Here is a 121,896-nt window from a genome sequence, read left to right as displayed (position 1 = left end):
GCTGTCTCAATGGTGATGAGTCAGCCTGCCAATGCAGGGACATGAGTTCTATCCTTGGTCTGGGAAGACCCTGCATGCCATGGGGCAACTAAGCCCATGCACCACAACTATTGAGCCTGTGCTCTAGGGCCTGGGAACTGCAACTACTGAGCCACATGCCACAACTACTGAAGCCCTTGCATCCACAGCTGTGCCCCACACAAGAGAAGCCACCTTAATGAGAATCCTGCACACTCCAGCAAAGAGAGGCCCCTGCTTGCTGCAACTAGAGAAAAGTCTGCACAGTAACGAAGACTCAGCACAGGAAAAAAGTAAAATGATTAAAAAAGTGTTCATCTTTATTTTGGCAAGATTATACACATATAAGATTGCTAGTTATTGGCCCATAGGTCACTAAATCTCTGTAATTTTTTTTCTTTCTGTTAAATGTGCATAGTTTTTATTCCACATTTTCAAGTTCACTGATCTCCTTGCAATTTCTAATCTGCAGTTGAACCCATCTGGTTTATTTTTCATTTCAGATGATTTTTATTTATCTCTAGGACTTTACTTGTATAATTTTTACACTTTCAATTTCTCTCCTTATTAATTCATGTGTTCCTTTATAACCTTGTCCATAGCTATGATATTCAGAATACCTATTTTAACATCCTGGTCTCTTATTTCATAATTAATATCAAAACTGAACCTGCTTCTCTTTACTTCTGCTTAAGGGCCACATTTTCCTGCTTCTTCCATTATCTGAAGGTTTTGGATATTGGACATTGTGAATTATACATTACTGAGTGCCATATTTTATTGTATTGCTTAAGTATGGCAATACTTAAATTCCTTTCGGACTTGTTTAGTCTTTTTTGAGGCTTGCATTGAAGTGTATTTAAGTCAGGTCTAGACCAGCCTTTAATAAAGGTTGGAGATCCTGAAACTTAATTGTCCCAGGACCCATTCTCTCAGATTTCATAATATTGTGCTCACTATGATTGATGTCTACAAATATTTGTTTCACACATTTTCTCATGTTTTCTAGTTATTTACAGTGAGATGGCAATTCCCACATCAATCTTTTGTAAATGTAAACAGAAGATCCTGACTTTAATTTTAAATAATCTTAAATAAATTCCTCTCCCCCACCCCCAATGATTGCATCTCACATTAGTAACAGCTTAGAATTTGATTTTTTTCTCTTCCACATTAGCATATTCAATTTTCATGCATTAAACCAACACAGATAAGTAGAAGTAACTAAGATATGGAGAACATAACCATGATGGAATAATGATATAACCAAAGCTCTACCACAGCCAACAATATAGAATCTCCAGATCACCTAGCTGAATTACTCTATAATTTCAGAGGAAATTAGTCAGATGCAAGTAATATTCTATAGGACTTATTGATAACATAAGAACCACTGAGATAAAGCAATATAAAACAAATAAAAACATATGGAGATTATTTTAGTTCTGTCTTACAAATACCTATAAAGGCTTACTATAATAATCATTTACAGTCTAGTTAGGATAGTGTATCACATTTCCATCTTCTTGTTAAAGAAGATTTGTGTACAGAGTTGAGAGGTTTATGCCTGTAATATATGACTTGGCCTTGAGGGTCATCCTTCTAGAGCAGCAATCAATTGTGTTAATAATTCTGGCAGATTGAGGTGAATGTACAAAGGCTGTTATATTGTAGGTTTAGCATAAGTCTGTTATCAGGCAAAAATAAAAAGTGCTCACTATTTTTTTTCATCTAAAATAAAAAAAAGGTAATGTGATCGTATTGGAGATTAATGATGGCTGTTCCAGGAAGGTGCTTAGAGCCTCCTGACATTTCTTGTCATTGGTGTTAAGAAAATGGAATAGAGTGGACTCATATCCTACAAGTTGTTCCATTGGCGCTCCATCAGCACTCAACACCGCCTCGTGAGCACTTGCCTAATTATAAGGTGGCCTCGTGATAAGCTGTCTTTGCTTCTGAACATACTCTACAGTGAATGAATTGTTCTGGATTTACATACTCACTGTTTTAAAACATTTTATATTTCTGTTTAGCACTACAATTCTGATTATTGCTATGATTTGTGTGGAGTTTCAGTAGATAATAATGCAGGCCAATTCAAGCTAATGCACATGCAATCGATGTCTTACAAGCTTTTAATCATACTTTCTTCCTGTACAGATCAATCGCGAATGAAGGTATCCAGTTACTTTCTTTGGAGTGTGTTTGGGAATAGCATTAAGTGAAGAGATCTTGATATGGCCACCTGTTTATAACTGTGTATTATTCATGAGACCTTTCCTGTGTATATCAAATGCTGCAGCAGCAGAGATCCCCAGCAGACCTTGGCTGGTTTTGCTTGCATTGCACTGCAGTAGAATCTTTGTGCTCACTGGAAGGATGCAGTATTTTCTCCTGCAGAAAGCTATGTGAGGACAGGGAAATATGTTTAATAATTTAAGGTTCAGGAGAACAACAGACATCTTAGAGATGATTCTTAGTCACTCTCTGTGATGTAAAGAGCAAATAAATCAACACATCTTCTTTAATCAAACTGATGCTACTACTTCAGTCTTACATGTCCTAAATATGTCAGTGCTTCTCCTTGATCTGAAAGCTTCACTCAGTCAAGAAAACAAATACTTTCCTTCACCAAAACTGTGAAGCATGACTGATAAACCATCAGAAAGAAATAATTGTTGTTGTTCAGTCACTCAGTTGTGTCCAACTGTTTGCAACCCCATGGCCAGCAGCATGCCAGGTTTCCCTGTCCTCCATTATCTCCTGGAGCCTGTCCAAGCTCATGTCCATTGAGTCAGTGATGCAGAAATAATTATGCAACAAAAAAACATAGCTCTTTCATGTACTGAAACAGTATGATGCACCCAATGATCAAAAAGGCATTTCTACTTCACATTGCATTATTTTATAGGTTTAGGATAGTTTCCTTCCAGTTCAGTTTTTGGGTTTTTTGAAGAGTGTTAGTCACTCAGTTATGTCCAACTCTTTGCGACTCCATGAGCTGTAGCCCACTAGGCTCCTCTCTCCATGGGATTCTCCAGGCAAGAATACTGGAGTGAGTAGCCATTCCCTTCTCCAAGAATCGCTGAATCATCCCAGGGGATCTTCCCAGCCCAGGGATTGAACCTGGGTCTCCTTACCAGCAGACTCTTTACCATCTGAACCACCAGTGAAGTTCATACTAAGTAAAAAGTAAAAGTCAATATATGGTTGGAAACTACTTTCTGTAACACCCATATGGCTAATGAAGAGCAAATTAAAATAGGATTTTATATTAGAGTGATATGCTCTCTACTGCATAATAATTTTTCTGGTTTGAACTCTAAAGAATATGGTGTGAATTTTTTAAAAAAAGATTTGAACCTTTGCAAATTTTAAAAAGAGATTTGGGTCATACTTCAGGGGTTCTTATTTTTCTTCATATTTAGGAAAAGAAGATACAATGTGATCTGACAGTTGCCTGCTTTAATCATGAAATATGATTATAGTTTTATCATTGAATATGATTACCTAAACCAGGCTCTTCTATCTTATTGCTTATCATTCACTGATTTTTGACCTTCCTTGTTTCGTAACAGATGGCCTGCCTCTTCATCCAGGTCCAGTCAGTGGAAAGAAAGTTAAAAAGGACAGAATTTGGTTACATGGCCAGCCTGAACTGAAAAAAAAAAAAAAAAGATTATACAGTATTTATTCCAGAAGGCCATGTATCTAGCTAAGAATCAGGAATGTTATTACCATATAAGAATGGGAGAATATGTTTGAGGAGCTAATAGTCACTTGTAATATACTCAGAGTCTACTTAATGAAGAGATCTAGTTATAAAGTAAACTTTTATCTAAAGCTTTCACTTAGTAAAAGGAATTTGTTGAACAGTATTTACTCTCGTGCCTTGAATTTTCTGCAGTTTTGCTCTTCAGCATAACAGAGTATAGTGTCCATTTGGAAAGGAGTCTGCTATCTCTGTTTCCACTGGAAGGACTGTAAGCTTTGAGAAAGTTAGACTCAGTATGCTTGATGATGGATTTTCAAGTGCTCAGGCTGGGTTTTGGCAGCAAAGTTGTGATTTTCTGAACAGAAGAACTTCAAGTAATTGGGAGTTGAAGCAAGAGAGGAAGAATTGGGCTGAAACATGTGAAAATATTTTTTTTTTCCTAATTGCGTGCATACTGCTAGTGTGTGGTCAAAGGCCAGATCAAGTCCTATGGTGATCATCAATTCAGTAGCTGTGGTACATTTACTTCCATTAATACTCTGAGCTGTCACATATACCAACTTTTAGATATCATTTTATTAATGGTCTGTTCTCCCACCTAAATGACAAGTTCTTGGTCAGAGAGTCTGTATTTTAACTTGGTTTTTGTACCTAAATACACTACTTGGGTCACTCAACTAGAGTCAGACATCTTGGAGTGCAAAGTCAAGTAGGCCTTAGGAAACATCAATATGAAGAGCAGTGTTCTTGCCTGGAGAATCCCAGGGACAAGGGAGCCTGGTGGGCTGCCGTCTATGGGGTCACACAGAGTCAGACACGACTGAAGTGACTTAGCAGCAGCAGTGGAGGTGATAGAATTCCAGCTGAGCTATTTCAAATCCTAAAAGATGATGCTGTTAAAGTGCTGCACTTAATACGCCAGCATATTTGGAAAACTTAGCAGTGGCCACAGGACTAGAAAGGGTCACTTTTCATTCCCATCCCAAAGAAAAGCAATGCCAAAAAATGTTCAACCTACCACATGATTGCACTCATCTCACACGCTAGCAAAGTAATGCTCAAAATTCTCCAAGCTAGGCTTCAACAGTACATGAACAGAGAACTTCCAGATGTTCAAGCTGTATTTAGAAAATGCAGAGAAACTAGAGATCAATTGTCCAACATCCACTGGATTATAGTAAAAGCAAGAGAATTCTAGAAGAACATCTACTTCTGCTTCATTGACTGCACTAAAACCTTTGACTCTGTTGTGGATCACAACAAACTGTGGAAAATTCTGAAAGAGATGGGAATACCAGACTACCTTATCTGCCTCCTGAGAAATCTGTATGCAGGTCAAGAAGCAACAGTTAGAACCAGAAATGGACCAACGAACTGGTTCCAAATTGGGAAAGGAGTACATCAAGGCTGTATATTGTCACCCCGCTTATTTAACTTATATGCAGAGTACATCATGCAAGGTGCCAGGCTGGATGAAACACAAGCTGGAATCAAGACTGCCAAGAGAAATATCAATAACCCCAGATATGCAGATGACATCATCCTTATGGCAGAAAATGAAGAGGAACTAAAAAGCCTCTTGATGAAAGTGAAGGAGGAAAGTGAAAAAGCTGACTTAAAACTCAACATTCAAACAACTAAGATCATGGCATACGGTACCATCACTTCATGGGAAATAGTTGGGGAAACAATGGAAACAGTGACAGACTTTATTTTCTTGGACTCCAAAATCACTGCAGATGGTGACTGCAGCCATGAAATTAAGATGCTTGCTCCTTGGAAGAAAATTATGACCAACTTAGACAGCATATTAAAAAGAAGAGACATTACTTTACTGGCAAAGGGCTGACTAATCAAAGCTATGGTTTTTCCACTAGTCATGTATGGAGGTGAGATTTGGACCATAAAGAAAGCTGAGTACCAAAGAATTAATGCTTTTGAACTATGGTGTTGGAGAAGATTCTTAAGAGTCCCTTGGACTGCAGTGAGATCAAACTAGTCAATCCTAAAGGAAATCAGTCCTGAATATTTATTGGAAGGACTGATGTTGAAGCTGAAGCTCCAATACTTAGGCCATTTGATGTGAAGAACTGATTCATTGAAAAAGACCCTGATGCTGGGAAAGATTGAAGGCAGGAAGAGAAGGGAATGGCAGAGAATGAGATGGTTGGATGGCATCACTGACTCGATAGACATGAGTTTGAGCAAGCTCCAGGAGTTGATGATGGATAGGGAAGCCTGGCATGCTTCAGTCCATGGGATTGCAAAGAGTCAGACATGACTTAGCAACTGAACTGAACTGAATGCTACTTGGAAGGGTTTCCCAGGTAGAGCTAATGATAAAACACCCATGTGCCAATGTAGGAGACATAAAAGACATGGGTAAGATCCCTGGGTTGGGAAGATCCCCTGGAGAAGGGCATGGCAACCCACTCCAGTACTCTTGCCTGGAGAATCCCAAGGACAGAGGAACCTGGCACAGGGTTGCACAGAGTATGACACGACTTAGCATGTATGAATGCACATTATTGGAAACGTGAACAGACTGGTTTGATGGTATATATGAGACAGTCTATGCTATCAGAATTTTAGCACAAAAAGAAAATGAGATGCTATTTTCCATATTTTCAGGTAAAGTCTAAGTGAATAAGATTTAATTTACAGCTCATCTTAAACAGTTCTTATTGTACAAAGTGCCAAACTAATTTACCAAAGAAAAAGAACCAAAGCTTACATAGTTAACAAGTAGTATTTACTGTTTCTTTAATATCTAAAAAGTACAATATTGTAAGATTTGCTAAAAATAATTCTTTACATAGTTTTTGGAAGGTTGGTGGCAAACATGATTTATAATTAAAAGACATAACTTTCAAACCAAAATCAGTTCATAGTCTTTATGGATTTTACAGAAGCAAGTTAAGATTCAGTTTAAGTACCTGAAGCAGTTTCCACAATAAAGCTTTTCCAAGAAATAGAAAACTGAAAAGCTTAAACAAAGCACCATCTGTTACCATGTCACCAAATTAACACTGACTCCTCACTGGTCCCCATCACATGATGGAGAATGGGAGGAGAGAGGAAAGGAACACTTATAGTAAGAAACAGAACCCTGAAATTACATTTGCTTAGGGAATCCCCCAAAGGCATCTTGGTCAGGTTAATACATTTCTGAGGAGCAGAAATAGATTATAATAGTTAAGGCTCAATCAAGATCATGCACTCATAGTAAAATATAATTACCGATATTTAAGTAATATTGAATGCCATACAACATATTTAAAACTTGTCATTAAGCCAACAGTGTACATATTTTCTTTTTGAATCCTTTAGCACTTTGTAGGCACAAAGAAATCAGTCTTAAGACAATGGAGTAAACAACAGAATCCCAAACTATAGAGATGCCTGTGACTAAATTTTATTACATGAAAACAACTATTTGTGCCTATCTTTAAAATTAATTTTACTAGTGAAAATTAATGCTTAGTATTTTAAAGTTTTTCAAACAGAAAGTATTTTACAGAGTATTATGTATGTGATGAAATAAAAGTAAGACAAAAAATTTGGAAAAATAAATGAGAAAGGAAAACTTAACTTGCATACACTAATGTTATAAAACACTACCACTAACAAACTCACATTTTGATCTCCTAGTTCAGAGTCCACACGGTTTTAGTGATTCATTTCTTTCTTAAAGTTATATATAAAGAAAATGAAGTGCCGTGAAAAGTAGTTAAAGTGATTACTATTTTCTAAGGAGAAATGAGAAAAATTTGAAAATGTAAGCCATAAATTTAGTTCCCTTTATGTTCTAGGAACCTGTTCTCTTAAAAGAGCTGGTCCTTAACTGAAACTGGCCAAAGAGATGAGAAACTGGGAACCCAAGAGCAATGAAATAACTAACTCCCAGACCAAATGTAAAATAAAAACAAAACAATCAAAAACAAAATCTGGGCTCTAATCAATATTTTTCCAAAATGGTTTGGATCAGCAGCCCAAGAGTCTCTCTGATTGATCTCAAAGGCACTTCTAAGAACTGCATTTTCCTTTCCCCTGACTGGTATCTGTCTAGGCTAGTTTATGATTCAGTGGCCTGTAGCACTGTATTATTTTTTAAAACACCACTTTAAGAAAGTACTTGTTTATTTGTAATTAAGTCCTATTAGTGGTGACTTTAATCTCATCAAGTTAAAGTAGACATAAAACATATAAAGAAGTTCCTTTTCCTACTAATTTCTGCCATTATTTCCTTCTTGTTCAAGAAGAAGTACATACCATATAAGCCATATAGAGAAACCAAGTATTGGAATATTAAACAACAATTTTAACCTAATTAACTCTGCAGTAATATTAAGGGGTTGTCTTGGTTAGATTGAATATTTAGGGGTAAATGTAAGTTGGACATGGGATCTTGTGAGCACAAGCTAATCTTTCATGGGTTATAAACCAGTTGATTATTAAGTGAAATCTTTACTTTCTTAAACTTTTAACATTTGGGGGACATGTAAAAAAGGTGAAAAGGAAGTAGGAGGGATTATATCTGGCTTTGAAGTATTGACACTCCCTCAGCTTTATCAATATAGGAATCTTCTTTGATAGCTTGAACTTCCCTGTCACCATCTATCATATGAGTATCTGAAGTATTTTTGTCATTCTGCCTCAAACGGTAGCTTTTGTAAGCACGCTGAATGATGGTTGCTGAGACTACCTCTTGTTTTCGTTTCAGAGTAGTTGTAATTGGCTCATATGTGATCTTAAAAGTGTTAGCTAATGTCAATCCTGATTCCATCTCTGAAAGAACTTTCTCCATGCTCAGATCTTTACCCAAAACTCTCTTTGTTAAAGCAAGTAAGACGTCAAGGCAATGAATTCTGTCTCCAACAGCCATGGGAAGGTCCATGGCAACAAGCTGGCCCTTGTTGGGTTTTGCCATGAAAAGAGGAGGATCAAGAGCAGCTGCAAAGTCTGAAAGCTTGCTAGAGTCTATGTACTGGGTTCTCTCAGGATCGAACCTCTTCCATACCTGAAAGAATTTCCTAAAATCTTCCTCACTCAATGTCTTGGCTTTTTTTTTAGAAGCAATATTTAAAAACTCCATGACAACAACAATGTACATGTTTACAATGATCAGCCTAGTTAAGAGGATGTAACTGACAAAATAAATAATCCCAAGAAAGGGATTGCCACAATCTCCTCTAACCTGAGTCCCAGGGTTAATTTTATTAGGATCACAGTCAGACCATTTACTATTGAAAACTGCATTGAGCATCCCATCCCAACCAGCAAATATTGTAACTCGGAAAAGACAGAGCATACTGCTGCTAAAGGTTTCAAAGTTGGACATATCGTCAATTCCAGCTTCCTTTTTAACATAGGCAAAATTGTACATTCCGAAGATGGCGTAGATAAACATAATCAGGAAGATGAGAAGACTGATGTTCAACAAGGCGGGGAGGGACAGCATCAAAGGAAGCAGCAGATTATGGAACAACTTTAGTCCTTTCTCAGGATGCAGAATGTGGATGATCCGTGAGAGAAGTATCAGTTGCACAAGGGAAGGAGATACAAGGTAATATCCTACCATCAGAGGCAGAAATAGTCCTTGGTGTAGGAAAAAATAAAGTAGGCAATACAATTATTTAGAGGAATATAAATTATTTTACATTTGTTTTTTTCTACATGTTCAGATAATTAATCCTTCCCCTATAACATTTGGCACACATTGAAAGTTTGGCTAAGCCAAATACTAATAGTGGCAATATTCAGCATCTAACAAATTTGGATGAGGATTTGGATGAGAATTATTTCTACCATAATTTCCAGGGTATTAGGGATCAGACACTTCTGGAGTCACAGATGGCATATATCCATAATGTAGGACAGTAGTCATATTTTTTTTTTCTGATTGCAGTTAGACCCAGCAATTTAGTTCAAATCAACTTTTACTGGATACCTAATAAAGGTACCATGAAAATATGCAAAGATAAATGACATGACTTCTATCCTCAAAGACCATATGATATACACAGTAGAGGTAGACATTTAAACTAATTATCATGCAAAGCAGAAAGACCAAGTTGATAAATATAATTGAAAAAATACTTTGCATTCAGATTCATAGATTATAATTTGGTTTATTAACTTGATAAATACCATATGGACCCTTAGGAACTTTAAATGTGAATAAACAAGTTTCGGTCTAGAATTTTTCTTTCCTGCTGTGGTGAAAAGAGAACTATGAGAGTGAGACATATAACTATAAAACAAGGTGAAATTATAATTACCATAAAAAAAAAACACAAGGAAAGTTCTCTGGAAGTACGGAGACAGTGTGGTTCATTTTGAGTTGAAAAGATGGAGAAGGGGAAAATCCTATGGAGCTTCTAAATGAGATGGTATATTTGCTGAATCTGGAAGGATTGTGTCTCACATTTCTGTTGATATGGTTATATCTTACATATATCCCCCTCTCCATTGTGCTTTAGTGAACCTTCTGCTGCTGCTGCTGCTAAGTCACATCAGTCGTGTCCAACTCTGTGCTACCCCATAGACGGCAGCCGAACAGGCTCCTCTGTCCCTGGGATTCTCCAGGCAAGAATACTGGAGTGGGTTGCCATTGACTTCTCTGAGTGAACCTTCTACTCTGACTCAAATGTTCATTTCTCTTCAATCTTCCAAACTCTTACATTATGCAGGAGGTTTCCCTCTTTAATTGTAAACACATCTTTACTCCTTGTTCACTAAGATTTTAGATAAGAAAGGAAGTGAAGAAAATTGTCTATCTTGAGGACACTACTTTCCCTCAAGCACAGACAGCTCATTCTTTCCCACTCAACATTTCTCAGTGTAGAAAGATGGAACGAGCAAGCATCTTTCCTTCTTTCCAGTGTGATTTCGAGATACTTCTCTTTCACATTAATTTTATAAAGAAAAAAATTTTGACAGTTTGTGGATCATGCCATTCAACTATACCATCTCCTACCATTCCTTAGCTCTATGATCTGTTCATTCCCCCTCATTCATATTCATTACAGACTTTAGTACACGGCTCAGTGTTGTCCATTCCACCAGCACCCATCTTTCAGTCTTTGGCTTTGTTAACTTTAAGACTCTCCATCATTTTACTTTAGTTATACCTATCTATCAGTATGTTCTGAACCCAGGATAGCTGACCTTCTGAGATCTCAAATTTAAACATTTTGTCTCAGACTGCAATTTCCTCTCCTTCTATATGTCTGATTCAATTACTCACTCTCATTTCAAACCACAGGGCTCCTTACTTTCATTTTCCTCTGTTTTCCTCCTTTCAGCTCTCTCCTGACTTCATGTACTTTTCTAGGAAGCTTCTTGCAACTGTCTATCAGTGTTGCCTGCACTGCCTCTATTACCTGCTGAACGAGTTAATTTTCTGGAGGTACAACTGGGCAGAAAGTTTATCCACATTTTCACTACTGACTGCACAGAATAGTACTTGACAGTAACACTGAGGTATTGTCCGTACTCTTATGGAGATAACATTCTAGTATGTGTTTACGGGAGGCAGACAGTAAGCCTTTTCTGCCTAGAACATTTTTATCCTAGATTCTTGGCTACCTCCTTAACCAGTGGGTCTCCATTAGTTTTCTGCCTCTTCTGTGAAGCTTTCTCTGACCTCTACTTACTGATTATGTGCATCTCACTTTGTTGTGCTGCCGTGGCACCCTGTGCTTCTTCCCTTACCAATACCTTAATAGCACATTAAAATGTCCTATCTGTATCCTTTGATAGATTATAAACTATGTATATACAGGAATTATGCCTACCTCATTTGCTACTGAATTCTTTGCATATAGCATAATACCTATTCACAAAGAGGATAATCAAATATATCTGTTAAATAAAGGACTGAGATCTCCAGAGTAAGAGAAAACTTGTGACCATTTCATAAAAGCCTAAAACTCTAGTGTTGTGAAAGTAGTAAATGATTTTAGAGATTAGAGGAAAGAAAACAATGAGTTCGAAAGGTTCTATCACACTAAAACATAAAGGTCCTGCTAGTGTCATCTTAAATAATGTATGTGATATACTGAAGGGATAATTAAGCATTTATCGGGTGGTCTGTGTAATAAAGTCTATATATTAACTCAGAAAGTATTTTTCAGTATGTTATATATCTTTCAGGCATGTGTACATATGTAAATGTAAAAATGTAAGGCGTTCCCTGGTGACTTAGACGGTAAAGAATCTGTCCGCAATGTGGGAGACCTGAGTTTGATCCCTGGGTCAGGAAGATTCCTTGGAGAAAGGAACGGCTACCCACTCCAGTATTCCTTGGGGGAAGTTGGGGCTCTCCTGGTGTCCCAGATGGACTAACACTTTCACTTTTTTCAAGGCATTCCTGCTGGAAATAAAGAGTCCTCCAACTCTTGTGTTTATTAAGAGACTATACCTCAGAAGATGATTACTATAAGAGGTTGACTGAATTAATATTATTACAAGTGAAAATCTGAGTAAACAAAATCTTACCTGTAATAGAGAAAACAACCACCATGAAGTCAAAAATGTTCCATCCACTGGTGAAATAGTTACAATGGAAAACGATGAGCTTTAGTACACATTCTCCAATATATAGCATAACATAAACTGAGTTAATCCAAAACAGAGCAGTGTCGATTTTTGGGCTCTGTTCATCACTTTGTATCATAATGGTTATTGCTTGGAAACATATAAGAGTCATAATGATGATATTAAAAACTCGACTTGTTACCAAGTCAAAGATGAATCGTTGGAACTTGTTCTGTGTATAAAGGAAAAAGGTGTAATATTCTTATTAATAAGATATTTATACACATTGTCTTTAGATTTACAACTTCCCTCCCAGCATAAATAGTAGAATTCATGAAGACGAAGATGTTACCAAACTATAATTACAGCATATAGTCAAAGCAAATAAACAAAAAGACCATGAAAAGCTGTGTCAACGAACACTTTTAAAAAATTATGTCAAAGCATTTATTGTTAAGAATTTTAAAAACACATCTTCATTTGTAATACAGAACATATAAAGGAAACTTTTTCAGAAAGCTAAAAAAATCTAGATGTTTCCTTACTTCTGGGAGAGGTACTGGTTGTTGAGAGTCTTCATACATCAGCTTCTTCAGTGCACGATACTGTTTCTTCTGTTTCACTGTTATAAAGATATTTGAGCCTCCCTGGTAAAGCAATGAAAGAAAAAGATACTAAAATCATATTTAATCCACACTTCACCTTATATTAATATGCATTTTCTAAAGCTTGGCAATTATTGATTTAATCCTCTAAAGAATGCTTAACTGCAATGAACTATATAATGTTTAAACATGTCTGACTTTCTGCACAAAAATCCATACAAAATACAGAGTATACACTGGAAAAGATGGATATTCAATTATATTTTGATGCATTTTGCTGTGGTAGTCAACCCTATTTTAACTTTTTAGTTACTGGGACCTACCTCTTGTTAGAGACAAAAGAGAAACAGCAGAGGATATCTGGAAAGGTTACTAAGAATAGTTAACCTCAAAAGCTGAACTTGATTTGTACCTTTCAGTAATCAAGAAAAAATAGAACTGGTCATATACTTGTTTTTATATGTTCACAAGTTACTTAATTTTCAAAATACTATCAGAAGATATCTTTTCATTATTATTCCAAAAGCACCTAGTACTTACAACCCTTGATAATACCTTCTAGGAATTATTCATTTTGTGTTTCTAGTGTTAATTTCAGTATCTTATATAGAAAAAGCAAAGTGAATAAGAGGTGAACATTTAATCTAGGAGTTAGGAATTGTTACTGCCCATGTCAGGACTGCTGCTGCTGCTGCTTCTAAGTCGCTTCAGTCATGTCCGACTCTGTGCGACCCCATAGACGGCAGCCCTCCAGGCTCCCCTGTCCCTGGGATTCTCCAGGCAAGAACACTGGAGTGGGTTGCCATTTCCTTCTCCAATGCATTAAAGTGAAAAGTGAAAGTGAAGTCGGTCAATCATGTCCGACTCCTAGCGACCCCATGGACTGCAGCCCACCAGGCCCCTCCGTCCATGCGATTTGCCAGGCAAGAGTACTGGAGTGGGTTGCCATTGCCTTCTCCGATGTCAGGACTGGGTCACTTAAGTTGACGCGGTTCACCAATTTGAAGCCCCTGGGCAAATCCTAGAATGTTATTCCATTGGGCTGAAATCCTTAAGAAGCTGAAGTATACAGTCCAATGACCACTGATCCTTCTGCATGCATGCATGCTAACTAGCTTCAGTCCCTCTAAGCCCATCTAAGTACTCTAATCCCATCTAATTAGTGCAGACTCAGAATGGTTTGTTCACCAGATTCTACACCAGATTGATGACTTTGCTAAATACAAAAGTTCAAGATTAAACTATTCTTTCTTTGATTCACTAGAAGGCATTTCTACACTTAATAGAAAGTAGATCCCTGAGGTTAAAATAAGTGGATTTATATGACATTTGAGGCATTTGTATTAACAGAAGCCCTGAAGGGAGTCTTCATGTGGAGATGATACTGAATATGGGTTTTTGAATTCTGCCTCTGAATTTTCTTATTTGTTTCAAGGAACTCCTATTTAGGTCACCTAATTAGGATTTATGACCCTCTACTTCTAGCAGAAAAAGCCATTTCAACTGACAAAGATGTCTCTGCTGGGTACAATTTTGAACCACTTTGAGTACATCAAAGAATAAAAAAGTGTGGTTTATTTTTCTTGAACATCTTCACATATTTGTGCAGATGCAAAACAATGCTATTTTTCAGCATGTCATGATTTACAAACACATACACGGAAACAGTTGTAATGTTTAATGTTTAAACTTGTCTGTGCTTATTTGAATATAGAAAATAATGTAAAGATAAACATTTTAGCAATATTCAATCTGCAGGAACATAAATAATTTTTAAAGATAAGTACCAGATAAAAATGCTATTAAGCTGAATCTAAAACCAATTATTTGAAGCAGGACATTTTTCCCCCCATGGGCACTGATTGAGAAAGAATATTTATACTTATCTTTATTTTATGCTTGTGGAAATTGGCAACAATATCACCAATCAACATACTCAGAGGAAGAAATAATCCAATGATAATAAAGTCAATAAAGTAACAATACATATAGATGTTGTTTTCAAAATTAGGTTGCATATCTACCTAAAAATTAAAAAAAAAATAGGCAAAATAAGGCAGAGCACAGAGGATTTTTAGGTCAGTGAAAATATTCTATGTGATACCCTTATAACTAAGGGTATATGTTATTACACATTTGTCCAAACCCATAGAATGCACAACACTGAGTGAATTTTGGGGATCATGGTGTGTTAGTGTAGGTCTATCTTTGGTAAAAAATATAGCATTGTGGTGAGTGATATCAATAGTGAGGAGGCTATGCATTTGTGAGGGTAAGGGTATATGGGAAATCTCTGTAACTCCCTCTCAATGTTGTAGATCTAAAACTGCTCTGAAAAAAAAAATACGTGAAAAAGTGAGAAAATAGCAAAATATTGACACTGACTTTTTAAAACGTAAGATTTAGAAAACATTTTAGGACAAGAAAATCCAACAGTGAGGCAGTATTTCCTCTTTGTTCTTTGGTGAAGAGTTATCACTGCTTTTATTTGAATTTTAAAGTTTACTGCATTGGTTTAATCATTGTTATGATAATCTTCAAATGTGCCTACTGGGCCTCAACCATTGTATATAATTCTGGAAGGAGTTCATTGTTCATGAAATAGTCAATCTGAATGAACTTTCTGTCTAGCACAAGCATTTGCTATTATCATGTTAATTACTCAATTATTGCTTGTGTCCTGTCCTTGAATTGCAAAAATGACTTTAGCCAACCTTAAGGATGGTTCTAGGATTGTACTGTACTTACATCAGTAGAATCAACTGCTGAATTCATAATAGTGAGCCATCCATTAAATGTTGCCTGTAAAAATGGCATGTATTTAATTCTTATGGAAATCTTATGCTTCGAGGCAAATAAAAATTAAAAGTCAATGTTATTAATACAATAAAACATTTGATTAGTAAGGTTAATCACACTTCAAAATACTGTGTAACTGAGATCTTTACCACTTTCATTATTACATTTATATTGTCTATTAAAAACTATTTAAAGCTATGAAGTTTATTTGTAGTAACTTAAAATATTTTAAAACAGTATAAATAAAAAAAGAGAGCTGGTTAGATAGATGGATAAATGGTAAATAACTACATGCTGCCTAAGTGTCATGCTGCTGCTGCTGCTAAGTCACTTCAGTCGTATCCACCTTTGTGCGACCCCATAGACCGAAGCCCACCAGGCTCCCCTGTCCCTGGGATTCTCCAGGCAAGAACACTGGAGTGGGTTGCCATTTCCTTCTCCAATGCGTGAAAGTGAAAAGTGAAAGTGAAGTTGCTCAGTCGTGTCCGACTCTTCGCGACCCCATGGACTGTAGCCTACCAGGCTCTTCTGTCCATGGGATTTTCCAGGCAAGAGTACTGGAGTGGGGTGCCATTGCCTTCTCCGCCTAAGGTAATTGCTACATGTGCGCTTTACTATGAGGGAGGTAAGACAGGAAGGATGCTAGATGTTGGGGGACTGAAGAGTCATTCTTCAAATCACTGAGTTAGAAACACAACAGCAGTAACCTGAGCCGGATCTGAAATTGTGTACATATTGTCTGATCAGTGGTGGAGGTAATAGGTTTGGTCAATATTTGTCATTTCTTCTGTTCACCTACTTCTATCTTTATCTCCACTTCCTTTTTCCAACAGAGCAAGGACTATATTTCACTTTTGTCTTTCTAAATGAGCTTAGTATACTATGTCCCATAACCTGTATCTACTAACAATTGCTAAGATAATTTAAAACTAACCTTATTAAGCATCCACATTTTGTCCTTTATGTTCACCTACAATTTGAATACACATAATTCAAAAATTCAAACAGGTACTTACTACTTGAAGCAGTGAAAGAAAACTGATTCCAACATTATCAAAATTTAGTTTTGCATTCTCCCATGGCATGGATTCATTAAATACAAGGCTTTCACACTGACTTCTGTTCATGACTTCAGATAGAGGAAACCTTTCTCCACTTGTTGGGTCAATGCACTCATAGAATTTGCCAGCAAATAAGTGTACTCCTATGATGCCAAAAGCCAGCCAGATCATAAGGCAGACCAGAAACACATTCAATGTGGGTAAAGTTGTTTTAATCAAAGCTCTCACTACCACCTGGCATATAAAAGACAAACATATAAACTTTCAGTAAGAAATGTGAAAGTATTTTAATCAAATTGGGAATATTTATTAATGTAATGTCATATTGAAATAACAACAACAAAAAGGCCATCTTTGAAGATGTAATAGGTCACTTGCTGGTATTTGAATAACCTAAATAAAAATTTATATTTAAAATATATATTAAAAATTCATATATTCTCAAAAATTTTGCACTAAAATTATTAAAATACAATGGAGCTGATTAGTATAAATACTCAAATAATTATTTCACTGATTTAACATGTTTATCCATCTCCTATATTGTACCAGAAATAAGCAAAACAAGTGAACCCGTATAAATGTATGAGATTATTTAGAAAGCACATGAGAGTGAAAAGAACCTAGGCCTAAGTCTTGGGGATTCTAACTTCAGGGATGATTAACCTACACAGTGGAGGGAAATTAAGAGGAAGACCAGAAGACTCTAGATCAGTGAAGCCAACGCAAGTGACTATTTAAAGAAACACTGAGCGGGCACTGTGCTTCTCAAAAATCACTGACCTCTCTGAACCAGTGTCTCTGGAGAACCACTTCAGAGTAGGAAGTCTAGGAAATGAATCTACTGCCTAAACTTAAATAAGCAGCAATCTCCATTTTCTCAGGTTCCTTTATTCTTTATTCAGAATTTTATTCCTATCATTCCACTAAAGCTCTTATGAAAATGTAAACCAGCAGCTATACTCAATGCAGTATTCTCCGTCTTTGCCTTCTCTGTATCTTTATCATTTACACTTGACTCCCTTTCCACAGCCTCTCTTCCCTCTCTCTTTTCCCCCCACCCTGAGGCACCATTCTCTTTCCTATCATTCTAATCTTTCCTTCTATCAGCCATTACTGAAAATGTAGCCATTTGTCTGTAGTTTCTTGTTTATATTCCTTAGATTTCTGTCCTTGAATTAATATTTTTACATTTAATTGTACTTCTAATTACATTTAGTTTCATTTCTAAAACTAAGTCACAGATCCTTTGCTGACACTAGATATTTTGAAAGATCCGCTGATGCCTCTGATGAAAACAAGTCTATGTCTATTAGAAAGTATACACAAATGTTAAGAATAAAAGAAAGAGATATGGTTGAAACAAATATTTAAATAATAAGAAGACCTGAAGCTTATTAAATACATAAAACTTTAATTTTGTAATCATGTACCTTCTGATATATCTTCAGAATTAATTCAACTACAGAACTTCCAGAGGATGAGATGAAGATTAAGATCTGGATCTGACTTTGACCTAAACATAATTATCTGATCTCAAATTATCCATGGCTACTATTTCATTGCCATTCTAATTAATGTATGGCATCAAGTAGTACAGGACTTGATTTCTGACAGAGGCGCTTTCCCTAGCAAATCATTTCCTAAAATTGCTTGTGTTTCTATAAATTGAGGGAAGACAATTTGCTGACTTTGAAACTCTCTTTTCCTCTCTGTGTATCTAAATTGATTAGGAAAAAAATCCACAGTATGTCAGAATGTTTTTAAAATTAAAAATGTTATTTTAGTTACATTTATTATCTAATTTGTGTGTGTTAGTATATATACGTATATGTATTTCACTTTCAGTTCAGTTCAGTCACTCAGTCGTGTCCCACTCTTTGCGACCCCATGGACTGCAGCATGCCAGGCGTCCCTGTCCATGACCAACTCCTGGAGTTCACTCAAACTCATGTCCATTGAGTTGGTGATGCCATCCAGCCGTCTCATCCTCTGTTGTCCCCTCATCCTCTTGCCTTCAATCTTTCTCAGCATCAGGGTCTTTTCAAACAAGTCAGCTCTTCGTGTCTGGTGGCCAAAGTATTGGAGTTCCAGCTTCAGCATCAGTTCTTCCAATGAATATTCAGGACTGATTTCCTTTAGGATTGAGTGGTTTGATCTCCTTGCAGTCCAAGGGACTCTCGAGAGTCTTCTCCAACACCACAGTTCAAAAGCATCAATTCTTCGGTGCTCAGCTTTCTTTATAGTCCAACTCTCACATCCATACATGACTACCGGAAAAACCATAGCCTTGAGTAGACGGACTGTTTTTGGCAAAGTAAAGTCTCTGCTTTTGAATATGCTATCTAGGTGGTCATAACTTTCCTTCCAAGAAGTAAGCATCTTTTAATTTCATGGCTATAATCACCATCTGCAGTGATTCTGGAGCCCTAAAAAATAAAGTCTGTTACTGTTTCCACTGTTTCCCCATTTATTTGCCATGAAGTGTTAGGACTGGATGCCATGATCTTAGTTTTCTGAATGTTGAGTTTTAAGCCAACCTTTTCACTCTCCTCTTTCACTTTCATCAAGAGGCTCTTTAGTTCTTCTTCACTTTCTGCCTAAGGGTGGTGTCATTTGCATATCTGAGGTTATCGATATTTCTCCTGGCAATCTTGATTCCAGCTTGTGCTTCATCTAGGCCAGCATTTCTCATGATGTACTCTGCATATAAGTTAAATAAGCAGGGTGACAATATACAGCATTTACATACTCCTTTTCTTATTTGGAACCAGTCTGTTGTTCCATGTCCAGTTCTAACTGTTGCTTCCTGACCGCATACAGGTTTCTCTAGAGGCAGGTCAGGTGGTCTAAACTAAAATAAAAAATGTTATTTTAGTTACATTTATTATCTAATTTGTGTGTGTTAGTATATATGTGTATATGTATTTCACTTTATTTAGGCATAATTGAGAAAAATTGTGTATGTTTAAGGTGTACAAGATGATGTCCAAATGTATGTATAAAATGTGAAATGATTCCCACAATCACACTAATTAACACATCTATCACCTCACATAGTTACCTTTCAGGATAAATGGTGAAAAACATTTAAGTTATACTCCCTTAGAACACTTCAAGTATATAATGTAGTATTACTAACTGTAGTCATGATACTATATACTAAATTCCCCAGACCTTATTCATTGTATATGTGAAAGTTTTGGATCCTTTGATTAACATCTCCCCATTTCCTTCACCCACAGCCCATGTTTTAATAGGCTATGTGTAGTTTATAGCCCTAGAATATTGTATGAAATCTTTCTATCACTAAACTGAATGTGCATTGGAAATTTGGCTTTTGTATTAATAAAGACACAAATGAGAAGACAACAAAGATTATGAGTTTATGGACATTTATTAATCCCAAATAAAAACCTGTAGTTTAGATTAGAAACTTTTCTCTTACCTTCATTTTTTCAAATTGAGATAGAACTCTGAGTGCCCGAAGGAATTTAATGGAAACAAGCGGTTTTAGTTCTTCCCGAGATTTGCCTATTAAACTAAGACAGAACACCTGGATATATATAAATAAAAAATTGAATAGAATTTAATTTTAAATTTAATCAAAACAATCTGTAAATGAACATTTCTTACAGAAAATTACAGTTAAAGCCTATTAAAATTTTTAAAAGTATTCTAAAGCTATTTAAAAAAGTGTTTTAAAAAATTCAAAAGTATTTTTTGGTATGAATAATAAATGTTATTGAGATTAAAAAATTGTGTATTTGAGATTCTTTATGGTGAAAGATTAATATTTACATCATTTTTATTTTAAAATTAGACTAAGAATCAGTTTCATGATTATTTGCAATATAGTAATAGTACACAGTATATTCTTTAAAACAGAATTTAGAATATGTTTTCATATGAATCCAAATATATATATATAATTAAGACAATATGCAAAATAGGGTTTCAGAGAAGAGGCATCAAGGAGGAAATGAATATTGTTAAGTTCAAATACTAATTACAAAAAAATAAGGATTCTAAGGTGATTTTTTTTAAAGTAAACATACATGCATAAATATGATTCAATATTAATAAAAATGAATGCTGATTGGGCAAGGTGGTATAGTTATGATTAATTTTGTTGTACCTTCATTTTTCTATATTTTCAAGGTAATATAAATGAAAAAAATTATTCTATTTTACCCTGTACTGAAGAGGCTCAAAGTGGGCTTCAAAGTAAGGATATCATTTATATACACATGGAAGAATGCAGATAAAAAAGAACGATAACCAAGAAACAGGAAGGTGGGTTGCAGGTATAGTGTGGTATCATTGAAATAGAAGGTTTTTTCAAGAATTAATTTAGAAGACAAAGGTCAGATATTGTAAGTCATTATTTATTGACTGAGAAGCTCCAATCATTGTTGACAGAATGGGGAGACATTTGTTCATCCAACAAAAATTAATGAGCACCTACTATGTGACATGAATGGTTCTAGGCATATAGGGTAAGGAGAGAACAAAATCGAGAAAATACTTTGGCTTAGTGGGGCTTATTTTTCTTGTTATGTGGAGAACAGAGTACACGTGTGCAGTGGTGGAACTACTGTGCGATTCACATGTTCTGGTACCTTGGATCAGTGTGCTACTGGTGAAGTTTATGATGGACAAGTGTTCAGATGCTCAGTTGTATCCAACTCTTTGCAATTCCATGGACTGTAGCCCGCCAGGCTCCTCTGTCCATGGGATTCTCCTGGCAAGAATACTGGAGTGCGTAGCCATTGCCTCCTCCAGGGGATAGTCTCAACCCAGGAATCGAACTCGTGTCTCTTAAGTTTCCTACATTCAGCAGGTGGATTCTTTACCACTAGGGCCATATGGGAAGCTTGAAGTTTATGTTAAGCAGTCTAATTTTAAATGTATGATTTAAAGGTAGAGCCAATAGAATTTGAATATTTTATAATGATGATATTTTCAAAATATTGTTCAATAAGCCTGTTCTCTTAGCAGCAGGTTTATAGGTAATGATTAGAAAAAACCAGGAGTTAAGTGCTGAACTGTTAAAATTTTAATATGAAAAGATGGATGTTAAACATTACATATAAAGAAATATGGGATATTGGTGACTGAGAATGTATAGAGAAAGGTAAAAGAAAGATACACATAAATCAAAAAGAAAGTCAGAGTAAGAGTAAAGAAGGAAGAGTAAACAAATAGCCTTTAAAATTTTTCTTTAAAATACATACGATAACAACCATGAAGTCTAGTTTGTACCAGCCATTAGTGAAATAGGCTTTAAAACCATATGCCATCCACTTTAGAAGCATTTCCAGAATAAAGATGTAGGTGAAGATCATGTCAGCATATTCTAATAAGATTTTAATAGTCTTTCTCTGATCAATATATATATCTTCAAAAGCCTGTGGATAAAATATTTAAAGATCAGTGTACATGTAATTTCTAAAATCTCTTCTGGCAAAGTGGGGAATGAGATCCCATCTCCAGATGGTGACCACTGTCATAGACTGCAGTCTCAAGGGCTTCTACACTTGATGTGAGTTTATTCACATAATCCATATCCATTTTCTGATCCATGCCTGTAGCAGACATCATTAATTGATTCCAGAACCTCTACTTATAGAGTCTGAACTTGACCTCATAATTGTTCTAAACAGTGAACTGAAAAGTCTCTCTCAAATCAGTTATTCAAACTTAGATGGAATCTTTAGTCATATCTGACCTGGTTCTTATCTCTTATAGCCATCTCATGCTATTGTGAATAAAGGAGTGAAAGTGAAGTCGCTCAGTTGTGTCTGACTCTTTGCGACCCCATGGACTGTAGCCTACCAGGTTCCTTTGTCCATGGGATTTTCTAGGCAAGAATACTGGAGTGGGTTGCCATTTCCTTCTCCAGGAGATCTTCCCAACCCAGGGACTGAACCCGGGTCTCCCGTATTGTAGTCAGATGCTTTACCGTCTGAGCCACTAGGGAAGTCTTGAATAAAGGAGTAGAGATAAGCAAACAAAGAAAACCCCTAAACCTGTGTTTTCAGAAATCCATACAGCTATTACAAGAAAAGTCACAAAGCGTGTCAGATAAACCAGTGGAAATAAATGAATATGAAATAAGACTATAATGTCTTCCCAACATTCTCAGTTTTAATAGATCAACCTCAGTTTTACTGTGGAGGAAGCAAAGTCTGATAATGTCATTCAAATTAATTTCATAGTAATATTTTAGCATTGAAAAAAAGGCAGTAAAGTATCAATAACCTCAGGCAGACTTGTTGCAAAGTGCAATGGAGGTCAAAGATTAAACATGAATGAAAATAATCATATGTAAACAAAGGTGTGATTCTTGAAAACCTATTGCTAAATAAAAGTATATATAAAATAATAGAATTAACTGGCTCAATTGAACCAATTATGGACTAAAGTATCCTTTAAAACAGATTATAAATATCATCCAAAGTTATTCTAAAGTACTATTTATTAAATGGATTTACCTACTGAAAAGGTACATAATGCAAACTAATATAAAAAGATATGCAGAAGCTTCTATTTCAATTAAAACATTGAAAGAATAGGCAATCTCAGGACTTTGCAGGTGGCTCAGTGGTAAAGAATCTGCCTACCAATACAGGGGACACAAGTTGATCCCTGGTCCAGGAAGATCCCACATGCCACAGGAAAGCTAAGCCCATGTGCCACAACTACTGAGCCTGAGCTCTAGAGCCCAGGCTCCACAGCAAGAGAAGCTACCACAGTGCGGAGCCTGGGCACCTCAGCAAAGAGTAGACTTCACTCACAGCAACTGGAAAAGCCTTTGTGCAGCAGCAAAGAGCCAGTGCAGCCATAAATTAAATAAATAAATAAATCTTTTTAAAAGTAGGCAATGCCAATATATGGCAGTTGAAGCCCACATGCTGGCTACCCATGCGGAATGGGGAAGTAACCGTGAGAGGTCAGAGTGTGGTTCTGGAGCCCTGGTAGTGTTCTCCTTCACGAGGCAAGTGATGGTTACGTGGGTATATTCACTTGGTGAAAATCCTTTATGCTCTACACTTACGATCTATCTGCTTTCCGGTATGTGTGCTAAATGTCAATACAAAGTTTACTTTAAAAACATATGCAGTACAAAGTCTGGTTCCCAAGAATCTCACCATCTTCTCTGTTTCGTGTATCTCACAATTAACTATTTCTTGTGTATCAGTCTCTGATCTTCTTTAATCAGACGCAAGCAAATATCAATATACATTCTATTTTTCTTCCTTTCCTACATAGAATGCAGCATGCTGTATACTTTATTCTTTTTTTTCACTTGTTGCCATATCTTGGGGAATTGCAATATCAACATGCAGACAGGTCTTGCATTTTCTAGCTAACTGCATAGTATCCCACTGGATGACTATACCATAGTGTATTTAAACAGTCACCTAATATGTATTCTTTTTGCATTTCAATTTTTTGGTATTACAAAAAGTTCTTCAGTGAACAGCCTTGTAAATGCACTTAACACATGTGAAGATTCTAAGACAATTTTCCAGAATTAAGATAGTTGTGTCAATGAGTAAATATATTTGTAGTTCAAAGGTTCTTAAAAATATATACAATATTTCTCTTTTCTTATGGAACAAGTACCAAAGTACTAGCACAATAGGTGCACATTATTAAACTTTATTAAAATAATATGGTATTTATTAACATTCTTATTCCTGCTATCATTCACATATTTTGAAATTATTTATTTAATACTGAATGAGGCATATACGGACCTTCTAAGAAACTGCAATGTATATATTCCAAAACTAAAATCATAGAATATAAAATTTGGTACTATAATAAGTATTCTGGGGAAAAATAATTTGGCTTGGTGACATTATGAATTAATAGACATATGATGCATTTTTCCTATAAAAATATCACATTTTTTCCTGCTCACTTACCATTTTAATCTGCTCACATCACATTTTAATCTGCTCACTTACCAGAGCACCTGTGCTAAGCAGAGTGACAAGGCCAATAAAACACTTAAAGCAATTGTTTTCTACTATTTTGCAGCAAGTTTTCCTTATGTTCTTCCAGATTTTTCCTTTTTTGGGGCCTCTACCGATTTGAGCAGATGAAGATCTTCGTTCATAAACTGTCAAGAATGAAACTATTAAGAACAAAAACCTAGAAATCGTTGAAAAGTTAAACATTTCAAATGTTTTAACAATCATTTATTTACAGTATCTAATATAGATGTTCTCTGACTTATAAACATTAGATTTATACCCCTACTGTAGTGACCACTGCAATTGCTAAGGAAAAAAAAGAAAAACTTGTGAGTTCCATAATAGTAAGGAAGAAAGGAAAAAAACCTTGATGCTGGGAAAGACTGAGGGCAGGAGAAGGGGGTGACAGAGGATGGCATTACCAACTCAATGGACATGAATTTGAACAAACTCTAGAAGATAGTGAAGGACAGGGAAACCTGTTATGCTGAAGTCCATGGGGTCACAAAGTGACCCACAGGCACAAATCAGCAACTGAACAAGTAAGTAAGTGTATGTTAATCGTGTCCAATTCTTTGTAATCCCATGGACAGTAGCCCATACCAGGCTCCTCTGACCTGGAATTTCCCAGGCAAGAATATTGGAGTGGTTTGCCATTTCCTGTTCCAGGAGATCTTCCCAACCAAGAGTTGAAACCCATATGTCTTGAGTCTCCTGCATTAGCAGGGGGATTCTTTACCACCGCACCACCTGGGGACCATAGCCGGAAAAAAGAAACTGTGAAAGGTGCAGATGACTTAGAACACCCTCTTACCCTATTAGACAGAACTGAGAATAGAAGCTACCCCTACTCCTACAAAACAAACACACCCACACACACCATCTTCTGATTATTAGATTTTTTTGGCATAATGCCTGAAAATTCATTCTTTGAAGATTCACATGGCATAACAAGCATTTTCATTTAAATATACAAATATTCATGACATAAGAGGTATAATATCAATTAAGTAAATTAAATTTATCCCAATTCTTCAGTGGCATGGGATAGAAATTTTGAATAAGACTATTTAAGGAGCTAAGCTTGGATTATGGAGTATTTTATGGGTAGGGTACAGGTGTAATTCTATCTTCTGGTCAAGAGAGTTAGCATAAGGAAAACCTGAGGCTTGAAAAGGGTGTGATTAACTGATAAGAGAATGAAGCATGGAGTGGGTGGAGTTTAAAGTCAATACATTTTAACATTTTCCCTAGAACCAATTTATACATTCTTGGTCAGAAAAATATAGGAAATGTTTTCTCCCTGGTCTTGTATCATACAAGTCCTAGAACTCAGGCTACTGAGAGCAGAGTCTTATTTCTGAGTATAGGAATTTGAACATTAGGAATTGCCATTTTGATGATTTCAGTGATTTTAAATATTTAGAACCTATGGTTATGTGTCAGTCTTGATAGACTAATACACTAATACACCTAATACAGACTAATGCACAGTGGCTCAGTCATCTCCGACTCTTTGCAGCCCCATGGACTGTAGCCCAACAGGTTCCTCTGCCCATGGAATTTTCCAGGCAAGGATACTAGAGCAGTTTGCCATTTCCTACTCCAGGGGATCTTCCCCACTCAGGGACTGAACCCATATCTCTTGTGTCTCCTGCACTGGCAGGTGGATTAGTTACCACTAGCGCCACCTGGGAAGCCCCTTTAGGAAACTAAATTATAAATTATAGAGGTGCATGTTACATGTTTAATAACTTAGTCAACTGACTGAAGCCCTATATATTTCTTAATATTCATGGAGCTTAATATTCAATAAATGACTTATACATTTGTTTTCCTATGAGTATTTTAAACATTGACCCCATTCTATGAGGTATAAGCATGCGCGCGCACACACACACACACACACACACACTAATTTAATCTTTCTATTAATCCCATGAAGTAAGTCTTATTCTTATCCTCATTTTATGTATTAGGAAATGAATCAGAGGAGGGTAAGTAAAAGCTAGCAAGTGGTGGGCTGGGATCTGAACTCAGTATGTCTGATTTCAGAACTAAAACTTTTAACTACTTCATGAGACCCCCTAGGAAGCAGCCCCTTTTCTCTGTTCCAAACATTGACTTTTTCTTTGACATTTATTATAAGTTTCTATTAGGATATATATGAGCATGAGTGCATGTGCACACGCACAAACACATCTGCATGTGTATATTCCTTAGTCAAATTAATAAACTCTTTAAAATTAAAAGTGTATTTAATAGTATTATTTAGGTTAAGAGAAATTTAGCTTAATGTTAATATAATGATTAAAATAACTTATTTTTTCTTACCATTTCTAAGATGCTTTGGCTTTTCACATTCATAGACCATTTCTTCTTCAGAGAGAACAATATCAACTGTACTACATTCAGATGAGCTCGACTGCTTTACTTTCTGAAAAGTAAGTCCCACCAAGAAAGTTGCCATTAAAGTTTCATTTACTCACTATAGCTAAAGTTTATGTCATTTTCAGGAAAAAGAAAAATTATGTACAGAAAAACTACTGTCAAAGTAAAAGACTTTATGCCAATTTCATGATTGATATTAAAATGCATACAGAGACTTCCCTGGTGGTTAAGACTCTGAGCTTCAAGGCAGGGTGCAGGGGTTCGATCCCTGGTCAGGGAATTAAGATCTCACGTGCCATGTGGCATGGACAAAAAGTAAAAACGAAATTAAAAATAAATTTTAAATGTATACATATCTCTGGGAGTCGAAATGTTTAAAGATATTTTAAAAATTAATTTAAGATAAAATAATTTTCACATTAAAATGAATATATAGTGAATAACACTGTTCTAAAAGATGTATAGGTTATCCCAAATTTCTGAAAAATCTAGCTAGAATATATAAAAAACTACAAATATTTTGTTCTACCTCTGTCTTTTGCACAATAAATGTCAAAGAAATAAAATTAGCAAGTTTTGTTTGCTTTAAGCCATATATTGTCAATTTTAAGACATTATACTGCTCTATTAAAAACATAAAATAGTCAGCAGGATATCACTTTTAAACAAACAAACCTTTTAAAAGGTTATTTGATTTCCCTTTGTATTCTCTTTATTATTGATAAAATAAGGTATAGCAATGCATTGATTTGGGAGTAGATAATAAATTAATATTATGTAATATTCAAGCATACAATAATTGAAAATCATACACTATATATTTAAATGATTCATTAGAGTATTTAAAACCCTCACACATAAATTATTTGATATGATTTTCTCAAAATCCTGTATTTATTATTTTAAATTTATAAATAAATCAAAATTCAAAATTATAAACCATTTTAGTAAAAGATTACTTAGTGACCAATATATATGGCTACATTATGAAAAAAAGTGTTTCAAAATCTGATTTAAGTTTGATGTTATTTTTATGAAATTTATATAATTATATATTTGTACTAAAAGATAAAAGTTCAAATACCAAAGAAACAAGAACATGAATCTCTGAATGATCATACCACTTGTAATTTTTATATTTTATTCTTTGCTTTTTTAGATCAACATCCTAAATACTCTTGGGCTACATAATCTGGAAAGTGATTAATTAAATATATAATGAAATATATAAATGATAAAATCTTCTTTGAGTAGTTAATCAATCAAAAGAACCAAATAATTATGCATCTTAAGTAATAACTTCTAAAACTTCAACATTTACAGTTATATTAAGTTCCATCTTTCCTATATATTTCATATCTCAGACTTTCTAATGAGACTGACAAGAAGTTTTTCAGATTGACAAGAAGTTTATCGCAACATATAATGTGTTGCGATAAATAGCAATTTTACCCAGAAATGTATGGTAGCACATGCCTTATAATGTTGTTATAGTTTAAATAAAATCAGTGTGCAAAAGAAGAATGTTTTTCATTTCCTAATAATGCTATTAATTGAAGGAAAATGGACCTGACAAGATTAGGTATGATAAGGAGTGAAAATGTTTCTCTGAAACAAAGATGCCTTTACCAGAAACTAGAAGGGCTCTAGATAATTGAAACTTAATTCCTGTTAGAAGGGCAATTTGATAAGCTATTACAGAGAGCAGCTGATAAGGTGGAAGAGGTCTGGGAGATAAGATGGTGCCAGAGACTTTGAGGATCTGGAAAAAGACATTATCTTCCCTGCCCCATGCCAATGAATGAAATAAAACAATTCTTTAGTGAAGTTCAATGGAAGTGGCTTACACTGCACGTGATCCCTGTAGATTAAATGGCACCTCCTACTAAGACACTGTGCTACTTGCAAATGAAGACAGTAAGACTGGATTCACTAAGGTATACATTTTTAAAGCTAAGTGAAAGGCAGTATCTGCCCTTCTTTAAAGGTGATCCTTTTTTTTTTTCCTTTGGGTTTCCTGGTGGCTCATTGTAGGCAGTAAAGAATCTGCCTACAATGCAGAAGATGTGGGTTCAATCCCTGAGTCAGGAAGATCCTCTGGAGAAGGAAATGGCAACCCACTCCAGGATTCTTGCCTGGAAAATCCCACAGACAGAGGAGACTGGTGTGTTACAATCCATGAGGCCACAAAGGAGTTTGACACGACTTAGTGTCTAAACAACAACAACAAATTGTTTACATTTACAACTGATGTTTCTTTTACCCTTTGGTCTTTAAGTCCAACTCAACTGCTGCTGCTGCTAAGTCACTTCAGTTGTGTCCGACTCTATGCGACCCCATAGACGGAAGCCCACCAAGCTGCCGTGTCCCTGGGATTCTCCAGGCAAGAACACTGGAGTGGGTTGCCATTCCTTCTCCAATGCGTGAAAGTGAAAAGTGAAAGTGAAGTCACTCAGTTGTGTCCGACTCTTAGCAACCCCATGGACTGCAGCCCACCAGGCTCCTCCATCCATGGGATTTTCCAGGCAAGAGTACTGGAGTGGGGTGCTATTGCCTTCTCCCATGTTATAATATATGTTGCAGAAATAAACTGACAAGAATCTTAAAATATTAGCAAGTAGGAAAATATCTGTATCTTAGCACTCTTCTAGTCCCATCTTATATTTTAAAGATGATAAAGCCTAGGACAGTTTAGTGACTTCTCCAGTAGTATGCATTAATTATAAAAATCTAGGTTTCTTCAATATGCTTTTTATCACCCCATTAACTGAAGATATTACAATTATGTTATCTAATGTTTGCTAAGTGCTTCCATATTTTAGACATTATTCTATGCACTATTGAATTATTTTTCTTAATTATTCTATCTCTTCTGAGAAATAGATACAATTTTATCCTCATTCACAGATGAAGAAACTTAGGAAGTTTAAGAAACTGGATCAGGAACAGAAATCAGGAGAAGAAGTGCTACAGCTAGGACTGAATGGATAATAATCTAACTTTGGAACTTCAGCATTGCTTCACTTCCTTGTCAATAGTGTCATCAATCAACAGTACAAAACCATGATGTTAAAACAACTTACCTCTTTGCTGCTTCCATCACCTGACTTGCTCTGAATCTCCTTATTGTCTGGATTTTCTATATCAGATTCTTCTGAAGCAATGGGTACAGTTTCTGAGACACTGGGACTGGGGATTAGTGACTGACTCTCATTTTCGGTCATTGTGTTTTTCTCTGTGCCGCTGCTTTTTTCCTTATCCTTGAGGAAATCTTGGGTGTTGCTCAATTCAGAGAGAGTATGGTCAGAAATATTCTCTTTAACATAGACGTCACTTATATTGTCCATTGTTTCCTCTAGAACATTTTGTTTTTTGCATACTATTTTAGAAAGCAGATAATTTATTCCTTTTTTAATTCTTGCCATTGCACGCTGGAGATTTTTTGCTTCTTCAGAGAATTCTTCAGTTGTTGCAGGCTTGTATGAACTAAATGAGATGATCAACGCCAGAAACAGGTAAAGTATCTGAATGAGGAAGTAAATGAAGCTAAATGCATCTCATTTTTTGTTTTCTTTCAAACAACAACAACAACAAATATTTTTAAAAAGCTGGCCTGCAATCTGAAAACAGCATACACACTATGATGCTCTTTAGGCTATTCAGTTCTTCCTCATCTGCAGAGGATCAGTTGCTGTGTTAGGAATTTGGATAGCCAGAAGGTTACAATGTTCTATGAAATATCATTTGTTTCTCCTTTACAGATGAAAACCACAAAGCTTACAGATGCCAAGTATCAAAGATCACAGAGTCTGAACTTAAGTCTGTCTTACTCCAGTTTGTTTTCTTTTCTACTAAGCCAGGCAGAGTCTCCCAAGGTGAGAAAATCAATTGCTACTCCAGGTGGCTGAATTCACGTCAACCTAACTCAGAAAGATATGAATGACATCTTCATGGGTACTGCAAATTCATGAGGACTCTCCTGGGGAGAGAGCTATCCCTAGTTTTGAAGTCCACATCTAATTTCCTTGTGATGTGCAAGCATAGGGTTTAGGTAGGTTAGTTGATTCTCTGTGGTAATAAATTTGGTCAAATAAGAAAGAGATGAGTAATGGAAGGATCACTCCTAATATATGCAAATTATTTTGAATTTGAAGATAGTGTGTATTTTAACCTTTACTATCACTGAGAAATAAGATCAAGCCACGTCCAATTTCCAGAGAATTAGATTTTAATTTTGTTTCTTTTTGTAGAGTATAAATTATAATTTTAGATTATAAGATTGAGATAATTAGAGATACACTGATTATTCTTTTAAAGTAATAATTTAGGCATTTTGTCCATTCTGGAAGTTTTCTCTCTTCTCTTCAAATATTTGAGCTTTTGGAAATTTAAATTACTTTATGCTTTACATATTATTTTTAAAGGGAAAATACAGTAGGAATTCTTACACTGACAATTTATGTGTACATAAAATAATTAAGTATATGGAGATCTGCAACATTCATTTGTTAAAGTATCTTACAGAATTTTGGATCTATCTAAAGAGATGAATTTTCAAACACTCTGATAATTGCTGAGTTTCTCATGCCCATATACACCTAGAATATTATGAAGTACCCACCAAATTGTGTTCATTCTAATGGATTACCTTTAAATCTCAATAACGAAATCTTTTTATCTCTTAGGAATATAGAAAGCTCAAATAAGACTCACTTGGGGAAAAATAAAAATACTTTTGCAGATAATAAAGTCATAAAATAATCTTAACTGCAACCATAGTTTGGTGTATAAAATAAAATGGAGGGTTTAACATTTGGCTCAGCATTGGAAATTTCTTACATGCAAGATCTCTGGAACACTAACATATATTTTCTATAACCTACAATGACAGAATCTCAATGGCTGAAAAACTGAAAACTGAAAACCAATGATTGAATGTCAGTATGGCATCACCAATGCAACGGACATGAACCAAGGCAAACTTCAGGAGATGGTGAGGGACAGGGAGGCCTGGCATGCGGCAATCCGTGAGGTTGCGAAGAGTCTGACACGACTGGGCGACTGAAAAACAACACCTACAGACTAGTTTGATTGTTCTCCCACTAGTGTCCCATTTTGCTATCAAGGTTTATTTACACAGAATCTGGGCAGGGGCTCCACGGGCCTTGTAGAAACTACCTTATAACATCTCTATCATTCTCAAAGGACGAAGAGCAAGAACAAGCATAATTTCAGGGTGGTAGGTGTTTTCCCTTTGTTTGGTTAAGTATTGTTCACAGTGAGAAAAAAGAAAAGGGTGTTAATTAAGAATTTCATGACTATAAGCTTCATATGAGTCGGAACCATTTTTTCTCTTCAGTAGATAACTAGCACAATGCAAAGCACTAAGTACATGATAAAGTATGAAATATTTGTTGAAAAATCAATTAATTATGGAACTAACGAAGGATTTCTATGTCAGAATTTGGAGAGGAAAAATTATAATACAACAATTGTATTTTTAAGAGCCTATGATCTAACATTTCTTATATCTTAGACATGTGTATACACACTCCCTATCACGCATATATACATAGGCAATGAGTGTTAAAAGACTGAAAATTAAGTTGAAAATGCCGTGATGTAAAGAAAGAACTGTGTAACACTGTAAAATGCAACCACTTTCTGGGACATGTGATCCCTTCCTTCATGGAGGTTCTAGCTTAATAAGGAAGATAGACAAGTACATGAACAATTAAACACAGTGTCAGTACGTACTTAGGACAGGAGTAGATCCAGGGTAAATAAAAGCAATGAGAAATGCACTGATACAATGGATTTTACCCTGTGATTTTTTTGTTCCTGTCTTTTGGGAGATCCGCTTGATCTCTGTGACTTAGGAGTAAAAAGTAAATATTGAGTCTCTTTTTTTCCCAATAAGAACAAATATATCTTATAAGCCATTTTTTTTTCCTGAGAAGAATTATGAAAGTGAAAGTTGTTCAGTTGTGTCTGACTCTTTGCAATCTCACGGACTACACAGTCCATGGAATTCTCCAGGCCAGAATATTGGAGTGGGAGGCTTTCCCTTCTTCAGGGGATCTTCCCAACCCAGAGATCAAAGCCAGGTCTCCTGCATTGCAGGCAGATTCTTTATCAGCTGAGCCACAAGGGAAGCCCTAGAAGAAGTATAAGATACTTCAATTAATGTAATCACTCCAATTACTGGAAATTTAGGAGTGAAAGTGTTTCCTCTTAGTTAATGTATGATAGTTTCAAAGATCAGTGGGTTTCAAAATTTGCTGCACAATTTAATCAAATTGGATTTTTTTTTTTTAATCCTGATGACTAAGCTATATCCACATAACAATAAAATCGGAATCTCTGGGGATGAATCCAAGACATTAGTTTATTTTTATTAGTTCTCCAAGTAACTCCAATGTGCAGTCAAATTTGACAACCAGTGCTACATTTAAGTGCTTCTTAAAGTTTAATGTGTACACAAATCACTTAGGGATATTGTTAAAATGTAGATTCCACTTTCACAGTTCTGGGATGGGGTCTGAGAGTCTACATTAATGACTGTCTCCCACATAAAACCAAAGCTACTTTGAGAAGCAGGTTATAACCAATGAAAATATGATGAACATCATGTATGCAATTTTCAAGCAGCCACATTGAAAGTATAAACAAAAACAGGTGAAATTAGCTTAACTAATCCATTTTATTCAACTAAGTGTATAAAAATATTATAATTAAAATGTTTTCACTTCAGTCATTTCCAACTCCTGATGGCGCCATGGACCGTAGCTCACCAGATTCCTCTGTCCATGGGATTTTCCAGGCAAGAATATTGGAGTGGGGTGCCATTTCCTTCTCCAGGGGATCTTTCCAACCCAGGGATTGAACCTGCATCTCTTGTGTCTCCTGCACTGGCAAGTGGATTCCTTATCACTAGTGCCACCTAGGAAGCACTTTCAATATAAGAATTATAAATGAAATCATTTACATTCTTTTTGGGGGGAGGGCAGGAGGAGAGGGGGACAACAGAGGATGAGATGGTTGGATGGCATCACTGACACAATGGACATGGGTTTGAGTGAACCCCGGGAATTGGTGATGGACAGGGAGGCCTGGCGTGGTGTGGTTCATGGGGTCGCAAAGAGTTGGACACGACTGAGCAACTGAACTGAACTGAACTGAAGACTTCAAATTCAGTGGGTATTTTACACTTATGCTATGCTAAGTCACTTCAGTCGTGTCCGACTCTGTGTGACCCCATAGACGGCAGCCCACCAGGCTCCCGCGTCCCTGGGATTCTCTAGGCAAGAACGATGGAGTGGGTTGCCATTTCCTTCTCCAATGCATGAAAGTGAAAAGTGAAGGTGAAGTCGCTCAGTCGTGTCTGACTCTTAGCAACCCCATGGATTGCAGCCTAACAGGCTCCTCCGTCCATGGGATTTTCCAAGCAAGAGTACTGGAGTGGGGTGCCATTTACACTTTTAACATATCTTAAAGTGGACCGCTCATATTTTAACTGACTAATGGCCACATGTGGCTAAAGGCCTCCATATCAGACAGCACAGTTGTAGACCACTGGCTTCCACAAGTCTACATTATGAAAATGCCAGACTACAATACATAAGTTTTTCAAGGAAAGTTTTAAAGCATGGATTACTTACCAATAATTTTCCAATTAAAATCACCATCATGTAAAAAGGAATACAACTGAATTGGCCTGCTACCTTAAAGCAATCCCATAAAGTTTCTATCCACTCTCCACAGAGAATCCGGAATACATTCAGGAAGGAATGGAAGAAATCATGCATGTGCCAGTGTGGAAGCTGACAGTCTTCATTTATGCTGCAGACATATTTTTTATATTTTGAACCATACAGGTTAAGGCCAACCACAGCAGAAAAGAATATAAAGGTGAACAACAGCAGGACCAAGTCTTTCAGGGCCACAATTGAGTTACAAAGAGTCAGCATCAGAATCTTAAATGTTGGCCAGTATCTTCCCAGTCTAAAAATTCGTAACTGATGGAGCAATGTAAAAAACAACAAAAATAAGAAAAAAATAACAAAAACTCTAGTCACTATTAATTACACTGTACATTTACAATTTTTATTAGCATTATACACATAAACATGTGTAGTCTCTAATGTAATATTCACTCGTGAGCATTATTAATACTAAACACTGAAAATTCAGTTTATATACAATTTTTAATACACTTACATATTCTACAGTTTTTTATACTAAATTGAAGTATACTTTCTATTGATCTGTCAATTCCCTTTTTTTTTCAATATTATACTATTAATAATTACTCCAGTTTTGTTTTAATATCTGGTAAAGCAAGTATCCATTCTTTATTTTCTTTTTCCAAAATATATTGAATATTTTCCCACATTTCAACATATAGATGATATTGGAAAAGTCTCAAGGGTCCATTGAAGTCCCTTGATAGCTCTATTGTATGCATGAGTGCTAAGTTACCTCAGTTGTGTCTGACTGTGACCCCATAGACTGTAGCCTTGCCAGACTCCTCTGTCCATGGGATTTCCAGACAAGAATACTATTGTGTATTTACCTTTAAAATTAACATGAGAGACCAAATGAAACATTCTAGGTTTAGTCTAAATATTTCACTTAATCACTAGATTTAAAAATTTTTATTCACATGGCACAAAATCACTTTAATATTTGAGTCATTTAAAATCCACATATTGTTTTTGTATGTGCTATACCTTCCCCAACTTTTTCTGGTATGTAGTTGGCTTTTGGGACTCAAGGGTTAGGACTTAGTACTTATTCATGTAAAACTTAATCATCTGAGGTTCAATCTGTTACTAGTCTTTCAGATATTTTGATACAATCTTTTATTATATTGTCTGTATTTCCCAGTCTTGCTTCATTTATAAATTCAATAAATACAACTTTTATATTTTCATCTTACTCATTAGATAAGCCTATGAATAAAGACAGGGTTCTGAAGAATTATTTAGATAAGATTAAATCTACCTAATTGTTCCTATTTCTGCTACATTCCTTCAACTTGTTAACAGAATAAGACAGTAGATTATTTATCAAATACCCAACATTTCCATAAATATTATTCTAATAACATTATTTCTTTGCTTAGTTTTCTGATGTTTTTACTACGACCTACATTTTATGCATATATTGATTCTGACTTAATAACCTTCATAGCAACATTCTATTAGCCTGACAGTCCTTCTTTTATAAAATTTTCAAATTTACATTTAGATATACTCACCTGATTCTAATTCTTTAGTTACACATTGGCATTCAGCTTTTTGGACTCTCTATTACTCTGTTTCTCAAAACTGACCCAGTAATCCTGACCCTGCTTTATAGAACTATATCTCAAATTCACTGTATATATGGCTTGTTTCTTTTAATGCCTGGGCCAAACAGCATTAGAGACTACTTACTCTTTTCTGGGTTACTTTCTAAGCTTGTTATATATGAATTATTTCATTTAACAGTTCCAACATACCATCAGGATAGGTATTACTATTCTTCCCACTTTATGCCTGAGAAAACTGAAATGAATTTTTATAAAATAAAATTTAGGTCTTGTATTCTACTTACCACCCTGAATGATCGTAAAATAGCCAGTCCATGAAAATTTGTTAGATAAAGTTCTGCTAAACCATGGAACACAATTAGGCTATCATAAATGTTCCAGCCTACTTGGAAATATCCATATGGATACATGGCAATTATTTTAAAAATCATTTCTGCTGTGAAAATTCCAATAAACACCTAAATAAAACAAAACACAGGGATAAGAATATGATTCCAATAGCTCTATCAGAACCCTCATACACAGAATAAATTTTCACTGTCACTTTCTTCATATTTTCTCTGTCAAAATATGATTAGTTTGGAGTCTACATCACAAGGACAGGTTCATATATTTTGTTTGGCAATCTAATATCAAACATTGTATATAGAATCTTCAATTACTTTAATAAAAGCCATCTTGGAAGAAAACAAAAGAATATTTGAGGGTGAAAATCTTTTCATTTTGAATAGTTCCTTTGGGGATAAAGAGTACATATTCAGTTCAGTTAAGTTCAGTCGCTCAGTCGTGTCTGACTCTTTGCGACCCCATTAATTGCAGCATGTCAGGCCTGCCTGTCCATTACCAACTCCCTGGAGTTCACTCAGACTCATGTCCATCGAGTCAGTGATGCCATCCAGCCATCTCATCCTCTGTCGTCCCCTTCTCCTCCTGCCCCCAATCCCTCCCAGCATCAGAGTCTTTTTCCAATGAGTCAACTCTTCGCATGAGGTGGCCCAAGTACTGGAGTTTCAGCTTTAGCATCATTCCTTCCAAAGAAATCCCAGGGCTGATCTCCTTCAGAATGGACTGGTTGGATCTCCTTGCAGTCCAAGGGACTCTCAAGAGTCTTCTCCAACACCACAGTTCAAAAGCATCAATTCTTCAGTGCTCAGCTTTCTTCACAGTCCAACTCTCACATCCATACATGACCACAGGAAAAACCATAGCCTTGACTAGACGAACCTTTGTTGGCAAAGTAATGTCTCTGCTTTTGAATATTCTATCTAGGTTGGTCATAATTTTCCTTCCAAGGAGTAGGCGTCTTTTAATTTCATGGCTGCAGTCACCATCTGTAGTGATTTTGGAGCCCCCAAAATAAAGTCTGACACGGTTTCCACTGTTTCCCCATCTATTTCCCATGAAGTCATGGGACCGGATGCCATGATCTTCGTTTTCTGAATGTTGAGCTTTAAGCCAACTTTTTCACTCTCCTCTTTCACTTTCATCAAGAGGCTTTTGAGTTCCTCTTCACTTTCTGCCATAAGGGTGGTGTCATCTGCATATCTGAGGTTATTGATATTTCTCCCGGCAATCTTGATTCCAGCTTGTGTTTCTTCCAGTCCAGCGTTTCTCATGATGTACTCTGCATAGAAGTTAAATAAGCAGGGTGACAATATACAGTCTTGACGAACTCCTTTTCCTATTTGGAACCAGTCTGTTGTTCCATGTCCAGTTCTAACTGTTGCTTCCTGACCTGCATACAAATTTCTCAAGAGGCAGATCAGGTGGTCTGGTATTCACATCTCTTTCAGAATTTTCCACAGTTTATTGTGATCCACACAGTCCAAGGTTTTGGCATAGTCAATAAAGCAGAAATAGATGTTTTTCTGGAACTCTCTTGCTTTTTCCATATTAAGATATTTAATTTTTAAAAATATAAAAGGAAAATTTAAAAATATAGATGATCTAAAAAAAGGTAAACTTATGAAAACTGTCATTTGAAAACTATACTGGTAGAAATAACTAAATTATTGTTTTGGTAGCAAATAAATATATAGTTCAAAATTCATAACAACTGACAGTATTAATATCAAGCAACTGTGCTGTGCTGTGTTTAGTCGCTCAGTCATGTCTGACTCTTTGCAATCCCGTGGACTGTAACCCGCCAGGCTCCTCTGTCCATAGGGACTCTCTAGGCAAAAGTACTGCAGTGGGTTGCCATGTCCTCTTACAGGGGATCTAAACCCAGGTATCCAGCATTGCAGGAGGATTCTTTACCATCTGAGCCACCAGAAAAGCCTACTATTCCTGTTGTTTAATTATAAGCAACTAAACAACAGCAATAAAAGCAAACAAAATTGAATAATATAGATTGAACAAAATTGATTGAATAGGACTTGTTTTTAAACTCATGTAAATCTTTTTCTTTTGCCTTTTTTTACATGGAAAAAAAAAAAAAGGTGAATTTCTAAAATACCTTGCCAGAAAGATAAGCTCCAGTCTAAGGCAGGTTCAGTTGTAACAGGATTCAAAATTCAAGTGGCAGTGAAGTACTTTTTCACTGTTACTCACTCTTTTATTTCACCTCTGCCCTTGTGATCTAGGGGCTACCATATTAAGACAGCGGATATTTGAGATGGGAGAGGAAATAAATAATTTCTATTTAACTTGACTGCATTGCAGCTAGCTAGAAATCTTAAATTTAAACAGACTCTAGGTAGAAATCTCGGAGAAGGCTATGGCACCCCACTCCAGTACTCTTGCCTGGAAAAATCCCATGGACGGAGGAGCCTGGTAGGCTGCAGTCCATGGGGTCGCTAAGAGTCGGGAACAACTGAGCGACTTCACTTTCATTTTTCACTTTCCTGCATTGGAGAAGGAAATGGCAACCCACTCCAGTGTTCTTGCCTGGAGAATCCCAGGGACCGGGAAGCCTGGTGGGCTGCCGTCTATGGGGTCGCATAGAGTCGGACACGACTGAAGCGACTTAGCAGCAGCAGCAGCAGCTAGAAATCTATTCAAAGATAAGAACATTTACAAAGGAGGGCTTGGAGAGGTAAGGAAGCATGAAAACAATACTTCATTTAATACTCATACAATGTATTTGCAACATTTTGGAGTTATAAAGTAAAATAATGAGGATAACGGTGACTAAAGAAAAGCTGAAATTGCAGGAGAAAATAACTTACAATGAGAGCCTTACCACGTTTCCAATGCTGAGAATATTGCTGGTTTCCAGACTCATTGGATAGTGTTCCAAGGCCAAAAAATGTATGTTTAGAATAATGCATATGGTAAGGAAAAGATCGGTAAATGGGTCCATTATAATCCTGTGAACAAACTCTTTCAGTTTTAACCAACAGGGAGAACAATCCCAGATCAAGAAAGTTTTAGCAAATTTATACCAACAAAATGGGCATCTCTGCCTGGATTTTTTAAGCTCTGAAACTGAAAGAACAGAAAATTATACATGAGTTAATTGTTTATGTAAGCATTAAGCATCTAATTAGTAGAAAATTTTGCATGCAAAGGGAGGTTATAACGTAGACTTCTGCTTTTGAAATAGCAAACAGAAATATTTTGAATTAATGAAAATCAGAGCAAAGTAAATTTCCTCTATTTTGCTCATGCTTGCTGAGTTAGACAAATGAAAATGAAAAAATTATGTACTAGAATTAAAATATAGAAGTACTTCTCAAGAAAAACTAATATGGAATATAACAGAGTACCATGTGTATAATTTTAGATTTATATGCTTTACAAAATAATGTCTTTCAATATTGTCTATAATAATGATTACTGGTTATACACATATTACATAGAGACAAGTATAAAAAGAGCCTTAAGATGTTAATGTTGTATACCCCAACCTGTATTTTTAGTTAAAATGCTCATGTCACTTTCAGTGTTAAAGAAAATTCCTTGGCAGTTTTTGGTGGCCTTTTCCAGTGTTTAAAACATTATGCTTATGAAATTTGGAACTGTTAACCCTAATAGTCTCAGGTTCTTCCTTAAATTTTAGTTATTATCAAGTAAAATTCTGAAGAAACTGGAGGGTTTCTTAAAAGTGAGTTATACGAATGATACCTTTCATCACGTCTAAATATTTTTTACTTTACCTTCTTTATGGCTGATAGTAGCATCATCCAACACATCCAAAGAAGTAATCATGGAAGTTGATGATCTTTTCTTCATTTCTATTTGTATGGTCTTGGTCTAAAAAGAAATTTGATGAGTCTAATTCTGGCTTCTCCCCTTTGTAGATTCAAGACTAGAGTTATAAGAAGGTTTATAACCTACTTAAAAATGCCAATTCTTACTTCCCCAAACCTTTCTGGGTTCCATAATTTGCCACTTTTTACACTATAGGTACTTTTTTTTTTTTGGCTGTGTGGATGAGAGATCTTGGTGCCCCAACCAGGGATCAAACCATCGCACTTGCAGTGGAAGCACATGTCCTAACCACTAGACTCTCAGGGAAGTCCCACCATACGTACTATTAAACCGACTTAGGATTGTTTGGAAAATATATCTGCATTACTTGTAAGTCAACCAAATCACGTTATACTATGAGGTCAACTATAAAAGGAGTAAACTAGAGAATGTTAGTGCTATTACCCATATTTGACAAAGAACTCAATGTCCAGTTTAGAATTATTGTGGAACATCCAGTTGGCAGATATGCTACTGAATATTAACACTTTACATTTCTCTAACACCTTATATTTTTAAGGTGTTGCTGCTGCTAAGTCACTTCAGTCGTGTCCAACTCTGTGTGACCCCATAGACGGCAGCCCACCAGGCTCCCCCGTCCCTGGGATTCTCCAGGCAAGAACACTGGAGTGGGTTGCCATTTCCTTCTCCAATGTATTAAAGTGAAAAGTGAAAGTGAAGTCGCTCAGTCGTGTCCGAGTCTTAGCGACCCCATGGACGTTAGCCTACCAGGCTCCTCTGTCCATGGATTTTCCAAGCAAGAGTACTGGAGTTGGGTGCCATTGCCTTCTCCGTTTTAAGGTGTTACTTGAAGATATGTTAACTATGACTTCATAAACTCTCTTGATCAAATCAAATTATTTGGTGTTGAAATGATAAAATATGTCTCATGTAATATCGGGTAACAGAATGAATTTTAAAGGATGGGTCTGATTAGAATACACATAATAATCCCCAAAAGAAATCATTTCTTTCTGTCCCTCTTGTCTCTTGTATAATGGTTTTAAGACATCCTGTTTGGCTGATACAGTTACAAAGTTTAAAAGAACCCTTGCATTGGAAAGGCACTCAAAACTCTAAGGTTTTGATGTAGGTGTTACAAGCTCTACACATTCATGATTATCACAAGTATGGCCCCAGAGGTTTCTAGTGATCATGAGTAAATTTTGTTTTTGAATTTAAACTGTAAGTAACTGACAAGGGGTAGATGATATTGCACCATAGAACTCCCAAGGATTTTTACATTCGGCACACACAAAGAATAATAATATTTGTATGTTTGTTAATTTGGTAAACAGGTGAGCTTAATAGGTGAAATAGTGTGTGTTAGTCACGCAGGTGTGTCTGACTTTTTGTGACCCCAGAGACTGTAGCCCACCAGGCTCCTCTGTCCGTGGAATTATCCAGGCAGGAATACTGGAGTGGGAAGCCATTGCCTTCTCCAGGGGATCTTCCTGACCCAGGGATGAAACCTGGGTCTCCCTCATTGCAGGCAGATTTCTTTGCCATCTTAGTCACCAGTGAATAAACTTACATAAGTGAGGTACCTTTTGAATAAGGATAACTGGCATGGGCACTGAGGGAATTAATGGTTGAGGTTCACTGATAACCCAGAACACCCTGGCTGGCAGGCTCTGCTGTGGTCTATCTGAAGTCCCAGAAGAGAGATCAAGGAAATCATCAAATTCGTCTCACTCGGTATCAGTCAAGTTCCCCCTAATTTCAAAAATACTAGAACTCAAAGAGGTAAAAACCAACTCCACTACATACTGAGTTCCATCAGAAAAATGACAGGTTCTTTAAGTCTACAGATCTCTGTTGCCTCACTTTTTTTCTTAATTGAAAAAATAAGCAAAAGCTCAGGATGCAAAACTTATTTATCTGGGCTTCCTTGGTGGCTCAGACGGTAAAGTGTCTGCCTGCAAAGTGGGAGACCTGGGTTTGATCCCTGGGTCGGGAAGATCCCCTGGAGAAGGAAATGGCAATCCATTCCAGCACTTTTGCCTGGAAAATATCTAAACCATGCTTATTCCAGAAAGTATTTTCTTATCTGACTTACAAGGCTACATACAATATGTGATAGTTTATATAATTCCAAATTTCTATGAATTAAAATCCAACAGAACTATAATTTTTCTCTTATTAAAGTCCAAGAGGAATTTGCCAGGTGTTTCTTCATAAAGATACTCTGTCAAATCGTTAATAATATCCTCCAGTATAATCTTAATACTGAGGAATTATTTCTCAGAATAATTCTGCTTCTGATAGTGACAACGTTTGATGAATTTACATCAAAGAACAATCCAGTAAAGATAATCATCCGTAGTTGGAGGGGCAGTGGAGTGGGGAGGGTAATAATATTATTGTTGATACAGTCAAGGCTCAATTCTTTACTGATTTAGCTTGAACTGCCGTCTATGGCGGAGAAGGCAACCCACTCCAGTACTCTTGCCTGGAAAATCCCATCGACGGAGGAGCCTGGTAGGCTGCAGTCCATGGGTCGCTAAGAGTCAGACACGACTGAGCGACTTCACTTTCACTTTTCACTTTCATGCATTGGAGAAGGAAATGGCAACCCACTCCAGTGTTCTTGCCTGGAGAATCCCAGGGACGGGGGAGCCTGGTGGGCTGCTGTGTATGGGGTCGCACAGAGTCGGACACGACTGAAGCGACTTAGCAGCAGCGGCAGCAGTGGATACATTTGGGCTTCCCTGGTGCTGTGTGGTAAAGAACCCACCTGCCAATGCAGGAGACTTAAGAGACGTGGGGTTCGATCCCTAGGTCGGAAAGATTCCCTGGAGGAGAGCAAGGCAACCCACTCCAGTATTCTTGCCTGGGTAATCCCACGGACAGAGGAGCCTGGTGGGCTACAGCCCATATGGTCAAAAGAGTTGGAAATAACTGAAACGACTTAGCATGCACACATGCAAGGCTGTATTTTAGGATATAAAATGAACAAACTACATTATCAGTCTAGTAATATATTTACCTTAATTGAGCCTTTCAAAAATATTGAATAAGTGCCCAACTACTAAGTTGGCTAACTACTAAAGATATTGCTATTTTATAATGCAAATTGAGAGGACTATGATGGGAAAAAAATCTTTTTGAAAGTATAAGAGCTAATAAGGGCATATGCCTGAATTTTAGACAATCCAATGTTAAAATTAGACTGGAAGGGGCTAAGATTCTTCTCAGCACTGATTTCAATTTTCTCTGGAAGGGAGCTATTAATAAGGAAGAACTCAGTCATACTTCTGGTGTTAAGCAATGAACACCTGGAATGTTCTATCTTGGACTCAGGCTCTCTCTCCTTACCGAAACCACACTGGCCTATTTCATTCTCTAACTCATCCTGTTCCTGCCCATCAGAGAGCAAGGACTCATTCTTCAGATCTCAACTCAAGTGCCGGGACCTCATAAAAACCTTTTCTGACTCAGAGAAAACTTTATTAAAGGCTCTCAAACACTATGTTTCTCACTTTTATAGCAACTTCCACATTTTCATTTAATTTTCTTAGGGAAGAATAATATGCACCAGGTACCCAATAGGTTGCTTCAACCATTAATTACATTATACTTTCCGTTTTTCATGTATTACCCACCCTACTTTTTTCCTGAAGTATTGTAAAACAAATTTCACACATCATAAAATTTCAGGGTAAGCTCTTTTAAAAAATAATCACAACACCACTGCCAAAATCAAGGAAAATTAGTAATTCCTTAATATTATCCAATACCTAGATCATGCTCAATTTTCTTTCATTACTCAGAAACATTCTATTATAGTTAATTTGTTCCAATCAAAATACAAAAGGGGTAAAACTTTTTTTGGTTTGTAGTTCTGTTGGTTATCTTATATCATTTTATTTATCCTATATGATTTGTTAAAAATACTGAATCACTCATAGAATTTTCCACATTCTTAATTTGGCAGATTATATCTTTTTAGTGTAATTTAATGCATTCTTCTCTCCTATAGTCTCTAGAAAGAGATGGTTAGATTTAGAAGCTTATTAGACAGTGCAGATTTTGGCAAGAACATATTGTGGTATTTTATGTTTCCTATTTAAAAACATCAGGAAACATGATGCCTGGTGGTCCCAGTTACAGATATGCTATAATAATTTTATAGTTTATCTCCCCATTAGACCACTAGCTTCATGAAGATAGACAGTGCATTTGTATTCACTAATTTTTAAATCTCCAATGTTTAATACAATGCCTAATACAGAAAATTGCCAATGATGTTTCATTTAATTATACAGGTGAATTCTAAGATTGTCATTTTAGATGTGCAAATATTTTTTAATACCTACATTCTACTGTTGTATGTATCTGACTCTTTTCTGAAGTTTTGCCAATAACTGAGAATTCATAGACAAATTTCACCTAGAAACTGTGTAATTGATGGAATAATAAGGTTTCAGTGTTGATTCTCTAGAACAATGATGAAAAATGTGCTCTTTCTCACTGTCGAGAAATCAAATACCTATAAATATAGATCGAATTTTGCAACTGGAACTCCTCAATAAGAATTAAATTGAGAATCTGTGAAGACACTATTTATGTGTCTGGCACATGATGTTGTTCAGTCGCTAGGTCATATCTGACTCTTTGTGACCACGTGGACCACACCATGCCAGGCTTCCTTGTCCTTCACTATCTCCCCGAGTTTGCTCAAAGTCACGTCCATTGATCGGCGATGCTATCTAACCCTCTCGTTCTCTGCCACTCTCTTCTCCTGGCACATAGCTGACAATAAATATTATATACTATTATTATTATTGTCATTATTATTATTTTAATTATCCCTAAAAGGGGGACACAGTCAAAGACTTGAGAATTTCATATTGATGAGTATTCTCCATATGGACTGCTGTGCCTTCTTGCAGTTGTCTTCCTGTGTTTCCTATAATTAATCAATACCATTTTTTCAGTTGCTTAGTATACTCTAAGCAGTGCTAAGTGCTTTATAAGCATCTATTTAATTTGAATCTCACAACTTATGACAGATATTATAATATACACCTTACAGATGAAGAAGCTGAGGTTTAGACCGGTTAACTTCAGATATGTAAATAATACACCCTAATGACAGAAAGTGAAGAGGAATTAAAGAGCCTCTTGATGAAGGTGAAAAAGGAGAGTTAAAAAGCTGGCTGAAAACTCAAAATTCAAAAAACAAAGATCATGGCATCCGGTCCCCTCATTTCATGGCAAATAGATGGGGAAAAAACGGAAACAGTGACAGGCTTTATTTTCCTGGGCCACAAAACCACTGTGGCTGCAGCCATGAAATTTAAATACACTTGCTTCTTAGAAGAAAAGCTTTGACAAACCTAGACAGCATATAAAAGGCAGAGATATTACTTTGCTGATAATGGTCCATATATTCAAAGTTATGGTTTTTCCAGTAGTCATATACAGATGTGAGAGTTGAACCGTAAAGAAGGCTGAGTGCCAAAGAATTGATGCTTTCAAACTGTGGTGCTGGAGAAGACTTATGAGAGTTTCTTGGACTACAATGAGATCAAACCAGTCAATCCTAAAGGAAATCCACACTGATTATTCATTAGAAGGACTGATGGTAAAGCTGAAGTCTCAATACTTTAGTCACCTGATGTGGAGATCCAACTCATTGGAAAAGACCCTGATGTTGGGAAAGACTGAAGGCAGGAGGAGAAGGGGGTGACAGATGGCATCACCAACTCAATGGACATGAGTTTTACCAAACTCCAAGAGACAGTGAAGGATGGGGAAGCATGGCGTGCTGCAGTCCATTGGGTTGCAAACAGTTGGACCAGACTGAGTGACTGAGTAACAACAACAACAAAGAAAGGTTAACATACTTGGCAAATATCATAAATCTAGTAAGCAGCTAAAATGGACTGAAATCTATATTAATCTGACTGCAAAACTGTGATTTTAGCAAATATAATCTGCTGTTTTCTTGTAATGAGAGAATATTAAACACATATGCAATTTCCCAGTAATTTCAACATAGGAATTAGAATTTGCTGAGTGTTACATCAGTCACCTAAAGAGTCCTCAGTATGTTCCATTTAAAATTCTTCATTCTCCAGCATTTTCTTATGTGTAAAAAAGGAAAAGAAAATATATCTTGTAAAAATGACTTTTACTCTCATTTTCCCAGAACACGTTTGCATGACAAAATGTTCTAGTACTCTTCCAGGAAAAGAAATCTTTCATAATTGAAAGACTTTATTTAAATCCAGAAAGGGTTTATGTGGTCCAGAATAGCTAAATGAATGGAGATATTGGGAAATTACAAAATACTCTAAGTTTTTCACAGGCAGAGTTAATAGGGCATCTCATCTGAAATAAGAGAAGAATTGTGCTCTTGGATATATCTGTGTGTAGCTCTTGTCATTTGAAATGCCACTTCAAATTATACATTCCACATATCATTTGGACTAAAATCATTCAATCTGTAGGATCTCAGACTCATTTCTACAGACAGAAAGCTTTGTAGTTTATCTGTGACTTCCTCATGAGTGATATAATGGCTATAGTCAATAGCTTCTTTTGATTAATATACATCCTTTCTTCATACCATCTACAATTGCTTCTTCTTTCAGGGGTATGCACTGACCTCGTAGATATATGTATCTATCAATAACTTGTCATTTGCTATGATCCTACATTATGTCATTCAGGTCCTACTTTTTAGTGGAGTGACTTTTCTTGAGTTTCTTCACTGACCACAACTTAATGAGAGAGCTAGTTAATAGAGAGTTATCATTTTTCCCTTTTGGTCCAGCAGAGGCCTTTGGGATTAAAGAACTTCTTAGCCAGTCATACCACACATGCCAGAGTGAATCATGGCCCTTTTCCTCAATTTTTTTTTTTAATCCTTTCTATATGAGGGATAAGCAAGATACAGATCTTTTCTATCCTTTGCTCCCTCAATCTGTCCTTTTTACATCTACTAGAAAATGTAGTTCAAATACTTATTCCCATGTAGACAATCTTCATTAGCAAGTCAAGAGTGAAAATAGTAACAAACCCAGAGGGATGGAAGAGAAGGCAAGGCATGGCTCCCTTCCCGCAAGTGAGGGCCCTGTAACCAGGTCAGTGGGTGAGGGCACTGGACTTGGTTGTGACCACTCTGGGCCGAGCACCTTCCGAAGGACAAACTCTGAGGCAGTGGGGCACCTCACAACACCGGGGAAGACAGCAACACCTCAGAAGAGGCATGAGTGCCACGCCCTCAGGCTGCTCTGGCCCTTGCCCACCACACACCTGGACAGCTCTGGGGAGGGATACTAGGCAACTGAGCTAAGCCTAGGAAGAGGTGTGAGACAGCCAGGTCCTGTGGAATATAAGAAAGCTGCTTCTGGTTGCTTTCTGGGGGCCTGTTCTCCCTTTTTGCACACTTATAGCAGAATTCAGATTATTTTAAAGACAATTTTCTGTAACTGTAGTATTACTTCTGCCAATACTTTTAGATTCATAGACCAGATCTTTTGCTGTGAAGCTAAACATCCAAAAGTACATTCAAACAGAACACCAGGGTAATTGAAAATTAGAGTAAAACTGCATTGTTTTACTTATCATGAACTTAATTACTGCACAGATAACATAACTTCTTATGCCAGGATGGACGGTGCATTTCCTCTTGAAAGAGCCAGAAAGTCATTATTTTTTTTCTCTTTTTACAACTTCCCTACTATACTTTGATCCATGGTTTTAGTACTTTCTAGCTTCTAAATTGTGGAGGGTGCTATCACTTCTGAGTTGAACACTGAAAATTTCCAAAGTCAATTCTAATGTGCTGTATGAAGTAAGTTTAAATTAATAAACTATGCCTGCATTATAAGAAAAAAAAGTGTGTACTGCATTACGAGAAGTTCAAATACATATATACATATATATATATACACACCCATAGTTTATTATATATATAACATATTTTAATATAATATATATTGTATATATATATATATACACACAGACAGACAGACAGACAGACACACACACACACACACACACATATATATATATATATACACACCCGTAGTTTATTATATATATAACATATTTTAATATAATATATATTGTATATATATATATACACACACACAGACAGACAGACACACACACACACACACACATATATATATATACACACACCCGTAGTTTATTAGCAGTAGTAAAGGCAATGGCACCCCACTCCAGTACTCCTGCCTGGAAAATCCCATGGACAGAGGAGCCTGGTGGGCTGCAGTCCATGGGGTCGCTGAGGGTCGGACACGAATGAGTGACTTCACTTTCACTTTTTACTTTCATGCATTGGAGAAGGAAATGGCAACCCACTCCAGTGTTCTTGCCTGGAGACTCCCAGGGACAGGGGAGCCTGGTGGGCTGCCGTCTATGGGGTCACACAGAGTCGGACACGACTGAAGTGACTTAGCAGCAGTAGCAGCAGCAATATGCATTTTGGAACAAAAATATTGTATATATTAAGTGACCAAAAAATGGTCACTCTTACCATACCACACTCAGAAAAGAATGTTATGTAGTGAAAGTGAGCCCTTTTACTAAAATCACTTATGACCTTATCATGTACCATACATAGATACTGAACATCTATTAGAACACATATGCTCCAAGACTTCAGAAGATACATTCTGACTCTAAAAGAGCATTAAAAAAATCTATACCTTTGCTGTTATTTTTTCTTCTTGAAGTTCTGGCAAAGACTTCTGAAATTCCTGATCAATCGTAGCTTTTTCAGCAGCTGTCTGCTTTTCTTCTTCATAGGATATAGCAAGTAAGCCTAAGAACAAACTTGCCATATAAAAGGCAAACCAAAAACTTATCACAACAAAAAATATCATGTAGACCTTCCCAGAAGCATAAAGGATCTAAGGAGAGGTGGAAAAAAGACAGAGAGGAAATGTTATTTGTCTTACTGTGATCTCTTATTTTAAAATGAAGAAAAAAAAAAAAGAAATTTTGTTAGAATTTAGTTACAAGTGGAATGCAATTACAAGGCAGTTAAAGTACTGGCTTTACCTGGATAAATAAGTGAAAAGCTCTTTAACTTTAGACATATACGTAAGATACAAAATAATGGTACAAAACCAGGGAAGAATTTAGTAATTTAATTCAGGGTGAGCATTTGATGTTTTTGTCTTCATTAACAGATCAAACATAATGAAAGGAAAAAACTGTCATCTTTCAATAAAGAAAGCTGGATAGTCCAAGTATGAATGATTGTTTTCTTTGCAATAGAATCTTTAAATATATGCTATGCTAAGTCACTTCAGTTGTGTCTGACTCTGTGTGACCCCATAGACGGCAGCCCCCCAGGCTCTGCCGTCCCTGGGATTCTCCAGGCAAGAACACTGGAGTGGATTGCCATTTTCTTATGAAGTGTAATAAAGTCAAAGAATGAATGTCTGGATATTACTTTCCTTGGATCATTACTTTATGGAAACATCACAACAAAGTACAAAATCATGTCTGTTCAAAGAGAGGAGGAACAGGAATATTTGATTATCTGTCAGGATACTTGCTTTCGTGAAGAACCTCTAAACAAATCACATAGGAAAGTCATATAATTCACATATATTAAGTCATTTATGGATGCACATGCATGCTTACCTGGTGGCCCAGACAGTAAAGAATCCACCTGCAATGCAGGAGGCATGGGTTCAATCCCTGGCTTGGGAAGGTACCCTGGAGGAGGGCATGGCAACCTACGCCTGTATTCTTGCCTGGAAAATCCTCATGGACAGAGGAATCTGTCAGGCTACAGCCCGCAGGGTCACAAAGGGTCAGACAAGACTGAGACACTAAGCACAGCACGTGTGCCAAGTTGCTTCAGTCGTGTCTGACTCTATGACCCTATGAACTGTATCCTGCCAGGATGCTCTGTCCTAGGGATTCTCCAGACAAGAATACTGGAGTAGGTTGCCATGTCCTTCTCCAGGGGATCTTCCCAAGCCAGGGATCGAACCTGCATGTCTTATGTCTCCTGCATTGGCAGGCAGGTTCTTAACTACTAGTGCCACCTGGGAAACCCCATTTATGGATAGAAAAATACGAAGTAGTAGATTCCTAAACCGAGCATCGACTGGCTTTTATTTCAAAATAATTACCTAAGATATATCAGAAAATTTAAAAATTTGTAAGTAGATATTACAAATCCAAAATATAGTCCACTGATCACAAGTAGATGAACAAATATCAGGAAAACATATGGATGTGGAAATAGTTTTCATTTTTAAGCGTTCATTTGAATCAATAGACAAGTATTACTTACAGAAAATATTGTGTTGATATGAGTTAAGAATGTTTACAAATTAACAGGAAGTTCTAACATTTAATCAGAAATAATTTCTTATTAATCTATAGTATGTTTTCCTTTAACAGTATTTTTAATAAACTCTATTATCCAAGTGAGTAAGCTATTTAGGATTTGGTTAAATATTTCCCCCACTAAATAACTGTTATCAACAATACATTCAGAAGTCAGTATTAGATATCATGAGTATTGTAGGATATACACATTAATAAATACTTTATGTTCATTATTTCCTTAATTCTAAATACTTTATGTTTATTATTTCCTTAATTCTATGCAAAATATTTACATTGTATTTACCATGTAAAAAGGAGATGAAATTAGATAAAGATCTCACAGCTGTGGGGAAATACCTGAATCCAAAATTTTTGCTCTTTCCACTAAATGAAGCTGATGGAGAATAAAAGCATACAATCTTGTAAGAATGAAAAAGGGTGCAAATTCAAGTTTTATTGTATTTTAGCAGAAAACAGGGGTTAATTATAGCCTGTTTACCATATATTTTTATGAAAATCAAATGAAACAATATATGAGAAGATCTTAGATCATGGCAAGTATGTGATAAATGTCAACTATGGTTGAATATAACTCTACTCCATGAGGACTACGGAGAAGGCAATGGCACCCCACTCTAGTACTCTTGCCTGGAAAATCCCATGGAAGGAGGAGCCTGGTAGGCTGCAGTCCATGGAGTCGATAAGAGTCGGACACGACCGAGTGACTTCACTTTCACTTTTCACTTTCATGCATTGGAGAAGGAAATGGCAACCCACTCCAGTGTTCTTGCCTGGAGAATCCCAGGGATAGTGGAGCCTGGTGGGCTGCCATCTATGGGGTCCCACAGAGTCGGACACGACTGAAGCGACTTAGCAGCAGCAGCAGCATGAGGACTGACAACCTGCTTTGTTCATTTCTGTACCAATGCTACATCAGAGTACTTGAATTAAATAATGCTTGTTTAATGAATGGGGAATGATATTCTCCAAAACACAAGCTGTACTCTTTGGGAATAACTATTGAATTTACCTAGTCATAGTCGGTTCAATAGAGCAGTGCTGAGTAAAAAATTCAGTCCAAATCAAAGCAAACCTTATCTATACTAGTCAGTAAAATCCTAGAGTGCAATAATGATAAAAGTCTTGAAAGACTCCAGAATCAGGGCACTCCCAGACTGATTTCTCATTTCCCTGCTGTGTGATGATATTTCTTTTAAACCGTTGCTAACAAGTAAATTAACTTATACACTTTGAAAGCTGTAAATAAAAGGCAAGACATTCACTATTATATAAAGTAAACAATTCATAAATATTCCCTTAAATTTTTTGTTTATTAAAATTTTATTAAACATTTCTATATGTTAGATGCTGAGAATACAAAAATTAAAATCAGACTTCTTAGGTCGTTTATCTCCTAGTGGGCAGAAATGCTGAACAAGCAAATATGAATGCAGAGACTATATCTTAAAGGGAGCTATGGACCATGCATTTGGACACTGAACTTCATCCTACAGACATTTGGAAATCACTGGAGGATTTTGAAGAGGATAACATGGTAAGATTATTTCAGAAATAAGAAGTTCCTAGTGTTGTGGAGGAGGCATGATATTTGTCAAAAAGTTTGACAAATAACAATATACTACTCTTCCAAAATTAGAAAAATATAGTTTGCATAAAGAAAACAATCACTTGTAATATTTTAAGTACTTCTACTAGAAATATAATTTTCCTACAAGCATGTTTGGTTTACTTGATTTTCATTTAATAATATATTATGAATCTTTGTGCTAAAAATATATTACATTATTCTTATCATTATTAATGGCCTGTAAACACACACATATGCACATACACACCATAATTTATCTATTCAATCATAAAAAGTACAGTACATGTGTGTTTAAAAAGAGTATTCTTCAACTGCACATACTTTTAAAATAAAGTAATTATTTTATCTAATATCTTTTGATATTAACTATGCTGCTGAAAAACACTGCATATTCCACTTTTATTTTCTTAAAAGAAAAGCTGAATCTACATTTTTAATGAGATTATATTATATCCTTCTGAGAAACTATGGCACACAAATCAGTTATGAAAGGAGACTCAGAATTTTTATTTAAAGTCTCATAACAGTAAGCTTTCTGTTACTATAACTGGAGCATGACTGACTATTAAAGGAGGATGAGAAGAAACAGAAGAATTAAAAAGTAATAGTACATTGTAGGCATGAATAATCTTTAGTTTCAGCATGTGAATTCTTGGTTGCAATACATGGGGTTCCTTGACCAGGGATCAAATTCACTCCCCCTGAATTGGGAGCTCAGAGTCTTAGCCACTGGACCATCAGGGAAGTCCCAACAATTTCTTAACAGATGGTAATATCATAGGTTCAAATTTTTTGTCTGGAGAATTAGCACCTAGAAATGCTCTCTGCTGCTGCTGCTGCTGCTAAGTCGCTTCAGTCGTGTCTGACTCTGTGTGACCCCATAGACGGCAGCCCACCAGGCTCCCCCGTCCCTGGGATTCTCCAGGCAAGAACACTGGAGTGGGTTGCCACTTCCTTCTCCAATTCATGAAAGTGAAAAATGAAAGTGAAGTCGTTCAGTTATGTCCGACTGTTCGAAACACCATGGACTGCAGCCTACCAGGCTCCTCTGTCCATGGGATTTTCCAGGCAAGAGTACTGGAGTAGGGTGCCATTGCCTTCTCCGAATGCTCTCTAGTTAATGTCAAATATATAAGACCACAGAGTAGTACAGTGATCTCTGGTAGATACGTGTGTTTTAACTTTGGGGAATTATCTGCCTGCTTTGATCTTAGGGTCTTCATGTAAAAGCATATGCACATATTTATATCCTGACTTTGTAGGATTGTTTCAAAGATTAAATAAGATACCAATACATAAGAACACTGAAGTGGGCTCAGTGTTTACATACAGTTTGACATTGAATAATTCTATTTCCTTCTGGCCTCAAATTCTTCTCCACACAAAAATTTAATAAAGTACATTACATTTGATCATTATTTTAGAAAGGAGGAGCATGGCATCATCCTTACGTGCAGTGCAGATTCTGTGTTCTTACCTGGTGATAAAGTGCTTCAGGGTAATCCTGAGTCATTAACCGAAATAGAGCTAATAAGGCCCAGCCAAAGCTGTCGAAATTTGTGTAGCCATCATCAGGATTTACACCAGCTTTTACACACACATATCCTTCAGGACACTGACTAATTGAGATAAAGAAAAGAAAAACTGCTTACTCTTAGGTGACTTTCAGATCAAGGTTAAATCACAAATACAGAATATCTACCCATGAATAATAAAGGGCCCCCTCTTTCATGGGGCGTGGTTTACTCCCAAACAATTCCCAGTGAAAAAAAGTTGCATATGAGTTAGATTTTCAGCTGATATAAGTGAACAGCATTAGTTAAGCTAAAAGACAACAGGGCCTCACAAATGGTTTTTGCCAAGTCTTTGTTAAAGATTTCTTTACGACCCAAAATCAAAGTGAAAGTATAACTGGTGGAAAATGACACTGATAAAAATAAAACTGCAGTAGTTGAGGGTTTAATTTTTAAATGATCTCACCTCAAACCCTTAGATACCATTATTTAAAGAGTGAGAAAACATTGTTCATCAATAATTTATAAGCAGCTAACGGCACTTTGGTAGAAAGATCAGATTAAATATTTATTGCATTTCCTTTCATGGAGTCTTCATAATTTTACCTACTGGGGTTTGGTTCTTGTTGTCCATTATGAAAGTAGTGGCCCAATAAATCATGCTTCCTCCCTCATCACCTCTCTGTAGATCCCTCCCACATTATTGGAGCTTTGGCCATGTGACTTGCTTTACATATATGTTAATGGCTAACAAATGTGATACAAACAGAGGTTTAAAAAGTACTTGTGTGTTGAGACTTGCTAAATTGCTGACCTATAGAATCTGAACTGATGAATTTTTGTTCTTGTCTTAAAACACTAGTTTTTGGGATAGTTTATCATACGGCAAAGTATAATGGCTGCAGGTGAAACACTGACTTTCTCTTAAGGCCTTGATCTACTATATCATTGTCATTCTGACTATCCATGACTTGGTATCTTGAACATGCATGTCACGTCAAATCTAGTTTGGAATGTCCACAGAAAGGTTTAGCTCGAGTGGGATGGGGCAGATACAATGAGATGGATTCACAATCTGGGCTTGAAAATAGAATGGGAACCCAGCAGTAACGAGGTAAAAAGGTTGAATAAGCAATAAAATGTCCAAATCACCTTGTACGTGTTGTCGCTTCAGTTGTGTCCGACCATTTGTGACCCTATGGACTATAGCCTGCCAGGCTCCTCTCTCCATGGGATTCTCCAGGCAAGAATACTGGAGCAAGTTGCCATTTCCTACTCCAGTGGATCTTCCCGACCCAGGGATTGAACAGAGTTCTAATTGGCAGGTGAGCTCTTTACCACCAGTGCCACCTGAGAGGCTCCCCCGTGTGTGTGTGTGTGTGTGTGTGTGTGTGAGTCACTCAGTCGTGTCCCGTCAAATGTAGCCTACCAACTTTTCTGTCCATCGGATTCTTTGGGCAAGAATACTGGAATGTATTGCCATGCCCTCCTCCAGGGATCGAACCCAGGGATCGAAATCCTGAAAGAGCGTTGGGTGGACTCTTTATCATCTCAGCCACAAGGAAAGCCTCTGGAAAGCCCCCTAAAGCACCTTAATGCAACTAAACTACATAACTCATTCTCCTGCCTCCATGTGCTTTTTCCCTATCTCGGGCCCAGAGTCTCTAAGAACTGAGTTTCAGATGGGTGCCAAGTCATTCCAGCTGAGGAAAGTAATACAAAGAATTAAGCCATTGTACCGCTGAGAAGCACTCTGTTTCAACTTTATCTCTTCATTCGAAATTATAAGAAAATAAGTTTTTTCAATAGTCATGTATGGATGTGAGAGTTGGACCATAGAGAAGGCTGAGCACCAGAGAATTGATGCTTTTGAACTGTGGTGTTGGAGAAGACTCTTGAGAGTCCCTTGGACTGCCAGGAAATCCAATCAATCCATCCTAAAGGAAATCAGTCCTGAATATTCATTGGGAGGACTCATGCTGAAGCTGAAACTCCAATACTTTGGCCACCTGATGTGAAGAACTGACTCATTAGAAAAGACCCTGATGCTGGGAAAGATTGAAGGCAGGGGGAAAGGGGGACAACAGATGATTGAATGGCATCACTGACTCGATGAACATGAGTTTGAAAAAGCTCCAGAAGTTGGTGATGGACAGGGAAGACTGGCATGCTGCAGTCCATGGGGTTGCAAAGAGTCAGATATGACTGAGCGACTGAACTGAACTGAACTGAAGACTTGAGAGTTCTGTCATCTCACTGAAGAATTATTTTAAGTCCTATTGTTGTTTAGTCACTAAGTCGTTTCTGACTCTTTTGAGACTCCATGTAGCCCACTAGGCTCCTCTGTTCATGGGATTTCCCAGGCAACAACACTGGAGAGGGTTGCCATTTCCTCCTTCCCGACCCAGGGATCAAGCCAGCATCTCCTGCACTGGCAAGTGGATTCTTTACCATTAAGTCACCAGGTTCCCATAAACTGTCATAATTCCGAGAATTGGTCTCAAGGAAATTGAAACCAACCAACCCTGGATCTGAAGATTAATCATACTTAAAACAATCAACATGATGCTGGTCAGACCATGGATGACCGACTTCAAGATGACTGTCAGAGCTGACTGTGCTGTTTCTGCATGTAGCTCCCTCCCTCTTGCCCCCTGATTGTCGGGGCAGATGGAGAGTCAGCCTTTGAACAAGAGTCTACCCTCCAGTCAGTTGCTAGCATCTAAAATAAAACAAACTTTCCTTTTCACTAAATGGCCTCTTATTGGCTTTTGAGCAGTTAAGGGCCCGACTCCACTCTCCATTACAATACAGATTTGATAGAAGAAAACATTAATACTACTTACCTAGCATCTGATCTGTTGCCACAAAGAAGAGCATATCTTTCTCCTTCCAAATAATAAAAGTTTTCTGTTTCTGGAAAAATAGGAAAGACATGATATTTTGTATCTAGTTTTGAGTGAACAGCATATCTAAAACCCAATTACATCTGTACAGATGAACATCCTTCTCTACAGTAAGAAGGAAGGAGTTTGTAGCCTACCATTTTCTCTCAATCTAGGAGGCTTTGGTCATATTTATTTATTTTTGAAATGATAAAACTTGTGAGTTTTAGCAATTCCAAACTTAGGTTTCCCTGACATAACTGTCTGAAGACTTGGAACTTTATCATCCTGATAAAGGAAACCGATTCAAATTAGCACTTGGGCATAGTTAGGTATTTACATGAAGATTGTTCTGAAGTTGAATTTGTTCTGAAATTGAAGGTTCAACATTTCTGTGAAGAATGCTTTTTTATATAGATGGCAAGGGATTCTTACCTCGAATATAATATGGGTTTCCAGTTCTGTTATTCAGCATGTCAGTTTCATTTTCTTGGGGCCATCGCAAACATTTATGCTTCAGATTGCCCATGAAGAGCCCCATCCCAATTAGAGAAAATACACTCAGAAAAAAGAGAGTTAGGATAATGACCACAGTGAGTTTCTTCAAACAATGGATGAGTATGGCTACAAAAGACTTCAGTCCTGAAAAGAGAAAGGTTTGTTTTTGGTAAAATAAAATACCTTAGTAAAGCAGCATTAGCAAACTTCTCTCATGGTGAATGCAGATGCCATTGAAATTAATAGCTTTGTGTTTTATAATTTCATTTATCATTACCTAGATCTGATAAATAAAACAAATAACATGCTAAACTTTGAGATTTCTGTATTATTGCTAATCTATTACGTCTGGCAATAAGTCAGACATACTTTAGTACTCTTACTTATTTGTTTGTTTCTTTTTACTACATAAAGAACGGGCCCCCTCTCTTGGTTACTATTTTTCGTACTAATCACCATTATTTATAAGCACAGGTAAAGGCAATGAATTACAAATCAATATTGGTTGCAAATGTTGTTGAAAAAAAGAAATAATTTGAAATAGCAGTATTCTATACATTTTTATTATCTTTTGATGAACTCAATCTTTGAAGCTCATTAAATAAAACAGTAAAAATTTTATGAATAGAAATGGAATAACATACAACTGTGATTATATATCACTGTATTTATACCAGAATACTTGTTAATTAAGAATTCAACTTCAATGTTAGTTTTATTTAAGGACACTCATTTTTTTAACCATTAAATAATACATGCTCAATTCTGAAAATATAGAAATCAAGAAAAAACAACAAACACCCTATAATTACACTTCATAGATAAAACTACCATAACTCTTCTTTCCTCCAATAATGGATGAAAATAAACCAACTCCATAATGTTGAGCAAGTTATCAACAGTTTAATGTTTCTGTTTAATTATTTTTAAGGGAGTTTAAATATACTTATCTCATACATCATTGTGAGAATTGAAAATCTATTTTTTTAAAAATGACATCCTCAAATGATTCGATTTCTTGAGTGTAATAGAAAAGTTATTAGAAAAGAGTGTCCTCAAATAAAGCTAACTTTAAAATACTTGGGTGTGATCTCAAAAACAACAGAATTATCTCTGTTTTGTTTCCAAGGCAAACCATTCAATATCACAGTAATCCAAGTCTATGCCACAACCACTAAAGTTGAAGAAGCTGAAGTTGAATGGTTTTATGATGACCTAGAAGACCATCTAGAACTAACACCAAAAAAAGATGTCCTTTTCATCATAGGGGACTGGAAAGCAAAAGTAGGAAATCAAGAGAAACCTGGAGTAACAGGCAAGTTTGACCTTGGACTACAAAACGAAGAAAGGCAAAGGCTAACAGAGTTTTGCCAAGAGAACACACTGGTCATAGCAAACACCCTCTTCCAACAACACATGAGACGACTCCACACATGGACATCACCCAAATCAGATTGATTATATTCTTCACGGCCAAAGATGGAGACTATACAGTCAGCTAACAGACTGGTTCCAAATTGGGAAAGGAGTACGTCCAGGCCATATAGTGTCACCCTGCTTATATAACTTATATGCAGAGTACATCATGCAAAATGTTGGGCTGGATGAAGCACAAGCTGGAATCAAGATTGCTGAGAGAAATATCAATAACCTCTGATAGCAGCAGATAGCACCCTTACGGCAGAAAGTGAAAATAAACTAAAGAGTCTCTTCATAAAAGTGAAAGAGGAGAGTGGAAAAACTGGCTTAAAACCCAACACACAAAAAACTAAGATCATGGCATCTAGTCCCATCACTTCATAGCAAATAGATGAGGAAACAATGGAAACAGTGACAGACTTTATTTTGGGGGGCTCCAAAATCACTGCAGATGCTGACTGTAGCCGTGAAATTAAAAGATGCTTGCTCCTTGGAAGAAAAGCTATGACCAACCTAGACAGCATATTAAAAAGCAGAGACGTTACTTAGCCCACAAAGGTTTGTCTAGTCAAAGCTATGCTTTTTCCAGTAGTTATGTATGGATGTGAGAGTTGGACCATAAAGAAGGCTGAGAGTAGAAGAATTGATGCTTTTGAACTGTGGTGTTGGAGAAGACTCTTGAGAGTCCCTTGGACTGCAAGGAGATCAAATCCTAAAGAAAATCAGTGCTGAATATTCATTGGAAGGACTGATGCTGAAGCTGAACCTTCAATACTTTGGACATGTGATGCAAATAACTGATTCACTGGAAAGGACCCTGATGCTGGGAAAGACTGAAGGCAGGAGGAGAAAGGGACAACAGAGGATGAGATGGTTGGATGGCATCACGGACTCGATGGACAGGAGTTTGAGCAAGCTCTGGGAGTAGGTCATGGCCAGTGAAGCCTGGCATATTACAGTCCATTGATCACAAAGAGTCAGACATGACTGAGTTACTGAACTGCCTGAAAGTTACTCCTGTGATTAAAGAAATGTGATATCTAGAATAAACATATAATTTTAATTGCTACCATCCTGAAATACATATTTACAGCTACTTTTGCCACTTATTATAACAATTATACTATGAATTGTTTTGCTATATGCAAGTCTTTTAAAAGTATTACTTTAAAAATGGAATTTCTGTGTCATGGTATATGAGATATTTAAGTATTAATTCATATATTCATAATTTTAAAGAAATTTTGAACCAATGCATAAACCAAAGACTATAAATATATAGTCTTTATATATTATATAAATTTATATAAACCAAAGACTATAAATATATGCCTTTACTAAAGGTAGGACATTTTTAAAAATATCACTGCCAACTTATTAGAAGAAAAATGGGATATTTTAATTTGATATTATTGCTGTGATCACCATAAAAATCTTTTAAAATATGTGTATTTGAACTGTGTATTTTTTATTTGGTCACTGTTATGAGTCCTGTGTATATTTTGTACTGAAAAGAATTTTCACACTGTTTTGTTGAAATTATCTTTAGGAATGGAAATTCTTAAATATAAGTAAGAAGTATGTGTGCATATAAACATAAACTCATGCAAATATTTTATCTATAATAGTGATATTACAGAATATATATAAATTAAAATATACTTATACATGTATAAATACAAAATATTGTTATTAATATTGCTATGACATAAATATATTCTATACAGAATATATAAAATCAAGCTTCTTATGGAGCTTTAATTTTAGTGTCAATATTTTAATCGATGATAAAAAGAAGTCACCATCACACTTTATAGACTCAAATTTATTAATAATTTTCATTGCTATCTTCCATTCACTGCTACCTACCATTCAAAGCTCTGAACCATATGTCAATTTTGATTTTGATTTCCTGGTATAACTTTTTCCTTCTTTTTACTTTTAAACTTTCATTTTGTTTTAGTTTAGTGTATCTTTTGTGGATTCTAACTTATGTCTGGTTTAATTTTAAAGTCTATATGTTTCTTTCATTAATTAATGTTTAATTTGGCTCTGCTTGGTCTTTGTTTCTGCACACAGGTTTTCTCTAGTTATGGCGAGCAGGGGCTACTCTCCAGTTGCGGTGCATGGGCTTAGTTGCCCGGTGCCGTCTAGGAGCCTCCTGGGCCAGGGATGGAATCAGTGTCCCCTGCCTTGGCAGGCAGATTGTCAACCAGCACTTGGACCCCAAAGAAGCTCAAGTCTCTACATCTTGACAGACAATTTTAACTCAGTTATACTCACTTTACTCACTTTTATAAACTGGCTTACACTTTATGCCTTAGAGTACATTTTTAAGAGGAAAAGGATTATTTTCATTCTCTTGAATAGTGTGTTTTCCTTTCTTCCTTGTTTTCATACACACTTGTATAACCAGTATGTGCCTTGGTTGTTTTCTCCTTTGAAAAAAAAAGAGCAATTCATACCAGCCTGTATGCTCCCAATTCTAGTTACTATATTCTACTTGGATTTACCTGAATTCCTCTATAATCTTTACCTCTAATTCTATGATGAAGATGAAGGAGATACAACTTACGTTCCAGTAATTTGTGGAGAGTAGTAAAAGAACTAAGACTGTGGAAATTCCTGCAAGGACATTTCTCATTGCTGGTTTCTTCACTGTGCTTGGTGAAACTACCATGCCACAGACCATTTTTATCAAACAGGTTTATTGAGATATAATTTATAAACCATACAATTCACCTGTTTAATGTGTACTATTCAATGTTTCAGTATATCCACAACTGAAGTGAAGTCCCTCAGTCATGTCTGACTCTTTGCAACCCCATGGACTGTAGCCTACCAGGCTCCTCTGCCCATGTGATTTTCCAGGCAAGAATACTGGAGTGGGTTGCCATTTCCTTCTCCAGCCTATCTTTCCGACCCAGGGACTGAACCTGGGTCTCCCACATTGTAGGCAAACGCTTTACTGTCTGAGCCACCAGGGAAGTCATATCCACAAGGTTAGGCATCTATTATCACATTTCCCCAATGTTTTTGCTGTTTTGCCCAGCCTGGACTCCAAGTACAGAGTATGCATTTATCTGGCCTTCTTCATATGTTCCAGTGGACGAACGTTGCTTGCAGATCTTATTTTTGGTGTTATCACACTACTTCGTGGGTTTATTCATTCAATTATTTGATAAAACCTCTGACTCATAACAGCCAAAAAAAAAAAACTCTGAGTGAAGTTTCCTATCTTATTGTTTTTATTCATTCTGAACAACAAATCAGAAGGTATTAGTAGGCTTCCCCAAGACACATTCAGTAATGGGATGTGTAAATTACTCCTCTGCATCTTCCATCAATGTGGTCATGGCTGTACATTATTTAACAGAACCTTCTTGAATGTTGTGGCATGTGGAATACGTCCTATCCAAGCACTGAGAGTAAAAGGGTACTTATTTTATATAACTTTGTTCATTTCAACTGGCTCTTAGATTCAATGAGGAAAAGAAGAGGATGGATTAGATAACTGTCTGGACTGCTAATTCATTCAGAAGTCTAAGGACAATTTTAGTATTTCATATTTAAGACATAAAATTAAAGAAACAGGAAAAAATAAGGAAGTAACTTATTTTGATTGAGTTCTACATTTTGTTATCATAAGCATTGAAATCACTTCAAATAAGTAACAAATGTATTTTTTTCCTTTCCATTCCAGGAGTGACAAATAAATTTGATATTTGATCTTATATTCATTTATTTCAAAGATGAAATGTTGTTTAACAACATTTCTCTAAGCAATGGCAAGGCCGTTCAAACGAATACATGGAAGTACATGAAACAAAATGAAGACAGAGAACTTGATACTTTTTCTTACCTTGGTTTAAAGGAATAATTTTCAAAATTCTCAAATTTCTCATAATTCTACATACTGAAATGAAATTTAGAGGTGAATATCTTGAAATATGCCTGTGGAATTAAATTAAAGTCGTTTATAAATCATATTGAGTTTATGTTACTGACATTTGGCTTTTTATAATATTTGAAGCTTGTTTCTAAAACCAGATATGCAAATATTCACTCGCTTTCATTATTGCATTTTGCAAACAGGTTTATTATTGATTGGAAGGCAAAGATTTCTACAGTGCAAGGTAATCAAGTAAACATTAATCTACAAATTATGAGAGTTTATAAAAGCTTGACACTTTAAGTGGTCAAAATTTCATCAAATACTCTATATTATGTTCATATTTTGCAATCTTATTGGTTTGAAAATATAGTTAAAATAAGAAAATACATAGCTTTTGAAAGGAATAAGATTTATTTTAAGTATTTAAACTCCTGGTGCTGATAATGATGGTGATGACCATGACAGTGGTGACGGTGATGGTCGCAGAAGTCAAATGTATGTTGGTTAAGGACACAGTCTCTAGAGCCAGACTGCTGGTAGAGAAATATAGACTCTACTATTTACTAGTTGTGTGATATGAAAAAATTACTTAACCTATTTTGCCTCAGTTTCCTCAAATGTAAAAAGTAAGGATAAGGGTACTTTCTAATTCTGAGGATTTGGGGGAGATTAAATTAGTTAATCAATGTATGCTGCTGCTGCTGCTAAGTCGCATCAGTCGTGTCCGACTCTGTGCGACCCCATAGACGGCAGCCCACCAGGCTCCCCCGTCCCTAGGATCCTCCAGGCAAGAACACTGGAGTGGGTTGCCATTTCCTTCTCCAATGCATGAAAGGGAAAAGTGAAAGTGAAGTCGCTCAGTCGTGTCCGACTCCTAGCGATCCCATGGACTGCAGCCCACCAGGCTCCTCTGTCCATGGGATTTTCCAGGCAAGAGTACTGGAGTGGGGTGCCATTGCCTTCTCCTAATCAATGTATAGTTCATAGCAAAGCATCTTCACATACTGAGAGCCCTTAGTTGCGTTAGCCAAATTTTAGCTAATAGCAATGGCAAGAAGAGAAATAATACTAGTGACTTCAGAAGTACTGATAATAATTTCAATGATATTAGATACTATTTTTTGACTGCTCACTACATGGAAGAAACTAATCTGTTCATTATAAAGGTTATTTCTTTTTTAAAAAAATTGACACTAACTCTACAAATAGAGTATTACTTTAAATTATGTTTAACAGGAATTTGATGCCTGTGACAATTTCTTTAGCCATAAAATAGAGTACATTAAATAGAAGGATTGAAAAAAATTAATACATGTGTAAATTATTAGAATTTAATGTATCATTCTAGAAAAATGTGCATGTATATAAAATATCTTATTCTGATAATTAGAATATTTCCTGTTCTTAAGCAATATAGATTAACAGAATCAAATATGTTGGAATCCTCTCCTAGGTCTCCAGGATATTTTCTGGTCACCGAACATAATCACCTCAAGTGCAAAAAATTCAACCTCTATTGTTTTTGCTTCAGGTAGAAAACAGAGATTATTATTCCTTTAATTTATTCCTCTATTGTTTTTGCTTCAGGTAGAAAACAGAGATTCCCATTCCTTTAATTTTCAATGCATAGTCAGGATTAGTTCAGTTGGAGCTGCCTAAGAGAACTCACTATGTCTATGATTTATGAATCGTTCTGTACTCATAGAATTTTACAGGCAGAAAATTCTGTCAACCTCAATGTTTCTTTATGAAAAGCATTTTCTTAGCAAGCAAATATTATGATGTTTGCAACTTAAAAGGAGTACTCACTCAAATAAAGTTACACTGAAATCAAGCCAGTTCCATGAATCACCAAAGAAATAAAAGGGTCCTGCCCAGATGCCTCTTGCAATGAGTTTTACAAGTATTTCAAATGTATAAATTCCAAGCAAAGTATTCCTGCAGAAAAAATTTCACATAATTTTCATATGACTTTTCATATTAAAAATGAAACCAATATTTCATAATTCTGAAATATATGTCTATGATAATTATTTGGCAATCAATCAACCAACCAACTAGACAACCATAGGATAGGGCTTTAGTTAGGGCTTCCTGAGTCTTAAAACATTAACCATGAGATTTGGCTATCAATTTTTTTTCAACAAATTTTAGCCCAGGGTTATGTTTATATATATTTAAGTAAAGAACAAACACAAAATATCAAATTTATCCCACATTGGGAGTCCAGCAATAAGTAACAAAATGTAGGCAAGTATGAAAGAACTTATTATCTACATATACAAAAATTTTTACAGTGAATCAGTATAATACATATTTACCTTCCAAAGTTAACTAATTTTAAGAATAGAAACCTTGAGGGGTGGCATTAAGAAGCTTTTCTTCTCTAGAAAACCTAATGGGCCTTTCCATTTTTGTATTCTAATGCAAGGTAAGCTACTCACACCCCCAAGGAAAGAGAAGTAGAACAGAAAGGAATAAAAAGATATCTTTCTAAAGAATAGACAGGAAAATTAGACAGGAAAATGTTATCTGAGTTTGAAACAAATTTGGTGTGGGACTGCAATAGTAAGGAAAATCTGAAGCATTGAAATATATCAATCATTAGAATAAAAATAAAGCCTCACTTACATGAAGCCACAGACATAAACACATATATAGCTAAAGGCTCAAGCATCTCTATCTTGTGAACCTAACATGCTGGGAAATAGAAGCATTTAAAATCCAATTAAGAGTAATGATGGGAAGAAAAACATTAAAATTGATTAACAACATGTGTATATATTTTATTCAGAAAATTTATCAATTGTGGAATATGTGTATTATATTATGTACAATGTATATTACATGTAAATTATAAATATTAATTTGTACCATGTCATAATATGTAGTATATAATGTACTATAACAATGTGTTAAATATAAAATATAATCATATATGTGATTATACACAATAAAATTATATAACTTACTGCAATGCTGGCCCCCATTTTGGCAAATCAGTCATGGACATATATATGCAGTCAGTCAGGACGCTAACCAAAATGAATAGTCGGAAAAAGGTAAGTTACAGTTAAGGAACAATAGTAATAAAAATAATGTTTAAAATACATTTCTATAATCTGTTTATATGTATGTACACACATGAGATCATACAGTTTCTTAAGTTTCAAAAATGTACTATTTATATTGAAAAGCAATGAGGATTAAGATTTGCTACCACTACTTGTGTGCATTAGAAAATATATTTAAAATGTATTTTCAAATATGGAACACACTGGATTTATAACCAAGATTTCAGTTTGACATAAAATGATATGTTAATTAAAAAGTTTACTGCAGCAATATTTGAATAGAATAGTTTCATTTGATGTTAGCACAGTTTAAAACCAACAGAAAAGGATATGGATGTACCAAAATCTTAATGGTTGCTCTTCTGATTGAATTGAAAGGAGACAATGTACACCAGGTAGCATTGAATCTGAATATTGTTCTCTTTTTATTTAATACTATGAAAGTCTATAAGAAGAAAAAATGAAAATCAAGTGAAATTAGAACTGAGAATTATGATCTTATCAATTATGCAACATTTTCCAATGACCATTTCAGTCATGAAGTCTAACATTTATACTTAAATTTTGATATCCATTCACAGATTAAATCAAATGGAAAGGTTTTTAAGCTAGTTTTATTCATATTTAGGCTTATCTACCACACATTTTTTGCCAGTGTTCTACCTAAGAAAACCATTTGCCACACACCAATCCTTATTTTTCCTGCAGAATTGATGTAATAGAAAGAAATCTATAGCTTGATGGCTCAAGAGTATCCACTTTAGCATACTAAAATTCAATAAATGTAAAATAAGTTAATTTTATTTTGAAGCAAATAAGGTATGAGACTGCAGTAGCAAAAGTGACCCACCCAATTCATGCAAACATTATCTTAGTCATCAGTAATTTTCTATGGTATGTAACCATGCTTGTATGTTATCATTGACATAAATATATTTAACACAAAAATTTATATCATGTAAAACTAATCTGTTGGTATACTGAAGTATTAACTGTCCAAAAAAAGAAAAATCAGAAATGTCTTAAAAAGCACTTATGTGTGTAAAATACAGATACACATAATATATGTGTGTATGTGTCTGCATATATAAACACACAGAATTGTATACACACACATATATGCACTTTTGTTATACATACATATCCATTTGGAAAATTCATTCATGTGTTGTATGCATAACCATATTATACATTGCTGTTGTTGTTTAGTCCCTAAATCCCATCCAACTCTTTTGCAACCCCATAGACTGTAGCCCTGCCAAGCTCCTTTGTCCATGGAATTTCCCAGGCTAGAACACTGGAGTTGGTTGCCATTTCCTTCTCCAAGGGATCTTCCTGACCCAGTGACTGAATCCATGCACCATCAGGGAAGCCCTCATATTACACATTGCAAACATTATATAGACTACAATATAATAACATTATATAATGTATAGCATAAAAGGCATATAAGGATATTGGAATCTTTTTAATATATACACTTATACTGTAAAATGTCAACATGCTTCCACCATGCAAAGTATTTGAAAGAGTTGTGATTAACAGAATGATCTCTTTGCCTTCCATCCAGCATGCATGCTAAGTCCCTTCAGTCATGTCTGACTTTGAAACTCTATGGACTGTAACCCGCCAGGCTCCTCTGTCTTGGGATTCTCCAGGCAAGACTACTGGAGTGGAAGGTTGCCATGCCTTCCTCCTGGGGATCTTCCTTATCCAGGGATCGAACCCACATCTCTTACATCTCCTGCATTGACAGGTGGGGTCTTTACCACTTGTGCCACCTGGGACTGATTCATCTTCTTTTCACCCATTTGGTAAAAGTATTGAATGTACTACAATATCAAAGAATATCAAATTACATTTGTCCACAATGGGGTTAATTCTTACCTTCCCCAAGTTTGACCTTTTTTTATAATTACTTCATTTTTGTCAGAAGCTTTCAGTCATGTCTGACTCTTTGCAACCCCATGAATTGCAGCACGCCAGGCCCCCCTGTCCATCACCAACTCCCAGAGTTCACTCAGACTCACGTCCATTGAGTCAGTGATGCCATCCAGCCATCTCATCCTCTGTCGTCCCCTTCTCCTCCTGCCCCCAATCCCTCCCAGCATCAGAGTCTTTTCCAATGAGTCAACTCTTCGCATGAGGTGGCCAAAGTACTGGAGTTTCAGCTTTAGCATCATTCCTTCCAAAGAAATCCCAGGGCTGATCTCCTTCAGAATGGACTGGTTGGATCTCCTTGCAGTCTTTTGAACTGTGGTGTTGGACAAGAGTCTTGTCCAACACCACAGTTCAAAAGCGTCAATTCTTTGGCACTCAGCCTTCTTCACAGTCCAACTCTTACATCCATACATGACCACAGGAAAAACCATAGCCTTGACTAGACGGACCTTTGTTGGCAAAGTAATGTCTCTGCTTTTGAATATGCTATCTAGGTTGATCATAACTTTCCTTCCAAGGAGTAAGCGTCTTTTAATTTCATGGCTGCAGTCACCATCTGCAGTGATTTTGGAGCCCCAAAAGATAAAGTCTGACACTGTTTGCTCTGTTTCCCCATCTATTTCCCATGAAGTGATTAACCAGTCTTCAAATCCTGCTGTTTCTTCTCAAGTGTGTCACCTCTGTCTCCAAGGCACTCTTAGAATCCAGACTTCTTGACTTCAGGCCTGGATTAGTCTCTCTCCTATTTCATCTTTCTGACTCTATCATTACCACGAAATAGTCATGTAGAAGTCTCTATATTAATCTTACTTAAACATTGCTTTGATCACATCAGTACTTTGGCCATCACATTAAAGCCATGTTGTCATCTCCATTCTCTCATCTTATTTCCCACAATTTACAACAACTACAGGGTTCCAGTTCTATCATCAGCCCACCTCTTCCTTATTTCAGAATTAATCTCTGCTCTTGACTGTTCACAGAAGATTTTTGCCTTGTAAAAACTGAAGTGTTCCTGAAGCTGTAATTCAAGATTATTCCAGCTTTGTCAGTCCGCACAGATCTCTGTCTTTTCTAAGCATAATCGTTTTTATTTTCATCATTTTGTGCTTCTTGCTGAATTGTCAAATATTTAGTAATTTTCTCAAATCATTCTGGGAATAAGATAGGATGTGACTGTATGAGTGAATAAAATTTATGAATGAAATATAGTTTGGTTTTATTTCCCTAACTACTGAGTAAGGACATCAAGTTGAACAGTTGAAACTGGTGTACATATAATTGAAATTTTATATTATAGTTATTTTAAAATCAATACCCTTAAATAGCCAACCATGATGCTCCCATAAAATGAAACATTAAGGTATGCCAGTATAGCTTATTACATACAAAGTACAGTTATCCCAAACAAACTAATCTACCAGGCAAATAATCAGTTTTGACAAAAATCTCAAATATATGTGAAATGTTTTGTCCAGTTTTCTGTAACTTAAAATTACCTCTTCACTTATTCTTCTGTCTTTTTTCATTCTTTCTCAATTACAGTTGTTTGCATGTCTGGAAAATAAATAAAAATATAGCCACAGTAAACTTAATTAATCCTTACCCTTTTATTAGTGTAGTATGGGTCCACATCTTCCAATGGCTCTGACACCATTGCTTGAGGAAGATTTCCATAAATAAATGGAAGCTCTTTTCCAACTTCCAAGTCACAGTTCGGTTTTAAATCTTCTTTGTCTTCCTCACTGGGCTTTTTAGCACTATGCTGTTCCATAACTTCAAGAGACTCTCTGGTGAAAGGGACCAGGCTCTTAGGTTCTGGGGAAACCATTTTCAATTTTGCCCCTGCAAGAAAAGTATTTTCTTCATTTCTATATAAGATTTGGATATAATAAAGGAAAAAATTAAAGTACAAAAGGCTAGGATATGAATGAAAGGGAATGGCAAACAACGCACTCCATGAAAATTCCTGCACTTAAGAGAAATCTGAGTTATTAATCTTGGTTTTTTTTTTTTTTTTTAATCTTGGTTTTGTTTCCCTTAATATTAGGATTTCCCTGGTGGCTCAGACAGTAAAGCATCTTGCTTACAATGCGGGAGACCTGGGTTTGATCCCTGGGTCGGGAAGATCCTCTGGAGAAGGAAATGGCAGCCCACTCCAGTACTCTTGCCTGGAAAATCCCATGGACAAAGGAGCGTGGTGGGCTACAGCCGACAGGGTTGCAAAGAGTCGGACACGACTGAGTTAAACTTGGTTTTGTTTCCCTTAATATTAGACTTAATTTGTAGTTTCATCAATAACTCATTCTATTTCATTTACTCATCCATTGAATCCTCTTTCATCTGCTGAAATCTGCCTTTCAGTTTCTCCCCTGTAATGAAAAAGTTCTAAAGTGGCTACAGATTGTTGGAAGACCAAACCCAATCATTTCACTCTCAGCTGTATTTAGTCATTGACTAGACTTTCCTTCTCTAAACTCAATTTTCATTGGCTCTGTGACCCACTCTTCTGTATCTCTTCCTACAGCTCTGATCACTTCCTTTGACTTAGTTTTTCCCCCAAAATTTCAACTTTGATATCCTTTAAAGTTTTGCTTTTCCCTCTTTTACCTCATCTTTTTGGTAAATATATAGGCAAACACAGAGTTTAACTACTATAAATAGGTATTCACCAAGTACATTTCCCAAAACACTCCCTTCCCTCAGTCATCTATGTGTCAACCCACCAATGACAGCAATTTAACAAGTAAAAACAAAATTTGTTGTTTTTTCCCAAGACTAAAACTACTTTTTAACCTAACAGTCATTGTAAAATTACATATAAACTCATTACTTTGAAAATTACTCATAAAATGTTTTTCTTTGTCACTAATTCCTTAGAAAAAAATAATTTTCTTACAATAGTTTTCCATCAGTTATTTAAATATTATCCATTGTTCATACACCTACATCAAGGTAGCCATTTTTGTAATTCTATCTGTGGATTGCTCCAGTAGTCTTTACAGGTTTTTCTCAATTCTAGTCTTTATCTATTTCAAGTTATTCTACAGGCCACTTGAATTAGCCTTCATTAAATATAATTTCATGTATCAATTCTCCATTTATGAAACATTATTTCCTTTTACATAGAAATATGTTCTTTTGCTGATTTTTTCCAGCCCAATTTCTGTCAAAACCAACTCTTCAAGTGACTCTACTCAGTGACAACTGACTATTCTTTATACATTCTCTTTAACCCTCACTGCAATTCTACTACTGCAAGCAGTGATCAGAAATTTTGTACTTGATATTGCAGCATTTTCTGTATATATATTTTGTCTCTTATAGTGCCAACCTTAGGTAAATTTATCCTATTGATATGGTATGTCATAAGACAGAAATCACATACATATGTAACATACACACAGATACACTAATCCAGAATTTTCCTCTGTTGTGCAAAATTGAGTTTTTTAATAGTTGAATCCATTACTTGCTATTAGTGGAAAGTAAGGGAAAAAAATAACTTGGTTAACAATAATGGAGTATAAATCATTGTGAGAATCAAACTAGTAACAGCTTTAAATAAGTGGCTTGTAAGAGATATTTTAACTACACAAATGATAATCTCCAGACATCCAAGGAGAGGATACATAGTCCATTTCTTAATTCTGAAATGTAAAAATGCAAAATAATCACTGGGACAACTCCTTATACCTTTCATGACATCACAGTTTTCTTGGCTTTTCTTTTAATTCCTACTGCATTAGGTATCTAAAGAATGACTTTCTATGCTCACTTCTAAGAATGTATATAGAACAAAATGCTACCCCTGCTTCAACTTTATTTGATTTTTCAATTTAAACTCCCACCTATAAATTCTATTTCCAAAAATGTAAATAAAAAGATACTCAGTCTATCCAACGGATTTATTTTCCCTTGGTTCAGTCATTTGTGACCACAGAGAGGGACATTTTCATAATAGCAATGTCTGCTTATGCCCAAGACTCTCAAAGAATATTGCAAGGATGGGGTGTTAAGCAATTTTAAAGAGATAAATATGGAATAGAAATATTAACATATATCAACTTGGAACCCTCTTTGTAAATTAGTGAAAACTAATAACTGCACATCAAAAAATTTACCTATTTTTCAAATAACTTGCTTCAATCATGCACAAAATACTTATTAAAGGACCATTAATAATTGTTTATACACACCATATGCTCAAAATCCTTCAAGCTAGGCTTGAACAGTACATGAACAGTACATGAACCAAGAACTTCCAGATGTACAAGCTAGATTTAGAAAAGGCAGAGGAACAACAGATCAAATTGCTAACATGCACTGGATCATAGAAAAACTAAGGGAATTCCAAAAAAAACATCTACTTCTGCTTCACTGATTACACCAAAGCCTTTCACTGTGTGAATTACAACAAACTAGAAAATTGTTAAAGAGATGGGAATACCAGACCACCTTACCTGCCTTCTGAGAAACCTGTATGCAGGTCAAGAAGTAACAGTGAGAACCAGACATGGAAAGAGGAGAGTGAAAAAGCTGGCTTAAAACTCAACATTCAAAAAACAAAGATCATGGCATCTGGTCCCATCACTTCATGGCAAATAGGGAAAAAATGGAAATAGTGACAGACTTTATTTTCTTGGGCTCTAAAATCACTGCAGACAGTGACTGTAGCCATGAAATTAAAAGACATTTGCTCCTTGGAAGAGAAGCTATGATAAACCTAGACAGTGTATTAAAAAGCAGAGGCATCACCTTGCCAACAAAGGTCCATATAGTCAAAGCTACGGTTTTTCCAGTAGTCATGTATGGATGTGAGAATTGGACCATAAAGAAGGCTGAGTGTCAAAGAACTGATGCTTTCAAACTGTGGTGTTGAAGAAGACTCGTGAGAGTCCCTTGAAGAGCAAGGAGATCAAACCAGTTAATCCTAATGGAAATCAACTCTGAATATTCACTGGTAGGACTGATGGTGAAGCTGAAGCTTCAATACTTTGGCGACCTGATGCAAAGAGCCAACTCATTAGAAAAGACTCTGATGCTGGGAAAGATTGAGGGCAGGAGGAGAAAAGGGTGACAGAGTCGGGTAAGATGGTTGGATGTCATCACTAACTCAAATGACATGAGTTTAAGCAAACTCCAGGAGATACTGAAGGACAAGGAAGCCTGGCATGCTGTCATTCATGGGGTGGCAGAGCCAGGCACGCATGAATGAATGAACAGCAATAACATAGTAATACCTCACATATCAAATTTTGTTGAGGGGAATCAAAATGCTTTGAATAAGTACAATTTATGAAGACACACTACAAACAACTGAAGTTTTCTCTTACTTACATAGAGAATCTTCCTTTAAAAAATTTAAAAGCTTTCAAAATTGTACTCCTTACATGGAGTTCCTTGAATTGTTCCTTAATGGCTCATGGTTATAGGTTAATATAAACAAAATCACAAACTTAGGAATTAGACTTACATTGAAATCCTAAATTCTGTTACTAATTCTGTTCTGTTCTTAGAGGTTTCAGTTAAATTACTTATATTCTTGAAACTGTCGGTCATAAAATTGGGATCCTATTCACGTTAAGTAAGGATAAAATCAAATAATGTGAATGAAATGCCTAGTACAGTGATTGGCACATAATAGGTTCAAAGTAAATAAAAATTTTTAACTGTGATATAATGTCATATCTTAGAATGATTGGTCAAATTTATTAGAATAATAGTATAGTGGCAATATGCATCAGGTTTTTAAATTTGAACCAAAACATCCTGTCTGCAAAATGCAGTCAGTATATATTTGCAGCAGAGAAAACTGCCAAGGGGATTTACTTAATAGTAATTGCAATATAAATCAATGCTGATTTTGTCTACCAAGAAAGTTAATATAACCTTTATTTATACTGAAGGAAAATGGAGGAGGCAGTTACTCTCTCTTCTGCTGTATTCCATGACCGCACCCAAAAGGCATGCATGTAAACTGGAAGGTCTTCAAATGGGATCAGAATGTTGATAAAATTCAAATCATTCCATCTACAGAAGAGTTATTCATTGACTGTGACCTTATAGTCTTAGAACTTTCCAATCCTAGAATCTTTGAATTAAATTTTCAGAGTATCATATGACCTAAAAGTTTGGGTTAAATATTAGATAAACTAAACCTATGCAGCATTGAATGAACAAAATCAAAACATTTTACAAATATCATTTCATATTAAGTAAAAATGTTTCTTTTATATTTTTAGGGATATATTCTAACTACTAAGAAACATTATTAAGTTTATGTATATAAAACCTATTGTCCTTAAAAGTAGATACAAAGGGATGTCATAAACTTATTGCAAAGATGCCAGCATTAATGAAAATATTTTTGCCACAAGGCTTCCCTTGTGGCTCAGATAGTAAAGAATCTGACTTCAGTGCAGGAGACCCAGGTTTGATGCCTGGGTGGAGAAGATCCCCTCAAGAAGGGAAAGGCTACCCACTCCAATATTCTTGCCTGGGAAATCCCATGGACAAAGGAGCCTGGCAGGCTATAGTCCATGGGGTTGAAAAAGAGTCAGACATGACTGAGTGACTAACATACACACACACATTCTATATGTATAGTCCAAATATAGTCTTCTTTTTCTTTCTGTTATCCCTTCACAGCACAACAATCTTTGATTCCTCAGTCTGCCACCTACTAGCTATGAGACTTTAATGGTAAACTTCAGAACCCCTCCTGTATCTCACAGGGTCATCAACATGAAACCAGACTATATATGTGAGCCTGCTCCACAGTACTGACTGCCACTGTTAATTCTCTCTCCCTACCCTGTCAGTGATACCAAAAGACTCCTTTAGTCATGATTTTGATGTTGAATGAGACTACATGGTTGTTGACTAGATGAATAAATAGATAGCGGACACTGGCTTCTATAGTATGACAAAGAAATGGAAGCACTTAATCAAATGAAACTGGCTTGCCTATAACTTTTAGACAGCTGAGTGCAGACTGTAAATTATTAATCATTAAATCATAATTCAGTAAAAGCATTTCTGTGGGGAATTTATGAAGTATGATCCAGGCACTGTGTTTTCTGGTGATTGATCTTAATATAGCACAAATGCCTGGAAAATATAGAAAGATTAATAGTTAATCTGTCCATTAGACTGCTTTTCTAAAAAATTGAATTGCTAAAGTAAGATTTTGGCAAGAATTGTATCAAAGTCAACTCAAGTTTGGACTGTAACAAGTATAATTCAAAACATGCCACATTTATAACCTGATGATTTAAAGTGGCACAGCTAGAAATATTTCTACATATGAGGACAACAGAAATATTTCTACATGTGAGGACTGACTGAAAGGCAGCTGTTAGGGCAGATCAAACATCTGATGAAAATAGCTACTGTATTCCCGTGTGTATATAAACTCTAGCTGCCAAAAACTGGTTCAGCCTTCACTCCACTTGCTGCATAACTAATATTCTTGGATTTTTCCTGTGTTGGAATATCTTTACTCCGGTATAGCTAACATTTTCTTTAATACAACTTTTTCTTGCCCCTGAGATTATTTCACCCTTTCCTGACTTAAATGATTTGATTTTTGGCTCTTGTCTTTATACTCTCTACAGTTGTGTTCTGCCCAGGGTTTAGCCAATTTTGGTTAATTCTCCTCATTGTGTGTGCCAACCCCTTCACAGATCACTGCCTTGTCATGGTGAAGGAGCTTGTATAACTCAATGAAGCTATAAGCCATGCTGTGTAGGGCCATCCAAAATGGACAGGTCATAGCAGAGAATTCTGACTAAATGTGATCCCCTGGAGGAGGGAATGGCTAAATGAAGCAGCGCAAAGGCTAACTGAATTCTTCCAAGATAATGCACTGGTCATAGCAAACACCCTTTTTCAACAACACAAGAGATGACTTTACACATGGACATCAAAAAATGGTCAATACCAAAATCAAATTGATTACATTCTTTGTAGCCAAAGATTGAGAAGCTGTATACAGTCAGCAAAAACAAGAGTAGGAGCTGACTGTGGCTCAGATCATCAGCTTCTCATAGCAAAATTCAGGCTTAAGCTAAAGAAAACCAGGAAAACCACTAGGCCAGCCAGGTATGACTTAAATCAAATCCCCTATGACTATGCAGTGGAGGTAATGAATAGATCCAAAGGATTAGATCTAGTTAACAGTGTGCCTGAAGAACTATGGACTGAGGTCCATAATATTGCACAGGAGGCAGTGAACAAACTATCCCAAAGAAAAAGAAAAGCATGAAGACAAAGTGGTTGTCGGAGGAGGCTTTACAAATAGCTGGAAAAAAGAAGAGAAGTGAAAAGCAAGGGAGAAAGTGAAAGGTACATACAACTAAATGCAGAGTTCCAAAGACTAGCAAGGAGAGCCAAGAAGGCCTTCTTCAATGAACAGTGCATAAAACAGAAGAAAAGAACAGAAGGGGAAAGACTAGACATCTGTTTGGGAAAATTAGAAGTATCAAGGGAACACTTTGCCCAAAGATGGGCACAATAAGGACAGAAACAGCAGAGACCTAGTAGACAGTGAAGAGATCAAGAAGACATGGAAAGAATACATGTCTTTCCTCTGTACAAAAAAGATCTTAGTGAACCAGATTACTAAGATGGTGTGGTCAGTCACCCAGAGCCAGACATTCTGGAGTGTGAAGTCAACTGGGCCTTAGAAAGCACAGCTATTAATAAAGCTAGTGGATGTGATGGAATTCCAGGAGAGCTATTCAAAACCCTAAAGGATGATGTCACCAAAGTGTTGCATTCAGTATGCCAGCAAATCTGGAAGACCCACCAGTGGTCACAGGAGTGGAAAAGGTCAACTCTCATCCCAATTCCCAAGAAGAGTAGTATCAAAGAATGTGCTAATTATCCAACAACTGCACTCATCTCCCATGTGGGTAAGGTCATGTTTAAAATCTTTCATGCTAGGCTTTAGCATATGCAAACAAAGAACTTCCAGATGTCCAACCTGGGTTTAGAAAAGGCAGAGGAACCAGAGATCAAATTGCCAACGTTTGCTGGATCATAGAGAAAGCAAGGGAATTTCAGAAAAACACCTGTCTCTGTTTCAATGACTACACAAAAGGCTATGGATCATAAGAAACTGTGGAAAGCTCTTAAGATTTGGGAATACCACACCATCTTACCTGTCTCCTAAGAAACCTGTATGCAGGTTAGGAAGCAGTAGTTAGAATCCTGTATAGAACAACTGATTGGTTCAAGATTGAGAAAGGAGTACGACAGGGCTGTCTGCTGTCATGCTGTTTATTTAACCTATATGCTGAGCACATCATGAGAAGTGCTGGGCTGGATGAGTCACAAGCTGGAATCAAGATAGGCGGGAGAAACCTCAACAGCCTCAGGTGTGTGGATGATACCACTCTAATGGCAGAAAGTAAAGAACTAAAGAGTCTCTTGATGAGGGTGAAGAAGGACAGTGAAAGAATGGCTTAAAACTAAATATTAAAAAACCTAAGATCATGGCATCCAGCCCCATTACTTCATGCAAAGAGAAAGGGAAAAGGTGGAAATAGTGACAGATTTCCTATTCTTGGGCTCTAAAATCACTGTGGATGGTGACTGGAGCCATGAAATCAGAAGACAACTGCTTCTTGGCAGGAATGCAATGACAAACCTAGACAGTGTGTTGAAAGGCAGAGACATTACTCTGCCAACAAGTGTCCATTCAGTCAAGGTTATGGTTTTCCCAGTGGTCATGCATGCTTGTGAGAGCTGGACCATAAAGAAGGCAGAGTGCCGAAGAGTTGATGCCTTTGAATTGTGGTGCTGGAGAAGACTCCTGAAAGTCCCCTGGACAACAAAGAGATCAAACCGGTCAAGCTCAAGGGAAATCAACCCTGAACACTTGTTGGAAAGACTGATGCTGAAGTTGTAGGTCTAGTATTTTGGTCATCTGACGTGAACAGCTGATTCACTGGAAAAATCCCTGATGCTGGGAAAGATTGAGGGCAGAAGGAGAAGAGGGCGTCAGAGGATGAGATGGCTGGATGGCATCAACGATGCAGTGGACATGAACTTGGGCAAACTTTGGGGGATGGTGAGAGGGAGGCCTGGTGTGCTGCAGTCTATGGTGTCACAAAGAGTTGGACATGATTGGGAGACTGAACAACAAAAACATGTGTGCCTAACTTAGCCTTGACCTACTTCAAGTCCCAGTTCTGGGCTTTTTGGTGGCTTCAGATTTCCTGATTGCTCAACTCTATCCTCCCTTAGTTTCTTTGTCCTAATCCATCTCAGACCCCTTGTTAACACATTATTGGAATATGTTATCTTGCAGAAGACTTCCCTGGTGGCTCAGATAGTAAAGAATCTGCCTGCAGTGTGGGAGACCTGGGTTCGATCCCTGGGTTGGGAAGATATGGCAACCCACTCCAGTATTCTTGCCTGGAGAATCTTGACAGACAGAGAAGCCTGGCTACAGTCCGTGCAGTTGCAAAGAGTTGGACACGACTGAGCGACTTAACACAGCACATGTTGTAGAAAGTGGTTGCAAGCACTCTCAAAAATATATCTCTCAAGTATCTCAAAAATATCTCTACAATCATATATGTTTATAATTCTATATTTTAGCTTTTTGGTTTCAGCTATGTTTTTAAAAAGTGAGCTCTAATTTTCCTTTAAAGATTGTTACTGCAGTTTGACATGTCATATAGGGCAATAAGTTTAACCATGGTGTTTGCTTTTGATATTCATATATTTATCAGTCATTTGTGGAACATGTATTTATTAAGCACCACTGAGCTAGGTATCAGTGCTGTAAATATTAATAAGTTATAGTTACTGAATTTAAGGGCAATGGGAGACAGACTTGTAAACAAGTAAGAATCAAGTTATCTTGGTTATCTCTGAAAAATATTATTTCAAAGCAAAAGAGATGCAAATTCAAATAATCTCCAACACTAGTGGGTCTGGATTCTACAGGGAGTTCATCAAATTTTCCAACAATGAGAATTAATATCTCTCTTCTTGAAGAAAGAAGCAAAGTCAAGGACCTTAAACTTCAGAATGACACAGTCAATACACACAATAGGAAATCCCGGCCAGCGTCAGTTAACAGTCTATCTGCATCTGATTGCAAATTGTCTAAGAACAATGAACAGGAAGCTTAGTGGCAGCTGAAATGCCAAGTGGGGATGCAGATCACTGGGTATAGGATCCCAATGAGCGTCTCCAAGCTCAACAAAAAATACTATTCTGACAGTGATAAAGGCAACAGAAAGCCCAATTGCCAGGAACATAAAACGTTAAGCTAATTCTACCCTAACAAGTCTTACTTGAATCTTCTAAGAAAACAACTGCTTTGGTTCCCTACCAGTGAGTCTAGGAAAGTGGTCTAACTCAATATTCTAAAGCACTCAATGTTCCCAATTTTTCTAGGTATTCTCAAAATTTCCACTGCTTTGTGAAAGTGGCCTCTGGGATTTCTGAATTACCCCTTGTTACACTGAAAAAATGAGCACATTGTAATGGAACTGGAATCTTCCTAGAATTGTACTTCTCACGAATCCAAAGATCTATTAGATCATTAACCAAAAATTCCTGGCCAGTAGCCATATTAGGAGTTAACAATACAAAATAAAAAATAGTACTCTTTGCCACTTTCCAAAGGAATTCAAAGGGGCTCTGTCATGCAACTAGATTCTATAAGCTGTCTTCAGTCCTAATGTCCTTGATGCAACTTGTTCCCCTGACGTATAAGGTATGACCTCAATATTTGTCTTAAAAATACAGAACTAGAACTATACCTTGGCGCTTTTGGGATCATTCACAACCAGTTGACCTCCTTAAGCATCCTCTCAATCTGAAGTGAAACTGTGGATTTTTTTTTTTGGCCCTTCATTTATGCTCAGCTTCTGACCAGTGGAACTAAGCTCATAGATCCACAAACAGTGCCCTAAATCTGCAAATCAGATGGAAGAGCTCTGGACCAGTTGTCATCTAAGGCCAACCATAAGCCTCCAGCACCTACTCTGGCTCTAGGTTAGCTTGAGATGGGCACAAAACTTTCAATAATGTGGTCCTGGGTGGTTGACTAGATGTGAGAGTGTCAAACATGCAGTTTATGAATCCTGAGGCCTCTGAGAAGAAGGGGAGAGGATGGTGGCCTTGGATCAACATCCCGATACTGAGTTGTAGGGAAAGAATACCTTCTTGTTGCACCTGATTTGAATTATATCAGCTCTTGACTGGATATTAGTGCTAATATTGAAAATGTAGGAGTCAGCAGCCCAACCCAGACAGACAATTTCAGAGTATCTTGGGCTAGGGCCCCTTGGGATGAACCTGATGCAGCCTGCTAGAGAGAAAGATTCCTTGGCTGATAGCCATGCTTCATCCAACCACTCTCATAAAGCAAGCAGAGACATCATTACATGTTGTTTTATGTTCTCTGATATCCCAAGTATGAGAGACAAACGAGGCTTATACCAGAATTTCTGAGGCAAATACTTGCTTTAGAAAATCACTTCTCCAAAGGATCACATGCTTTTCACCTCTCTGGAACCCTTATCTCCCTCAGCTCTAGAATTTTTCTGATTCTGTGGGTGCCTTGACCTTACCAGATGTTGCCATTCTACTACATATGTCCTGGTGCAAAACAGGTCTAAAGTTTGAAATAAAATATGCAACCGGAACATCCACCTTATCCTGTTGCTCCCAGCTCCCCCCAAGATAATAAATCTAACTTTTCCCTTCTACCCTTTCCTTTTGTTTCTGACCCACTCAGTTTCATAGTTCAGTAGCATGACCAGGAATCACAGGGTTCTAGGGACAATTTGAGTGTATTTTTGTTGTTGAGAACTAATTATTTATGTCATTCACTGTCCTTTTCAAAGGAAAGCCTCTGAGTTAGATGATGAACGACACAGTCACTCAACCAGTCGTCTCATGCTCGGCCCCTCTGCAGCTTATTTCCCAGGGAGGAGGCTGTGTGGATAAGCAGCATTTTCAGTCAGCAACTGCAGCTGCATCGTCTTAGAGATCATGAAGGCCAGGGAAGAAAGGGGCTACCGGAAGTCAGTGTTTTCTTCTCTCCCTCCATATCCCGTTACGCATTGCTTCCCTGTCCCTCAGTTCGATTCCCGGAGCACAGCCTACCAGTAATGCAGTCAAGCTGGGAAGACAGATATTGCCCATGTAGGAGGTGACTGTCCAGAGCACTCACAGCCTCTTCACTTCCATTTTTCCCACCTGAGGTAATTAAAACTACTGCATCTAAGTAATCAACCCATATGCTTTCTGGGAAGGTAGACTTGATCCTAGGCATGAGAAACAGATGCTAGAGTAGCTTTGCCAAAGAGAATTATGAAATGTTTTACTCTGTAAGGGATAATATATATATATATATATTAATTCTCTTAATACATTTACCAAAAGATTTAGCATAACCTACAAAGATGTAGACCTGTACAGCAAGAGAATGCAAACTAAAAACAATGAAGCAAAAACTAGCACCATAGATCCATAGAGAAGTGATAACAGCAAATGTCAATTTCACTCTGACAGGAAATAGGAAATAAAGGGTAAAAAGACTTCTCACATGTTTTCCAAGCTATTTTGAGACAATTATGCTATTAGACATGGATAATGCAGCAAGCCTCTTGCACCAATTACATTCAGATAATTGCAAAAAAATGTAATGATAGTAGTAACAAGGCTGTAAACATTTGGAGACTGGAATGTACTGCATACATAAGTGAGGGATACAGAGTTAATGTAATGATTAACTGGAATCTCTGGATTGTTGAGAATATAGGAACCACACCTGCTTTAGTGAAGTGAAGAATTTAGATCATATTTCTATTCATTGGAGCCTTTTGATTGTACTTCATAGATGTATTATGGCTTATATTTCATCTTTCCCAGTTTCTGTAATGACTCACAGCTAAATTCTCTGATGCAAAGCCCTTTCACCAAGAGTTCTCAATTGTATTTTCTTCCCCAGGGTTTAGAACTCAAATGATATTAGATGCATTGCTTTTTTCTCATGAAGGATACAAAAATATTTTAATTGTCTTTAAGGAAGCACCAGGAAAGATGAGTCACGGTATTTTGAAAGATATGGTAAGATTAAAACAATCAATAATTTTAGCAGTAAAACTCTAGAGACATACTTGAGATTCTTCCCAATGGATGCCATCTTTGGCAGGCTAGGATACAGAAGTAATGGGCCCTCTCATGGTTCAGTTGAGAGTGTAAACAACTGCATTTTTTTCTGAAAGACTGCTTGATAATACTCCCTAAAATAATGCTGAATGAACTCTTTCACCCAGCAGTTAAACTGCCCTATGAATATGTTGCTGAAGTTTAAGTTCATATGGAAAGATTCACCAAATAAATTATTTAGTGAAAAATACAGTGTTGAGAACAGCTTGCACTGCATTCAAAGAACATCTTTGACTAAGATGTTTTATGAGGATTAGTTACACAGTGGCATATATGCTTGCACATGCATGATGTTTTCCCTCTAAAACGAAGAAACTGCTACGTCTATGGAGAGGGACTGAAAAGGTGTCAAAGAGCTCTGTTGCTTTCTTGTTAGTATTTCTATACTCATGCGTGCTTGCTCAGTCACTCAGTCATGTCTGACTCTTTGTGACCCCACGAACTGTAACCCACCAGGCTCTCCTCTGTCCATGGGATTCTCCAGGCAAGAATACTGGAGTGGGTTGCCATTTCCTACTCCAGGGGATCTTCCTGACTCAGGGATTGAACCCGTGTCTCTTGCGTCTCCTGCATTAGCAGGCAGATTCTTTACCACTGTGCCACCTGAAAAGTACTATCTGACCATAATTTATTGTGTACATGCATTATTAAAATCCAGAAATGTAAAGTTTACACACTGAAGGCTTAGGAATAAAGGAGATTGACCAGAATAATGCCAATCCACCTGGAATTTTATAGCTGTCTGTTCCCTGTGACTTCAGCCTATTTCTTTTTCTGCTTTGGGATCATATTTTTCACTACAGTTGCTTACTTTCTGTTTAGCTTTGATTATCTGACTTCTACACTTGAACCTAGATTCTGCCTACAGCTGTGGTCATCCTGATTTGGCTTCAATACATACACTTAATTCTGGACTCAACTCCCTCACTGTGAAAATTTCAGCCAACACATTCCTAGAGTATGTTATTCTGCAGAAGAAAGTAATAAATAAGTAATTTTCTCAAAAATATAAGTATGTATTGCCACTTTGCTTTGATTTTATTTCTTAAGAATTTTTCATTCTGGGTACTTTTCTGAATTTAAAACTTAGGAAAGAAGTCTTGGAAATAAATAAGTACCAGCAAAAATCCAAAGGAATTATGTTCCATCTTTCCCCCAAATTAAAAGTTCTTCTTTGAGAACTGAAGTGAAAGGTGAAAGGGTTAGTTGCTCAGTCATATCCAACTCTTTGCAACCCATGGGCTTTAACCCACCTGGCAAGAATACTGGAGTGGAGTCATTCCCTTCTCCAGGGGAATCTACCCAACCTAGGGATCAAACTCAGGTCTCCTGCATTACAGGTGGATTCTTCACTGTCTGAGCCACCTGAACTCTCCTCAAATCTAACAGACTCGAATTCTAGTGATGGTTCACTAATATAACCAAGAGATCAGGTCTTTGGAAAAGTCATCTTTCCAGAGAGAGGCAGTTCAGGAATTCAGATACCACACATTCACAGTGTTACGATTTATACTGAGGAGAAGAAATTCGGACAAGAGTGTCTTATGAGAGAGTCTTAGCACCCAGTCTCTTTTCACATCCACTTAAAAGAACAAGCCTAAGGAAAGGTCAATGGAAAGGTCAATGCATGCTTTGATAGGATGCAGGAGAGAAAGTGTCTATGGGAAATGAACTCCCACCAGGGTTAAGAGTTAGAACTGGCAGTGGAGGCAGAGAAGAGTTCCAGGAACATGAAGGAAAGTTGCCTGGGTTTTAAGTAGGCCCCCTTGAGCTTCTCTATGGCAACCTCATGGTTCACTAGCAGGGTCCCTTGTTTCCTTGTTTCTATGGATATGATAATAATTTATAGCTGTGCCTGTCCAGGCCACCAAAACAAGCACACTGGGGAAAAGCCAGAATCTTTCCAGAACTAGCTATTTTTATGACCCTAGTCAATCAGACCCTTGATCAGAAGAAATGGCCAGAGGCCACCTAAAGAGCTAAGGTCTCAAGCGGGAGGAAAGTATTCTTGCTCCTATGAAAATAATACAAAGGAGAGCTTGCTTTGTATGTAACTTCTAGACTCATTAGCAATCCTGAGACCCTCTGGCCTATGGTTTCAGGCTCCACCAAATCTGTGGAACACAAATTTTAAAAACATTCTAGAACTCGAATAGTCACTGGAACCCTAGAGGCTTCTTAGTATTGGCTCTTCACCTCTGCTCCTGGTCACTCTGAAACCATAGGTCTGCTTTTACGGGATCTACTTATACCACCCTGAAACTACTCTAGCTTTTCAAATGTAGAACCAAATACACAGACACTAATTCCTTCTCAAATTGGAAAGCAACTAGAGAGGAGCCATAAAACAGACTAGGGTGAGACCAGATATGGACCAGAACCAAAGCCTTATCAGGTGCTTAGACGATGCAGTCTCAGCAAAAACCCAAAGAATGAGAGGTTGGTGGATGGGGAGCCTCACTGTGTCATTTAAAGAAGGAGAGAAGGAATATTCCACTCAGCACCATATATTCAACCAGGGACTATGGCCCCCCAGTCAGCATCCTCTTATGTCCTGGTTTAAAACCAAGTGCCCTGGACGGAGTAATCTTTGATCTTTAAAATCAGAAATTTCCCTGAGGGGGGCTTCAACATTTTCATTAAGTTTCTCTTTGATGCTGATACAATCCAGCACCTGGCTGTCACCACAATCAAAACTGTCCACAGAGCTGGCTGTCCTCAGTCAGCAACAAACTGAGTCAATCCAATCAGAAATGCTGTGTACACAATAGAGATACGGTATCTAGACAAATAAGAGTTCCCCGTATCGGCATGGAGTACAACCTCAAAAATTTTCTCTAACATTAAAGGTTCCCTTTTTCAGTGTACACTGAAAAAGTGTACCTTTTTCAGAGGTAAGACCTAGTTTGCATGGCCTTGGTTAGCCCATATTAATAGAAGAAAAGGGGACCAACTCAGGGGAAAATGAGGTTTGTCCATACAAGTTAGTGTCGTATGATGGTGGGTGACAGCACATGGCGGATTGCTTGTCAGGGTGGAAAGAGTTTGTAGATGTCCTGTCACAGTGGACCAGGTGTGACAGGAGTTAGCTGAAATCATGGAACCAGACTCCCAGGAATAAAAGAATGTCTCTTTCAGGCTTATGCCTCCACCATAAGTTTTTAAGAGAAAGTCGTGGTGGTAGGTTGAGGGTTGACTATCTCAGTGGTGTTACAGATCCTGTCATAATGAGATCTAGGACTAGGGCATATTAGGATACTTCTTTCCTAAGTGCGACATTGAGTAAAATATGGTTGCTCCCATTTCCACTGTGCTTTAGGCCTGTATTCATCCTACCTGCACAAAGTTAGTGGGAATGTGTCAACTATCCTCCCAGAGCCTCTCCCACAGCAGAGGACCCAGTTTCTAGGTGCTTAGCTCCAGGGCTCCCTCTCCAGTGGTAACTGACATGGCAACACTGTATCCTGTCATCTGAAATCTGTTGGTTCCTTTTCCTGAGCCTGTCCTATTTCAGGTTTTTCTCCTATTGTTTTGAATACACTGGTAGTAAAAAGGAGCTCACAGTACTTCTCCTCTCAGTGCAGAATTTTAATAAATCCTAGCAGTCAGGAGAAGGCAATGGCACTCCACTCCAGTACTCTTGTCTGGAAAATCCCATGGGCGGAGGAGCCTGGTGGGCTGCAGTCCATGGAGTCGCTAAGAGTTGGACAGGACTGAGTGACTTCACTTTCACGCTTCACTTTCATGCACTGGAGAAGGAAATGGCAACCCACTCCAGTGTTCTTGCCTGGAGAATCCCAGGGATGGGGGAGCCTGGTGGGATGCCGTCTATGGGGTCGAACAGAGTCGGACACGACTGAAGCGACTTAGCAGCAGCAGCAGCAGCAGCAGTCAGGAATAGTGTATTTATGCCTAAACTTTGACTTCCCCTGTGTTAATTAGTGGACCAAATAAATTCAGCAATATCCAAATATTTGATGGTTTCATTCCAAGGAAGTAAGAACATATACCCAAAACAAAATTTAAAACTAAAAAGAAAAAGATAATAAAGCATATTTTGAGAATATTCAAAAGTGTTTAAATATGAATTGTTATCCAAGGCACACAGTTTTGTAAGGATGGAGGCTCACAGGTTGAATATACTTTAAATTGTACTGGTGGCAACAGTTCATGACTTGAATTTGAATTTTGCTTTCTCTAGTGCATTCTAGTGAGGCCTGTCAAAACTTATATTGAACTGGACTTTAATTGAGAGCCAGAGAGTGAAGTGGATGAAAATGAGGAACAATTCCTTATACAAGCAGTAGTTATACATGGTACTACCTTTACATAACCCTTCATGTAATCTCTGTCATTTGGTCCTTATCAGGATCTGTAATTTTTTTTTTTTTTATTTACAAATAAGAAACATAAAGCTTAATCAAAAGTTAAAATACTTCAATTTTACATAAACAAAAATAAAGTTCTGCCACATTAAATTCAAAGTTTTCTTCAATGATTCGCTCATCAGTGATTAACCCAAGTAAGCTCATCAAATTATTACTCATGGGTCTTGTCTTCTCTACTTGTAAAACTAGAGGTTGGGTTATAGAAACTTGAATTAGGCCTGGTCATAGCAGGGCCCAGCTTCCTTATATTTGCTACAGACTACATGATAGCTAGGAAGAAAAATATTCACAAAAAGCACCACCCAAACTCCTTCCCATTTCAAGAGATATTTCTGGCCAATATCCAAACTTGACTCTATGATTTCCATTAATGAAAGGAACCCATTAGTGTGTTATTCCGCATGAATTCATCATTTATCCTTCTTAGACCGATATCCTAAGTATTAGAAGCAACATATAACCAGAGTTGTCATGAACACATCATCATCACTTTCAAAAGAAAACCTTTAGAAGGTATGCATTTTACAGAGCCAAACAATGGAAAAATGGAAACAAAAACCTGTTGATCCAAACAGTACCAAAATGCCCAGCCATGAAAATTGGGCATGACATTTCCTATCACATTTGTGCTGCTAATTTTATACTATTGATTCTTACACGAAAAGCACCAACCTTGAAATCACTAAGTTACTTGGACTAAGAGATAAGATTTGCTAGAAGTATACTTTATCCGGCATAAGCTTTTATTCCTTCTGTTCTATTATTGTACCATGTAACCAAAAAGTCATTGCCATATAAGGTGTTTAGAAATTTTACACTACCAGAGCATCTTGCTTTTTCAGAAGCTTACCTGGTGAGATGAGAAAACTGACCACACACAACATACAGTGCAGGGAAAACATTCAGACGGTGGCTGCTGTTGAAGCAGTTCTCTTAATCTGAGCCCAGAATTTCCTACTGGGGACCCTAAGGGTGTGTATGGGGTGGGGCAGGCAGGGTGGGTCGCAAAGGCTGGCAGCAGACGACAGCTATCACCAACCCAGGACTGGGCACTCAGCAAGAAAAAGGTACTTACTTGCTGCCATGTGACAGGTTTCCACCAGCACCTAAGGGAACCCTGAGCAGCTGGGCTCCCTGGACCCCCTTTCTCCTCCTGGGTTCTCTTTCCTTCGGGATCTCTGGTTTCCTGAGTTCTGGTTGCTCAGGAGGTGGCGTCTGCCCTCACCAGCTGATGCCACCCAGATCACGACAGCTCAGCAGTCAACGGACCCCACCGAATTGCCGGCTAGAAAGTGTCTCTGGGGCGGCTGTCCAGTCAGTCACCCAAAGACCTCTCCAGCGCAGAGGCGCAGTGGAGTCCTGCCCGCCGCGGGGAAGCTGCTTTTGAGTCCTCCTCACTCCTCCCGCCCCTCTCCCAGCCACGCCACGCTCGCCGACTCCCTCATCCCCAGGCCAGTGCGCGACCTCAGCCTCCGCACCGGGCGTGGGCGGGGTGATAATGACCCGGACGGTCCGCGGCGGCTGCTGCGGCTGGAACAGCAGCAGCTGTGGCGTCTCTTCTACCCGCTGCTCGGGAAGGGAGGGGGCGAGAGGAGCAGGTGGGGTGAGGAGGGGCAGCGGGGAGAGGACTGAATGGAGAATAGAGGAAGGGCAGGGATGCGGTTGGGGGTGGGCCAAGAGAGGCGAATAGGAGGGACAGGAGCGGGAGAGGAGGAAAAGGCAGCAAACTCAGGTCTTTACCTCTAGTTGCTTGCTCTCTCTCCTTGCCTAGCTGTCCCCTTAGAGCCTGCCAGGGGCAGTTGTGAGCCTGCAGCGTTCAAATCTGGACGTGGCTGTAGAGGTGTGCTCGCGCTCCTGTGTGGGTGGAGGGAGGGGAAACGGTGTGTGGATGTTTAGGAAAGAATGGGTTGGAGTCCCTACAACCTTCTCCCTGGAGATGAGATTTCGTTCCCATTCTGGTGACTTGAAACACAAGGACAGAGGAACAGTTATCCACATCTTGAAAAACTAGCGCACAATAGCGTACTTCAGGGTCGCGAAAGAAAATGTTGGACCCGCTTTCCCAGAGGGAGTTTGGAAAATTTTGCTGCATCACAGAACATTCATTTTATAACCCAATCTTGTTCAATAGTGAAGTTTCCTTAACAACAACAACAACAAAGAGTCCTACAACATATATAATAAAAATAAGGAAAAGGTAAAAGAAATTATGTGTATTTATAAGAGGCTCAAATTTTATGTTCCAAGGCATCAGACAGAAAAATAAAGGAGAACTAAGCTAAGTTCTGTCCAAGCCATGTCAGAAACAGCATGCTTCATCCATGATTCATAGAAAAGGTTTTATTACTTCTATTTTGTTTGCTTGTTTAAATTATACATTTGCTATGGAAAGTTTCCAAATATATACAAAAATAGAAAGCATAATAAACTCCTATGTACTCAGCCTCAACTATTGTCAATATGAAGTCAATTTTATCTATACCCACATTTTTACCTTGGATTAATTTAAAAGTAGTACGGTTATTTCAATATTTTGGCCACCTGATATGAAGATCTGACTTATTTGATTCTGGGAAAGATTGAGGGCAGGAGGAGAAGGGGATGACAGGATGAGATGGTTGGATGGCATCACCGACTCAATGGACATAGGTTTGGGTGGACTCCGGGAGTTGGTAATAGACAGGGAGGCCTGGCGTGTTGCGGTTCATGGGGTTGCAAAGAGTCAAACACGATTGAGCGACTGAACTGAACTGACAGTTATTTCGTTTTATCCAAAAAAAATCATCACATGTCTCTGAATGATAAGGGCTTCTAAAGAATAAAGCCCCCCCAGAAGACCAATACAATTATCATACCAACAACTAATAATCATTATTTTGGAGTCAAACATCCACTTGATTTATTTTTAATAGACAACATGTGAATTACCAGCCTCTCTTCCTCACACTTTGTGGTTACATTCCAAGTAGATTTTCTAATTCACTGAACTTTTCTTGAAGCAATTCAACTTACACATCCTCCTCACCCAGTAAAATTTGATGCATCTTTCTGTACATTCAATCATAGTACAAATGATAAAAATTTGATAAACTTTAAAATAAATAAATAATAAAAACATGATAAAAATTTAACCAATATAAAATATCGAATACTTTAAAGTTTAAATAAGATGTCTGACATAAAATAAAGAGAAATACTGCTTTGTATAATGTGCAACTAAAATAAGCAACTAATCCCAAGAGGTTGTGCAAACCAGTAATAGAAACCAGAGGCAAACAGAAAGGAAACCGATGATACTAGATTTACCTTCTGAGTTGAGCAACCAATTTTTGTTGTTATTCTGGAGCAAATATTTTCTTTCTACTATAGATAATATTGCTATGCTAATCTGACAAACTTTTAGCAATTATTATGCTCCTAATAATAATAATTATAGCTGATAATCACATTTTGGGTTGCTGTGCCGGGGCAAATGTTTGGTGGGAGGGGTTATTTGCAGTTTGTTTTCCAGGCTTCTGCCTTAAGAATCTTACATATTCCAACCTGTGCATCCAGAATATGTACTCAGAAGGTAGATTCTCTAGACCCACTTGCCCTTACTGCTCATCAGGAGAAACCTTTTCTATCACACTACACTTGAACCAGATAAATCCCTGGGGGAATTATTTCCCTCAAAGCCTGCTTCAGTGGAGGCTGTTTATTCTAACCTCAAAGATGTTAGTGTCGGGAGTGTGAATGGGCTTGATGTTTTGATTCTCACTCCACATCACCACATCTAGAGTTGGTAAAACCTTAAACAATTGCCCCAAAATACAAACAAATCAAAACATATCTTCCTTTGAAAGTATGTCTTTTAGGTGTATCATCCTTTTCTTTTTTCGGTCGAGCATTTATCTTTGGCTTCCCTTGTGGCTCAGCTGGTAAAGAATCTGCCCGCAATGCGGGAGACCTGGGTTCGATCCCTGGGTTGGGAAGATCTCCTGGAGAAGGTAAATGCTACCCACTACAGTAATCTGGCCTGGAGAATTCCATGGACTATAGTCCATGGGATCACAAAGAGTTGGACACAACTGAGCAACTTTTACTTTTCTGACTTTATAATATTTTTATTAATTAAGGATTTATTTTCTGGTTGGCAGTTTCCCGTGCTGTCTGGACTCTTAACAAATTTCTCATCCATTTGGATGCTGATAACCATTTTAATAGCCTAGTTTCGAATTTCCTTCCTAATAGGTGATTTTTCTCTAGTCTGTTTTGGCTATTAAATCCCACACTCACACTTTGAATCTTGTCATAGCTAGCAACTTCTTGTTTTTCTCTGTAACATTTATCTGACATGCTAAATATCAGTTCATGATATCTTTTTTCTGTTTTTTTCCCACCAGAATCCATGCTGCATGATAAAGGGGAATTGTTTATTCCCTGTTGTAAGATGCTTAGAACAGAGGGTGTAATACAGTAGGTACTCAGTAAATCTGCTAAAAGAATGAACCCCAAGCATACTCTCAGTTAACTGAGTGCTTCTTGGAAAAATGTGGTGATTCACCACAGTGATAAGTCATAGGCCACATGTAATATGAAGAATGTGAAAATTGTTTGTTGATCTGCTTTCATTCTGCTGAATTTGTGATACTAATGTACTTTAATGCTTCTGTGATACTCAAGTGTGAATATTTCCCCTGGCTGCAGAATCTTGATACAAAGCAGAGAACTGTCTAAAGAGAAGTGATAGAAATAAGAAAGTCCAATTTTGTCTGTGGGGAATGCCAGGACACTCGGAGACATAAAGCACTCAGCATCAAAGTGAAGTGAAAGTGAAGACACTCAGTCTTGTCCGACTCTTTGCGACCCCATGGACTGTAGCCTACTGATGGGATTTTCCAGGCAATAGTACTGGAGTGGATTGCCATTTCCTTCTCCAAAACAAAACCCTTATTCTAACCTACTAAGGAACAGACATTGGTTTGGGATTGTTGTCAAAATCCAGGCCTAGATATTTTTAAGAATGAATATAAAATAAACTATATTGTAGAAACATGTCTCTGAATAACTCAAATTTTATGATTGTTAAGAGTTCATATTTTCTTTTGCAAATACTAGTTAACTTCCCACGTCATGTGTAATATCACAAGCAAATGCCTATGATCCTTTTTGTCTTAGTCAGTTAGAGCTGATATAAAATATATCACAAACTTGGTGGTTTATAAATAACAGAAAATCATTTCTCACAATTTTGGAGGCTAGAAAGTGCCTGTGGAGTGAGGTTCTGTGTTGCAGACTGCAGGTTTGTCATTGTATCCTCCTATGATGAACTGAGAGAAGACAAAAGCTCTCTTATGATTCTTACAAAGGGATTAAATCCACTGACAAGGACTCAACCTCTATGACTCCATCTAATCCTAATCACTTCTCAAGGACCCTGTCTCCTAATGCTGTCACATTGGGGAGTAGGGTTTCAACATGTGAATTTTTTTGGAGGAGTACACAAAGATACTATCTGTAATAACCTTCCTTTCAGTTTTTATCATCGTAACCTACCTACATCGTCAGTGCTGCAAAACTAAAATCTGTTCCTTACGATTATTTTTCTTTGTATATTCTACTTATGATTCTGACTATAGTTGAACTCCTTAGAACTGTCCCAAGAAAACCTTGCCATAGTTTTCAATTCTGTCCCAAGTTCCAGAACTATAAGAATTTGGAAAGTGAACATAACTGTAAAAAGTTGCTTAAACAGTTACAGAGAAACAAAATAAATGTTTTGATTCTTAAGGACTCTCAGAATTGAAAGAGCAGACCGTAGATGGTGAGAGTCAACTGGAGTCCCGGTACAAAAAATGTGGGCAAAAATCCTTTTAGAGCTTTAATTATCAGTTGATAAATTACTAAACTGGTTCTAGTTTCTCAGATTGCCTGTAATATATAGTATATGTATATGTAAACAATGTCCCATTTTGGACTCTTTCCCAAAATGTTCCAAATAGTCAACAGAGACTATCAGTGAAAAGCAAAATTAAATATTGGAAATCAGCAGGGAAAAATACATCAAATATTTCATTTGGAAAACACATTCATATAGTATAAGGTGGACCATTCTGTGCCTGTATTCATCTCATAGTTTTCTATGGTGCCAAGAATCAGATTGGACAAATCACAGACACACCTGGAGTCTGTGTTCAAAATGTTCCTGATCACTGTGAGCACTGATGTTTCAGTGGTATAATCCTCACCTGCCAAAGGTTATTGATCACAGTGCATTCCATCTTGTAATTTTGTATTTAAGATTCATCTACTAAGTAATTTCTAACCAGTCTTGGCAGAAACTCAAAATACTTTCTAGTGAAATAATAAAACACAAAACAAAGATAATTACAAAATCACAATTTGTTGTTATCTGAATGTTCTATTCTAATTTTTGTGTCCATATGTGAAATAGTTGAATATATGCATGTAGTATATAAAAGTAGTATTTGACTACAGTAACAAAAACCTAAAAAACTGTGGCTTAAATATGGTATAATTTATTCCTCTCAAACTTAATAATCTATATAGAGGGGAGTTCAGGACTATAAAATATCACCAAATCAGGCTCTTTCAATTTTGTTGATCTGTCATCTCTACTATATTATGCAATTATTTGAAGTATTCAGGATTGTTCATCAACATTTGTATTACAGTAGGAAAAGGGAGTAAAGAAAATGTAATTCACACCCATTTCATAAAAGATAGCACTTCAAAAGATAGCACATTCTTGAGCTCATATTATGTTGGCCAGAACTTAAACCCATAGATACAAACTAGTGAATGTCATGTGTATTCTGATGTCCATTTGGTGAGCCAAAAGTTGAGGCTTCTACTAATGTAGACAAAGGTAAGAATAAATATTGGGGATGACCAGTAACTTCTGTCATGCCATGTCTGCATCTGCAGTTAGCATTCTGATTGGATTGAATGGCCTCACCACACAGTAAATTAGAGGGAAAATGTGGACTCCTAAAGATTTAAGAACTTATCAAAGTATAACTAAATTTACCAATAAACATTTCTTCCACCTAAATTAGAATTATCAGGAAAGAAATTCAGATTGAAAAACAATCATTTGAACAGTTACAATATTGGATGCTAGTTTGTTTCCTCAAATGCATTAGGTTTCTTACCCATCAAGAGTGATACTGGTGGGGTTCCCTGGTGGCTCAGTGGTGAAGAATCCACCTGCCAGCACAGAAGACATGGGTTCGATCCCTGATATGGGAAGATCCCACATGCTGTGAAGCAAATAAGCCCCTGCACCACAACTATTGAGCCTCTGCTCTAAAGTCCAGGAGCTGCAACTTCTCAAGCCTGTGTACCCTAGAGCCTATACTCTACAAGAGAAGCCACTGCAGTGAGAAGCCTGCATACCACAACTAGAGAGTAACCCCTGCTCTCCACAAGTAGAGAAAAGCCCATGCAGCAACCAAGACTCAGAACAGCCATAAATAAATAAATAATAAATAATAAAAAACACGAATACTGTGAATGCCCAGATAATCATCTCTGCAGACAGCTAGAAAATCTCAGGAATTAGGGAGAGAAGGGAAACTTGCACCTGGGCTAAATTGGGTGCTGAAAATAGGGAGTTGTTTGAAAATCTATAGGCCATCAGAGGTCCAACTCTAGCCTATCCCACTAGCTGCTCTCTTTCTCAACTCAAGGTAGGAAGTATATTCTCTAGAAAATTTGGATTATAAAGACCTGAAATCTCAAATATTAAACAGAGAGAAGAATAGAGAGAGGTGCTGGACTGAAAGGAAGAACACTAATAAAAAATTTTTTTCGAGCAACTTAGATACCCATCAACAGATGAATGGATAAAGAGCTTGTAGGACATATATACAATGGAATATTACTTAGGCATAAAAAGTAATGAATTTGAGTTAGTTGCAGTGATGTGGATGAAACTAGAGCCTGTTATATAGAGTGAAGTAAGCCAGAAAGAGAAAAACATATATAGTATATTAACACATACATATGGAATCTAGAAAAATGGTACTGATGAATCTATTTGCAGGGCAGGAACAGAGAGGCAGATGTAGAGAAGGGACTTGTGGTCACAGTGAGGGGAGGAGAGGGTGGGACAAATTGAAAGAGTAGGATTGACATATATACACTATTGTGTGTAAAATAGATAAGCTAGTGGGAAGCTGCTATACAGCACAGGGAGCTCAGCTTGGTGCTCTGTGAGGACCTAGAGGGGTGAGATGTGGGGGCGGGAGGGAGGCTCAAAAGGGAGGGCATATATGTAGTTATAGCTGACTCATACTGTCGTACAGCAAAAACCAACAAGACATTGTAAAGCAATTATCCTCTATTTTTTTTTAATTTGCATTCTAGATGATGAGACTCTCCGCTGTGCTCCAGGTAATTTCCCTTAATTAGAATCAATATTCTGGTAATCACATTTTATATTTCAGAAAGAAGATTCTAGGATCTCCTCCTACAAAATTTGGCATATCCCATAGGATAGACTCATTGCTACTGGTACTTTGATACCTTCAACAACAATTAACTGATTACTGGATCATCCTAGAATAAAGTCTTCTAGTCCGCAAGATTTACTTCATCAATCCTCAGACCTATGCATAAATATACAGTGTATCTGATTAGTTACTTAGTGATCACTAAACAAGAATCACTTGACATTTGAGGAATGACTTCATCATGGCAGAGAAGAACTCAATCAAATCTACTGAACAAAATAACTTTTTGAAGGTAAAGACAGAGTAAGGCACAGAAGAAAATTCAAAGAAAATATAATTAACATGAGAAATTAGTTATATGTCCATGGAACAAAGATAGGATGTACTATTTTGAAGGATCAGTATATGAAATAGCTCTTGAAATCTTAATCTATGATTGATGGTGATGATGCTGATAATGATGGAAGAGTTTGATAATAATATTGTGGAAATGATCAAGTATGTACAAATAAAGAGACTGCTGCTGCTGCTGCTGCTAAGTCACTTCAGTCGTGTCCGACTCTGTGTGACCTCAGAGATGGCAGCCCACCAGGCTCCCCCATCCCTGGGATTCTCCAGGCAAGAATACTGGAGTGGGTTGCCATTTCCTTCTCCACTGCATGAAAGTGAAAAGTGAAAGTGAAGAGACAACAGTATATTAAAGATAAAATAAGAGACAAAATTCCAAAGGCTCAATCTTCAGCTTCCAGAAGGAAAATATGGTGAATAAGTGAGAATAAATAATAAAATAAACAACACAAAGAAATTTCTTAGAATTGAAGGACCCAAGTCTCCCAACTGAATGGGCCCAGAGATAGCCAATCCATTTAAGTGGAAATAATTTCTCAACAGGGAAAATAACCATGAAATACTAGAATTTTTAGATAAAGATATTAAAGTTCCCAGACAGAAAAAGCTGGATTAAAACTCAACATTCAAAAAACAAAGGTCATGGCATCCAGTTCCATCACTTAAGCAAATAGATGGGGAAACAATGGAAACACTGACAGATTTTATTTTCTTGGGCTCCAAAATCACTGCAGATTGTGACTGCAGACATGAAAGTAAAAGATGCTTGCTCCTTGGAAGAAAAGCTATGACAAACCTAGACAGCATATTAAAAGGTAGAGACATCAGTTTGCTGACAAAGGTCCTTATAGTCAAAGCTATGGTTGTGAGAGCTGGGCCATAAAGAAGGCTGAGCACTGAAGAATTGACGCTTTTGAACCATGGTGTTGGAGAAGACTCTTGAGAGTCCCTTGAACTGCAAGGAGATCAAACCAGTCAATCATAAAGGAAATCAACACTGAATATTCACTGGAGGGACTAATGCTGAAGCTGAAGCTCCAATACTTTGGCCACTTGATGTGAGAGTCAGCTCATTACAAAAGACTCTGCTGCTGGGAAAGATTGAAGGCAGGAGGAGAAGGGGATGACAGAGGACAAGATGGTTGGATGGAATCACTGACTCAATGGACATGAGTTTGAGGAAGCTCCAGAGTTGGTGAAGGACAGGGAAGCCTGGTGTGCTGCAGTTCATGGGGTCCCAAAGAGTTGGACATGACTGAGTGCCTGAACAACAATAACAGACAGAAAAATAAATGAGTTACATATCTTTCTCCCAAATCTCGGGTGTAATATCATTCTCCAACAAAATCAAGCAGATTCCTTTGAGAGAGGGCTGATTGTAGGACTGGGACATGTAATATATAAGATGAGTCTGGAGCATCTTGCTTTTCTAGAAAATAAAAGCTCAAAAAACTTCACAGTAAATAGGGCATATCAAAACAAAGAGACATGAGAGCCAACTGAAAGCTACTAATGACCAAAGCTAGAACAAATTGAGCAATGAAATAAGTAAAGTAGTGTTGGATTATAACCCAAAGTATAAAATATCCATGAGTTCATGCTGATATAAATAAATGATTGAATATGATAATAAATGTGGGAGAAGAGACAAATCTTCCATGCAGAGGAATTCTAAATAATTTATATAGATTCTCCACACTGAAGGAGAGGGAGCATAACTCCTTACCCCTTAAGTCTGGGTTTCACATAGATACTTCTGTCCAAAGTGTACAGTATTGAAATGGGGGGAAAGAGTAACCTTAAAATGCAGAAACCTGACAATCCTACCTCAGCCAGGTGATCAACATCAACATCAACAGTCATAAACCTGTTAATAGTATACAGTCTTATGAAATGACTTGATGGAAATAGCACTTTACCTCTGTGATCTTCTTCCCAAAATTTGTATCTGCAAACACAAAGAAAAACATCAGACAAATCCCAATAGAGGAACAACTTCCAACTTATCTGACTGGTACTCTTCAAAACTGTTTATGACATTAAAGCAAGGAAAAGTCTCAGAAACTGTCATATCCAAAAGAAGCCTAAGGATACAACTGAATATAAAGATGATAAGCTGGATGGGATCCTGGAACAGCAAAAAGGACATGAGGTTAAAAACTATGGATTCCAGTTAATAATTTTATCAACATTGGTTCATTAATTGTGACAAATGTACCATACCAATAAAAAATGTAAACAGTAAGGGAAACTGGTGTGTGTGTGTGTGTGTGTGTGTGTGTGTGTGTGTTGGAAGGGGTGGGGAGAATGTATATAGAACTGTTTGTATTATGTTTTCAAAAAATTTTTTATAAATCTAAAACTACTGTATAAGAAATGCAGTATTATTAGGACAAAATAAAAGAGAAACAGATATTTCCATATTCTCAAAGAATCTAGTCACAAAATAGACATTGATTACAAAGGAAAAAATAGTAACTTCACAGTGGAGTTTCTTTATGTTGGCCTCTGTCAGGCCAACATAAAGAAATAATCAAAATGAGGCAGCTTGGATGGGAGGGGAGTTTGGGGGGAAAATGGATAATGTATATGTATGGCTGAGTCCCTGTGCTATTCACCTGAAACTACCACAATATTATTTGATAATTGGCTATACCCCAAGACAAAACATTGAAAAAATTAACGTCACCAGTAATAAGACATGTAATATTTTGTCAGAATATTCACAAATTCATTTTAATCAGGAGAGCACACAAAGCAAACTCAAATGGAGAGATAAACTAAAAAATAACTGGTCCATGTACATCAAAGGTGTCCAAGTCACTCAAGGCAGAGACAGACCAAGAGGCCGTGAGAGATTGTAGAGACCAAGGAGGCTCGACAAGTACAGATAATGTGGAATTCTGGACTTTATCCTGAGGTATTAATACAACATTGGTGGAAAGACTAGTGAAATTCTAGCAAAATCTGTAGATTAAAACCACAACACAAAGAATTGTGCTATAGGAATCCAGAAGGCAATGGGGTGCCAAGTTCAAATATCTAGAGAAGAATCCAATCTAGTATTTTAGACACAGCTAAACAATCAGTTTAGCTTATTGCCAAATTCAGACTTAAATTGAAGAAAGTAGGGAAAACCACTAGACTATTCAGGTGTGACCTAAATCAAATCCCTTATGACTATCCAGTGGAAGTGACAAATAGATTCAAGGAATTGGATCTGATAGACAGAGTGCCTCATGAACTATGGATGGAGGTTCCTGACATTTTACAGGCAGCAGTGATCAAAACCACCCCCAAGAAAAAGAAATGCAAAAAGGCAAAATGGCTGTCTGAGGAGGCCTATGAAAAAACAGCTATGAAAAGAAGAGACGTGAAAGGCAAAGGAGAAAAGGAAAGATATACCCATCTGAATGCAGAGTTCCAAAGAATAGCAAGGAGAGATAAGAAAGCCTTCCTCAGTAATCAATGCAAAGAAATAGAGGAAAATAATAGAATGGGAAAGACTAGAGGTCTCTTCAAGAAAATTAGAGATACCAAGGGAACATTTCATGCAAAGATGGGCTCGATAAAGGACAGGAATGGTATGGACCTAACAGAAGCAGAAGATATTAAGAAGAGTTGGCAAGAATACACAAAACTATACAAAAAAGATCTTCATGACCTAGATAATCACAATGGTGTGATCACTCACCTAGAGCCAGACATCCTGGAAGGCGAAATCAAGTGGGCCTTAGGAAGCCTCACTATGCACAAAGCTAGTGGAGGTGATGGAATTCCAGTTGAGCTATTTCAAATCCTGAAAGATGATGCTGTGAAAATGCTGCACTCAATATGCCAGAAAATTTGGAAAACTCAGCAGTGGCCATAGGACTTCTGGAAAAAGTCAGCTTTCATTTTAATCCCAAAGAGAGGCAATGCCAAAGAATGTTCAAACTACAGCACAATTCCAGTCATCTCACATGCTAGGAAAGTAATGCTCAAAATTCTCCAAGCCAGGCTTCAACAGTACATGAACCATGAACTTCCAGATGTTCAAGCTGGATTTAGAAAAGGCAGAGGAAACAGAGATCAAATTGCCAACATCCCTTGGATCGCCGAAAAAGCAAGAGAGTTCCAGAAAAACATATCCTTCTTTATTGAATATGCCAAAGCCTTTGACTGTGTGTATGACAACAAACTGGAAAATTCTTCAAGAGATGGGAATTCCAGACAACCTTACCTGCTTCCTGAGAAATCTGTATGCAGGTCAAGAAGCAACAGTTAGAACTGGACATGGAACAACAGACTGGTTCCAAATAGGAAAAGGAGTATGTCAAGACTGTATATTGTCTTCCTGCTTATTTAACTTCAATGCAGAGTACATCATGAGAAACGCTGGGCTGGAAGAAGCGCAAGCTGGAATCAAGATTGCCGGGAGAAATAACAATAACCTCAGATATGCAGCTAACACCACACTTATGGCAGAAAGTGAAGAAGAACTAAAGAAACTCTTGATGAAAGTGAAAGAGGAGAGCGAAAAAGTTGGCTTGAAACTCAACATTCAGAAAAATAAGATCATGGCATCTGGTCCCATCACTTCATGGCAAATAGATGGAGAAACAGTGGAAACCGTGGCTGACTTTATTTTTTTGGGCTCCAAAATCACAGCAGATGGTGACTGCAGCCATGAAATTAAAAGATGCTTGCTCCTTGGAAGAAAAGCTATGACCAACCTAGACAGCTTATTAAAAGCAGAGACATTACTTTGCCAACAAAGGCCTATCTAGTCAAAGCTATGGTTTTTCTAGTAGTCATGTATGGATGTGAGAGTTGGACTGTGAAGAAAGCTGAGCGCTGAAGAATTGATGCTTTTGAACTGTGGTGTTGGAGAAGACTCTTGAGAGTCCCTTGGACTGCAAGGAGATCCAACCAGTCCATTCTAAAGGAGATCAGTCCTGAATATTCATTGGAAGGATTGATGCTGAAGCTGAATCTCCAATACTTTGGCCACCTGACACGAAGACCTGACTTATTTGAAAAGACCCTGATGCTCAGAAATATTGAAGGTGGGAGGAGAAGGGACAACAGAGGATGAGATGGCTGGATGACATTACCGAGTCAATGGACATGAGTTTGAGTAAACTCCGAGAGTTGGTGATGGACAGGGAGGCCTGGCATACATGTCCATGGTGTCACAAAGAGTCGGACATGACTGAGTGACTGAACTGAACTGAGCTGAAACCGTCATTAACATAAGAGAACGATATAAGTAATTTTCAGACATGGGAATTCTCAAAACTTTATTTTCCATGTTTTTATGAAATTATTAAAAAATGTGATTTATCCAGAAAGAATAATACAAAAATATTCCTGGGATCTGATAAATAGGGTTTCAAAACAGAACAAATGTGCCAGAATGAGAGATACACTGCAGACTACAAGAGATCCAGTTCAGACTGGATGTAGAAGTAAATGAGGTATTTTACAGAAATTTTGAAGAGTGTGAGAATATTTGGTGGATTCATGTTGATATATGGCAAAACCAATACAATATTGTAAAGTTAAAAAAAAAGAAAAAATATAAAAATAAAAGAGGTAAAACCTGAAAAAAAAACCCAACAATTTAAAAAAATCAGGAAATTTAAAAGTGATTTGAGTATTAACCCTAGCAAAACAAAATCTCACACACACACACACACATACACACACACACACACACAAGGAAATATTTTTATGGTACTCTCCTTGACTTAGCAGAATGTTATTATCAAAGCAACCAATGTGGATTTAATCTGTGTCATATAGCAATGTTATTAGGATGTTTGCATGGGCAAGGGGTGAAAGAGGAGGGAAACACTAATTTTCCATAGTAGAAATCTGATAAATAATATTTTAAATTGATGAGTCAAAAAACAACATTGTCCACATATTATTTGTAAATTTGGAAGAAGATTATAGATGAAAGCTAAAATAATTTAAAGGGTTGCCTGCCTAAAGTCAAGAAAATGAATTTTTATACATGTCTTTGAGGACTATTTAACATTTTAATCAATGTTTATGTTTTACTTTAGTAAAACACAAAATTAATTGAAAATAATGTTGATATATAATTTCCCATCAAGTTACAATATCAACATCAGGATATAAATATTGTCCCACCTCTCCTCTTGACTGATGCTTTAACTCTTTATCCCATCTGAAGAAAAGACAAACTTGAGTGAGAGATTTCACAAAAGAAGTATTCAAGAGATGATTCTCTGAAGAGATGCTGGCATCCCCAATTTGTCACATCATCAGAAATGAAAGAAATTTCCAGAGTCACCCAATATTCAATTGGCTCTTCTCTTGTTAAGTGAATATTGCATTGATAGCCATAGCCTGAGAAATTCACCTACACATTCTTCCAGACTCCACTCTCACATTCAAGAAAGTCTACTTGTAAGTGCCATCTTGTAACTCCCTGCAAACAAAGAAAAACAAGGTGTGTTGTTCACAATCAGGTTCTACAAGGATACGTTGTTAGACACAGCAAGTCTCTGACCAACAACCATGAGAGGAATTCAGGAAGAAAAATAGCATGGGACACCCTGTGCTCTGGGTAAACAGGTCCCATAGATAGATGTGTATATCTCAGGAAGAATTTATTTTAGTGGACCCAGATTCTCACATCTTTCTAAATAATCAAAAAAGCAGTAAAATCATTAACCTGAGATATCTGTTATTTGTAACTAGAAGTAGCCTTTTACCAAGATGTATGCTTGACTGCATACATAGCCAAAAATCATATATAAACTGGCTTCTCCTCTACTTCTTGGGAGCAATTTCCTCAGAGCTACTGAGCAATTGTCTTTCGGCTATCGTCTTCTCTAAGGTCCCTGAATAAAACTTAAACTCACAGCTCTTAAGTTGTGTGTTTTTCTTTAAGTCAACATTCCCACTGGAAACTGTTCCAGAAGCAACTACATCTCTTTGGAAACAAAAAGCAACTGCCTTTCAGGACCCCCACCTCCCCATGCCCCAATATTCCAGCTGATGGAGGGAGCAAATCTTTTTTTTTTTTAATTGGAGGCTAATTACAACATTGTAGTGGTTTGTGCCATACATTGACATGAATCAGCCATGGGTGTACGTGTGTTCCCATCCTAAACCCCTCTCCCACCTCCCTCCCCATCCCATCCCTCAGGGTCATCCCAGTGCACAAGTCCTGAGCACCCTGTCTGATGCATTGAACCTGGACTGGTGATCTGTTTCACATATGATAATATGCATGTTTCAATGCTATTCTCTCAGATCATCTCACCCTGGCCTTCTCCCACGGAGTCCAACAGTCTGTTCTATACATCTGTGTCTCTTTTGCTCTCTTGCATATAGGGTTATCGTTAACCATCTTTCTAAACTCCATATATATGCGTTAGTATACTGTATTGGTGTTTTTCCTTCTGGCTTACTTCACTCTGTATAATAGGCTCCAGTTTCATCCACCTCATTAGAACTGATTCAAATGTATTCTTTTTAATGGCTGAGTAATACTCCATTGTGTATATGTACCACAGTTTTCTTATCCATTCGTCTGCTGATGGACATCTAGGTTGCTTCCATGTCCTGGCTATTATAAACAGTGCTGCAATGAACATTGGGGTACACGTGTGTCTTGCAATTCTGATTTCCTTGGAGGGAGCAAATTTTGAATGAAACAGTAGTCCAGCAGGGTTCATATCTTGCCAACACCATCTTTTCTGATGCACAACAGACATCAGCTAATGTGAATAGATAATCATCTAAATCCAGAATTCTGAAGTTTTATGAAGGGAAATAAGTCAGGTATTTTCCCTTCACCATGTTATAAAAAACAAAAAGAATTATTATTTCATTCTTCTTTCTGGATCTGCTTCTTCTACATTTGTCAAGCCATTTTGCCTCTTGTTTTATCTTCCCTTCAATAGTTTATCCTTCATTTTAAAAATCCTTAGGAAACCCTTTGCTGTCTCCTACCAGATCAAATTAATTATCCCAGCTATGGGCTTTCACATTACTTATTGTAATTTAGTTATTCATTGTGCCACTCTCTTTTTGATTTTTATCTTCTTCTCAGAATGTAACATCCAAGGGGTCAGTGACTGTGTCGTCCTTACCATTGTGTCTCAGTATGAGCTCTGCAGGTTCAAGAATTTTTGTATAGTTTATCTATAAAACAAAATAATAATGTACCAGAGTCTAAAGTCATTGGGATGGTTAAATAATGCAATCTATATAAGGCTCATTAATTTACAGTAATTACTTAATAAATGTTATATTTTATTGCAATTAAATTTTTTATTATAGATTATTAAGGAACAATCACAACAACAACAGAACAACAATGCAATTTCCAAACACCTACTTTAGAATAAACTAGAAGGGTCAAAAAAAAATAGTATCACATTGTAATTAGACAAGCTTCCTAAGAACTGTGGCTACATAATGTAAAGTATAATGAGGATTTTGGCCACACTAGAGAAGGCAGAAAATAAATTATGCATGATGAATAGGAAAGAAAAGTAAGATTCCCAAGTGTACTAAACATATAAAATTATTAAAGTCATATTGAACAAGGCTTTTCTTTGCACAGTTCTGGCCTTGGTACTAGGAAACATATGTAAGAATATTAAAACATAGTACCAAGTGTAATCAGCTTATATTAAGTGCTTAATTAGTATTTATTGATAAAATAGTTTATAACTAGTGGTTTTACATATTTCCCACAAAATGTAACATATCGTTTAACAGAAACATTTCTCTTCTTAGAGGAGGTCTAGTGAAATAAGAGATTTAAAGCTCTGTAAATAGTTTTGCACTCTTATGGCAGAAAGTGAATAGGAACTAAAAAGCCTCTTGATGAAAGTGAAAGTGGAGAGTGAAAAAGTTGGCTTAAAGCTCAACATTCAGAAAACGAAGATCATGGCACCCGGTCCCATCACTTCATGGGAAATAGATGGGGAAACAGTGGAAACAGTGTCAGACTTTATTTTTGGGGGCTCCAAAATCACTCCAGATGGTGACTGCAGCCATGAAATTAAAAGATGCTTACTCCTTGGAAGGAAAGTTATGATCAACCTAGACAGCATATTCAAAAGCAGAGATATTACCTTGCCATCGAAGGTCCATCTAGTCAGAGCTATGGTTTTTCCTGTGGTCATGTATGGATGTGAGAGTTGGACTGTGAAGAAAGCTGAGCGCCGAAGAACTGATGCTTTTGAACTGTGGTGTTGGAGAAGACTGTTGAGAGTCCCTTGGACTGCAAGGAGATCCAACCAGTCCATTCTGAAGGAGATCAGCCCTGGGATTTCTTTGGAAGGAATGATGCTAAAGCTGAAACTCCAGTACTTGGGCCACCTCATGCGAAGAGTTGACTCATTGGAAAAGACTCTGACGCTGGGAGGGATTAGGGGCAGGAGGAGAAGTGGACGACAGAGGATGAGATGGCTGGATGGCATCACTGACTCGATGGACGTGAGTCTGAGTGAACTCCGGGAGTTGGTGATAGACAGGGAGGCCTGGTGTGCTGCGATTCATGGGGTCACAAAGAGTCGGACACGACTGAGCGACTGAACTGAACTGAACTGAACTGAAATAGTTTTGCAGGACTTCTCAATGTGATTATTCAAGTCTGTCTCCACATATACAGCCTTTCTTCCCTAAGATGACCAAAACTGAGGCTTTTTTACTTTTCCCTAAGATTTACATATCCCCTCTCTTCCTGATCTTCCCCCCCTTCCCCACCCCCTTTTTTTAAAAAAAAAAAAAAAGCTTTTTTTAAAAAACTTTCTTCCTTTGGGACCTTGCTCAGTTTTCTGCTTTTTCTTTATCTTTGAATTTTCCCATTAGGCTATAGACTGTAGATGCACTACACACTCCATCCACAGAAAAAGGCACATAGACACAAGCCTAGAACGTTTTGCACTTAGTTTCATAAGATTCATGAGCCAGAGAGTCATTTATGAATCTTAAAGTAGACAGCGTTTCTGCAGAGCACCGCTCTCTTTCCTTTCTCTATCATAGTAAAGGAACAGCTTGTACTTGATATTTTGCTTCCTCCCCATTCATTCCTTCATTCTATTCTGGAATTTGGCTTTAGGCTCTTCCTGTTGAAATGCTCCTGCCAATCACTAGCGTATCTTATATAAATAAAATCCCATGCAATGGACATGGTGTCTCCATAAGAGCTATAGTGTTCACTCTTCTTTCAGTTTATATTTTCACAAACTTTTTGCAAAGTTTACACTACGAAAATTACAATTGTACATGTTTCAATGCTGATTAACTGAAATTGTATAGTACCATACGCTATAATTCAGTAATCTCATTCTGTTACAATGGTTTTCCCTCTCTGGGAAATCATATTATGTTAGGATTCTGGGAAGTGAGCAGGCACTGTATTAAAGCTGTAAAAAATGATTTGCTATATGTCAGAATCAACAGACGCTTTTCAGTTTCCATCTGCCTAACACCTCTGTTGCATCATTATTTCCTTCTTGAAGCTATATTTTTCTTTGTGTTTGCTGATCCTACACTTTTCTAATCCAATTTCTCTGGCCCATTATCTCAAGAGACCTGGTTTTATTCCAGTTCTTTCTCTAGTCCAGGGCCTTCCAAAATAATTCTCTTTGCAATGACGGAAATGTTCCATAGCTGCCTAATACAATAGTCATTCACCCTGTGGAGCTATTGAGCACTTGAAATATAGCTAGTGAAATTGAGGAACTGCACTATAAATTTTTATTCTCTTGAAACTGATTTAAATTCAAATAATGACATGTGGCCAGCTGCTACCTCATTAGGCAGTATAGCACTAGGAAGTAGTGTGATTTTGGAGAAGATATATTTTTTTTCTCAGTTGCTTTAGTTGCAAAAAAGGGGGAGGGGCATCAGAACAGCTGGCTGCAAAGATTTTTTCTGCGTCCAGGTTTACATTCTGAAAATAAAATAACATGTCATGAAGAATGACATAAAAATATGTCATTTTCACATAAAAATTTCATGATTTCCTGAAAACATAAACCCCAAAGATTTTTTCCCTTCTGTGATATGAAGCAGTTCAAATACTAGAGAAGACAATTACTACTCAGTTAGTTACTGGAATTTATTCAGAGCATTTGCACAGAGGATGTAGAATGCCACTCAAGAAATTATAGTGTGCTAAGAGAGTAGGTCTTAAAGGTTTTCAAAAAGGAAAAAAAAATGTAACTGTGTGAGATGATGGATGTTAACTAGTTTTTTGTGGTGACTATTTCATGATATATACATATATTGAATCATTGCTATACACTGAAATCAATATAATGCTAAATGTCAGTGACAAAAACGAAATTATAGCTTGCTATTACAAGAAGCATATATATTGGCTACTTATATCTTAATTGAATTAGAAAGCATTGGCTTAAGTTAGATATGTGAACTTAAGTTCTATGTGAACTGATTTTGGATTTAATAATTATTCCATTTTAAATGTTTATGAACTGTGTACATTATTTAAGGAATTTCCTCACATATTTTTTCAAGTGTTTGCACATAGTGGGTGTTGAGTAAATGTGACTTATTGAAGAAATGCTTTTTTGTATCTGTGCATTATTTTATTTGGGGCTTCCAAGGTGGTCAGTGGTAAAGAATCCACTTGTAAATGCAGGAAAGTCAAGAGACACAGGTTCAGTCCCTGGGTTGGGAAGATCCCTGGAAAAGGAAGTTGCAACCCACTCCAGTATTCTTCCCTGGATAATTCCATGGACAAAAGAGCCTGCTGGGCTACAGTGTATGAGGTCACAAAGAAGAGGACACGAATGAAGGACTGAGCATGCATACATGCACTTTTTAAATTTATTTTTATTGGAGTATAGTTGCTTTACAATGCCGTACACTTATGTTGTTGCTGTTGTTTAGCCTGACACCACTGCTGTTGTAAGTGGTGTCTGACTCTTTTGCAACCCCATAGACTGTTGCAACAGCAACCCACTCCAGTATTCTTGCCTGAATCCAGTATTCTTGCCTGAAGAATCCCGTGGACAAAAGAGCCTGGGGAGCTATGGTCCACGGGGTCACAAAGAGTCGGATATGACTAAAGCAACTTAGCAGGCAGACTGTAACCTGCCAGGCTCCTCTGTCCATGGGATTTCCCAGGCAAGAATACTGGAATGGGTTGCCATTTCCATCTTTGGGTAAATCGTCCCAATTCAGAGATGAAACCCAGGTTGCTTACTTGGCAGGAAGATTCTTTACCACTGAGCGACATGGGGAGTCCATATGTGTACTTTTATCCCCTCTTTTTGTATTTCCTTCCCATTTAGGTCATCACAGAGGATTGAGTAGATTTCCTTACGCTATACAGTAGGTTCTTATTAGTTATCAATTTTATATATAGTAGTGTGTATATGTCAACCCCAATCTCCCAATTCATTCTATCTGCTTTCCTCCTTTGTATCCATACATTCATTTTCTGCATCTGTGTCTCCATTTTGAAGAACAATTTTAAATTAAGTTTTTTCTTTAAACACATCACATTTTAAATAAGAAAATACCCTATTGCCCCCTGGTGGTCAAATTAAGTCTTATATTCTACACAGTTTACCCCCTGCCCTACATTCCCAGTGTTTCATTCAAGCTTTTTCTTATCAAAGGCAGAGTTTTGGTACATAGTTATTTTCATTTCAGCTGTGACTTTTTATAATTAATAACTCTACCTGACATGTCTGAGCTGATTCAACCGCTGTATCTAACGTCATGCCTGCCTCAAATCTACATTTCTCAGTCTCTATCTGTTCTCCCTTTACCTCTCTTTCCTTCCCTTGCTCCCTTTCTCCTCCCTTCCTCTCATGACAACACATTCATCCACATTTGCAAGGATGCACATAAATTTAGCTTCCCTTCTGCACTTCCTGTTCAAATTAACTTGGAAGGATAGCAAAATGAAATTATTAGACAGCCAAAGCTGACAATGATCTCTAGTTCAAATCTCTCATGGAAGAAGCTAAGATGTATTTCACAAGAGGCATTTAAGATAACAGTGTTAATAATAAGATATTAGATATCCTGCCCACCACTCAGGCCTTTCCCTTCTGTATTCCTTCTTAGTTTCCTTCTTAATTTCCTGCTCAATTGCCTTAAAGTCAGGGATTTTTCATTGTTAATTTTATACACAAATATTCTTACATTTTGTGCCACATATAGTTAGATACAAGGCAGACAATTTTTCCCTTATGAAAATTATAGCCTAATAGAGGATACAGATAAACAGGATTTACAGTACGATGTCATAGTGCATTAAAAGGACAAATAGAAGTTACTCTGGAGAATCAAGACAAAATTGTTCTGAATCAGGATGCCAAGGATCAAACAAAAGCATTTCTCATCAGAAGCAGTGGCTAAGTTTTGGCCAATGTTGCAATTCCAATAACCCCATAGTAGTCAATTTGGTGGTAGCGATAAGAAATTTGTCCGTGTGGTATAAAAGTGAAGCAACTTATCTTTCTATGGGCCAAGTTTGTTTGGTAATAGGGATTGATTTATAAAGAGAAAACAAAAACAAACTCAGAACTCAGTCTGTTCCAGATTAAATACCTGAGCATCCTCTAACCCAGGCATAGAGAAATGTGAGGAAAGAAGAGAGAGAAACAAGTAAGCTGGCAGGAAGATCATTACATTTTACAATCAATTGAGTAAAAAATAATAGCACTAATGTGCTTCAGAAAAAAACCACTTATGAAATTCTAGGCAGATAATAGGGAGTTTTTATAAAATAAGTGCTCAGACTTTATTTCAATAAGATAATTTTTTTAAGAGCTCAGAATGTATGGAAATTTTTGCTACATTTTGGGGGAGGGTAGTTGCAAAAAAGTGACCATTTACATTGGAATTTAGGAAAAAAGAACAATATTTTGAGAGTCAGAATTAGTTACAAGTTTCAGATTTTGTTTTAGAAAACAAAATGGTTTTATGAAATTATATTTTATATTTTAATGATAATGGGGAATTTGTCTTTTGAGACATATACAATTAAGGATTTTAAAGTTTACACAAATACCATAATTGTGACTAAAAGGACTTTTTGTGTAGAATTTATTGCAATTGCTTTTTGGCTTCCACTCTAGTAGTCATTAAGAATAAATGTTAGTATTTGTAAAGGCACAAAACTTCGTCTTGCTGCAATGGTAATGATTTTCAATAGTCCAAGAACAGGGAAGGAAAACAAAATGCATTTAGAGAGTGAAGATAATTTAAGAAATATATTACTGCTCAGGAAATTCTTAGAGTCTTGAGGACCTTGAGACTAAGAATACTATGACTAAGAACTGACATTTGTATCTGAAACACAATGGTTTTATTTTATTTTAAATCAGCTAACATTATTTAGAGTTAAAAATTTTATCGAGGACATTATATACAATACATTCTTCAGCTCAAGCTGAAACTTATGGTAGGTATTCATTTTATGGAGGATTAATTATTTATTGAAGTCAGAGACATAATGGAGTATGTGAATAATGCAGTGTATTGTACTCTCCAATAATTTGTTTGCTTGAAAATAGCCCAGATTCTCTTTTCAGTAGGATTCCTCACTCTTCACTCAGTTTCCTTCCAGCTAAGATATTCTACACTTGTTTTTAAACTCCAGAGAATTCTGAATTGCTCACTGGGTCCCAATTATTTCAGTTATTTGGGGATAACTCAGCCTGCTATCCTCTGACATTTATTGAGGTGAACAATGATGCTTCTACTTTACATAATTCTACGCTTCCGCATGTGTAGACAAGTAACGAGACCATGGTAAACAGGCCCTTGACTCCAGAAAAATGCAAAACATCATTTTTTTCAATTAAAAACCTCCCCAATTGAAATGCAATTAAAATGATCATTCGGGGTGTTATTAAAGGGGAAATGAACTTATTAAAAGGCAGCACACAAAGAACAAAGGCAGTGACAGCATGGAACTATGCTTTGACAACTGTCATTAGAGCCCACATCGTCCTGCACATATTATATGTGGAGTTAAAGGCTCATAAGGAAAGTACAATTACCGTCTCAACACACTTAATGAGTCCAGGTAGAGCTAATTCAGGGTCCATGTTCTTAACCCCTAGTGGATAACCTCTTAACCTCTATATTCCAAGCCAATTTACAGTCTCCAAACTTTAGTTTGCTTTAAAATTAGTTTAAACAAATTATTGCAAATTTAATAAATGGAGTGAGGTCCAGGTATCAACGTTTTAACTGCAGCCCAGATACAAGTGTAGACAGACCAAAGTTCTGGGATATCCTGGCTTGTCAGGAATCATGAATACAACAATGGAGTTATACCTGCGAGCATCAGGTATTTGGTTTGTGCAAGTTGGAGGAGCCAGCTTCTTTACTCAATACCCTTCACTCATCAGCAGCAGCCTGCATGCATCACTTGCCGAGCACCAGGCAAGTTCCCTTCTAGGGATTCTCTGTTTAGCTAAGCAAAGTGGCACTGCCTTCTTTCAAACATTTACTCTTCCTAATGTAACTGCTTTGGCTAAGCATTGGCATCTTCTTAGAATATTATGCCAAGAAGAACATAATACTCTTCCCAGGTCCTCTGGGACTGCTGAGTGGGGAACATCGAAAAGCAATTCTTTCCAAGCTTTACTAAGAGCCATCAGTGACAAGTTAAATTCTAATCCATCTTCTAAACACAATTAATGGATATGCTGATAGGAATGGACTCAGAAGTAGCCACCTCTTATGTAATAACACAATTTCCAGTTTCATTGTAATTTGTCTATAAAAGTGTTAAACAGCATATAAGCCAGTTAGCATATTGATCTTTTTTTTTCATTACTTCTAATCACCCAGTCTTCAATTTCACTCTTCTCTAAATTTATTTCATTTTGTACTCAGTTGCTCAGTCATATCCAACGTTTTGAGGGCCCGTGGACTGCAGCCCTCCAGGCACCTCTGCTCATGGAATTTTCCAGGCAAGAATACTGGAGTGAGGTGCCATTTCCCACTCCAGGGGATCTTCCATACCCGAGGATCAAACCCATGTCTCTAGCATTTCCTGCATTGGCAGGTGGATTCTTTACCTGCTGTCTATGGGGTCGCAAAGAGTCGGACATGACTGATGTGACTTAGCAGCAGCAGCACCATTTGGGAAGCCCATTTCATTTTACAGATGCTATTATTTATAACCACATAAACTTGATTCAGTTTTAGTTATCATACCAAATTTTACAATGTCTGAGAAGTACATGGGGCACACTTGCTAAAGATAGTTTAGCACAACTAATGAGTCTACTCTAAGAAGTGCTATAAAATATGAAACAAAAATGTGTTTGGGTAGAATTACTGATTTTGAGAAATCTTGCTATTAGCATTAGTATTATTAATGCATAATTAATTACATTAATATATAATTAATAAATTCATTAATATAATGAATTTCAACATGTGATATATTTTTTGAATGATAAATTAGTTGGAGATACTAACTTGAGGGTGCTCTGCTAGGACTAGGTCCCAGATTTTTAAAATGTAGTAGCATGGAATATGCAAAAAATCAGACAGTCAATCTAATGGTGTTCTTGAGTGTCAAACTATATACCACTAAAAATTTTTGTTCATTAAAAGGTTAACACTGGAAGTATGGACTGATTTCTGGAGCTTAAAAGGCTGAGTTGGGGTTCATGAGAATACTGGATACCACTGATTGCCACCACAGATCTAAAGCTCACCCATATTTCCTAAGCCAATTATGTTGTCCAAGTTACTGCAAATCCACTGATTTTATGTGGACTGTGTTCAAATTACTACAGAACAATCTAAAGCTAAATTTTGTGATGTTTGCTCACCCCACCACTTTTGACAAAAAAAAGTTCCATGCAGCAGATGGAGGAATTTGGCTTTCTGATGGGAGTCGAGACAATCAGGTGAGACACCTGTAAATGAAGGCCAGATTAATCCCCCATGGGGACAACTTTGACCAATGAGGGATGAGAGTCCAGAGGGAACCAGGATAAATTCCCTTTCAACATCCTCCTGGTTTGGACTATTTGAGATGCAGTAGTTCCACACTGCTTCTAGGAAAACGCCCACTAAGCTAAAGCAAAAACTTACCCTTGTTACAGAACTGTGACTGCCTCACTCCTGTATATCTGTACACTCCCTTTTATAACTGAGAAATCAGAACCTGAAGCAAAATCTATTTGCTTATGCTTTATTGGTACTGTGGTCCCTCAGACCTCAGTTCCCATGGTATTGCTATCACCAATAAAAAGCAAGCATATAAACTTTTACTTCAGATACTATTTTCTATGTAATCCTATCAAAGAAAATACAGCTGACTAGGCAGTGTTTATAACATCATTTCAGCCCTAATGCAAGTTTCTAAAGGTTTAAGAATTTGTTCAGCTCCCATAGGAGGGAACACAGGAAGCCATACAGAAAAATACTTCACAGAGCAGGCTGAGTTAGGGAACTCAGAAATTGCTCCAATAGGGAGAGTTTTATGCCTGAAACGGTTTACTCAAGGCTACCCAAGCTTTGCTAAAAGGAGATTTTGAATTGAAGTTAGTAGGGACAATTACAGACTTAAATAAGATTAAGATTTCTGAAAGTCAAGGGAAAGGAAACAGGATAATATAAAAAATTAACTTGGAAAAGTCAAGAAACAAAAGAGGCAAATCATTTAGAATTCAGCTGAGAAGGAAACGTGGCTTAGGAAAGGGCATCTAAAATAAACTGCTTTACTAATGTCCCACCAGATTTCCATTCTTGAAAGTAGATCAATATAATAATGGCATATTATTCTTTTTATTTATTTTTTGGATTTGATATGCTAATATTTTGTTAGGGTTTTTGCATTTATGATTATGAGAGACAGTAGTATACAATTTGACTTTCTTAAAATTTTCTTGTCAAATATCGGACACATGTTTATGCTGACTTTATACTAGAATTCAAGTCTTTTTTCTATTTTCTGAAAGAGCTTTTGTATATGTCTAGAAAGTTTACTGTTCATGGGGTTCTCAAGGCAAGAATACTGAAGTATGGCAGCACTGACTCGATGCACATGGGTTTGGATGGACTCCAGGAGTTGGTGATGGACAGGGAGGCCTGGCATGCTGTGATTCATGGGGTCGCAAAGAGTCAGACACGACTGAGCGACTGAAATGAACTGAACTGAGAAACCTTACATGTGAAACCATGGCTTTAATTCCTTATTCAATTTCTTATGTAAGACTACTCACAGACTACTCACATTTTATATTTCTTCTCAAGCCAATTTGAAAAAATACATTTTTAAGAAATCTGTCCATTAAATGTTTAACTTCTAGAAATAGACCTGTCCATTATATTTTGTCTTTGCTTAGTATACTAGAATATGTAATGATTTTCTGTTTAAAAAAATCTTGATTTGGTAATTTCCTTCCTTCTTAATCAGTTTTGCTATTTTTAAAAAATAGCTTAGTATTTTTAAAGAACTAATTTTGGTTCTATTGGGTCCTCTGTTGCTGCTAAGTCACTTCAGTTGTGTCCGACTCTGTGCGACCCCATGGACTGCAGCCTACCAGGCCCCTCCATCCATGGGATTTTCCAGGCAAGAGTACTGGCGTGGATTGCCATTGCCTTCTCCAATTGGGTCCTCTATTGTTCATTTATTTTCTATTTTATTGCTTGTGCATTTTGTCTTTATTATTTATTTTCTTCTCTTGTATTTTCCTTTGGTTTGCTGTTATTCTCTAGCTTCTTTAGATGGACTCTTCAATTATTAATGCTTAGGCTTTCTTCTTTCCCCAATATGCGTCTCAGTCTATAAATTTCACATAGCACCACTTCAGCTACAAACCATGAGTTTGTTTGTTTTCTTTTTATTTTCATTTAGCTTAAAATATTTTCCGATTTCCTTGACAATTTGTAGAATAGGTTATTTAGAATTGTGTTATTTACTCACTATAGTGTTAGATGTTTATTTGGGATGGTGCTGTTATTGTTTGCTATTTGTTACTTGCTTAATTTCATTGTGATCAGATAAATATTCTGTATGATTTTTAAACCTTAGGGGCTTTATGATTCAAGACATGGTCTTTTTTGTTAAATGTTTCATGTGCCCTTGGCAGAAAAAGCGTTCTGTTGTTCATGGGTAGAATGTTCTGTTGTTCATGGGTAGAATGTTCTGTATGTCAGTAATTTTCATTAATGGTGTTGTTCAAATACATTATGTGCTTCCTCATTTTTGTGCCCTTCTGTTAAGAGTAACTGAAAGAGGTATGGCAAAATATCCTACTATGATTGTGAATATGAGTACTTACATATATTTTTGCCAATATTTGTTCTCTACATTTTAAAGCTATATTTTGGATATCAAAAGATATTGACTATAATATCATGATATCTCCTCAGTATGTTCAACCTTTTATCATTATGAAATATCATCTTTAAATGATGCAATTTGTTTTAAAGTATTTTTGTATGACTTTAGTAAAACTAAACATTATTTTGGTTTATATTGCACAGCATAATTTTTTACATCATTTTACTTTCAATCTTTCTTAAAGTGTTTATTATAATCAGAAAATAGTTAGATCTATTTTCATCCAGAATGAACATCTTTATCTTTTAATAGTATCACTGGTATATTTGGATCTAGATCTATCAGCTTACTGCTTTTTCGCTTTTTCTCATTTCCTTCTTCTTCTTTCTTGACTTATTATGAATTAATCAAATGCATTTTTAATATTTCTATTTTCTCTTTCTTAACTATGTGTTGGAGAAGACTCTTGAGAGTCCCTTGGACTGCAAGGAGATCCAACTAGTCCATCCTAAAGGAGATCAGTCCTGGGTGTTCACTGGAAGGACTGATGTTGAAGCTGAAACTCCAATACTTTGGCCACCTGATGAGAAGACCCTGATGTTGGGAAAGATAGAGGGCAGGAGGAGAAGGGGACAACAGAGGATGAAATGGTTGGATGGCATCACTGACTCAATGGACATGGGTTTGGGTAGACTCTGGGAGTTGGTGATGGACAGAAAGGCCTGGTGTGCTGCAGTTCATGGAGTCAGACACAACTGAGCGACTGAACTGAACTCAACTATACTATATGTGCTCAGTTGCTCAGTTGTGTCCGACTTTTTGCAAGCCTGTAGACTGTAGACTTCCAGGCTCCTCTGATCGTTGGATTTTACAGGCAAGAATCCTGGGATAGATTGCCATTTCCTTCTCCAAGGGATCTTTCTGACCCAGGAATTGAACCCACTTCTGCATCTCCTGCATTGTCAGGCAGATTCTTTATCACTGTACCCTTATTAACTATATATTGTATTATTATTTGGGCTCCCCTGGTGGCTCAAATGGTAAAGAGTCTGCCTGCAATACTGGAGACCCGGGTCAACCTCTTGGTTGGGAAGATTCCCTGGAGAAGGAAAAAGCAGTCCACTCCAGTGTTCTTGCCTGGAGAATCCCATGGACAGAGGAGCCTGGTGGGTTACAGTACATGGGATCACAAAAAGCAGGAGAGATTGATTTCCTAGAGATTACAAAGTGAATCCTTGATTTATTGAGTCTACTTTAAATTAATACTCTATCAATGTAGTACACATAGATACATATTATAGTATAGTCAAATTGCTGCTGTATACAGCAATTTGGATAAATCTCTAAATCATAATATTAAGATATATACAAAAATACATACTTTAGGATATTATTTATATAAGATACTACTATCTGTCAAACTAATTATGGTTATATAAGTCAAGATAATGATTTCTTTGGGGGGAAATTGGCAGAGATGGGGCACAGAGGGAATTTCTCGCATCCTGGAATTTTCTATGTTTTTATCTGTGTGTTGATCGCATAGTTGTACTATATCCTATGGACAGAAGAGCCAGGAGGGTTACAGTCCACAGAGTTGCAAAGAGTTGGACACGAGTGAAATGACTTAGCATGCACGCATACACTATGCCCATTTTAACGAAAATTCACTGAGGTATGCACTTCCATTAGCCTTCCCAGGTGGCACTAGTGGTAAAGAACCCGCTTGCCAATGCAGGAGATCTAAGAGATGCAGGTTCCATCCCTGAGTTGGGAGGATCCCCTGGAGGAGGGTATGGCCACCCAATCCAGTATTCTTGCCTTGAGAATCCCATAGACAGAGGAGCCTGGTGGGCTATAGTCCACAGAGTCACACAGAGTCAGACACAAATAAAGCAACTTAACACACATACACTTATATCTGTACTCTTTCATAGATATATTGATATGTGTGATAAATTAATATATATTAACCTTTAATAAATGTAAATAATCTAGTTTTAAAAACACTCCTTCTAACTTCTGTGAGTTGTCCAGACAGGGTGAATCCACCCTTCTGTGCTCATAACACAGTGCTCATATGTTTTTGAGTACTCATATAGCTACCACATTGAAATGTGCAACCATATTCAGCAGATGAATTATAGCCATTCAGTTTTCAAGGAGGGTTCTGGGAAATGTAAGGCCATAGGTCTTTAAGCAGTCATAGTAATCCATTTTGTAATCAACCTTGATTTCAGAAAAAAAAAATCTTGTAAATCATATTCTCTTCAGCTCTGCATTAGGCTTGCTCTGGTGATCCTAGAGATCATGGGGTCCAACTCTTTGAGACCCCATAGACTATACAGTCCATGGAATTCTCCAGGCCAGAATACTGGAGTGGGTAGCCTTTCCCTTTTCCAGGGGATCTTCCCAACCGAGGGATCGAACCCAGCATTGGAGATGGATTCTTTACTAGCTTAGCCACAAGGGAAGCCCAAGAATACTGGAGTGGGTAGCCTATCCCTTCTCCAGCAGATCTTCCCAAACCAGGGTGTCCTGCATTGCAAGCGGATTCTTTACCAACTGAGCTATTAGGGAAGCCCTAATCCTAGAGACAGAGATTGGAAAAACAGCCTGTGAGAGTCTTGGGGAGTCTTTCTTCAAGAATCTGAGGCTTATCTGCATGACATCTATTTCCTCAAATCTGCCTGTTTCTTTTTTCTAAGTCCTAGAATCCTGCCACAATTGGCCTCCTTTTTTTCTTCATTATTCACTAACTTTACTAAGTAATCAAGATGTGTGCTAGGTGTGTGATTAAGACAGGAATCTTGAAGAAAGATTCCTTCTTATCTTGGTTCAACTTTTAGCAATCTTCCAAATACCTGCTCCTTGCCTTGTCACTCAGAGTAGAACTTCTTCTCTTGAAATTCATAGGTAGCTTATTTCTACTGTCCTTGTTTAAAGCATTGTTATAGGGACCTCCTTGGTGGTCCAGTGATTAAGACTTCACCTTCCAATGCAGGGGGTGTGGGTTTAATCCTTGGTTGGGGAGCTAAGATCCTACATGCCTTGTGGACAAAAAAACAAAATAGAAGCAATATTGTAACAAATTCAATAAAGACTTTAAAATAATGGTCCATATCAAAATAATTAAAAAAATAAAGAGTTGTTATAAATTATGCATGTGAATCCAAATAACTGCACTATCTCTAGTGCAGTGAGGACAACCTCTGCTGAAATATTGTCTACTAGAGCCTGACCTTGCAGACTTTTCATAGTTGACAAAATTTTCATTTTTCTTTGATGGTTTCCATCTTTCTCTTATAACAAGAACTTATTGGGCTTACAAACAAATTCGTATTCTCCTCTTTGCACAATATTTCTTCAGTTTCCAGTAGAAAACAACCTTTACTATTTTCAGATTTATAGCAGAAGCCAAAGTCTTCAGCCTCAGCCAGCAAGGTAGTGCAATGGCTTTAAATTCATTCACACGTTATAATAATGACCATTACTTTCCAACCAAGAAAAGTCCTACTGCTTCAGAAATTGGGTTTCCATGCAGATTGTGTTGAAAATGTTGTTTAGTCTGCAATATTACAGAGAATTTTTCTTGGCTCCCTCTGTGCAGTGAAAACAAATAAACAAAGAAAACAACCACGATGCAGAACGTTTTTTATTTTCTGATTGAATAAACAAATTTTACCTCCAAATCACAACTCTAGTCTTGTCAACTTGCATACCTTTCAACAGTAAATTTCAATATCACGTTTGTAGTTAATTTTTACTTTTGACTCATTTCTAGGGAGATGATTTTAATTCTAGATAAACTCTGCTTTCATTTTGAGGACAGAGTTTTCAATGAGTCAGAAATAAATCCAACACAATTTCTAGTCCTCTCCAGTCTTCCCAGGAAATAGCTGCTATCTATCCAGTTACTCAAGTCAGAAATTAGGAGTCGTCTGTGTCATATTCTTATTGGTCCTTCACTCACTCAATCATTATTAGTGAAATCTGATGATTCACTTTTGAATAGCTTTTAAAGTCATATTCACATCCACATTTACAACATCACTAACCTATTCCTAGTCATTATCGCCTCTCACCATTACTAATACAATAGTCTCCAGTGAGTCCATCCACAGATCTGCTTCTATTCCAAGCAGTTTCTGTTTGAAGAAAAATCCCTTCACATTGGAAATCTGGTTATACCAATCCATTTTTCCTAAAGTCAAGATCAAAATCATTACTAAGATCCTCATGACCCTGCATGGTCTGACATCTATCTACCCCTTCAGTCACCTTTCACTGCAAGCACTACCTCACTGAAAGCACTTCAGCCACATTTCTTCCTTTTGTCCCTAGCAAAGTCTATACTACTTCACCTAATCATTCTTCAGATTCCAGGGAATGCTTTGTTGACCATCCTGTGTATTTTAAACTATCAAACTCCTCTACTTTTTCAGTTGTAGCAGTTCATTTCAGTTCAGCTACTCAGTCGTGTCCGACTCTTTGTGATACCATGGAGTGCAGCACGACAGGCTTCCCTGTCCATCACCAACTCCTGGAGCTTCCTCAAACTCATGTCCATCAAATCAGTGATGCCATCCAACCATGTCATCCTCTGTCGTCCCCTTATCCTCCTGCATCAGGGTCTTTTCCAGTGAGTCAGTTCTTCACATCAGGTGGCCAAAGTATTGGAGCTTCAGCTTCAGCATCAGTCCTTCCAGTGAATATTCAGGACTGATTTCCTTTATGATGGACAGGTTGGATCTCCTTGCAGTCCAAGAGATGCTCAAGAGTCTTCTCCAACACCACAGTTCAAAAGCATCAATTCTTCGGTGCTCAGCTTTCTTCACAGTCCAACTCTCACATCCATACATGATGACTGGAAAAATCATAGCTTTGACTAGACGGACTTTTGTTGACAAAGTAATATCTCTGTTTTTTAATATGCTGTCCAGGTTGGTCATAGCTTTTTTCCCCAGGTGCAAGCATCTTTTAATTTCATGGCTACAGTCACCATCTGCAGTGATTTTTGTAGCAGTTAGAACATTAATAATTTAACATCTGTACGACTGATTATTCAATAGCATTTGTCATCTTGCTTTTACAAAAGCTAAATGCAGACAGAAACCCAGTTTGCTTTTTCTCTCAGGTCTGTCATGAGTACCTAGCACAGGATATAGATGCATAGTGTTACCTCATCAATCATTTGTTGAATGAATGAATGAAAAAATGATCTGGCAACCTTAAATAAAAGCAGTTTTAGTCTCACAATATTTCCTTAAAAATTCTTAAGTCAGGAGGCGGTCCTAAGATGGAGGAATAGGACAGGGAGACCACTTTCTCCCCCACAAATTCATCAAAAGAACATTTAAACGCTGAGTAAAATCCACAAAACAATTTCTCAATGCTGGCAGAGGACATCAGGCACCCAGAAAAGCAGCCCATTGTCTTCAAAAGGAGGTAGGAAAATAGAAAAGACAAAAAAAGAGACAAAAGAGGTAGGGATGGAGCTCTGTCCTGGGAAGGGAATCTTAAAAAGAAAAAAGTTTCCAAACTCCAGGAAACACTCTCACTGCTGAGTCTGTGCTGAGCCTTGGAAGCACAGAGGGCAACATAATAGGGAGGAAAAATAAGTAAATAATTAAACCCCACAGATTAGGAGCCCAAAGGTAACTCCCCCAGCGGAGCAGTGCAGACGCCTGCGCCCGCCACTAGCACGCAGGGGCTGGGCAGGGAGGCGCGGGCTGCATTGCTTAGAGTAAGCGTCAGGCCACAATGCCCCCGAGGGTAAACAGAGCGAACTAATTTGTGCTAGCAAACCAGACTGTGGGATAGCTACCACGCGAAAAGCCCTAAGACACCGCCAGGCCCGGGCACAGAACAAAGGGCGGAGCAGAACTAGCCGGCTGCAGACCATCCCCCTCCGGTGATAGGCAGCCAGAGCCAGAAGGGGGCAATCGCAGCCCCAGAGAGACATTATCTACCAAACTGCAAGCAGGCTTCTTTGCTTACTAATACTTCTTGGGGTTCTGGACAGTCATCTGCCTGAGACGGTGCGCCGATTGTACACCCAGAAAACTGAGCGGCAGGGACGGGAGAGGCCATAAGTCGCAGTGACTGCACTCATCAAACACCTCGTCACCCGAGCTACTCGGAGCTGGGAAGGGCACAAAACGCAGGCCCAACGTTGTCTGCGCCTCTGAGGACTACCTGAATGCCTGAACCTGAGCGGCTTAGACCTGGGAGGTGCATGCAGCCCAGGGCCAGCCTTGGATGGTTCCTGGCAGAGCAACCCAGAGCCTGAGCAGTGTGGGCAGGGAGGGTACACGCGCCGTGAGCAGGGGCAGGCCCAGTGTGGCTGAGGCACTAGGAGCATACGCCAGTGTTACTTGTTTGCAGCGTCCCTCCCTCCCCACAGCGGGACTGAACGAGTGAGCCTAAAAAAGTGTCCACCACCGCCCCCTTGTGTCAGGGCGGAAATCAGACGCTGAAGAGACCAGCAAACAGAAGCTAAAACCGAGGGAACCGCCTTGGAAGTGTCAGGTGCAATAGATTAAAACCCTGTAGTTAGTACCGACTACATAGGAAAGGGCCTGTAGATCTGGAGAAATATGTCGGACCAAGAAACTATCTGAAAATGAACTGACCCCACACTGCCCACAACAACAGCAGGAAAGTCCTCAGTTCAGTTCAGTTCAGTTCAGTCGCTCAGTCGTGTCCGACTCGTTGCGACCCCATGAATCGCAGCACACCAGGCCTGCCTGTCCATCACCAACTCCCGGAGTTCACTCAGACTCACGTCCATCGAGTCAGTGATGCCATCCAGCCATCTCATCCTCTGTCGTCCCCTTCTCCTCCTGCCCCCAATCCCTCCCAGCATCAGAGTCTTTTCCAATGAGTCAACTCTTCGCATGAGGTGGCCAAAGTACTGGAGTTTCAGCTTTAGCATCATTCCTTCCAAAGAAATCCCAGGGCTGATCTCCTTCAGAATGGACTGGTTGGATCTCCTTGCAGTCCAAGGGACTCTCAAGAGTCTTCTCCAACACCACAGTTCAAAAGCATCAATTCTTTGGCGCTCAGCCTTCTTCACAGTCCAACTCTTCCTAGATATATTTTTACTATTTTTATGATCATTCTTTTCTTATTTTTTCTTTTTCTTTTCTTTTTTTAACTTTAAAAAAATTTTTACGTCCTCTATTACTCCTTTAATTTTCATTTTTATAACCTACTATTAATTTTCAAAAAAAGACTTTTTTAAAGCAAACTTCATATATATATATATATATATATATTTCAGTAACTTTTGTGACTTTGTTTTTTTTTCTCTTCTTCTTCTTCTTTTCTTTAATATTGTATTTTTGAAAATCCAACCTCTACTCTAGAATTTTAATCTTTGCTTTTTGGTATTTGTTATCAATTTTGTACTTTTAA

General features: G+C 37.2%; 1 protein-coding gene across 1 annotated transcript; it reads right to left on the bottom strand.

The window, feature by feature from the left end:
• Nucleotides 1-6,468: 6,468 nt before the first annotated feature.
• On the bottom strand, nt 6,469-87,988 carry SCN7A (sodium voltage-gated channel alpha subunit 7). Its single transcript, XM_027558694.1, has 25 exons — nt 87,464-87,988; nt 69,402-69,640; nt 66,187-66,299; nt 65,753-65,842; nt 64,590-64,718; nt 62,748-62,839; nt 57,404-57,610; nt 56,930-56,999; nt 54,047-54,188; nt 49,316-49,519; nt 40,535-40,631; nt 39,619-39,863; nt 36,719-36,892; nt 34,780-35,136; nt 30,202-30,642; nt 27,062-27,164; nt 24,719-24,873; nt 21,977-22,150; nt 20,188-20,295; nt 16,695-16,973; nt 15,628-15,681; nt 14,766-14,903; nt 12,820-12,924; nt 12,236-12,506; nt 6,469-9,331 (listed from the first exon to the last, which is right to left on the bottom strand). Exons 1-25 carry the CDS (start codon nt 87,471-87,473, stop codon nt 8,265-8,267), a joined length of 5,064 nt encoding a protein of 1,687 aa, XP_027414495.1. The 5' UTR covers nt 87,474-87,988; the 3' UTR covers nt 6,469-8,264.
• Nucleotides 87,989-121,896: the final 33,908 nt, after the last annotated feature.

This window comes from Bos indicus x Bos taurus, chromosome 2 (assembly GCF_003369695.1).
Source record: "Bos indicus x Bos taurus breed Angus x Brahman F1 hybrid chromosome 2, Bos_hybrid_MaternalHap_v2.0, whole genome shotgun sequence".
In the NCBI taxonomy this organism is placed as follows: Eukaryota; Metazoa; Chordata; class Mammalia; order Artiodactyla; family Bovidae; genus Bos; species Bos indicus x Bos taurus.
Note: the sequence above shows the minus strand (reverse complement) of the source record. Positions and strands in the feature narration are given on the sequence as shown.

Coding starts and splice junctions, on each gene's coding strand:
- SCN7A (XM_027558694.1), bottom strand. Junction 65,843..66,186: donor ATTAAGATTTTGGTACATCC/ATATCCTTTTCT, acceptor ACTGTAACTTAC/CTTTTTCCGACTATTCATTT. Junction 57,000..57,403: donor AAACCCATATTATATTCGAG/GTAAGAATCCCT, acceptor CTATTTTTCCAG/AAACAGAAAACTTTTATTAT.